Here is a 119,253-nt window from a genome sequence, read left to right as displayed (position 1 = left end):
CGGAGAAGGCGGCAGAGAACAAGATTATTTAGTAGGGAAAAAGGGAGCAGAGAAACTGACTCTAACCTCAAGAATCATGAAACAGCAGAAGAGATAATAAGGTAATGGGGAAGAAAAAAGGGCTACTGAGTCTGTAAAAAGCTGTGGAAACAGGAATGCAAACAAGCATAGCCACCATGGGTAGCAATAAGTCAAGCCAAAAAATCAGAAGATGAAGCTGGGAGTGCCTGTGTAGTCTCAGTGCACGTGGCAGTACAATCTAAAGAGGGATGCGACATTGGCAGGTACAAGACTGCAGCAAAGAGGAAGGAAGTAATCATATTGCAGAGACCAGCAGCAGGTTTGGTCATACAGGTGTTTTACAGGAGTGGCCATAGCTCCCTGTGCTGGGGCTGCAGGTACATAACTGCAGTGAGTCTTGCAGAGGGTTCAGTAATGTTGGGGCACACTGGCCTGTCTCCTCTTCCTTCTCTGTGGGCAGAGGGATGATTAGTGCTCATTTCCTAGAAGAGAGGTTACTAATGGGCATTAGTAACTATCTCTTTGGGGCAGCATTGCAATTTTTAGTGTTTCCAGGTTATTGCTGAAGCAGACATAAGCTTAGTCTTCAGGTCAAGTGTATTCAGCTGTAAGTTTACAGAGTAAGTTTACACAGTTGTAAGTTTACACTGTGGGATTCTGATATTTGACTGGAACCGCTGTGCTCTTCTGTAAAATAAACCATTCTGCTATGCAGGTCATGAGAATCATGCCATGGTGAAAACAATAAAGTTTCCTATCTACATAAGACTTATACTATCTGAGGTCTTGCAGCTTTGAAAATCAGCTGTTTAAAGCATAAAACAAACAAAAACATCCTCCAGGAAAAAAATAATTTTATCATCTTTGACAGCTTAGAAAACCCCTCACAGTTCTTTTCTGAAGCCACATGTTTCCACCTGTTTCTCCTGCAGAAGAAGAAGAGATAGAAAGCTGAAATGCAGTTGTATGTGAAACACTTTGTTTATTCTCTAGCTCTGTGACTCCCTAATCAGTCTTATGTTTACAACCTCCCTCCTCTTGGAATCTGGAGAGATGCTCTGACCTAAACCTTCCCTCCTTACACCTTCTGTTGCAGATGGAAATCGTGTCCTCTAATGCCTACTAGGGCTGTGTGCCCAGCTAATGGCTTTTGACTGTGTGCACATACAGATTTCCTTGGCTTTTGTAATTTGTGCTTCTGGTTTTAGCTTTTAAATCCATCATCAGGGCTGGCATGGACATCCTGGCTTATCCATAACTACTCAAGCTCTGTGCCAGCAATATCACTTTTGTAAAGCACCTTGAGATGTATACTATGTAAGGAGCTGTATATATCCCATTGGAGTAATCTGGTGTAATAATCTGGAGGCAGCTCTTACTGTCTGCAACATACAGACATATGGTCTCCTGTTACATCATGCTTTGCCACAAATTAGAGCCAATAGATTTATTCCTGCATTTTTGGTGTTAAGCTCTTTCTGTTGCATGAATAGAAAAGGAAACAGAATACTATATGCAGGGATATTCACATACCCTCTGTGTCTCTTGATTTTGGAATGCATTCTGGGAATAACACCAGGGAACTCTGGTCTGTTACCTCACTGCAAAATGTGGGAGAGGGTACTGCTGCCTAAAATGAACAATCTCCTTCCTGTCTTGCTCCGGAAGAAGAATGGGTTCAGGGCATAGAGATATCCCACAGGTCTCTCCAAGTGTAAAGACCTTATCTCCAGAGAGCAGAACTCCATTCATGTTTGCAGATGCCACTGTCCTTGTCCACTTTGAAATGGCAGACTCTCCAGCCTTCTTGTTCTCAAAGGGCTGATCTCTGCCCTCCAGGAATGGCAGCTTGGCATGAAAAAGACAAATATTGTATTTAAACAACTGTTGCAAGTAAAATTTATAAACCTGCCAATGCCTGCAAATGGATCAGTTCAGTAGTAGTAAATACTAGATATGTATGGAGATATGTCAATAGTATGCCTTATAGTAAATACTACAAAACAACAACCAAAATGTTCACCTTTTTAGCTGATGGCCAATAAAAGGTCCCTTCATGATGAGGTTGCCTCAGGCCTGAATAGTCTTTTGGTAGAGATTTGCAACAGGCCATTTGGGAAACTCTCACATTTTGGAGAGTGAAAGCCAGCAGCTCACTGACCAAGCTGCAACTGTCACCCATACAGTTGTGCAGAAACCAGTAGATGGCACAAAACTATCTACTCTGCCTCTTTGGCCAGCAGATCGTTGTGTGTTAAAATCCCACTGCAGCAGAGATTTTAGCCAGCTCTGCATTCACCCTGTTCAACCAAGGCAGCAAGATGCCAAAGGGTTTGGGAGAGAGCCTTCTACTTAATTTTTCTGGAAAGACCTTGCCAATGGCCCTGAGAAAATCATTCACTCCAGGCTGACTACTCATCATGGCAGAGAAGCTGAGGCTCCTTGACTCCTCTGTGCCTTGACCAGCCCTCTGTTTTTTCTTGAGAACAGGGATACAAGTGTGTGTCTTTGTCTGAGATGCATTGTGCGTATGGGAGCATGTGAGTCCCTGCTTTGCCAACTGTCAGTCATACATTTAACAAGAATTACATTATCATACTTCTGAAGCAAAAGGTGCCTTTCAGTTCCTCACACTTAAAACTGTGAGGCTTTTGAATGTTGCCTTGAAAGTCAAATGGCAGTGATTTATGACTCCTTTTCAATCTAACGATGTAACACACCTGAGAACCTTACCCTTGAACCACAGAGGAACAAACTGCAAACAATTTCCTCTTTGTCTGTATTGCATTACTCTCTTCAGTGTACTTTCTGAGCAGAAGTCACAGAAACTGAAGACATCTATGCCCACAGCCTTCATGTGGTGTCCCACTATGGGGAAGCCTTATTTCTCCTGCCTTCCACCCTGATGAAGGAGTGGAGCAGACTGTCACCGTCTTCTCAGTCCTTGGCAAATCTGGGACTGGAGTGTGTGTTCTCGAGCAATACAGGTACAAGCATATGACACTCCAGTAAAGGAGCCTAACATCCTCAGCAGCACAAATTAGATCTAAAGCCAGAGCATGAAATCCTCACAACTTATGGTGCAATAACCACTACAATAGCAGTCAAGGGTGACTCAGAATGCATGTCCATGTAGTTGTTCTCCATCACCCTGGCAAAGAAGCCCACAGCTTGATTGCCTGCAAGACAGTAGGGAACTTAATGCCTGATGCAGGAGGCTATTTAGAGATCCCATACCGTGCCATCGGCTGCTGAGCTAGCAACACATGTTGCTAAATCTGAGATGGCAGAGCAGTTGCAGTAATTCCCAGAGCAGTTTACCCAAAGCTTACTCAAATAATAAGACAGAAGAAGGGGGACCTGTTAGGGGTAGGAAATCCAAAACTGCTGCTGACATATTTCAAGGATAGGGAAGAAAATAAGATCAATCATCTCATCTGCACACCTGTTTTACTGCAGGTAATTAAAACTACCAGTTACTCACATGCTGAGCTCAGTACACTGAATGACCATGCCACCTTTTTTGTTAAAGAACAGCAAATTTTGATGAACAGGTCTGGAATGGGCTCTTGAATGTCTTCTTTGACAACCAAATCCTGCAGGGCACCTTTGTTCTTGTAAAATCTGTTTCATGTTACATCAAATTCAACAAGCCCAGGAATACAGTTCAATACTTTGATTCCATCCTTTATTTTTTTTCCTCTGCCTAGTACAAATGACCATAAAATTGTGAAAATGAAGGTCAATTTCATTTTGCTTTGTTCTTGCTCCAAACAGCAAATAATGCAGTGACAGATGTTAAGCTCACCAACCAAAATCTTGTGCTGTGATTAGCTATTATTAGCATGTGTCTAATCCCCAGGAGATTAAATGGTCATCTAAGCATGGCTTCGGGTGTCACCTGTGTCTCAACATGGACGTAAACTAATCTGTTTTGTTGGAAACAGATGAAGTGATAAGGGTTTGGAAGCCCTCTAACTTACAGAAAACACTTTAGTTTGTTCTTTGTCATATTCCCATGTTAGGGTGGAAAAGCACAGTTCTACATCTAGCCCTGAAATGCAGTTTAAGGAGTTACTTTTTATGAGACTCTTCAAGCAGTCAAGCAGTCCCACTTACCAGCAGTTCATTCCCCTGTGAACTTGCCCAGGTTGCCTTTGAAGACACATAGATGGAATAACAGAGAACATTCAGTCACCGTACTGCACGCAAAGTACCATTGTCTTCCTCTGAAGTATACATGGAAGCTGCACAGAGGCCAAATAAAAGTGTTCTCTGGCATCAAGCAAGGACAGTCTTTCCCAGACAATTGGCAATACTAAACAAACTGCCTTGAAAGCAACACAGTTCACACCAGCTACAGGCTAAGGTTGCATGTTTCTGTTCAGGAATTCCTGGGCAAGTGGCAGTAAGTGATATCCAGCCACATCCAGAAGGCTGAATGTCCAGATCATTGAATCAGAACCAAAAGGGCCAGGACTTCCTGGGCTTACTCCCAGGAACTTACTTTGGAACTATAGAGTTATTCCTAGTGGTTACGTCCAAGGCAGCCTAGCAGCCCAGGAGAAGTAACTGCTACTGCTGGCAGGTCCTAGCTGAGCGTCTGAAGTCTTAGATCTCCCAAGTGAGCCTGGGAGAAGGAGTACAGGAGCAGCCTCTGCAGTTGGGGAAATTCTTTCGGCACTTGAGAATGACAGTCATGGTTTGCTGCCAAAAATATTTTTCTGGTACTTTCTGCTTTCTCATCCTTTTGTATTTTATTGTATCCCCATGAAAGGCTTCTAGGAAGAACTTTTAGGTAAGGAGAGAGCTATAGCATTTATGTAATTGGAAATGTAGACAGAATTAACTGGGAAGAATGTGAATAAAATTGTTGCAGTGCACAACAGAACTGGGGACTCCAAGATTTCGATGTGAAAACATGAAGGCAAAAATCTGTATTTTGGCACTTCTTTGTTCCCTCCCCCCGTAGGTAATGCATAACATCCTTCTATTTTTGCAAGGATAACAGTAATTTGATGATGCAGGTATCAGAAGAGCTAATTGTGTATCTACTCCATGAATGTTGTCAAACTCAAACACGTGACTCTGCAGCTGAGTATGTACAGTCCAAGTGTTTCTCTGATTAATGCTTTGGGCTTATTTTCCTAACATGTGTTAGAAGCAGAAAGATTTCAATGAGACAAAGGTGTGGTACAAACAAATCAGCAGATTTATTGGCTTTCTGGGCAGCTTTTCCATTATGTAAAGGCTGTGTTTGTATTACTATAGCAGTCAGACCCACCAGTGTGAGGATTAAAGTTGGTTTTTACATAATGGATTATCCAAGATTAAGTGTTTTATTCAGGCACAAGAGCAAAAATAACCAATTAGTGACTTTGCAGATTCCTTATTTAAAGGCAGCTGGAGGGCAGTTGACACAAAACTCTCCGGCTACCTGCAGCCCAAAGACTGAAGCAGAGTAGTCTCAAGGACCTCCAACATCTCTACCCCAACCAGGTAGGTCTCTATTCAGCAGAGGTGGACCAGATTAGCATGTATTGCAGCAGGGAAGTGCACCTTGCATGGCAGCAGCTAGGAACAGAGTAGCTGCATGGGTGTTTCAGGTAACAGTTTTGTCTTGGCATCAGGACAGGTATTCAGGGTCAAATACTTTGCAAGAATGTAACATGAAGATGCTCCCTTCCCAAAGTCTGAGAAATATGCTGGGATATGGATGAGCTGGGATACCCAAGGAGACTAAAAAATGCCAAGGGCACCTAGTGGTGGTTCTGCAATGACAGATCAAGCCTCTAGCAAATTAATATTATACATCATGTTTACAGAAGGAATGATCGGAAGGCAGGCAATACCAATGTGTATTTTACACCCTACAATGCTTTAGCAGAGCTCACCAGAACATTTTCCTTCCTGTGAAAACAAAATTCAAAACATTTCAATTTTTATCAAATCTTACCAACCTTATTTGTAGTCTGGTTTCAATTATAATGTAGGAATACCGTGAACTGCAATATTACTCCTGGCAAGCAAAATACTCTTGCAAAATAATTGCTGTTGATGTTCAGTTTTCCTGAATTTAGGTACCACAATAACTCAGTAATTTCTCAGTGAAGGAGTTGGTAGTCTACTCAGTATGGAAAGAAACTAATTTTAAAATGAGGGAAATGCATCTGTAGGCATAGCACTTGCTACCTCCAACTACTGCATGAAATAAAACTCCATGTTTGCTTTTGTCTTGCAGAATGAAATACACACAGTATGTTTTTCTGGCCTCGATCTTCTCCACTGTTGAAGATAGCCTAGCTCAGACCTGTGCAGTGGAGTCTTTCTCTGTGAAAGACAATTTTGATCCAAAAAGGGTAATTACAGTTACTTCAATAGTATATGTGAAGAAACTTTATATACAAACTGTTTTTCCAGGTTATGAGTCAAGTTAATCTAAAGAGGTTCTTCACCAAAAAGTTAACTTCTTTTGTATGCTGTCTTATAGATGCTGTTCCTGTAGTTTGCTTTCCTCAGTGCTGTGTAACCTTCTGAATATTATGGTAAAAGAGGGATTGAAAGTCAGGAATGTTACTCTGTTAGATGTCATGTTCTGTTAGCTCAACACATGAAACAAATTTCAGCTTTGAGCAGTCTCATGAATGAAACAATTTAGATCAACATCAGGGAGAAAGCTCAAAACATACGCTCTGAGGTACTTGCATCAGTAAGTTTCGGGAGTCATAGCACACTGAAATCATAACTAGTTTGGTGTCCTGAACATTGACTCTTATTTAAACACATTATCTGGCCTCTGAGAAGGAAGTGAGGACTAACATGCTGTTGGAAAGGTCCAGACTTGTGTGCCAATACCTATTTTAAGTAATGCTCAGCAAACATCACACGCATATGCAGCTAGGATGTGGCAAGCACTTCCTCTGTACAAGACTGGCTTTGCTGGACCCATGTCTGGGGAGTGGTTTGGGAACATCCCAGTTTTAAAAAGTCAAAGCTTTTGCTCAGGCTTCTGTATTTGGGAACGATGAACTTGTTTCAGGCTTAAGCACATAACTTGCCAAACATCTCATTAACTTCACTGGAGAATCAAATTTAACACAGCTCTAGCTTCTGCTTTTCTCAGTATTTTACGAGTAATGTTAACTTTTAAGGGTCTCCTGTCTGTCAGTCACCTGTTCAGATCTTGTTTTCATTTTGCTAGATACTGCTTGTACATTTTCAGAGACTCATTTCTTTCATAGACATTCTTTCATAGACATTTTCTTCCTCTTAATCTCATTCAATTTCTCTCTGTTGCTACTCTCCCCAAAACATCCTCTCCTTGTCATTGAGCACATCATTACCATTTTCCGCTTTGCTGGGCAGACCCTTTTCACTGTCAGAGATCAGCTGTGGCCCCTGGCAGTCATAAAGAGTGTTTCCAGCCAGCCTGCTAAGGTCTTTGTGGCTCCAATTGGGTATTGTTGATGGCATCTTCCAAGGATGAGGAGATGCCTGAACAGGAATAAGGAAGAACCAGCCTGACCCTCAGCAGGTTGTCTTAGGATGGGAGAAACTTTCAGTGTGGGGCATTGTGACAGGAATGTCTCACTTGACAACTAGTACATGCACACAGCATTGCAGAGCTGCTAAACCTACTCCTTTTGGCACAGAGGCAAGGGTTCATCAGAGAGTGCTACAAGACCTGTGTGCTGCATACCCATCCAAACTCAGACTTTCTCCACTGTCCAGACAACACAGAGTTAGAAAGGCACGATGATCACAAAATTGATTTTGTACTGATCTGGGCATGGTGATTAATTCAGATATTAATATACTTTCATGTTAGTATGCAGGGAAATGGTATGCCCTGGCCAAGAAGGATCCAGAAGGCCTTTTCCTCCAGGACAACATCTCTGCTGAATACACCGTGGAGGAAGACGGCACAATGACAGCATCTTCCAAAGGCCGAGTGAAGCTTTTTGGGTGAGCTCTCTTGACTTTCAGCTCTTACTGCTGCCAAGAGGTACTGGTTGAGGGGGACATGGTGATGTGATGGCGATCTATCCTGAGCACAGAACATAACTGGGTTTTCTTCAGCAAATAGAGAAGCCTAGGCAATGTATGATATTAGAAGCTAGAGGTTAGACACTTTTGAGTCCTGGGTTAGTTCTCATCTTGGCTCAGGTTTGGGATCCATCACTAAATTACTTCATAAAGTCAACAATTAATACAAATCTTGCATGATGGAGTGGTTAAGCAAATGTATTGCAACAAGGGAGTGAGCTAGTTAAGGCTGTAGGGCTGCAAGGGCAGGACAGCTCTCGTTTCCCTGAGTGGCTCAGGGGAAATAGAGGAGTGCAAGTGATCATTACTTTCACAGACCTCTCAGCACAGTGTTGGACAGATTTCTGAGGAAAATATGTGGTTAACCTTGAGATGCCATTACAATGCCCGAGCGAACAGATGGCAAGAGGCTTAAGAGTTTTGCCTGTTGGTCATGATTACTACAAGGAATTACAGCATGTAAAGGGATTAAATAGCTTTCTGAGTGCAGAAAAGAAAATCTGGGGCTTCCAGTAGGATAGCACTAGCAGGTGACTACGAACCTCAGAATTCCTAATAGCACAACACTTCAGGAGATTTTGGGAAGAGGCAAATGAAGCTTTGCAGGCAGGCCACACAGTGGAAGTGGGAATATTCCTGAAAGGACTCCAGAAACCAAGCAGGGGGTCTCAAGGCTGCTGGGAATTTTATTCCTGCAAAGGTAGAATAAAGGGGAAGCACAGCCTGACCAAGAAAGAGAATGAAGATTTTTCTGTGGTTTCACAAACCCAGGCAATGCTTGACAAACTAAGCTAAACCGTGGTTACTACTCAAAGCAAACAGATACCAGCCAGAATAGTGCATTGGAAGAAATGGGCACCTACAGGGTTTTCAAAGGTTGTGTGATGGCTTTTCACTAGTTTAATAGAGGGGCTGTAATTATTACTGCCCTTGTAATACACATCCCTGTGCCAGTAGTGCTAGGAAGCATTAAAGAGAGGAGAGCCAACTCCCTGCCTCTGCCTGGGGACACAGTGAATGACCCCAAATGTGCCCAAATGCAGGTCAGCTCACTCTGCAGGCTGCTAGCAGGGGAGCCAAGAAATCATGTTCATTGTTTTGCTTGATGACTGTCTGCATGTACAAAAATGGGTGGTAAAAATCCTGCTGAACTGAAGGAGGGCCAAGGTGCTGTCCCAGGCACAGAATAATACTACAGCAGTGTTAGTAACTAGACAGCAGCAATGCACTGTCAGTGATGGGGGGATGTGTGTTTATGTCAGATCTGCATTACTTAATGACAAACACTGACCTTGCATTAAGAAAGGCCATGCCCGTGCCTGAGGCAGTTATGCCCAAGTCTTGAGTGAGGGACACCCATTTGAAGCTCACATGATGCCAGCTTTTACCTTGAATCTCACCGATCTCATTGCAGTTTTTGGGTGATCTGTGCTGACATGGCTGCCCAGTATACAGTACCTGACCCAACCACTCCAGCAAAAATGTACATGACCTACCAGGGACTGGCCAGCTACCTTTCCAGTGGTGGTAAGTGAACTTCTCCAGCCCTCTGATGTGGGGCAACTGCTTACGACTGCCCAAATGTGTGTTTGAAAACGTGAGCAAGAGAAACAGTTCAGCTCAGACTGCTACAAGTGGAGACAGAGCATCCTTTTTTCAGGGGAATGCTGTACAAAGTGGTGCATTTTACCTGCACAGAAGGGGCAGGATTGAGAGCCCACAGAGACCCCACTTATACACCATATACACTACCAGGAATTGCAGTTTAGAGACACTCGGCCACACACACAGATTTTGTACAGCCAACTGAGGTGTTGAACATAGGGAAACATAGTTCCTGGCCCCCACTGTGGGCATTATAAAATGCTGAGGTCAATAACCCTTGTACTCCTCATAGCAAACAGGAGGAGACTTGAGGACCCACATTTGCACTCCCAGCAGCAAGGCTGTTCTCCTGAGACAGACACAGCTGGACTCAAAGAAATGGAGCTGTAAACTGAAATCCCCTTTGCAGAAAGAAACTGCTCATGCTGAACCTCAACTATGCACACTGCAAAATCCCATCCTTTTTGTCTGAGTGTCCCAGAGCTGTGGGACTCCAGCTGTGGAAGTTGAAAGGATCTGGCCTGCCAATGCATTCAAAAGAAGTACACTCAGTGCTGGAAGCAAGCCACACCAAAAGAAACTTAGTTAAGCAAGGCTGGAAAACAGGAGGCATGTTTTGCTGAGGCTTCCTGAATAGGAAATGTAATCTGTATACCCAAAATTTAATATGCATGTCCTAAATTTAATCTGTATGTCCTTGCTCCTACCACACTTGAGCAAGCAAGATAAAGAGAATTTTTTTGTCATTGAAAACCTAGAAAATCCTAGTCCTCCTAGTACTTCTAGCCTAAGAAACAAAGGTCAAAAATGCACTGAGCGTCATGGGGAACAAAATGACCTAAGGATTCCCTGTGTTTGTCCCAGTTCTTCATTTCATGGTGTGGAGATAAACTGGACGTAGGAGGTAAGATTAGATCCTCTGGGAAGCTATCCCTGCCGTTGTTGAATCGAGGTGTTTCCCTGTGGAAGGATCCCCTCCTCTCTGTTTAGCCCACTGTGACAAACGTGTGTTCTGATGTTTCAGGGGACAACTACTGGGTGATTGACACTGACTATGATAACTATGCCATTACCTATGCCTGCCGCAGTCTGAAGGAAGACGGCTCCTGTGATGATGGCTATTCCCTGATCTTCTCCCGCAATCCCCGTGGCCTGCCCCCAGCCATCCAGCGCATTGTGCGCCAGAAGCAGGAAGAAATCTGCATGTCTGGCCAGTTCCAGCCCGTGCTGCAGTCAGGTACTTTGGGCTAATTAGCAAACTCGCTGAGTGTTAATGTGACAGAACCACAGCAAACTAAGTTGTACTCTTTTAGTAACCTATTTTAAATGTTAGATCTAATAAGAAAAAGCTACAAAGGGAAGTCCATGCAAGGGCAAGAGCCTGTTGCAGGGTGGTTCTGCAGCATTGAGATTGCCCATAGAGGAATTCTGTGTGTTGAAACTGGTACACTACCAAAAGATCATGTTTTTTACTCTATTAGATAGGACAGGAACAGATGTAACAACCCAGTGTTTCTGCACTTGGAAATGCTTTTCTTGGCCATTTGGATAACAGCACCTTTCCATGGGTCTATGCAGTGCCCTTCAGGAAAGGAAAAGGTGCCTTCAGGAAAAAGCACCCTCACTCTTCTTAGCTTGAGCATGAATTGCATCCTGGGTGGTCTGAATAGCACGGATGAGGGGCTCTGAGCAGTGTTTCTGACTGTGTCTGCTGGTAGTGGGAGTCAGCAGTTGTGTCACATACATGCACACAGATCATGTCCAAAGCTTATTTTGAGAACATTTTTCTGAAGGTATGGAAGCTTATCTAGCTCAAATGCTGTCCATGAGATAGGCAGAGAATTTTTTAGGTCTATGCTGGAGGCAGAAGCTCCTCTTGGTTGGCAGTTGAGTGTCCACACCCTTCACCTTCTCACTGCTGTGCCTGGAGTCTGCCAGTAACACATGTGTTCCACATTGTGGGACAAGCAGTAGCAGCTAAAACCTTCTGAACAGCATGTCCTTGTGTCAGTCAGTCCTCCACTATGAAGCAGGTGCTCGCATCATCCAAGACTGCACCTCTGACTCATACCCCTCCGCACTGCTCACTGTAGCAGAGCAATGTCCTGTAGCTAGTTTGCAGGCTTGTGGCTAGGTGCTCAGGAAAACTGAAAACCCACATCCAGTTGGGAAAGGCTGCCCGACACAGACACAGAGCAATTGTCTATGCCAATAGACACAGAGCAGTGCAAACATCTTTTGCACTTCCCATTCTAATCTTGTACTGTGATTCAGAAGTACTCTAGGAATGTTGTAGCTATAGCTTCACTGAAGACTAAAAGGCTGTTAAAGCACTTTGCAAAGTTACTTAAAAGGACTAAAGTTTACTTTTTCTTCTTTGCAGGGGCCTGCTAAAAATACACTTCTGATCCTATCCTTAAGCACAGAAACCAGACCTCTTGGTCTTGAAGTTGCCACTCAGCTAATAAAAAAATAACATCATAGGACCTGAAAAACAAATGAAAATATTGGGGGATCTGTAAACTGTGTGCAATACAATATTACATAATGTAGCATTTATCAATAAATGTTTTTAAAAAAACAACTTTGGGACTGGTTTTTATTACCTGCTGTCAGGTTGGGAGCAGAAGCAAGGATGCCCACCAGGGAGAAGTGAGACAGCAACAAAGGGTGTTCCCAGCACAGGTGGGGCAGTGTCACTCCCTAGCAACAGGAAGGGGGAGCAGGGCAAGGATGGTGATCATCAGACAAAAAAACAGGTCAAAGGGCAGGTTTGGGATTCACTGAGAAGTCCAGCTAGGAAGCAAGGGCAGCAAGGCACAGACATGCCAGTGAGGAGTGTCCAGCCACAAACAGGACAGGAGAGCAGGTCTGAAGCAGAGTTACCTGCAGCAAGGTTCCCAAGGGGACATAGGCCTGGGCTGAGCTGAGCAAGGTTTGTGAACTATGGGCAGAAGATGTAGGCAGAGGTCCCCACAAAGCAGCAAAAGCTTGTGAGTGCCTGCAGGGCCCTGGCATTTACAACATACCTCTTCTACCACCATTTCTACCTCAATTCTGAAGCTAAAAAACCCTCTGGAACAACACTTGAGATAAGGCTGACATTGTGATCCTTGCTGCCTGGTAATACCTTACAGTTACTTCTGGTACATCTGAATACTCAGAAGTTTGCACTGATTATTTCAAGCTAGACCCTGGACCACAAATGCAATAAAGCAGATGTTCCTTTCAGTAACACTGGACATTACGTTAAATGAGCAGTTACTTGCATTTCTAATGGCATAAACAGTAATCTACCCCACACTGCCTTCACCTTCCATCTTTCAATATCTGAGAGGTATAGAACTGAAAGATATAGAACAGACAGGTATGGCCAAGAATTTCACAGATAAACAAAGAGAATGGTGTCTTGAAAACTCCAGGCAGAAAAAGGGTAACCCGAGCCACTATTATTGACATGTGCTTCCCACTACTTTTAGTAATATCACACTCACTTTGAATATTTCCCATTAATAAATCTTCCAGTCCAGCATGCCCCCAGTACTCTGCCAGTCCCTGCAATTTGTCAACAACACAAATTTTTATAAGCTATGCTTACCAAGCATGGAGGTAAGACCAAGCTGAACAGCTCCTACCCCTGGAGCTTTCAAAAGATGTGTGGCACAATTCTGATGTTAAATGAAGACCTTCAGAGCTCTACAGCTTCTGCAAGATGCTTGCACAATTTCATCTATAGTAACTGATAATTACCTTCTGCATCTGTTGGAAGGAACACAGTAACCAAAGACTCTTCTCGAAAACCAGAGATATTATCCCAGGGATGCAGGCAAATCTATCAAGCTTGTCTCTCCCAGGATTTCCAGACAGTACTCCTAAGAGTCTCAACTAGCTTCAAATAAAGGTGTTCCTTGTTCTTCAGGTCTCGGGAAAGCTACCCTCATAGGGAACAAGATGGTGAACTACCATATATTGCTCAGTACAGAAACAGAGAAGCAGTAGCAGACAATGCTAACAAACGCTCACATAGATAGAAACTAGAGTAGAAAAAGTGTCAGCCTTTTCCGCTGGACTAAGTTAAAGGTCAGTGCATTGACTGAATGTGCACCACTTGCACTTCTCTCCCATGAGGAAATACTGGGCTGGAATCTGTGAACTTAGGACTTGGATCACAACTGCTTAGACAACACTAACTCGTAGCTGAAGGAGCCTGGCTTTTGCACATAAAACATTCAGACCAACAGTACTAGTCATAGAAAAGTGGGACTTCTAATATCTATGGTTATAATAATTGCATGATCAGAGCATATAGGAGTTAGAATAGAATCATAAAATGAACTGGGTTGGAAGAGACCTCCAACGCTTGATTCAACACCACTGTGATTACTAGATCATGGCACTGAGTGCCAAATCCAGCCTCAACTTAAAAACCTTCAGGGATGCAGAATCCACCACCTCTCTGGGCAGGCCATTCCAATGCCTGATTACTCTCTCTGGAAAGAATTTATTTGATACCTAACCTAAACCTCCCCTGGCAGAGCTTAAGCCTGTGCCTTCTTGTTCTACTGCTGGTTGCCTGAGAGAAGAAACCAACCCTCACCTGGCTACAACATCCTTTCAGGTAGTCGTAGGCAGTTAAATGCCACCCTGAGATCTGACACTCAATCCCGTGAGATCTCGGAAGCTCAGCAGGGTCAACACCAGTTATTACTTGGATGGGAGACCTCATAGGAATACCAGGGGCTGTAGGTTCTAGTCCTGAGGACTTCACTGTCACTGTCCAAGCTCACTCAGCTTTGGCTGATGAACCATAAGAGCAAGGGGTGGGGCCAGTTCTGTGCATGCTCTGCCTCACCTAAAAAACCCACTGCGCAGGCTGGAAGGGCACACCCATGTGGGGAGAGCCCTTCCCAAATCTTCACCCAGCCATGATGATGAGAGTGATGAGGTCACCCCTGAGACTCCTCTTCTCCAGGCTAAACAACCTCAGCTCCTTCAGCCTCTTCTCACAGGACTTGTGCTCAAGTCCCTTCACCAGCCTTGTTGCTCTTCTCTAAACCCGCTCCAGCACCTCAATATCTTTCCTGAACTTAGGGACCCAGAACTGAACACAATACTCAAGGTGTGGCCTCACCAACACAGAGTACAGGGGAAGGATCACTGCCCTGGTCCTGCTGGCCACGCTATTTTTGATACAGGATAGGATCCCATTGGCCTTCCTGGCCACCTGGGCACACTGCTGGCTCATACTCAATCTCCTGTCAATCCAAACCCCCAGGTCCCTTTCTGCCTGGCTGCTCTCCACCCACTGTGCCCAGCCTGTAGTGCTGCATGGGGTTGTTGTGGTCAAAGGGCAGGACCTGGCACTTGGCTTTGTTGAACTTCATCCCACTGGAATCAGCCCATCTCTCAAGTCTATCCAGATCCCTCTGCAGAGCTCTCCTGCCTTCCAGCAGGTCTACACTCCCTCCCAGCTTGGTGTCATCAGCAAATTTGCTGATGATGGACTCAATCCCCTCATAAAAATCATCAGTAAAGATGTTAAACAAAGCTGGGCCCAACACTGACCCCTGGGGAACACCACTGGTGACCAGCCACCAGCTGGATGCAGCTCTGTTCACCAGCACACTCTGGGCCCGACCCTCCAGCCAGCTCCTAACCCAGCACAGAGTGCCCCTGTCCAGGCCATGGGCTGCCAGCTTTTGCAGGATCATGTAATGGGAGACAGTTCTAGCATCCTTATGGCGCTCAGTGTATTCTGTCCAGGTGAGTTAGGCAGTGAAATCCCTCCCTAGTCACATAAGCTTACGCCTCCAGGCTCATAAGAACATAGTGGTGATTCTGGGCTCATAGGAACATAGTGGTGATTCTGGGCATATACACCATGGAGTTACACACACCCCAGGAATCTGACTTGTACTTGGGGGAACAACATTCCCATCAGGACCACAAGCAGGCCCTCACTGTATAATCTGGTGAGTTAATAAACAGATGAGCATTGGCTCATATCCATTTCTTTCCAATAACTGCAGGAAATATGAAAGATGAGGTAGGGTAGGGCAGGCAGACATCTGGTAAGATTTACATTTCTCTTGAAATGCCATTGAGTTCAACATGAAACATTAAGGGTATATCTAGAGGCAGACAACCTTCTGCCTGCTGTTTGAGCTGGCTGATGAAAAGCAGTCCTGTTTTTTAAGAGTGTGTATAGGTCCCAAGTCATAATCTTTGTCCTGTACAAATTTTCCACTAACAACTGAAAAGAAAAAAAATGTTTACGAATTAAAAGGACTGTTGTTTTGTCCTCAGAAAGTCCTTTAGTGCTGACAGAAAGACCACGACTGTGCAACAGCAGGAGAAACCCTGCAAGGATATTGTCCTTCACACACCAGTGAACCTCCTCCCAGCAAGGGCACTGCAACTCCTAAGATCTCACCCTATGATACCATGTTGAGTTTTACCAGTTTTCCCTGGGCTGTGGTTACTGAGGCAATCTATGCACTTAGGTTTCTACTTAAGCCTTGAATATTTTTATGGAGAGGTTCCTTTCATGCTTCAGTTTCACGTCGTTGGAACATGCACCAATCAAGGTATCTTTTATACCTTGTGCTGGTAGTGGCAGTGAGCAGTTGTGTGGTACTTGGGTGCTGGCTGAGGTTAAACCATCACAATCCTTGAGAACAGTCTTTAATTCCCAAGATTTAGTTGTTGACACATGAGTTCTAAGCAATTTCTACAACAAAATAATGAGATCGTATTTTTACACAGTTGATGTGAAGGAGTAAAAATTGGTTTTATTGGGTAGCATAAAACACAGTAACAAAGGTAGCATGTACACAATTAAGACAAAATAAAACAGCTGAAAGGTTCTTTCAGTTGCAAAATTGCTATATAGTTGCAAAATTGTTATATAGCCTCAGAAGCTTTTGTTAGAAGTGCAAGCAAACAATCTCATCTTGCAGTTGTAGTTAAGATATTATTTGTATTTAGGGACAGCAGGAGTCATACCTGACTGCTCTGCAGTCTTGCTTTGGTTCTGACACTACAGAACCACCTCCTACTCACATTTAGTGCTATGAACATCTGGCACTTCTGAAAACTCAAACTGTGATAGGGGGCTGATCACTGCCTGGCAACAGTGGGTATTAATTAAACATGCAATTTTGGAAGCACTATCAGACAGTCAGCAACAGATGGTTTCAGAAAACTCAGCTTTCAAGTATTAAATACTGGGGGATTTTGTAGACATTAAATTACAAAAAAGACGGCATTCCAAAACTTCTATACTTTGAAATACATTCAAGCCTGGCAATATCAAATTATTTTCTCTCTGTAATTGTTTATACATGTTCATTCCTTAAAGGAATAAGTAAGTTTATACAAAAGCAGCCAAGAAGATTTTTAGAAGAAATCTTCTATTTTTCATGGTTTGCACACCTATATATTTTCTTCTACATCCCTGAATAAGAAAATCAGTTCTCTTCACAATAGCTGTGTTTCTTTTTTTTTTCCAAACACCTCTAGCTGGTGCATAGTCCTTTGTTTGATAAAGACTGATATATTCTGACTGCCAGCACGAGAAAATTTTAAAGCAGGTTACTCAAGTCAGACATCCTAACAGGGTAAACTGTCCTCTCAAGCTCCTGTATCCTGCCCAGCATCAGACACACCAAAATCTCACAAGACCTTACACTTAATAGTTGTCTAAATAAATTTTGTTGTTCCACCTCATACTAGCAAAACAATATGTCTTAACTGCTAGATTTTATTTAAATGTGTGTTCTGATTCTTCACTTTAGGGGCAGTTACAACAACTTTAAAACGTATTTTTACTATCTCCATCCAAGTAGAACTTCTCTGTAACTTTCCTGAAATTAAGAAGGTTATCATTTCAGTAGGCTCCATAGCTCTCTTCTGTTCTGCCTTATCAACAAAGAATTAGGATTAGGATGTGACAAGTGCCCCTTATTCACACTTCGGTGAGTCAAGAAAGATTTCATCTGAATTCAGTGACAAAATGAATCTTTTAAGGCTAATTTTCAGTATAAGCACACAAATGAGTAAACAGAAGGTAAGGAGATACAAGGCCACAACTCATATATACTGATTTTTCGTATATGCTTCTTTTCTGTGCCATAGTAAAAGTGAGGGCATTTGAGGTAATTCAGCTCTCTCCTATGGTGTAAATTTGTTTTTTTGCGGTTTTTTTTTTGCCTGAGACCTGAATGTTTCATCAAATATGTAGTCTTTGTTGATATGCTGGTGAGGTGGCTGATGTCAGCAAAGAGAGCAGTAGGGGATTTGTTTGTGTGACAAAGTCACTCCTCTTATGGAAAACACTCCAGCTGTTTTCACTGGCATTATCCTTCTCTATACAAGCCTTTTAAAGACACAGCTCAAACTGTGCCAGTTGTGAAAGGAGGAGAGTAAAAAAACACCCCTGTAATTTCAGGGAACTTTGTTGTTTACATAAAGTGCTTGGGGGCTGCAGGCACAGCCGGTGGTGTTCCGTAGCCTGTGATCTAGGGCTAAGACACTCTCGTGCATGTGCTCTGCAAAGCACAGGATCTCAAACTGCTCTCAATTAATTTTCTAAGGGTTGTGAGCAGCAGCCCCATTGCATTCAAGAGTGTGCTCTCCTGTACTGTGAACACACAAGAGGCCCTAACTGGGGTTTCAGCTTTCTCCTGACCAGTGAAAACTGAGCAGTCACTTACAGTCTGAGAGGCAATGCATGCTGAGGGGAGACCTTAGCTACGAGAGCTGCAGGATTGCCAGGCTAGGTGACAACAGTGGAGTGGAAGAGGGACTTTCAGGGTTAGAGCCTCCACCACAAAGAGGCAGCCACTGATGGCCATCAGGCAAACAGGCAAATTGGGCAAAACTAGAAAACAGAAAAGGCAGGGAAGTTTAAAAGCTAGGGCTTTCTGTGCCTTCCTCCCTTTTCAGGATGAGCTGCTACCCCTTCCGCTGCCTACAGGAAGTAGCTCTGGCATCCAAGTAACAGTCACAAAATGGTGAGAGAGCTGGGTGCAAACCCCTCTGTGAAAGAGTGAAAAATTTCATACACCTGAAGATGTGGCAAGTGCCCTGAAATAACCCTCTCTGAATAACCAGCAGGGAAGAAGGCATCCTTCACTTCATGCTTTGGATGTGCTTGGTTGCTGTGGACTTTTCCATCAAACCATTATGTCAAGACAGCCCGGCAGATAAGGCAGGCAGTTTACTCTCAGACAGGTCCTCCTGTGCCTCTGCTGCCATCCTAACCCACACAGTGAAACAATGGTCCAGTTCCTGCTGCATTTTGTGACCTCTATAAATCTTTGCTTGTCCTGGCCATTTAGCTCAGTGTAAAAGAGGGAATAATAAATATTTATTCCCATAATTCCTAGTCAACAAGCTGAATCCCACTCCTATGTCAGCCTCTTACCAGTTAGGTTGTCACTTGTAGCTGTTTGATAATGATGTTTTTCAGTGCTGTGAAGAGTTAATAGGGGGAGTTGCTTCTAACTTGCATTCTTAATTTGCTTTATCAGGTCCTTTCCATACTCCCTCCTCATCCAGGGAGGAGTTTATTTTTCTGGGGAGTTGTCATTTGTAGGGAACATACACCACTCTGCCACCAAGCCAGACACCACTCTTCAGAGTCACTTGGAAGCTTCAACATACCCCATGGGAGCAGAGAACAGGCCTGCCTTCCCCCAGTAGTCAATGGCACGCACTCTGTAAAAGCCGGAGACGGAGCTTTCTGCAAATGAAAAGGTTAGCAATATCACTGTGAAATGCAACATCTGTGGTACCTGGACGGTGTGAAGCAGGCACTACTTCTATAGAATGCAGGTTTGTGGAATGGACTGGGGAAATCAGTTCTGCACTCTGTGTAAATGTGTCTATGTGTGTCTAACTAAAAATTATTATAAATTCCTCATGATGAAGTACTGATTTTTTATCTTGTTGCACCAAGGACATCCTCTCTCCTCATAAGGATTTGCAAGTACAGCCACAGGACTGCTTTATCAGCAGTCCCTTTGGAAGAAGACTACGACATCTTCTGCAACACAGAACTAGTAATTTCTGTTGTTTTTCTGACTTACTTTTCTGCCTGAATTGTGCCTTTCAAACAGGTTATCCGGGGACCGGCTCAACAAAGAAGCAGAACAAGAACCATGCAGACTGACTGAAAACCCTCTGCTCAACTCAGGAAGCACACTTACTTTAAAGGTAGGTGAGTTGATGTTCTGTGGTTCTGCAGGTTTTCATCCTTAATCCAGTTCAAAGAATACAGCTTTCCCTAGTAGAGTCTTTGACCCCACAAGCAATTTGGGGTTTATTTACTTCATTTTTATGTGTGCTTTAGTAGGTTTTTTTTCAAAAAGAAAAAGGATACTAGAAGTAATGGATGAAGTGGAAGTACCTAGCAATAAAGGCTGATGAGATGTGAGATTTTTTTGAACAGTCTTTTCTTTTTTTGTCGTTGTTTTTGAAACAAACTTAAAATTGGTATGTTATATTATAGTATAATAATGAATACTTATTTCAGAGATTTGTCTTAGCCATGATTTACAGTCTTTGCTTACCTGTGTAGACTTTACACTGCAATAATAGCTCTTAACTTTATTATGCAGCCACCGCTCATGTTAAGATTTTTTTGGGCTAAGATGAGCTAGTGTTTCTGGTAAAAACATCTCTAAATTGCTCTTTATTAGTATCACTATGAGGTGAGGTCTGTCTGTGTTACACACAGCTCTCATCAGTGTTTATTATCACTACCTGTTGGACAGTCATGTGCAGACTAGATCACATTCGTTTAAAAAACACAAGACAACAAAAAATATCCAAATAAAACAACACTATTTTCTTTCACTTGAGTGTTTCATCTGGGTAGACTCCTATTGCATGTTGGCTGGACTTGAGGAGAAATAACCACATATTCTGGCACAAGCTTTGCCTTGACAAAGATGAAATTCACTGCCCTCTAATGTGAAACTTTTACAACTTAAGCGGCTTGTCAGGGCTAAGAAGAAAGCTCTAGGAAACAGCAAAGAAAGGTGAGACTCCTTGTCTTGGTGTTCAGACAGTCAGACAAACTTTCTTACAGGATGATCTCTTCTGTTCTTACAGTGGAGCATCTCAATAGCTTAAGATTGCCAAGACATAAAAGAAACCTGTGACCATGAAAGCAGAATAGTCACCTTCCACTGCAGCAGATTAGAACACAGTAAATGCAAGACAAACCACCCTCCATGGGGAGGTGGGCGTGACCTCTCCCTTATTTGTGTGTTGATGCTATATCCTTAGGCAGTCTAAGGTCTCAAGGCTCAGAAGTACACAAGTGTTACCAAGGCAGTTTGTTCCTACTGCCCTACTCCAAGAGCACTGTACAGATTTTGGCAAAGGCAAAGGCCAGTACCTGTGGGACTGAACCTCAGACTTGCCTTGCTGTGAGTCTTACTCTCAAAAGCACAACACCAAGATGTGGTCATGTGGAGCTACTTTTTTTTATTGTCATTTTTGCATGTTTCAACATCTGCTACAAAAGGGGCTGCTTAGCCTTTCAGGGGCCTTCCCAGGCCTGCAGCTGGGTGACTTCGTCTTCTCTAACAAGGAATTTATCCAGGGCAGTACTACTAATAATGTCCTCATGACTATTTGTCAATAGGTGTTTGTCCTTGAGAATAAAGCTCTCACTGAGAATGTGGTCCTAAGCAAAGCGATGTGCTCTTACTTGTGTTGTAAGTGTATGTTACCAGACAGTTACGTACCTTCAGTAGTTACTAAACAATGCTTCACACATACATGAGTGGCAATATCAATATGACAGATAACCTAATATGCATATTCTTGCCATACCTGGACTGTAGACAAAGAGAGTGAATATTGTGTTTTTGGCATTAATCCGCCGGTATGCTTTTCCATCTGATGAGAATTCCACTTCATATGTCTTTATACACCTTAGAAAGAAAATCGAACAGCTCAGTAAATACAACTGATACTGTGTTGAGCAATCAAATACTAGTCTTGGGGCCATTTCAAGAAGAAGGACAAAACCAGCAAATAGTCAGTTGATTAATTCCTACCAAATGCAGGATGGCATGAAATGTCAGTATTACAAATAACCAGGGCTCCAACAGCCCACAGAAGAACACCCAGGCTGACTCACTCCACTGGGTATGTGCAGCATCTTTTACTCCCAAACAATGGTTATCAAGGCTGCAGAGTCTAGGAAGACAGGCTTGAAAAGGAGCTAAGTCAGTGCTTCCTGAGGCAGTCCAGTGATACACTGGATCACCTCTGACAGTTCACCTACAGAGAGTTCCCAGTCCAGTATAGCTTGCTGAAGCAAGGAACTGGAGGACTTCTCTTCCAGTTCATATCCCTTACGGAGACGTGCAAGATCCCAGCTAGGCATCTGCCAATAATGTAATTTTTACCATGGATCTTCCTGTCTGCTATGCTGAAGGCAAGTCCCTCAGAATGCCATTGAATGCTTGTGAGCAACAGGAAGATTCCTTTGGCTAGGCAGCAAATTAGTCAGGGTTGCTCTCCACAGTTAGTGCATGTAGGTCCTACGGTTAATTTTGTCAGATAAATGCACTGTAACATCCCTCAAGGAGCAATTATTCATTAAATTGTGAACTTGTTTCACTTGGTATGACTGGCAACAATTTAGGCAGTAATGGGTCAGCAACTCATTTGTAACTATTCTATTTTAAAAGCTACTTACTTTGAATTTACAGAGTCATCATCCCACAGCACAGTGACCTGCCCCTTTGTGAGAGGGATCAAACGAACACCAGTTACCTGTCAAAAAACATACACACTTGTAAGAAAACCTGTACAAACCAGTCAGCCAGTTCAGATTTCTGTGTTCATTCTTCCTTACTAATAATTTGCTTTGATTTTTTTCCATTTAGATCAGGTGAAAAAACAAAATTTCTGGCTCTGTGGCTTTGTAGCCTATGTCTCCCACCCATCAACCTTGCAGAGGATGCTCAGAGGCTCTAGGCACCATCATGAACATGTGTGGAACTGAATGAACAGATACAGATGTCTAATTATGACAGTCACAATTCCATTTTATCTTTAATTATCAATTATTAACTGTAGAGCTGCTGTCAAGGCTGGTAGCATATCTTGTTATTTTTAAAATGATACTGCACTTTTTAGTTCTGCATTATTATTTTCCCACCATGGATAAACTTCCATTTGTCTCAGTGATGGCTCCTATCACTTGCTGTGTAATGCTTTATCTTGAATTATACCTTGGAGAACCTTCTCATCAAAGGAAAGAAGAATGGTCTTTTAACAAATAGTTGACTCAAATGTTAGTCTGACTTGCCCTAGTAGGATGTAAAGCAGGAAGAATTTTCTCTTTTGGTGAGTCTGACAGGAGAATACAACACATACTTGACCTGGAGCAGATCTGGGTCTTGCACAAATGTGGACAAGAAAGACTGAGGGAATGGGTAAGTCCTGCTTCAGTGTCAGGATGCCACCTTCAGGAAATGGGAATGGGCCTGTTGTCAGTGGGTCCTGTGGAGCCAAAGAGTAGTGTTGTGAACCATCTTTCATTGTAGCACCTAAATGCCAACTGTTAAATCAGTGTAAAGTGCCTGTGTATTTACTTTGGGACTTCAAATTTCCAACAGAGTTGGTGTTGCTAAATGGCTTGCAGCCACTGAAGTTCTGCAGGCTTGGAAACTTTTCTATCTCACCTGTTTTCCAGCTCTTCAGGAAACAAGAGTGTTTGTCCATCTCACAAACTGGTGGATCACAAATGCCCTTTAGACACACTCTGTCACTTTTAGTAGTCTCCCATGGATGCCTTTTAGGCTAGAGGTCTTTACAAACCATCTCCCTGTCTCTTCACAGTGTGCAGAGAAAGCTGTTGCTAGCTACAACAGACACAAAGCTGGTCTCTGAGGATGAAGTTTCACCCAAGGGAGAAGAGCACCTAAAACCTTGCTGCTGCCCTTTTAAAAGAAGAGCTGATGGCTCCTTAGTGACAGTCATTTATGGTAACTGGGAAGAGAAGACATAATATTGTATACCAAATTTAGAAAGCGACTACTGTCCGTGGGTCCTGAAGGTCATAAATGTGGCCTCCGTTATTTTAACCAGTGTTTCTGAATGCATAGGGAAACCATAGGAGAGGGAGCTGAAGTGACAGGCTGCTTACATATTCTCACACACAGTAAGTAATCTCCACATGGCTTTTATCTGTAAGGAGGAGAGGAGTTCTCAGAGAGGACTTACTCCTTATTTGCCTCTGCAGTGCATTCAGTACTAGTGAGAACGAGAGGAAACTTCACATTTCAGGGAGCTGTTTGTTTTCTTATTATTGAGGTGGTTCTTTTCAACTCTAATGCAGCAATTTGGCCCTTCTGTGATATACACAGGGTCATGTGACTTATTTTGGAAGACAGAAGGGTCTCAAAGCTCACTGAAGTTTCAGAGAGAAAGAGGAACTTCCCCAGGAGCAACTGTGACTCCTCAGTTTATGGGCGGGCCAGTGGCAAAGAAGTTGGTCATCTACAGTTAGTCTCTTGTATAACATAAACACAAAGGCATCAGTTGTGTACCAACTAAATTTCTCTGCATGACTGCAAGCATTTTTGTGTGTATATAAGAAGTGCTTGACTTTAGGCTAAGGGAATTCTGACTGCCTGGACTGATTTTTTGTCTTTTCCACAAGCACCTCACCCATACAACACTTTAAGTCAAAACACAGTCATACCTCAGCACCCCTTATTTGCTGGAACTGTTCTGGAGAAGGAAAGTCAGGGCTTCCTAGGTTTTTCCACTTCAGGTAGGGATTGGTTTGGTTGTTATCCAGGTAATATGTCACATAGACCAGGTCTTTAGGAACACAAATGAAAGAGAACAAACTCTTTACTTGGATTTAAAGATTAACAAGAACAAATTAACAGGAGTGTAAGTCTACCTTCTCAAAAGTGATTTCAGCACTTTGGAGCCTGGCATCCACTGGAAAATCCCATGGCAATCACTCTTAAAAGGTCTACAGTTTACATTTGCCAAGTTTAAACTTCAAGCTATTACTTCCATAACCAGAATTGAAATCCTCTTTTCGCACAGCTGCTGCACATATTTGTTGGGCAACTTCATCAGCTGTGTGATCATATGGTCATGTTGGCTGTCTTGGAGTCATCTCATTAAGGGAATTGTTCTGTGGCAATATCCAGCCATGGGCACTGAGATTAACAGCTTTCCAAAAAGTAGCATTTGGCAGCTGCCATTAAAGGCAGTGTCAAGGAACTTTTCCTAGAAGAACACCATAGTACTTCAGAATATCTAGGAGTGCCCAAAAGATGAGAAAGGTAGAAAATGAAAGTCACTCTTGCAATGAAAGGCAGCTAAACAGAAGTGTATCAGCAGATGTTCTATCCTGAAGATCAGCTATGTGAACTGCTGATATTTGTTTACCTGTAAGACTGGGGAAGTGGGTGGCATTCACTCTGATGGTGCTGATGTTGGATAAAGTCCTGTTATCCTCACTTGAATACATCAGTAAAGTAGCTTGCCAGCTGTCTGAGGGCTGCATCTCACTTGGGGTGTGCACAGATGCCAGTACACCAATTGTGCTGTTTTGAGTGCTTTCAGCTCCACTGCTCTTCACTTCTCCAAAAATCTGCTTTTCTCCTTTAAAAAATGTGACAACTCTGTAAGCATCACTGTCAGTCAGTCCTCCATCAGCTTCTGATACAGGAAGGGTCAAAGCACACAGCACAGGTTGAGCTATGTTCTACCTTATTTTACCACTCAGGTTTATTTGTCAACAGCAGAGTATGCATACATTACAGCAGTTCTTATGCTTATCAGTTCAGTTAGCAACATGCAAACATGTGACAGAGAACTAGGTACTTCCTTTAGTATGCTGCATGAGTCTTCCAGCTGTAGCGATTTCTTAAAGTCATTTGCAGCCTGATGGGATGTATCCCTTGCATTACAAGAGGCAAGTATCAGTCAACAAAAAAGTAGTGGTTGGCACATAGAGAGTAGAAACACAGCACTAAGTTCAATCAGATGGATAACGGACTGTCAGGAAATTTTCTGCGCTATTAATTTCTCTGAGGAAATGAAGTTTCATTTTCTTAGCACAGCTGGTTATCAGAGGGTAGGAGAAATTCTGTTTTTATGAATGGTGAGATAGCTGGAACAATCTCTCTTGGGCAGGAAGCTTTTGGGTAGGATGTGCTTTTTAATCAGGGGTTACTATACCTTGCAGTGCAAGCAAGCCCATGACAGTCAGCACTGGTTTCCGCACCATCTGGACATGAGGTGGCTTTGTGTTGTTCATCTGAAAACGTGCTGTCAGAGTCCGCTGTGTGAAGTAATGAGGGTAGTAGCTTAAGAAGGCATTGTCATTACTCAGCAATGTGTAGTTGATGGTGTTGTTGGATTTGGAAATGAGCAGGTTTTGGTGCTGGATGATTACCTGCAAAGTCAGAAAGAAAATGAACCTTCACGCTGGAGAAAATCCAACACACAGTGTCTGCATTTTTTTAAAATCTTTACAGCGTACTGAAAAGAACTGCAACTTTGCCTTTTAGAAAGTTTGAAGAACAAAATTGTTCATCACAGCTCTTGGAGAAACTATACTTTAGATGATATATTAATCACTATAACATTTGAAGTGTCTACATAATTTTGCTGGTAAGAAGTGTCTGAAATAACTATTACTAGTACTCTGCATAAATAACTAACATATTTCCTTGTCTACTGCACTACAAATGATGCTCCTCTGTCTTGAGTATTTACTTAATAACCTGCATTTACCTTAATTATCTGAATTAAATCTAAATGGTTTTCCAAATCTGGAATTAGTTGGTACTCACTATACCCGCATCTGGGAGCTGGAATTGGTTTCTCAATGAGTCATTTCTCCCACTTGGAACTAACTTGGAATTAATTCTCATGGTATTTCACTGGTTCCTGTCCTGCTTTCTTGCAAAATGTCAGTATTCCCAAGCTCTCTGTTTATCAGATTGTGCCTGGGTATTGGAATCAAACAGAACTTCAGAAGTTCGACAACTGAACAGTCTCACAATTGTGTCCATGAAGGAACACAGGGCTTCAGATTCTACCCAAGTGTTAACTTTCCATTGGATGTGTCTGTTTTTCGCCCTTCAAATCACCATGTCACTATAAACAGTTGTTCTCGCAAACTCTCTGCAATGCAGTCGGTAACTTGTTGCCTTGAAGAAGATGGCTTGTGTATGCAGCCTAAAGGAACCAGAAGCCTCTGTCTCCATGGGAGCAGTTGATAGGACATATCTTTTTTCTGGGTGATATATGTGCTCCTGTGTTTGGGAATTATTACTTTGCACAGAAGTACTTGGATCCCATATGCTGTATAAAGTAGTGGCTCACAAAGCACCAAGCATGCAGAGGAAACTATTGCTATGCAGGGGAAGAGCTGAGCTTCTTCTGGCCAGGATACAAATATTGCAGAGGCAGGCATGTTGAGTGTTCTCTTCTCCTTCTGCTTTTCTGATCAACATCAGTAATTACTAGCAGTAATTAAGACCTATGTGCACAGTCATTATCCAAAACTAGAGAATGGGCTTACGCTGAGAACTTAAGGGACTTTTTACTTACACCTGTTGTCTCTTGATGAGATAAACTTATGAAGTGGGAAATAATGTCTCACATGTGAGGTGACAACTAGCAGTAGTGAGATCAGAGCAGCGGTATTAGATCATGGAAACAGTATGTGGGTGTAGTCTTACCAGGTGGATCTAACTGGGCAACTGTGCACAGTACCTCACACGTTGTCCAACTCAGTTCTCTAACGCAGTTCTCTCTCTAGCACTCCTCTGACTGGTTCCCAGTTTGGTTTTGGGTTGTTTTGTTGGGTTTTTTTTTCAGGAAAGATGAAGAAAACATACAAACTAAATCAAGCTACTAAAAACAAACTATTCAGGGAAACCTCAACTGTATCAATAAGAAATTCTCCTCTTTTAGGATCTCGTAGTTTGAGTAACTGCTTAAAAATTAACTGTTAAGTCTTCTTTAGCTACTGCATTAACACATCAGGAGACTTTACTGTGACAAGACTGCCAATGAACTGATACCTTTACAACCATAGCTGCATATGTCACATCTGCTCGCCAGAGTTGCGGAATGGACCATCCAACCATTGGATCTGCTTCATCATTATATATTGCAACAGAAGAAAAATTTGGAAACAGCTTCTGAATTTGTTGAACTGCTTCTACTTCTTGTTGCAAGATGTTGAGAGAACTCCCACCTCCCTGCAACAATATTTCATAACTGTTTAGTGAAAACGAGCAAACAGTAGTAAACATACAGACATAAATATATTCTGAAAATGTGTTCCTGAGTCCCTGAGGAGCTGTACACCAGACAATATTAGTAATTTTACCACATTCACTACAGCATGTGCTGTTTGCATGACCTCCTTCCAGAGTATAAAATGGAAAAGAAGTAGAGAAGTCACTTCCCCCTGGGCAGTAGACAAAGGCAGATTTGCTTTGAGTGCAGTCTTGTAACTCAACATCTTGAAAATTTTGTACGAGTAGGTAAGGTGTGCTTCCTGACATAGGCTGGACACTCATCATAACTTCATAAAACAGAATAAAATGCAACTTTGATTGAAAAATTGACTTCAAACTGAAATCTTGGACTGACCTTCTTATGGAGAGAAATGTAGTCCAGCCTTACACCAGCCTCCCCTGTGAAGAAGTTGGTCCCATTGGAGCAATGACACAGAAGACTCCAGCATATGGGTGACTTGGGTAAGGGGTGGAAAGAATCCCCTGGCCCTCCAAATTTCAGCAAAGGACTGGCTGCTCTTAATCCTTCTGAGCAAGCATCATAATAGTTGAGAAACCCTGAGGTCCAAGTAGATGTATATATCAAAGATGGTAACTCAAACCAAAAACTAGATCTAAAACTACAAAGAGATAATTTGATTTACTGGGAAGACCTCAAAAACTGTGGCTATCCTTTCCTATGCACTGACAACAAAAGAAGACATCAAAACTCCAGCTGCATTCACAAAATTCTTCCAAAGGTCTTGTATGGACAGTTCCTAAACCCTGCAACTGTCAATGGAGAGTTTTCCTCCACTCCATCCTTCAACTCCTCACTCCCAATAACAGTACCTTACAACTAACTAACGAACTTAATTATAATTAATGCATCTTCTGCTATTTCATTTTCCCGGTATATATATTTATTTCCAAGCAGGGAATAAAGTGTAGTCAGTAACACAGCCTTAGAAAAAAGACTAGGTGTACCTGACACAATCCTTATCACTCCTGTCTGCCTTCTTTGCAGTATATATCCTATCTCTCTGTCCCTCCTTCACTCACCCCACATACCTGTCTAACTTTACCACAAAGTAAGTGCTTCAAAACATGCTCACCTTTCACTGTCATAGACACATTGTCAAAGTCGTGGTGGTCTGGTTCATTCCATGTTTCAAAATTCCATTTAGCAACATGCTCCAATCCATACCTATCTGCAGGAAAGATCTTGTTTATCAGTGAACGATATATTCAGACAATACTACCACTGATCCTGACAATCTTATCAATTAGGGCTGCCGGTGAGATGTAGCACCCAGAACTACAATTACACGATTTCCCTCATTACTTTTAACAAGGGAAATGTGATTCGGTTTTTTCAAAATTATCCCTCATTTTTGATGAAATACAGCAATATCTGAAAACGATGAAAGTTGGGAGGGGATGAATTCCAGACCTGTGCCTAGGACATTCATCTACCCTTAACTGAGGTTGAGACTTCTGTCTCATTAGAAATATTTGAAGCTGGCATGTGGGAAGCATTCAGGTTATTGTGTCCTAGTGCAAGCCAGCGGTTTACAACCACAACAACGTAAATTAAGTTAAAAGTCAGTCGTTAAGAGGCAGGCCAAACATGCTACCAAAAACACACTATTCAGTCTGGATGTTGGTCATGGATCAGAAAAAATGGGGCTACTATCCCATGGTCTGGTCTGGCTTTTTATTTCCCAGTTCTATGCTGAAATCCAGAGTCTTGCAACTGATCACAACACACCGAGAACTTTCTGAAGTAGCTAGAAAGAATGAAAACAGAAAAAGATCAAGCTTTTTTTTTCATTTTTTAACTTACCTATGTATCTGCTGGCCAGAACTGCAATTAAGTTTCTCCATTTTACTACCTGTTCTTTATCTTCAAAATCTAACGAACAGCCTGTTGGATTCCCCATCAATTCAAATCCTAAAAAAGACATATGGAATTGGCCTCCTTTTTCTGTGAATGCTATCTCATTTTGATTAATGAAGGCGTTATCACATTATCTGAAGCAAACTTACTAATAAAGAAGCATCAGATGGGCTTTCTTTCCTGCTTTTCATGTTACCACCAGAAATATTTCAGATTTGAGGTTGATCACATTTGCTATTTGTCAGTGACTATAGTACTCAATACTAAAATCTGCCAATATAAATGCAGGGCTCAGAGAAAACTTGCAGAAATTCATGGGAGGTTATACTTTGCGTATCTGCTTCTCTGGCCCTTTTAGGTACATGTCAATGGGTACAAAGTTTTCTTCTCTTCAAGAGATCTCATTTGCAAATTCATACACCTGAAACTGCCTTCAAAAGCAATGTGAAACCATCTGTGTTGCTTTATTTGCTGTAATACTGCTTTGCTCACACTGTTTACATTTGGACATGTGGTAAAGGCAAGTAGGCAAATAATGAATATTTATCAAAACCAGCTTTGGAAAATCTCTCTAAGAATTTTCTAACAGTTCTACAGCATGTGCAAACAGATATACCAAGCTGTGAAGGCAGGGAGATGCACTTACCTGGAATTAGCTTATTTTCCCACAGGCGGTCCATAAGGTTATCCAAGGCAGTAAAATTGTACTGAAGTTTGCCATTCGTCACTCTGAATACAGGCAATAAAAATTGCAAATGTAAATGTTATAGCAAAGGTAGCACTTGGTAGTAGATAACAGGTTCAATGGCTTTCTTCTCAAAATTGGTATGTATCTAGGGTTCTTGGAATTGTACACACACTTCCTTCCTCTAAGGTCAATCCATGGTCTTTTTATATTCCAGCAGCAGCAACAGAGGCAACATAATGAACCTGCTTGTTGAATTTTGATATTTTTAACAGAATATTATGATTGCTAACTCTTTACCTAGATTTGTTTTGGTTAAGCTGTTTTTGCAGTTTCCATTTGATTACCTAATGCCAGGCTTTTCCCATATGCAGCCTTTCTTAATGTTCCCTTAATTATTGTACATGATACATCTTTCTTAGTGACACCTCTTGAGCTGAAAAATAACTTTGTATCTTTCAAAGAATGCTGAATTTATGCACACAAGGTTTGTAATTTTTATTTTATTGTAAGCATTTGCTTATTCTCCTGTGCTCCCTGGATCTCATTCTGCAATCAAATGAATGCATTCAAAGACTTAGGAGCAGCCCCATGATCAATCCAAATGTGTCAGGAAGCAAGAGCACAGGTAGTAAAATTTGGACATGCACTGGCATGGGAACACTGGATTTCTTTCACCAGGGGGATGAAAATTGGCATTTGTAACTTATCTTGATAGATCTGAAGATTTCTTTTAAATTCCTGAAAGATTTTTCTTGCCTGGTATCCAGTAAAATACAAGGTACCATGTGGGTCAGTTTCCCATAACCTCTGAACTTGTGGTCTGACTTAACTGAAATCTGAAAGGGACAGAGAATTGTCACCAGTATGAAGTGCCAAACAGGAATTAACAATGAACTTCTGTTGACAATATGCTGCTAGAGTGACTTACTGCCATTTGGCCCAAGCCACAGCCTTGGCCTGGTGCCCAAATTCTGAGCTTAGTATGCCCTGGCCAAAGGTTCTGTAAGCACCCTTGACATAAGTGCAGCCCTGGTCACACAGCAACACTGACCAGGGTCTTGGCAACACCTCTCAAAGCTGATTTCTGTGGCCATGACAAAGCACTACACCCAATCCTTCTGGTACAGTGCAGCCTGACCAGTTTTCCTGCAGTCTTGCCTGCTCTTTCCCCTGCTTGGGTGGAAAGCTGTACAAGCGAACTGCAGATGCAAAGCCCAAGATATGATGGAATGGGGAGAGAAAACCACTGACTTCTTGTAACTGATGAGGATTAGATGTGAGAACTGGCTGATTAACAGGTCTCTTAAATCAGTGCTGGGCTCTGCTCTGTGCTGAGATTCACAACTTGTTCCTTTCTGTGCCTTCCCATGCATTTCTAAGCCTCTTTGACTGAGGCTTTTTTTGACTGAGGCACTTTGACTCTGTCCTTTCTTGCCAAGGAAATGTTTCAGTGAAGAAACTGTGATAGCAATCCGAGATTCCGAGAGAATTAAGAAGGGCTAACAGAATTGCTTAGTGAATAAAAAAGGGAACTCTGCCATCTGAAGAGGACAGATCTCTGACCATGAGAAGAGGAAAACAGGACAGGAAAACTAATGTAACAGAAGCCATTTCCACTGTAGAAGTTCCACATATCCTGTATCAAAGCACACAATCCTAGTCCCAGCACTCTTTTAACCAAAGACCTAAAGCAGGTTTTTGTCTTTCAAAGCATGATAGAAATGGTCAAGATAGAAATTGTCATGTATGCAGCCACTGATGGGCTTACAGTACCTGCCAAAATCAAATGGTGCAGCTGTAGAAGAAGCAAATAGCACAAAGATATTTATTTACTTTCATATCCATAAAAGTATTTTAGAAGTCATTGTTGAACTAAAGAATGGCCATTTGGAACTTGCTTGGGTTTTTTTTTCTTAGATACATGCTTAAAAAAAAAGTCCTGACAGTCCCATTTCAAAGTTCAAAGATGAATATTTTGTTGCAAAAGCTAGTTATGCTCCCCCAGATCCATTAACTATTTCCAGTTGTACCCTGTGTTCTATTGAAATATTTGCTTACATGCACACTTACAGTCAGTGTGTGTAACAATGATTAACTACATTGTCTTGTAAAAACTTAATAACACCATTTAGATAACAGCAAAGGAACTAGGGTCTTCCTGACTCCAGCCTAAGGTTTACACAGTACTATGAAAATATACGGATAAATAAAACTTTCTATCTGATACATGTACACTTAAGATCCCAGCACATCTGTATTTTTAATACTCTATCAATTAAGTAAAACATTTAAAACTGAATGCCATTCCCAGCCATGACTGAGGTCACAGTACATGAGATCTTGTGTTATGTTTGTAGGTATAGAGGCAATTCTTATGTCCTTTGGCTGATCTGTCATTTTGTAAGAATTTCTTTTTCTTTGCAAATGCACTAGAGGCAGTATGCTCTCATTTAAAAAACTTGACTGATAGGACTGATGCTTGCTCAGATTTTGATCTTATCCCTACCCACATAACATTTCTGAGGTAAGATGGATGGTTTTCTTATAACATACACAGTATTGCTAGAATTTGGGCTGCATGGTTGCCTGCCATACATGACTGGAAGCCATGCTGACTGTTGCCCTTTTAGCACAGCAGCCGGTACTTTTTACAAACATTCTGCACAGGGGAAATTTGCTCAACTGTCAGGCTGTTACCAGGAGTGCTCTGAAGATAATTTTAGAATACTGAAAAGCAGATCAAAACTGTTAGAGGCATGTCACAAGGTAAATCTCTGAACGAGGATGAGTGCACTAATGCCAAGTTGTTTAAATGGTGTCCTGTGCAGGGCTAAGTGTTGGACTTGACGATCTTTGTGAGTCCCTTCCAACTCAGCATATTCTGTGCTTCTGTGATTCTCTAACTTGCTGGTGCAGCATCATATACCAATGACTGGGTCCTTAGTTGCAAGCTCATGTGATTTTGCATTCCTTTTTTGCCTGCTCCATTTCCAGCTTCTCTGTCCTGAAGTTACGGCTTCTAGACACCAACATCTTCATTTACAAACACGCAGAAGGTTATGTACTTCTCACTTTGTTTGAGTGCTTGTCAGACTGGGATTGTTTTTACTGTTGGGTCTTTTGGATGTCAAGCAGCAATCACTGTCCTGTCTGTGCCTGGCTTTCAACTGTTTCTCATCTGGGATTTTTCTGGGGGACTTAACAGACAGACCTTCATCATCAGTCATTACAAACAATTACACTAAACCGGATTTACTGGCATTCTGGCAACAATGCCCTTGTAAGCACCATAAGGCTGCTATACTTCAGACTTTGGCCAGCTGGTGACGTGTCTTGCCAATCCTTATGATGGTCTCAGTTCCAGACCCCTTTCTATGTGCTGCCTCCTGGGAGCAACAACCATGCTGTGAACATGAAGAACAATGATGAGTACAGAGGGGTGTCCACTGATTGTCACAAAATCTTGTGTTCTCTCTTCCTTGGAAAGGTTTACTTTCAGGGCAAAGCTGAATCAAAAGCTACAGGCCCATGTTAACAGCTTTTTACTGCCTCCTATTACTGCAGTACGGTTTTTGCAGTATGGAGGGGAATTCTTTTCAGGTGCATAGGTTGCTATGCCAAAGTGTTGTAAAATAATCATCACGTTGTGCCACTTTCCATGCCACTTTCAGCCTACTCCCATTCACAAAGTTAATCTCTTGGGAGGACAGGGGCAAGCTAGCTTTAGCTGTCAACACTCTGCATCACTCTGCATCTGCCCCAGTTAGCACAGCTGCACATACTACTTCTCAGCCTACAGCTATAGTTTCCCTCCTGTGCTCAGAATCTGCTGCTGCTCTTCTGCCCTGGGTTGATCCTGTCCAGGAATATAGTTGCATGCCCTGGAAAACAAGTGCACACACAGACGTTGGACTAAATATCTTATCTACAGAGAGGAGAGCAAGAAAAACACAGGCAGGGAACGTTTCCATTCCAGATGATCTTCAGTCAACTGGATCTCTGATAACCCGTCAGGCTAACTTTATCAACTTCTACTACAATGTACTGAACAAAATTTCATGGGATCAAAGCCTTGTGGCCAACTCCTGTCAGGAGGTCACACCCCATTTAGGAACTCAAAGGTAATACGTACGGTAACCATCAACAGAGCTATTCTGTTGAAGAGGGTTTAGGACTGAGATGGTCAGGAAAGACCTATATACTGGAGTAGAACCTTTCTCAATCCTCACATTCTCCCTCAGCTGGTGTGGTCTGCCATTACCATTTCTGGAGAACACAGTCACCATGCACAGCAAAAGCTGACATAATCTGGCTTGATTTCATCAGTGCCTGAGAGCAGCCTCTCTTCTGGTAGACTGGCCATAGCGGCCGGGTGACAGCACTCTCACGGCAGCAGGGCCTGCCTGCATCCTCATTGGGAACTTCTGCTTGGAAGAATCACCTGCACAGTTGCAAATGTAGTCAAGAAATAGAGACAGAAAACTGGCAGAAGGTGTTGGCAGAGGAGAGGTGCAACTGACACCTGCAGAGTAGGTGAAATTTTTCAGAAGACTGTCGGGCAATGTCAGACTTGGTAAGTGGACTCCATGAGGGAGCCACCTGAAAAAGACCCTGTGCCCCATGGAAGGTTTTCTGAGTTACAATCTTAAAGTAGTGAAAGTGCAGTCTAAAATACTACCCTGCCATGGTGTCTGCTGAGATAATGATTATCTTACACACCTGTGGTAGTTTTGGTTTTAGTTTCAGCTAGGCCTTAGCTAGGCCTCAATTCAGCAGGCCCAAAGGATGTGACACAGATTAGAAGGGACAAGCATCACCTGACTTAAACAACTAAAGAGGTATTTCATATCATCTGACATCATCAAGAAGCATCAAGAAGTACAAAAAGAGAGGGAGGTGGAGCTTCTGTCTCTTTTGGTCTTTGCCTCAGGCCAGTGAGGACGCACTGTCCTGTTTCTACCGAGATTAGGCCTTGCCGCCATCCCCACTGTGTTATCAAGGGAGGTGAACATTTTCTTGTTAATTTTTCTTGCTGGAAGTTTTCTCTGGAAGAGTTTTTGGGAGGTTTTGTAGGGTTTGGGTGTTTGGAATCTGTATTATTTGGTTGGGTGACTCAGTAGTTATTGTTGTTAGTTTGGTTTTCTTTTCTCACATTTGTATATATATGTATTATATTCTGGTTTTAATTGTCTTTCTTTTGTATTATATAAGAAGCTTGCTGCTTCAGGTTCTGGGGTTTTGCTCCTCCCTCCTTTTCCCTTGGCTGGAGGGGGGGACCCTTTCTCTCTCCGTTGGGCAGGCAGCATTTTGCCAGCTCGACCCAACAAACACCACTATTCACTTGACAGGGATGCTTGGCTGTGCACCAGACCATCTTTGTCTACCTTGGTAAGGCGATTCCTGCAAACCCACGCTCTCTTGTCCATGGTGTCCAGGTCCAGGATGTGGACCAATGGGAACACAGTCACTGTTGTTCGGATAAGTGTAAATATGTATCCCCATCTCAAGATGAAATTAAGTGAAAACAGTTTTTGCAGTAAGTGTCTTGTATAAAGAGCACCCGTAGATATGGTGTCCTAAGGATGAGCTTACACTCTTTCTAGAATCTGTGATGCCATTTTAGGCATCATAAAAGAGGCACAAGTGCCTGCTTAACCTGGAGAGGAGCTCAGTGTTCAAGACAATCACTGGAAACAAACAACAATAAATTTTCCAAATGTTCCCACACCGATAATTGCTGTGGAACATACAACAATAATCTATGCTACTAGGCTGTCTGGAAAGAACTGTCTTCAGAAGTACCTACCTCATTTTTTAGCGAGGGGAACAGGCTTTGAATGGACATGGAAGCACACAAGGTTAGAGCAGACCATCTACAAGATGAAGGTCAAAACCTCTGGACAGAAAATGTCAGCAAGTTGGTTTAGGTTTTTTTCTCAAGAGGCAACTTACTGCCCTCCAAATACCTCGTACAAAAGGATCCCACCTCCTTGGTTTCATTTAGTTACTTTTGCAGCTACGAGGAACAAAATGAAAGCGTTTAAAGCTCGGGCTGTTACAAACACCTTGTTTGCTTCAAACCCACCAATTGTCTACATATGCTTGCTCTGCTGAGTCCTTTGAAAACCTCTGGACCACCCTAAGGGACTGTGAGCACTTTGGAAATGACACCTCAGAGTATATGCAGGGCAGAATAGCCCTTATTAGCATTCACCTTTCCAGAGGCTGAATTCTCAGCAGCTCTCTCCACGTTTCCTCAATGTCAAACAAAAACCCTACTAGTCTGATATTTCAAGTTTAATTACAAGATCATTAATAAATAACTAAGAAGTCAGTAGGCTCCTAGGTTATTAATAAACAACACTTCCCTGTGGGGGTCACCCTTTCTTGGGGTAATGTAGATTATCTTAGTGGCGGTCGAGGAGGCAGAGACACTCAGACTGCAGTGTGATCAGAAGGCTCACTGAAGACAAAAGACTTTATTTTTAGTAAAAGCTTCACTTTTATCTACTCCTACATATAACATGCCAGTACACTATTGGTCAGTAGTTCACCTAACATGCATGGAAAGATTCTACTGGTTACAAGGCATCCACATTCTACAGGTGCCTCTTGGTCCTTAAGGATGCACTCATCAGTCACCTCGGACCTTAAGAGATAAACACACACACTGTCACCCCCACACTGCCCCCTTTCCAGTTGAGTGGAAACTAATAATATAGTGTACACAGTCACACTACAGCTGCTTCTACCATGTTGTTCTTGCTCCATTCGCTTTTGCTTTCTATGGTGACTATTGGTAAAGTAAATCAGTTCCTGTCCATGAAATCCCCGATCCCAAAATAACCATGACTACTTGATTTTTTGCAGGCCAATGAAGACTGATTCTTCCACCCTGGTGGTCTCCAGGCAAAACATAGCCTGTGCTTTTCACACATTTTGCAGACCAAAAGCTAACTCAAGAGGCTTTTTCAAAGGCCAAAGACAACTTACTGCACTCACACTAAGGAACTGGCATATTTTAATGCTTCTGTGTTCATTTATTAGCTTTAATATTTTTCTGCATTTGCTTCTCAGCTGTAACATTTGTGTAAGGGGCGACAGAAAATCAGCTTGCTTTACAAGTGTGGCACAGCTTCTGCACAGAAGCACAAAGCCAAAGACTTCAGTCTCTGCTGGCTCACACTACGAGTAATTCACTCACCCTGTAACATAAAGGAGTCAGCCCAGCAGCAATTGGAGGATGCCTTACAAAATCACACAGCCAGGCAGCACCCAGCTCTTGCTGATGTCACAGCTTGTCACAGTTAATCCATCCACACAACCAACCAGCATGGTACATGCGCACAAAGAAGGACGGGTATGAATCTTTGTGGTTTAGGAATGAACTAGCTTCGAAAATGGAGAATACATCATCTGTTACTTACTGGAAATCACTGCCTCTTCTACAGGCCAGTCAGGAGGCTGTGCATTCAGCTGAATCTTTTTATATTTTTTAAAAAACATAAAAATAGAATTGACTTTGATTTATACAGCATCATAATCAGGTTCTTTCCTCTTTGAAATCAGCATTATTTGAGCTTCATCTTGCAAAGTAACTCATAAAATCCTTGCTGTGATCTGGCTAAAATTCACAGGCACAGAAGTGTGAGCAAACAATGGATGTTTTCAAGCCGATGCTAATCATGGCCTATGAATTTCCATTTCTTACTCAGCCTGCTTTTGTGAGCACAGTCTCAGTCCTTCTTTCAGCAATGAGCGTGCTGTGTGTGGGGGGAAGAGAGAGAGAGGCAGACAAAGCACCAACAGCTTCCTGTGCCGAGGTGAGTTAGCCTCAGAAAATATCCTTAGACTGTTGCTTCTCTTCTCCCCCCACATCCCCTTCCTCCTTTAAAACAAATTCAAGATGTAAAAAGGGGAAGCAGGCTATAGAAGCAATTTAGGCAAAAGCATAAGCTATTTTAATATCTGGCCTCTCTAGACAAGCGAGCATAGCCAATCAGATCCTTAGGCATGGATAATTCAGTGTCCTGTGAGACCTTGTGATCCCTTGTTGAGATGTGATGTTCATATTAATTTGCAGAGGGAACTAATTAAATAATGATGAGGGAAATCCAGTAGCAGAAAATGCTTAAATTTAAAGACTCCGTGAGTCACTGAAAGAGAGGTTCAGTCATGGTATGTGAGCTGAGCTGCTAGAGGACACCTTTCCCACTGAGTTTGATGTATGAAAATTATTTCCTTCAGCATAACACTTGGCTAGAAGTAAAATAGTCATTGTGGGTTTATGCTGTCCTTGATGGTGGAACTCCAAATAATGTCAAAAATTTTGAAAAGAAGGAATAGGGCAACTAAACCCACAATGAAGATTAAAAAGCCACTTTTCAGATGTACAAGGTACAGACATTATGATCAAATAGTAAAAGTAGCTTGCTTCAAGCACACAACCTCTTTTGGCACTGTACAGATCCAGCATTCTAATTCAAGCACATAGCCTTCTACTGCACCTTCAGTAATGAGCCTCCGTGGTACATATTTGACTCACTGTTTTCATTTTACAGTTCTCTTATTATCACTCCTTCATGTTCACATCTTTATTTTATGTTTATGCTCTCTACTCTTTTGCCTGCTAGCTGTAGGAGATAGTCCAAAAGTATGTGAATCCAACTACATCACAGGACATAGTTTATTTACGGCTGTGCAATATCATAACACTGAGTTGGAATGCTTGCCCCTCCCTGCTGCCAAATACACGAGAAGAACCAAATTCAGCAATGTTCTACTTACATTGCTCTGCACATCCTGCATTGCTCACAGGTTCCACTCACATGTTGTAACTGGACCTGAAATCATGCACTAATGTACAATATGCTACTTTTATCAGGTGTTTTAACTTCTTCCACCTTCTGGTTCTCGAAACTTGTTTCCACTTGTCAAGATATATATTAAAGAGCATGTAATGGAAGAACTAACAGTCTAAGAAAAAAAATGGGGCTAAATACTGCAGGTGTGAAAACTTGCAGCTAGACTTCTCAGCTGATATACTTATATCTAAAATACAGACAGCACATGGTGTCTGATGAAGTCCAGCTGGATCTATTTGCATATCAGATGTAGTTTCAGGTGTGTTCATGTATCAATTCTTGATTCCCCACAGGCAACTGTATGTCTAACTTGAATATGTAACTTATTTACAAAAGAGGTCTTCATCAAATGATATCCAGTTCATTTTCGAATTTACTGATGTTTAAAAACATGGTGGAAAAGCACAACAAATGTATCATCCACTGTCTTGTTCTTAATCATGCAGAATTTTTGTGATGAGTGCTTCAGAACTGATGAATGAGCACTACAACCCAGTATAGAAAAAGCAACTTTTTAAATGGCACCTCAGTTCTGCTCTTCACTAGAATATAAAATATAGCAAAACCTCTAATAATTAAGGAAGTAAAACTAACCAATGGTATTTATAAACAATTCACTGAGATGCAAACCTACATGTCACTCCAAACAGAGATCTGATAATTTTATTTTGAACATGGTTTTGGCATTAGAATTTTGGCTAGTGATTTATTAAATATGGCAGTGATAGCTTTTCCACACATGGTCTTCATTTTCACGTGTAACCTTTTTTACTTCTTTCTTCCCCCATCCCCAAAAACTTACACTAATATGAAAAAATATCTCCTTTTTCTGTATAAAGTTGCATTATATTTTGTGCTTATGAAACAAAAATTTACCTCACAATTCAGTAAGAAGTCATCTGTTTCCTTTGCACTCAGAAATGGGTTTTGAATATCCAGCTAAGATTACACACTAATGCATGGAATGGGTGAACAACCTTCAGAATTTTTGAGAGACTATCCTTGCTACACTAAATTGGCCTCTAAGATTTACAAATATCAATAGTAATATTCATCCTCATCACTATGCAGGCTTTGGTTACACAGTTCTGGCTGTTTAGAGATGAAACAACTGGCAGTTTTGTTCATGAGGCAGCAAAACTCAGACGTTTTACAGTGAGTGTTAACTGATGTAAGATGTAAGCCTACCTAGATGTAAGATTTATTAGCTAAGCCCCCTTTATGATTGATTCTAATAGAAATCCTTTTTTCAGAGGACTTAATTAATGACCTAGGGCAAGTAAACACTGAGTTTAAGGACAGTTCCACACACTGCCTGCCCCAGTCTCGTTTAACACCTCAAGAGTATTTTTTCATCTAATTGAAGTAAGTGTGCAAACCCTCTGAAACTGTTAAAAGCTAAGTCAGCAATGCGCTTCTGTTTCAGCTCCACACAGTGCAACCAGCTCCATTAAAGCTGAATAGCAGAGATGAGTAAGAAGTCAGAGATTACCAGTAGCCCCTGTAATGTAATAATTTAAAGCTTATCTTTTACCTGCGATTACACTCTACAGGACAAAGATTTCTCCAGAACTACTATTTATTTATGCTATCTCACTGTAAACACCACTGGAGTGATACTGACCTGGAAATACCCAAACTGTATCATGACACAATTTCTAATCTACTCCTCTAGAAAGCTGTGCTCCTGAGGTACTGCGCTACTGGGTGCTGATAAAAAAACTGTTGTGAAACTACTGCAGCTACTTCGTGCCTTTGGTAAGTGGTAATTCATTGGTTCTGTGTTTGTAGTGGGAAATGGACAGGGGGATGCATAGTGAGAGATTGCCTTACTTAGTTTTGCATATATAAATGCACACTGAACTTTGCAGATTTCAGAACTCCTCCTGCAGCAGAGACTATGGAAGATTTTTTTCATTTAAAAAAACCCGGGAACATCTCTCTCACCATATACACATCAGTTCAAGCTGCACTGGACACTCATCACAGCGAGAGAAGGAATGTTAGGCAGAGTGCATAGGGGATGTGAAAATAATGGATGATTACTTTCAGTGTGTCCACCTTTCCTACTAAATAGCAACCAAATGTATGCGTTTTAGGCACACCTGGTCACTATGATATCAAGGCAAATTACAGACTAATTGAGGCTTGAGGGCATTTTAAATAATGCAGGCATTAGGCTGAAGTGGTTTTTTTAGTTCACTGAAATTATGAACTTCAAACATATGCGTAGAAGGAAAAATAAGGCTATTACACTTGGACTATGTACTCTTGAAGATTTGACGTTATTGATTGTGGCCCAGTAACTAAACAATTTTAACTGTAATTCTATGATTCTAAGATTAAGCTCCCCCATGTGACTAATACAGCATTATTTAAGTACATAGTTAGGTTACCAGATATGAATTGTATGTAGTAATGTCATTATTTTTTCTGAAATAATCTAAAACCCTTAATTAAATGTGTCACCAACATCAAATACATTTTATTCTTTATAGCCTTTATTTCCTAAATACCTCTGTTCTATTTTAGTTTTAACCATTTGCAGTTCTAATCCAGTTAAAATTGTGCACCTGTTCACAAGTAGTAGGTCACATGAAGAAAAATCACGTGTAAACTCACAATTACTGGTCAATGGTAACCATTTTTTCTCAGGTACTTTGTATTCTTAGAGATAGGTGTTTCATTGTAGTATGTATTTTGGTTGTTTTGGCCAACTATCATCATTTCACAATAAGGCATTTGACATGAAAAGACTTTTAGAACTTAGTCCTGTTTTGTTAGTGTCAGTGGAACTCAACCAGGGTGCCAGGACCAGCCCACAGGGTATTGTTTATTGCTGGACTGAAGCCTTGATGAGTGATTCACATGATGGGGTGTGAGCTCTCATCTCTCTAATTCACTGATGAATGTTCTGCTGCCAGTACTTCTGTATGTTATGTAAAACTTGTTCATGATAAAATATGATACCTTCAAAACTATATTACTTTCACACTGCTAGAGACGGAATGAGAGACTGCTTCATTTTGTCATTTTTTTCCCTGTGTGGAATTGTCCTGTCCAGAGATATTTTGTCTCACTTTTATGGTGCTGTGCCTAAAGAATGTTCACATATTTCAAAATCATAATTTGAAATTTCTTTCCTTCAGATTTTTCAGGAAGTGTTACTTTTAGGTTAGCTTGAGGCAACACAAAACTGTCTCTGTTTGGTAGGAGTCAACTGATAATGATATAGTAACATCTTCTCTCTTAGGAACCTGATATTGGGAGAAGTGCTGTTGGAGAGAAATGCAGACAGGTCTCAGAATTGTTAAGTGGGGCAAATCCCAATTGTTCTGCCCATTCCAGGATTGCAAATACAGGAAATTGCAGCGCTTTCAAATATTGGAAGCATTGTACAAGAGAACAGAGTGGGCAAGCTCACTTTGATGCTGAGGCAGATGGCATGCACATTTGAACAGGTCATTAGAGAAGGTAACTCTTGGTTCTAAGAAGTAGGCAGCAAAATGGATGAAAGGATAAATATGAGAGACTTGAGTTTAAGTCACCTTATTTTCAGAGAAGAAATACCACAAGGCTGAAATGAAATTAACAGAAGGCAGTGAAGACATCTTCTGTTCTGTAGTGCACAAGACCAAAGACATACATCATCTTGGCAACCAATGTGCAAAATTCATTATGTAGTTTCTGTACTACTGCCTTCCCTTTTTTCTAAGAGCTACCTTAGCAATGGCAGAGGGACAGAACTGCTTGGAAGTATCTTCTACAAGAAGGAGGCAAAACCCAGGATTTTACTAAGACTGGAATTACCTTCTTAAAATTTTGGGATTAGAATATCTTAACTACTGTCACCAAGCTCAAGTTCCCGTTAACAGCCAGTAGTCTTAAGAATCCATGACCAGTTCAACACTACAGAGGTGAGATGTGCTTTTCTCTCTATTCCTCCCTTATGCGTGTTTTGACTTCATTTCTGCAATTTTTATGTTTCCTTTTTATTTTTAAAGAGCAGCGAACCAATTTTTGCCCTGGGATAAAAGACAATGTTGGAACCTGACCTTATGTAGTGTTTTTGCCCTGCACCTCACAGCCAACCAGCAACACAGCATTTTTGGGCCTTGCAACTCCCATCTCAGATTCTTATTGCATGCATGCTCATGTTGTTCCTTGGCTGAAGAAGGTACACATCTTCTTACCCCTTAGCTTGTAGGACAGCTGACTACAGCTCCTGAGTCATGGCCTTGTGCCCGACCTGTTAAACTACAGTGCTTAGTAACTATTAAACATTACACACAACCTTTGTTGAGAGGAGGAGATAGATGTTTGTATGTCATTTGGAGAGATCTGCACCTACCCAAAGAGCCGAGGTAACTGAGAGCGCACTTGGTCATTTATACACCTCACAAGAACGAACAGAAAGTCAGCCTCTGTTCTGCTGATCTGCCTACATTTTACAGTCTTCGGTTTACACAGAAGCAACAGATCTTGTGATCGGAACGCGTCAATATGAAGAAATGGAACTCTGACCTCCAGCAGTCCTATCCCATGCACTGAGCAGGAAAGTATTTATTCCAGGTTGCACAGTGCTCAAATCTCAGGCAAGACTGCTGTTCTCTTCATACACCTTGAAAATGTAAAATCAAAAGCCAGTGCTGCATGAGGATGCATAAACCAGACCAAATCTCACTGAGAAGTAGCTTCAAAGGTCAGAGATGTGCTAGCCTGAACTCAGCATAATTTCTGGATCAGCAGTAGTTAATTAATAATCTTATGCAGTATTTAAACTCAAATCCTCATCTAGTGCTACACATATACATAAGTTTACCAGTGACAAAACACTACCAAGCAGCAAGCTCAAGATTCCATAACTACTCATTTTTACCTTGAGGACTCATCATGGCTAGGCTTTGCAAATGAAGATTTGGGAACCTTAAGGACTATTTAGCTAATAATTATCCTTCATGCAAATAAAGCAATGCCTGACTGAAGACTTTCATTCATTCCAATGTGCAAAAACAAAGCTGATACATTCCTGTCAAAAAGCCATCCAGGTAAGAGACCTGCCTCCCTTCCCACACTTCGGAATTCAGGTTTATTTGTTCTTTGCCTGTTTTCAAAGGTGCTAAACTGCCTCTTTTCACTTATTTTGGACACTGGTTTTGTTTTTTTGAGTTTTGTCACTGCATTGTTGTTCATAAATATTGATTATAAGGTAGACACTGGGCAGAAGTTTGTAAAATATGCAGTCAGCTGAAAATGGCATGGCAGATATCTTTCCTGCAACCCTGGTCTAAGGGTGCAAGACCAGCCATTTCTCTAGTTTTTATTTCTACTTAAGAAAATGGCACATATGAGGCTTATTTGTTTCTTGAAATGTTACATTCCTATTAAAGCTGAACATTTTCTTAGTGATTAAGTATGAAACAGGGTTTCCAAAATATTGTCCTTATTACTTGTAGTAAACCCCACATGTCAGGAAAGGTAACAGGAATAACCATGGAATGGTATATCAATTTGGTTTTCCCTGCAACAGCTTAATATGGCTAAACAATGTCCAGCAAAACCAGAGGGTACAAAACAGAGCTCGGCGTTAAACTTCGTGAATGACAACCAAGTTTGTCTTGAAAGTTTTCTTTTAAAAAACAGACTTTATCTTTGGGACAGCCACCTTTCCAAAAGCAAGAAGTCTGACTTTTAGAAATGTTTTTTGACTCTACAGAGCCATTTTAGTGGCCATGTCCTAGGACTCTCCAGAAGAATAATGCTGTCTTGCCCACCAGTGAATGCCAATATTTTGACCAGCGTGTTCTGGAATCCTTGAACAAAATGAGTCTCTGGAAAACCAATAAAACTACTTGATCATTTATTTGCAAGGAATGATCATTCCTAAAGATAACCTAATGGGCCAGCCTTAACAACAGGTGCTGGCTGAGTGCATGAGTTCCACTGTAGCCTGTTCATCAGCTCTGGGATTACTACATGTCAGTGGCTGCTGTCTTACTCACTGGTTTACTGAACTGCCAATCCTTGGTAAAGTAAGAATTGAATCACAGCAGCTGGTGGATGCAAGCATTTAAAAAAAAGCCTAACTTGCCTGGAAAATCCTAGATCAACTTATAGCTGGAAATAAAAGTTGTGAGTTGGAGATTGAATTAGAAATATACAAATCTAAAAGACTGTTTGACTCTCAGAACAAATCTCTCCTTAGTACAGCAGTTTTAATTTGCAGAGGAGTTGTTCTGACTTTCTTAACCCAAAGAGACCACTAAGCTCTAACGTTTTACCCTCTTTCACTTTTGGATTAGCCTAACACTGAAACTCAATGGGAAAATGCTTTGAAGCAAAAATATTTTCCTCAGATATAGCAAAAAAACTAACTGAGCCCATCAAGTTTCACATGATTTTCCTAAAAACCACTGCCATGTTCTGTGCCTATAGTCTGAAAGCTTGCTAGGTCAGTGTTCATTAAATGGTTTCGGTTGCTGGCATGTTGCTTAGGTCTCCTTCCAAGTACATCTTATGGCCAAAGCTACAAATACAATAGCTACTGCAAGACAGAGAAACATACATGTCACTTACTCTGTTTTAGCACTTGATCCCTTCAAAAACTTAAAGGTTATGTTGACATTTCTAAGGAACCCTGCAGAACAAAAGCAGATTAATAAATCAAAGTAGTAGCTGCTACAGCAGCATTGTACGATATTATAAGCAACTCAGGAGACTTTATTTCAGACTAGTCAGGTCCCACAAACTGAATGTCCTGCCCACATCTGTTCAAATATCTCCAAAGCACCAACTGTTGGCTCAGGTTTTTATGTGACCAAAAAGGGTCAGAGTGCACCGGGGCAGAGTTTCCAGGTACCTTCCTCTGAAAAAATCTGGTTTGCAGCCATAACACAGCTCTGTACATTGGATCTATAAACCATTAATGAGGCTAACCAGGGATTTTCCTCAAAATTGTGTCACTGCTCAAAACCAGAAAAGTAAGTTAGTAACAGCCATTAGAGACCAAGAAAGGTTTCTTACAGCCAGAAAATATTTCTGATAAGAGACATGAGTGACATGAACAGTTTAACTCAACACTTAACAAGTGTTTTCACACAAGTGCTTAACTAAACTGATGTCTCTTATGTTCTTCTATGATGTATGCAACACAAATACAATTAAACTTCAGCTTATAAATACAAAATCTGCTCTAACCACCACATTAGTTTGTAGCTGATTTTTCATAGTTCAAACTGCAAGCATCACTTGGCTCAGAGTCTTTAAAGGGATCTATCCTAACTTACACTTGAAGTCACCATTACAGCAAGAATGAGCAGTTCTAGTATAGAGTTGTGATACTGTCTGACTTCCGTCCCAAACACATCATTTAAAGAGATCTCCTTGGCATGAAAAGGCAGGAGACTCACCCTGGCTCAGTTTACTCCCTCTTGGGCTTTCAAGAGATTCAGCTTCAGATTTTCTGGTGTACAAAGAGGCTGGGGAGACAAGAGGATGCAAATGAATCAAGTTTTTTCAGGTTATGCTGCTTGACAAAGAACAACTTCTCCAGTCAGAAGGGTTATGTATGTACCAGCAGCAACTGCTTGCCAAGGAACCTGGAAAGAGACAACTCACAGAACGCATCATGATGAATGTTTCTTCCCCTGCAGAGAGATTTTGTCAGGTCACTGGCAAGATGAAAAGACAGGCAGAAAAGTGTGACTAAGGACAGTCGGAATGCTGGCAGGCTTTTTGGGCTTGAATGGTTCTTTGCCCTGTTTCTCTTTTTCACAAGATAAATGGAGCCACTGCATTCAACCTGAAAGAATGAGTGGTTCAATGGTTCTGCTCAATTGTTTTTGCTCATATGGTCAAGGAAAACTTGAAAAAAAAGATTCCAAACATCAAAATACAATGAAAAATAACCAATACTACTTTTCATTGTAATTACATGGATGTCACACATGTGCACACAAGTAAACTTTCACTTGCTTTGAACAGTTTGAGGATGTTCCAATACCAAAGGCAAATGCAATGAACTGACATGTTCTATGCTATATGCTGCTTCATCTGCACATCCCTGCTAAGAACAGCTCTTTCAGCAAGCAATGGGAAGATTCCACTTGAATAAAATGCAAACATTATGTTCTGTGAAGCTTTGGAGGGAGACAGGGACACCAAAATCGAGTTTGTCCTTTTCTTATGAACCACTTAGTATGGCCTAAGCTGAAAATGGGTCAGTTTGGTGGATCCGTAAAGGAATCCATTTACTGACACCCTTAAGCCTATGGCCCAAGTATCATTGCTTTGGAAGGATGGTGTTGGACCTCATTGCTAAAATCAGAAGTGCACAGGAGCAGACAGATCTCCTCTACACCATCCTTTCTTTGGAGATGGCAAGACTACTGGAAGCTCCCAGCTCTGCTAGGCTGCACAAATGTACAGGGGATAGCACAGAGCTCAGGAATCCCATTTCCTTTAAGTGACACAACTAAGTTATTACTGAGCTGCAGGCATCACACCCTGACAATTCTTCAGTTACACAGCTGAAACATGGCCTGCTGATAACAATGTCACTTCCATTACTCCGTGTGACTTTACTATGTTGCAAAAGCAACAAGGAAACTTTAAATATTAACAGTTTCTGGAAGCCAATCTGGGTTTAGAGCTGAGTGTTTTACAACTACCATGTTTACCTGACATGGAAACTAAAAGTATGTAGAGCAGAATAAACAGTCCTTTACAGGAAGGAACCCCTTATTTTGAGGAGAAAAAAAGAATTGAGGAAATGACCTCCTGTCAGCCTGAACACAGGAGATACATGCTTTATTGCACTAAGTTTTGTTTTACAGGCTTTTTTGGTTGGATTTTTTTTGCCAAAAGCCACTGTTCTGATTATCCAGTAAGGCAGTATAGCTAAGATATATTACCAAATTACCATTCATACACAAGATCTAATAGGTTTCCACAGAAATCACATTCCAATAGTCTTATGATTAAAAATTGCTATCATCTCTGCACAAATAATACATGTGTGAATTTTCATGGTGTTTTTTTGTACATACCAAACTATTTCCAGGTAAATTGTATCAGTTAAGAGAGGGAGGCAGACAGCAACTGTGCAATCAAATATATGAGCCTAGTGTACAGAAGCTGATGCAATCTTTTTTATGTAGCCTATAAAAAGCACTCATTGGATATTGAACTGCCCATTAGCTTTTAAGTATGTAGAGCAAGAAAGGGCACAGTACTTGTTCCTTGGCTCACTGACTTGGCTGTAACAAGTGAATGGAATTTAAATAAGGACTTGCTGTCCTCATGCACAAGCCTCTCTCATTCTCCAAACTAATTTAGGTAAGACAGGAAGCACTGGGGGTTTGTAGCTTAAAAATGAGTGTCTTTATTACACTTGTTAGCATTCTGTATTTGGTAAACTTCATTCATATGCTCTTAATTCTTCTCTTGTTCTTGTAACTTCTTTTCTCTCACATTTGCATTCTATCAACCAACCTATTTCCTGTCCAAGCAGGACAAGATAGGCTAGGATATGTCCTAGCATAACCATGCAGTACATTTGAGTCTGAAGTAAACTTGGTATTGATAAAAAATAATTTTTATCTTTCTAAATAATTATATTAACTTATAATTAGTGTTTCCTCGTGGTGGAAATAAACCTTACTTACAAATATAAAGAAATTTATACAATGGGAGCTAAAAATTATTTTATGTACTTGGGATGGATGGAGATCTACTGATTTTTTAACATATAGTTAAACTACTGTTCAACTTGGACACTCAGTCCACCCATCTCCTACAAGAATCTCTTTTCTGCCTTTTACCAAATAATAAATTACCTGTCTATAACCCCTAAACACGCTGCTTCAAATTGTGACTAAACTTTGTGTAGCCTTAGAAATCACATTGTATCATTTACAATACCTGGGAGCTTGTTTAAGACTTCTGCACTAGTTACAGATACTACTCTTCTTATTACTTTCAATTTTCTGTCAAAAAGTAATTATTAGATCTTGAAAAAAAATTCTAAGCGGGATAGACAAAAGACTTTTTAAAAAGCCACTCTGTTTGGACTAGTCCAGATTGAAAGCTTACAGGCTGTCAATAACCTGTTCTTGGCTTAGCAATTATGATTCCAGTTGGACTCATAAACCATTTGCTTTTTCTCAGTTTGTAATTCTACACTTTAACTGAGTGTTACCAAACATTAACAAATCAAAATACTCAACAGGAACAAAAATATTTGAAATTTACACAGAGAATAATGATGATTTCTGTCACTAGAGTCTAAACTTATTAAAATCATAACTTAGTGTTAAAATCATTAAAATATACCAACAGAGTACTGTGCCAAGTGTGCAAGTGTACTTCAAGTTTTAGGAAACTGATGAGTACAGCTTCTGTCTCTGGACATGAAAAGAGAAAATGAACAGCTTTTCCTTGTAAGTGAAGACAAGATTTGACATTACCGCAATGTCACTCCTGACACCAAAAAGCTCTGTTGCAGAGATCCTGGCTGTTTATGACACTAGAAGAGGTTGGGCTTGGAGCAGATGTTCTTTCCTAAAGGTTTTGCATACTGTTGTACTAGCCTACATTCAGCTAGGTCAGTATGACTCACTCCTTACCTCCCACTACTCACATATGGACATCCATTACTGGAAGTCTCTTATTTCTTTCCATTGAAAACCAGAAGACAGGATTTGCCACTTGGCTTAGTCTGTTTGAAATTTTCCATCCGTCTGCTCCTATTTATACTTTTTTAGCTGTGTAAGTTAGGGCACTTGCAGGTTTTTGCCTCTCAGTCATATCCCCATCTAGCTCCAAAACTATTTATGAATGCACTAAGCTAATTTCAACTTAATTTGACAATGGAGTAAAAATACAGAGGTTGACTTTGGAGAAAAGAGTTGTGTCCATTGAGGCAAGAGACACCAAAAGCACCCCCATTCAGGGAATGCAAATATTCCTAGTCATTTTGTATTAGGAAACTAACATGCAGGCAATAGAAAATATTGCCATGTTTGTTCTGCCTTACACAGAATTGTTTGTTACATCTTATTTCTGGAGAGAAAAACTAGGGTAACTATAGCATCAAACCAGAAAATACTAACACGTAGCACTCCTCTGATACGGCAACAGATTCCATTATGGTGCATGGTCCATACGTGGCCAAAGTGGTATTTGTGAGGAAATGCTTAGTAACAGAAGCTGCACATCAAAGCAATCTACAAGTCAATACATTGGTGTTAAGTAGCAACTACAAAGAGTCCATCAGTGGCCTGTGTACAAATTTTTGCATATCACTAAACTGATGCTCTTCAGAAAACTCTGCTTTATAGGTTCTACTAGAAACATTTTTCTCCTGTGCACTGATGACAGCTGCAGTGACAGATACCACATGTGAATTACAAATCAATGACTATGAGATGCACTCACTATTAGAAAGACCTACCTCACTAGCACATGTTTATTTCACACTGTCAACTGCTGTCCCTGCTCAGAGAGACCTCTATGATGGAGATGATGGAACTTTTTGCTGAACAAGGAAATTACTAACTTAACCCCATTATTCCTTAGTAAGACAAACTGGATTAAATTGAATGTACTCTTTAATGTCTGCAAGAAAGAGCTCCATCTGCAGATTTATTTCTTAGTGTTACATATCACTACAGCCCTATGAATGTTCTTGTTGAGACGATGCCTTCTTAAAAGCAAAATCAGGTGACAAACCTCTAGCATTAAAGCATCTATGTTACAAAAAACCTTCATGAATTACACTCTAACAGATGTTCTCTTCACATTGCAGGAACACATAAATGAAGTAACCTGGGACAATGGAAAGACAACTTGAGGCTGAGGCTACTAAAATGGAAAACAGCACCTCTTCCTACTTTCTCATGGAAAGAAAGACACATGCCAAGATTAATAGGAAAGAAGCCATGCTAGCTAAGCTGAGAAAGAGCTGCTCCTGCACCCCACAGAAGCTGAAGAACTTAGTTATGGATTTCTTTCCTGTTTTACGATGGCTTCCTAAGTATCAGTGCAAAGAGTACATTTGGGGGGATGTTATGTCTGGCTTAGTGATTGGGATCATTTTGGTGCCTCAAGCAATTGCATACTCACTGCTGGCAGGTCTGAAGCCCATTTATAGTCTTTACACATCATTCTTTGCCAACATCATCTATTTCTTAATGGGCACATCACGTCATGTGTCAGTTGGCATATTCAGCTTGATAAGCTTAATGGTAGGACAAGTTGTGGACCGAGAACTTCTCCTGGCTGGGTTTGATTTGAATGATGATGCCCCACCAGCCTCAGGTGATGGCTCTCTGCAGAATGACAGTCTGTCCAACACAACTGCCTTCAACCTAACAATGGTGGGGATAAATGCTGAGTGTGGGAAAGAATGCTACGCTATTGGCATTGCTACAGCCTTGACATTTGTGGCTGGAGTGTATCAGGTAAGTGGTTGCTGCCATCCAGAGGCAAGGTATGAAGTTCCTAAAGCTTCTTTCCATGACCTAAGCTTTGGCTTGACGCTCTTTCAGTGAGAGATACAGCATCAGTTCACTTGAATGTACCCTGCACTTTCTCCTCCAGGAAGTCTAACTGTAGATAACTCAGAGAAAGTATGAGAGGCAGTTTTTCTTAGCTACCAGCAAGCACAGATAGAACAAGAGTCTTCTGCAACACCATTACCATTGTTTTGATACTCTACTGCTTCTTGGCCTTGTTGCATTTATGGGACCATGACTCCCACTAGAGATCCCACCACAAGGTAACTGTGCACTTCAAAAATGAAGAAATAATTCTGTTTCCCTAGATACTTTAATGAAGGTGCAGACCTACTCATTCCACAGGTTCAGAATGTGCAGCTCAGTGTTTGCGAGGGGGTGCTATGTTCTACCCAAGTGCTGTCCAAAGATAATTCTAAAGCAGAAAGGACAACAGGAAAAAGAGATTGACTAGCCTACTTTTCAGACAGTGGCTGTGCTGGATTCTGAGACTTGACAACATGCTGCCCAGCACAAAGGTATCAAGAGAACACTGAAGGATGACTCAGGAACATACTTAACCTATTAAGTGTGTGTGTGTACACACACACAAACACACACACACACACATACATATATACAAATTAAGAAAGAACCAGCTATCTTTGTGCTTATTAAGAAGTTTCAGATTACACTTATGAACAAAAAAATGACCTTGTGAAGCACTATTTTCAAAGCCATCTAAGGAAGGAAAAGCAACTAGTTAAGGACAATACCCTGAGATATGGGAAAGTCTGTGTGCAATTCTGTCACTTCTGACCTTGGGCATGTCACAAAGGCTACCTGTGCTTCACCTTCCCTTCTGTTCACCAGGCTAAAATTAAAAGCTGTTTAACACAACACCTAAAGTAGGGATCTTATTTGTTGTCATTCAAGTTCTGTTTACAGCACGAAGGCTGTACCTTCTAACTTTATTTACTTTAAAACAGAAAAAAGGAAAATTGGCTTTGATGTAATAGACACATTTTGGATTCAGTGCTCTTTCACATGGGAAATAAAATTCAGACAAGTCACTTCAGTGGAGTCACTTCATATCAATGTTTGAATGACTGTCTCAAACTCCTCATTCACCTCTTGGGTTTGTAATGTCCTACAACAGTAAAAGGAATCACACGTTTTAAGAGCAGACTGGAAACAACAAAGATTAATTCCCGTTTTAAGAATGAAATAGCCAAATGCTGTCAGCCTCCAGCTAGTTCTCTCCTATCTGTACTTAATTATTTGCAGCAACAGTTACGGCTCTTGTGTTTTTTCTTTTTCTGTGTTTCCTCAGGTTCTAATGGGGATCTTTCGCCTGGGTTTCGTATCTATGTACCTATCTGAGTCGGTACTAGACGGCTTTGCAACTGGTGCTTCCTTAACTATTTTAACAGCTCAAGTGAAATATTTGATCGGAATAAAAATTCCACGTAGCCAAGGGCATGGGATGCTTGTTATTACCTGGATTAACATTTTCCGGAACATTTCTCAGGCTAACCTTTGTGATGTCATCACAAGTGCCATTTGTATTGTGGTTCTGGTCACTGCTAAGGAACTGGGAGATCGGTATAAGCATAAACTGAAATTTCCTCTTCCCACAGAACTGGTAGTTATTGTTGTGGCAACACTGGTGTCACACTATGGAAAGTTAAATGAAGTGTATGCATCCAGTGTGTCTGGAGCTATTCCAACAGGATTTATTCCTCCAAAGGTACCACAGTTCAACTTAATGCTCCGAGTCGCTGTAGATGCTTTGCCTCTTGCCATAGTCAGTTTTGTCTTCACTGTATCCCTTTCTGAAATGTTTGCAAAGAAATATGCTTATACCATCCGAGCCAATCAGGAGATGTTTGCTGTGGGGTTCTGCAACATCATTCCTTCTTTCTTCCACTCTTTTGCAACCAGTGCAGCTCTGGCAAAAACACTCGTCAAAACATCTACAGGCTGTCAGACTCAAGTCTCTGGAGTAATTAGTGCAATGGTGGTTTTGCTGGTGCTGCTCTTCCTGGCACCTCTCTTCTACTCACTGCAGAAGTGTGTGCTGGCTTGTATCATTATTGTCAGCCTTCGAGGAGCCCTGAGGAAGTTCAAAGATGTGCCAGCACGGTACCATGTGAATAAAATGGACACACTTGTTTGGGTTGTTACCATGTCTGCCTCTGCCTTGGTCAGTACAGAAATAGGGCTGTTGGCTGGCATTGTTTTCTCCATGTTATGCATTGTTGTTCGGACACAGCGGCCACGGACAACCCTCCTTGGTCAGATCCAAGACACAGGCTTTTATGAGGATGACTTAGAATATGAAAATCTCTCTACTGTTCCAAAGGTCAAAATATTTCGCTTTGAGGCCCCACTTTACTATGCAAATAGAAACTACTTCCTTAAGTCTCTGTACAGACTGACCAACTTAGATCCTAACCTAGAAGCTGCTGCAAGGAAGAAACATGAGAAGAAGGAAAAGCAGCATCTGAAAAAGGAAAATCACAGAACTGTGAATGGACTGGGCATCAGAGAAACCACCTTGCATCTAGTTCCTAAGCAAATTGATTTCCAAGTCCTTGTTCTAGATTGCTCTTGCATTTCATTTTTGGACACCACTGGAGTTAATACTCTAAAGGAAATCCTGAAAGACTACAAGAACTTAAACATTTCTGTTCTCTTGGCTTGCTGCAATCCCTCAGTGATAGACTCTCTGAAAAGAGGAGGTTACTTTGGAAGAGATTTTGGAAGTACGCAGGAAATGCTGTTCTACAGTATACATAATGCTGTGTTGTTTGCAAAAGAGCAAAAGCTTCCAGCAGATAGCCCAGTTTAACCCTATGTCCTCCTTGATGATTCACCACAAAAGCAACAGATGAAGAAGGGCAGTTTGCAATAAGTAAATGATCAGACACATCTAAAATGGCTGCTTACAAGCCATAAAACCTCAGAACTGTAATGCAGCACATCACCTTCTTCCTACAATTGCCTGCCTGGGTTCAAAGAAAAACAGGAGTGAACAGGGTAGGGTGGGAAGGTAAACTGTGAGTTGCCTACAAGGGGATTGATAGGTCAGTCAGAACTGCCTGGCTGATCTTCTTTGATGCAATGCTAATGAAGTATTACAATTAACCTATCTGGGCCAAGTAAAGGGAGCAATGCTTTATAACTTGTGTATCCTCATACGATGGGAAAATTCTACCATTGTTTGTACATACTACAGATGTTGTGGATTTTTGTTTGGTTTTGGTTTTTTTTCTCCTCCCACATTAATCTTTTATTTGAGATCAACTAGACTGTTTTCCAGGCTAGTTACTTTCTATAATAATTTACATTAGCTGCTGTTCATTCTGCTTTATGTCATATGATACTCCCAGCATCAGTTGTTGCTATATATGCATGTTCTTTTTTTCACAAATAAGCAGTCTTGGATTTTGGTTGTAACACAGTTAGTACTCAGTGTTCTGTCCAATGGCATTGGCAGAAAATCCTCCATCCAAGTTTATAGTTACCTGGATAAAAGGTAGGACAGCAGCTCTATCTCTCTCATTAACCATGGCTGGTTGGTACAGCACCAAGCATGGAAGGAAATTGTATTAGAGCTGTGCCTCCTACAATTGGCAGAGTCTAGAAAGAGATTCCACATAGAAGTTCTAGAAACAGAGCTTCCACATATGCAGAAGCCCTTTCTTTGTTGTGTCACTGGAAAAAAAAAGTGAGGTCAACACATCATGTGAATTGCTTGTTTCAAATTTTTAGGTCTCTGAAAGAAAACAACACTCAAACAGAGGCTCTCCCGGCACCCCAGAGCCTGTCTGACTCTCAACAACATGTATTTTGTTAAAGGAAAAGCAGTGTATTACCAAAAGATAAAAAGTATACTGCCAAAAAAAACATCTTCAGACAGACTGAGAATAGCACAGTATTAGGTGATTCAATTCTGACATTTTCATGAACTCATTACAAAAGAATTCTTGCCTATCAGCTGCACAGTGTTAATACTGTCAGAGCAGTAAAACCTGTCAGAAACGTCATGAAATTAAAGGATTGATTACTGGCAGCATTTTCCTGCCATAAATCAATTCACTTACATTATTATTTAAATTGCTGACTTGGTATGACTGGCTTTTCTGTTCTAAAAGGGAATTAGCAGACCCAAGTTAAAAATACTGCTTTGTGTCTGTTTTGGTTTGTAACCATTCTTTGATCAGGGAATACCTCTTCTAAGGTCCTGCTTGGGCCAAGCATGAGGAGTTACTACCAGGCAGTATCAATATAAACACTCTTAGGCTGCTGTGCCAAACCAAGTTGTTGTTGGAAGTCAAATAAAACATTCTAGCAATGTAAACATTTTGTAGCTTTATGGATCAAGCTACCAAGCAAGACCATAAAGAAAAAAAATGCAAAAAGCCCCTTAATTCTATATTAATCTCATTTTAAAGAGAAAAAGAAAAGAGATTCAAATGGAAGGAGTATCCTTGCAAGAGTCTCTGGAGAAAAATGAAGGGTGGTTGAGAAATTAAGAGTCAGAAGTCTCTGTCACCCTATTTATTGTATGAATGGTACCAAAGGATACCCAAGCAGTGAAATTTGGCTACGTATAAGAGAGGGCAAGCTTCAGAACTTTTACTACCAAGAAAGAAACTATTGATCAGAAGAAATCATAAGAACAATTTTCTGGTTTGGTTTTACTGCCAGAGCAGGCTCACAATCAAACTGTTAGATAATATCAAACATAGCAGGAAAACAGCTTCAATGCTACAGTGTAGGGATGCTGGCAGACTGTGAATTATTTCTAAGGAGTATGTAAAAGAACTAAAGAGCAAACCTTTTTCTGGCACATTTATATTTGCTATACTGTGTTACACCAAGGTTAAGGATATGAAGATTGAAAATTAACAAAAACTGCTGATTCTCTTCTCTCCTAATCTACCAGAGAATAGGTATGGTGACTCGGAGAGGAGATGGGGATGGTCCTGTAATTTCAACTATGTTACTACTAATGCTGTTCAAGTAAAGATTGTTATATGCCTTTTAGGAAATGTTAAATGCTTCATGTAGAATGATTGTATTTTTGTTCACTGGGATACCTCGTGATTTATCGTATATCGAACAGATTTTAGTACTGCTACATAAGAATGGGAAAGGGTTCTTAACTTGTGGACTGTGTGTGTCCCTTGGAGCTGGGCAAAGAGTTGGGAATCTTCAGCTCAAACTGTCCTGCTCACTAGTGCAGCATGGCCAGACTGTGTGGTTTAGGTGTCAAAATAGCTCTGTTTATTGGTACTGGTAACTAACAACCAGGGAACTGTCCAGTCCGTGAAAAACACATTGGGTTCTCCAATAATCATCAATATTTCTGTGTCACAAGACCAAGAGACAAATGTGTACTTTTGGTTGTCAAATAAAACTAGCAGTTCTTTGAAAACAGTTTGCCTTGTGGTATCCTTTCACAGGCGGTGAAATAACAGGCCAACTCAGAAAAATGAAAAAGATAAAGAGGTGGACTTGCTGTACTAGAAAGTGGATAAAAAAATGATAAATGACATAATGAGAAAGACAGTTACAGAAGTGAGAAGGGGAAGGTGACAGTCTTTTATTTGAGCACATCTGCTTCTTGGGAGGAACATTTATGGCACCTTTTTGATGACAGCACAACAGCGAGGAAAAGCAAAGCCTCTATCTGTTACGATTGCACAGGGGTGGTATCTCCTCTGTTTTCTCTAAGTGCTCCTCTTCAGTCAAGTGCCCAGCTTCCCATTCCAAGAAGTCTTCTCTACTCACGAACCCAACGACAACACAATTCTGCTGTTGGAGGGTTTTGACTCTAAACCTCTTTACATCCTTCTGGAAGCCACTGCACATGTGCAAAATTCAGCATCAGGACTGAACTTCTCCTTCCTGGAGTTGCATTCCTGCCTCTGCTGCTCTTTTCAACCCCAATGTTTGTTTGCAGGCTCCACGCTTTCTCCCTTTCTAAATCACTACTGACACTCAGAACACTGGTTGCCCTTCCACAACTTAAATGCCTCCTTGTCTTTGACAAATGCACATTCTTTTCAAAATGAGACGTTTAACCTGGGTTCTAAACAGTAGCAAAGTTTCTACTGTCTACATGTCAAAGCTGGGCTAAATATTGAGGATGTTGGGTTAGAATCTTACCCATGAGGCATTACAGATTTTGGGGGGACTTTCTGATTGACTGCTAAGTTTCCATGCTCCTAGAATTTTGATTGTGTCAAGGACTGTACCTCACTCAGTGCCTCACTCTCTACAAAGGCTGAGCAGAATCCATGACAGATGTATTCCTTTTCCTCAGTCTTTTGGAAAGCCCAATTCAACATGCGGCACAGCTAAGACAGGCTGCCAGGAGGAACTGTGGGCTCGGAGTGTAGATGTAGTAAAGCACATCTCTGAGTGCACAAAGTAGTGTGGGTACTTTCTTTTCAAAGGCACTCAGTGATTTTTCCTAAATCAGTAACAGAAACCTGGAAGACCCAAATCATCTATCAAGTGAAACTTCTGAGATCTGAGACAGGGACCCCAGCAGTGGTGAGCAGAGATAGTTGCCCGTGCCACTGGATCACTGCCAGAGTACAAATCCCACAGTTCTGTAAGGGACAGACACAGCACAGGAAAGGTTGTTTACTGGGAGATTCTGCAGGGAAAGAGGAGACCAAGGAGCTCTGTTACCTGCTCTATTCACAGATGGACTAACATACAGAGGCCACTTTGGGCTACAGATGAAATACTTATCTGTGTGCAGGACTTCTGAACACCTTCCCAAAAAATCTACATACACAAGCAGACCCTAATACCAAGGAAGAAGACTTCTGTTCCTCATACACACTCTGCAACACCCTACTCTTCTGCTCACGTGCCATTTCCAGAGTCCAAGCTTTCCTTCCCCATGTCACTTCCCCACAATGGTAAATTTCTGTCCTCCTGCATCTGGGATAGCACATGTAACAGTGATGCAGACTGTAAATATGCTCAGCTCAGCAATGGTCTGAGCCAGGCAGAACCTTAAAAGCTATTACAATTTTTGATGTGTTTTTCATGGTTTGTCTGTCCTCACAGACCAATTGCTCCTGCTCTAGGCATCTGTATTTTATTTCCACTAGGCATGCTGGTATGAGTGCATTTAAACTGAGGGACTTGAAAGGCAACATATTTCAACATCATCCTCCCAAAGTTTGACATGTATTTCCCTAGAACTAGAAATGCTATTCTGTACCTGAATCCTTTTGAAAGGAGGTATTAACTGGTATAACCTGAATTCACTGTTTTATTTGTCACTACCTGTCAATTAATGCAGTGCACAGGTAGGTTCAGGATGCAAAAAGTAAGGCTGAATGAAGACAGAAACAGTAATAAAACAGTGGCAGCTTTCATTTGGACCTCTCAGTAAATCAGGCTTGTATCAATCTTCAGGGAACGTTTTTGCTGTATCATGTCTCCTAAATTAAAGGACTTAAAAGTAGGCCACCTTTCCAGTCCCTCACCTCCTCTAACAGAAGCTCTCTCTTTCTTAATCTTGTAAAACCTCAAAACGATACCCATCCATTGGAAGACATCTGACTTCCAAGGAAGCAAAGACATGCCCAGCTTACAATTAAACCAAGATAAATATCAAAGTGAGCACTTGTTGGACCTTTTAACATGTCACATTTCCCAGACTTTGACTTCAAGTGTTTGCTTACCTAAGGGCAACTAATTCCAGTAACCAGTGAATTCGAACTTGTTCAATGCCACCGTGTGGAACAGAAGAAATGTAGGCAAGGTTCAGCTCTTGGTCTTTGCTCAGGTCAAACAGGTCAGCACGGCTGTGAGGCAAAGGAGGGCTTCAGGAAGAGAGACAGAAAAGAAACAACACATTGCAACATTAAATAGCAGCTCCACTGGGTATGCAAAGATGCCTATGCTAAGTCCCTACATCACCTGCAAGATGCTACTCGGCATGAGGAGCATTGTCTAACAAGAGATGGAAGCCAAAAGCAGTCGTGGGTTATTTGGGGCTAACTGGCTATACATGGAGTCTGCCAAAGCGGGACACAACCTGGATGCATCTCATGCTGCCCCCACAGGGAATCACTACAAGCATATGTAGTGCCAGATGGCCATCTCAGGCAGTAGCGGCCTGAGGAAAGCATACAGTGGCAGTCGCCTTGCCACTGAGTAATGATAACCCTAATGATAAGAGAGCTCAGTGTCTTTTAGGCTTTGCAATGAAGTCAGACTTGTACTGTACTAAGAAAAATATGGGCTTGACCTTCCTGCTGAAGTTCATGCAACGATGTCAATCCTTGCTCTGCTGTAGAAGCTACACTTGTTGGAAGAAGAACTTAGATGCTCAGTGTCTTCACATTGTTCAGCCATGTTCAACTCACCCTAAGCATAAGGAAGCACAGGAGTATGTGGCTTGAGGTTTCTACACTTGATGCTGCAAGCAGTTTAACAGGCTCATGGCTATACAGCCACAGTCATGCTAACAGGACTTTGGTGTCTACTTATTCCATTAAAATCAACATTACACTGCAGCAAATTTCTGCTGTCCCTACCTCCCAGATAAATAGCTACAAGATGGAGTTCTCAATCCCACCAATCACAAGTCAGAAACTTGGAATGATGCACAGTTCATTGGGTTTAGGCATCCTTAGGGATTTTTATTAAGCCTCCTGGTAATGTGCACATTCTGAACAATAAAGCATTTGTATTACAAGAAGGCTAAAATAACACTGTCCTTAAGGTTTGGTAAAATACTACCACGTTTTCACACCGCAGCAAGACATGACTTGTGCTCTAACTACACAATGTATATTAACTATTTAAGTCAGAAACCAACCTATTTTATACTTTGCCTATTGTGGTCTGTCTCCTGTGATGTGTGGACTGTGCCTGTGCTGACTGTAATTATGCTGAGAAGAGTCATACTGTTACCCTTTCCTACTCTGTAGCCCTCCACATATTCATCCCACCAACAATCCCATAGAATGAACCTGCTACTGTATAACCAATCTGTGCACAATGGGAGATAAGTCTGACCCCACATGGATGAGAACTTCACACAACTGAGATACTGGCTATCTAGTACATCTCCTGCGTCCTTATCTGAAAGTGCAAGTCTTGACACTGAATACATCCACTTAATAGTGCTTAATGCAAATCAGCCAGTATATGTGAGCCCCTCTCTTCAATTTCACCAGCACACTAGGCATTTAAAAGTCATCTCCATAAGATTGCTTCAAGTCACACAAGTCAGACTGAGGAGTTACTGGCTCCACTCTTACCAAAAATGCATCAGCCATTTGAGCCCTTTCGCTTGTTCCAGTGAATCAGGACAATGTCAACTATCAGATTCTGAAGGAGTGCTTTACTACTACTGTGCAAATCAAACCAGCTTCAGTTCAACAGTGGCAAAGATGGAAAGTCAAGTCATAAAGCATTCACGTATTTTTACTCAGTCCATGCTGAATAAACATTGAAATTCACACTCTACTAGAGAGAAATCTAGCAGAAACCATGACGAGATACAAAAGCAAGCTAACAGAATGGTGGGCCTTGTTAGTGGTGATACCAATACCTGTCCTTTCTGGGTGCAAAGTGCCCATTCAAGAGAACCTCAAGCCTTGCTCCCAGGCTTTATCAGCTGCTGATCCACAGCTGTGCCCCTGCCCAGCAGTCTGGAACTGTGATTCAGAAAAGAAGCTTTAACAGCTGGAACCTAGTTGTGTCACTGTGTCACCTTTCAAGGGAGCTTGAGAAATACCACTGTTGGCCAAATGTTAAAACTGAATAGCTGCTGACCCATGAGAGCCTTTGCTGTTGCTCCTCTGCCCTTCCCTCACATGCCTTTCATGACTGCAGCTTTCCAAAGTTTTTTCACACAATTAAAATCACGAGTGTTTCATAAGCTGCAGTTTAAATGGGCTAAACATACGATTTTGAGGCAGATTTTCATTCATGTTTATAAACATTGAAAGTAAAAATCAAAACAAAAAAATTAAACAATAGAAAAGTCCAGAAAGCCCAAACATTTCTCATCAGAATGTATTTTAGGTACTGTTCTGTTTTCCTAACAAGAAGAAAAACAAAACCCCAAAAACTCTGCAAGTTTTGATTTAGGGTATCTTTATGCATCATACAAAAAAAGTACACAGAAAGTACTCTTTTCCAAAACACATGCTGCTGATTCCACCTATTCCATCCTATTGCAACTCCTTTCCAGATAATTGTTATTTAATCCACTGTATGCCTAAACGGAGATCATAACCAGTTTAGGGTAAAGTACAAGCACGGTAGCAGAATTACTGTCTCTCACTTTCAAGCCTGCAAGAAGTCTGCAGGTATCTCACCAAACCTGAAGGTGATTCCAACACCAGCTAGCTCAGCGAGACCAGGCTTTCTCCAAGAATCAAAACTCTACCAGGACACGGAGCGGTGGAGCTGACAATTTTTCATGGTCCCAGCCATCCCACTAAAGTGAACTGGACTCACTGGCACCATCAGGATGGTGGTGAAGTGTCTTGTTAAGAGGAACAAACTCCTAGAACTATCAGTCTTTTGTCTGGCAGTCCTAGAACTATCAGAAGTTTTGCCTGGGCCTACTTCGGGGCCATGGCAATGGAAACACAGAACAGTAAAGGGAATGAGTTCAGAGTATCAGCATATGTGCAGTGTTGGGAGAAAAGGACTTTGCATGTTCAAGAGGGCAAGGAAGAGAGAGGGAATGTCGCCTGGGCCTATTTTTCGGCCAGTTCACATTAACTGGCCACATCCCACATCCTGCTCTGCACGGGTGGAGCTGGTGCAGCAGCAGGCTAAGCAGCAAAGGGCAGCAAGGCCTCCGATCTCAAGGTGGTGCAGCAAGCCTGGGAAAGCCTGGGTCGCTCCTGGAAGGCAGACAGAGAGGCACGGCCTGGAGACGGAGAGGGCGGGAGGCAGCCGAGGCGAGCGCTGCCCGCGGCGGGGCGGGGGCCGGGCCGTGCGCGCTTACCAGAAGCCAGTGCTCCTCCAGAAGTGCCGCAGGGGCCGCTCGGCCCGGCGGACATCCACGGACACCTCGTACGGCGCGGAACCCGCGCCCAGCGGCCACAGCAGCGTCCCCAGCAGCAGCCCCAGCAGCGGCCCCATGGCGGCAGGGCCGCGCCAGGCCCGGCCGGGCCACAGCGCCGCCCGCTCCCGCCGCCTGTCGCCGCTGTCGTCGCCGCTGCCCGCCATTATCGGCGGCGGGCGCGCTGCCCAGGCGCGCCGCATGAGGGCAGCGCACACCGCGCCGGAGCCCCGGGAGGCGCCGCCTGCCCCGGAAAGGCCTGGGCGCGGGTCGGAAGTGCCCCCGCTGCTCCGGATGAGTGTCCTTACTGCGCTCCCCTGAGTGCAATGAGTGCTCTCCGTAATGCCCAGGGGAGTAGGAGAAAGCAGCCGCATCCGTGCTGCATCCAGGGCATGGCTACATAGAATCATAGAGTCGATTGGGTTGGAAAAGACCTTCGACATCATCAAGTCCAACCCGTGGTCCAACTCCAGTCCATTTACCAGATCATGGCACTCAGTGCCACATCCAATCTCGGCTTAAAAACCTCCAGGGATGGTGAATCCACCACCTCTCTGGGCAGGCCATTCCAATGCCTGATTACTCTCTCTGGAAAGAGTTTTTTTCTGCCAACTTAAATTTCTCTTGGCAGAGCTTGAGCCCATCGTGCCCCCTTGTCCTATTGCTGAGTGCCTGGGAGAAGAGACCAACCCCCACCTGGCTATAACTTCCCTTCAGGTAGTTACAGACAGTGATGAGGTCACCTCTGAGCCTTCTCTTCTCCAGGCTAAACAACCCCAGCTCCCTCAGCCTCTCCCCATAGGGCTTACGCTCCAGTCCATGTAGCACACCAGCCACATCAGACCTGAAGTTGGGAGACAGAGGGTAAGACAAAATCCCTGCCACAGGAGAGGCACAAAAGCAGGCATCTCTGCATCACCTCCAGGTTTCTTTCTCATGTCTGAGAAAGCATGTAATAAGATTTTTCCAGGTACTTCTGAAGAACTGCAATTCCTAGCAGAAAATCTTTTCTGCTCACCACAGCTGCTCTGGTTCCTCCTTCCAGGAAAAGAAAATGCAGCAGAAAGAGTTACCTGCTCCTTGTGAAGGAGCCCGGTGTGACTCTATTCCAAAAACATCTCAGGGTTGCTGCAGGGAGAGCAGCTGGGGCCATATGGCTTGATTTTTCCCAAACAAGGCAGTCAACTGGACCAACATGTTCCTGGCAGCTTTTTCAGGCCAAATGGGAGGCTACTGGTGAAGCTCACTAGTCTGCTCCACAAGTCTCCCAGGCCTCCTCTTCTAGGGGCAGGGCAAGTGCCAGGGTTACCACATGATTTCCACCAAACAGCTTGAACACCTATGTCCAGCTGGCTTTGAGCATAATTCTAGAGTGTCCAGCAGTTGTTCCAGAGTGTTTTCCCAGGGAGGTTTTCCACAGCTGACACTCCAAGTATACTGGGGATTTTACAGCAGTCTCCTTCTGTCTCCCTGCAAAGACTGAGAGCTCTTCCTGTCCTGAGGCATTCATGAGAAGACACACAGACACAGGGAATGGAGAGCAGCAGTGTGCACCGTCCCTTTCCAGTATATTGAGGATGACCCCTCCCAGCTATCCGGGCAGCATAAGATCCTCCAGTGTCTCGGGCTGGGCAGCTGAGAGAAGTACAACTTGTTTTTCCTCAGCTGAATCACTCCTCTGAGAAAGGCTGTGTAAGGCAGTTGGACCTAGCTGCTTTTGCTGCAGATGTGTTGGAAACATAGACATTCCAGGCTCCTTCAGACATGTCAGAGAGCTGGTAACTCTTCCTGCTGCATTTTCTTTTAGGAGGTACCTGCACAATGCACAGGAAATTTGTATCTCAGTGTGTGTACATGTATTTCCATACAGATGCCTCTATCTCCTTCAGCATTTAATTGAATTATAAACTTAGCTTCAAAGAACAACCCTGGAAGTGCCAAGATGGCTTTGTCACATAGCCATCTAAGCATGCCCCGTGGCAGGAACAAGAATTTTCCAGTAACATATGGAAACTGAAGCCTAGAAAATCATCTAGAGCTGTCTGGGTACTTTTTATAGTAACTCTTAATGGTGGGGCAATCCAGGGCTTTATAATAGCCTTTGCTTCATGGATAACTCCACATTGCCACGTGATAGCAGCTGGTCTTTGGGCAGATGGACTCAGCTGAATAATCTCAGGTTTCATGTTACATCTAATCCAGTCTAACCAGTACTTCTGCAAAAAGGACTGGTCCTACTCTTCTTCCCTGCCACTGCTTGTCTGTTGCTGGTGTTTCCCACGTGTCAGGTCCAAGAGCAAGGCAACTGGAATGAGGATAATTCATCTGGCTGTCTGGGTGGAAAGCATCTCCTCTTTGGGTCAGTTTGTTTTCTTGTGCACAGGTAAGCTGCAGAGACATGACACTGTGTGGCTCTAGTGTCTGTCAGTCCACAATAGAAGCACAGGAACAGAGGCAGGAAAGAATGAGATCAGTCTTGAATCAACTGACTGCTGGTAGGCTGGAGATAACACAGTATGAATCTGGGCTCTGATTCATGTGTCTCCATAGCTTCCATGGGCAATCTTGTAAAATCTAACTCTGAAATTATCCTATTCCTTGCAGAAGTCCAGCGGTTCCGTACACTCATCTCCCTACATGCTGCTGCACTCAAAATTGTCTGCAACATATTAGAGCTATCACACATATATATCTCACATTGGAAGTCTTGTCAACAGCACAGCATAGATCTTAGTGCTGACTTTCTTTTGGAGGTCTTGTTTTTAAAACTCAGCTTATGACAATGTTACAGCTTTTACCCATGACATGGTGAGCTTTGTGACCTCCACGATTTCCTTGTTCCTCTGCATTAATTAATTTCCAGCCTTTGGGATGAGTGGCTGAACTGAATATGGTCTGCAGCTATCTGTTGTGTTTCCCCTTAACTGGGGATGTTCTTATGCTACCTCAAGACCTACAGTACTTTTAGCACCAGGTTTGTCCCAATGAACAGGCTGCAGACTTAATACCTGATCCCTGATCGGGATTGCCTGTGCTGGGACTTCCTTTTCTTAGAGTGATCAGCCTCAGATAGAAGTGGGATGTGATGCAGGAACATGAGTGCAATCCCAAGGGAGTTTAAAAGCTTGAAGGTGCCTGGGAGATATCATCCTAGAGTTGCCTGGTCATCTCTTTGGGATTAGCAAGGGTTGATCAGTTGTATAGGAGGGTACAACGTGCTTTACTCTGCAGTGTAGGGTGGGATGTGCTGTTTCCTTCCAAAGGTTTCAGATTTTTTAGTGTCTGCCTCTTTCCTGGTGTGATACCGTAACTTTTTTCCAACTTCCACTTTTGTCTAGTGGTACAATTCTGACAAGTCCAAAAGTGTTTTACAAATTTTGCAGTGGACTTCCTGGATTTCACAAAAAAGGTACAGGCTCTCTGCACCATGAACATACTCTGGGGAGATTCAAACAGACTCAGAGTGATTAAAACACTTCTCATCTCTTCACGAGCGCTTTCCACCTCATTGCTTACTTTACCTAAGATGTGATTAGGAAGTTCTGTTATCACCTCTGCTGAATACAACAAAAGGAAAAGTATTATGTGAATGCTTGAAATTTTAGATACCATCTGTGTGCATACCTCTAATATCCCAAAACTGGATACATTAAAACATTGAAGTCTAGAATTTAACATCTCGTTGCATTTGTAATACCTGTCATTTTACCCTGGCATTCACCCAGTGTATATAGTCTAGGATTACTGGATAAATGCTTTATCTTATAACAGGGACATGGACCCTATCACTCAGATGTCACCTCCTAACTCACCTTGATTCAACATGACTCAGAGTGGTTGCTTTCCTCCAATAAATCGATCTGAAAGATTTTACTGCCAGTTGTACTGTTCTGGCTTTACTCCACTATCCCTGAGCAAAGAGGTGCCCTGTGTTCTAGTGTCAAGGTTTAGCTGGGAACTAATGAAAGCAAACCAGATTTTATTAAGACATCAAAAATAGACTAAAGTGGGAGTCAGACAGACACTCTACACTGGCCAAGAGCCTGAATTTGTTGAAGAAGTTGGCATGCTGAGGACTCATTGTGATGTCCACTTTCTGTGTAGGGAGAGCTTATGTCCTCCCTGAGTCTTAGACTCAGAAGGACTATGATGGGCTAACTGAGGTCATTGAAAAGTGATAGATAGCAGGAATTTAGTGTATATCAGTCATTTTTTTTTCAGTATGTGGATTCTACTGTACCTGAACTAAATACAGTAGTCTACTGAATTTTAGTTAGGCTGTAGACCTTAATTAGGCTAATGATAAATTCTGACCTTCACGTATAATCTATGTTCTCTTTTGCTCATAGCAAAATTTATTTTATAATGTAGGGAGAGTGTTGCAGAGGTACTAGAAAGAATGGCATTGATGTTACATGGTAGTCACATCTGTTATGACTGGTTGGTTAGCTGACGATGATACACTGCTTTGCATCCTTCTCACAAGCCATCTCCTCAATTTCCTCTTTGGCTGCATCATCTTCCTGTAACTGAGGGAGACGGGGTTGTTTGGGGTTTTTTTGGTTTTTTTTGTTTGTTTTTTTTTTTTAGCAGCATCAGGCAACTTTATTCATCCGCACATAACTTAAATACATCTTTAAGACTGTAACCCTCTGCAGGTGATGACACTTTGGCACTGATTATTGGCTAACAATGCTGTTGACATTACAAAACTTCTTGTAATTGGCTAATTATGTGCATCTACTGAGAAACTCAGCAGCAGCCATTTCTGACTTCATTAATTAGTTCTTAAAGCTACATTACAATAATTTACATAGGCAGTTCAGCACATAGCTTGCTTTTTAGGTGAAATACCATATGAAATTCCAACATCTTCCCAGGGCAAAAATTGCACTTTACTGGTGTGGCAGCCCACATAGTCACTTATCTTTCAATTTGTTTAGGTCCTTTGGTGGAATGAGGATTTGCATATATTTACCTGGTCATACATTTTATGGTCAGAGGATGTTCCTCCTCTTGCTTTGAGGAAGGGAGACTGAGTGTGGAGAAAAGAACAGATTTATCCCTCAAACCTCAGCAGACTTTGGTATTATCTTTGCTCCTAGAACTGGCATCAGTACACAGGGTGTACAGGGCATGTGAAGTTGATTTCCACAGTTTGCTCTTCCAAAAGCATTTGAAAAGAAGTCAAGGTAGGCAATATCCATGGCTTCCCCCTCATCCATCCAGGTAGTTGCTTCATCATAGTAGGCAATCAAGTTAGTCAAGTATGATTTACCTTTAGTGAATCCGTGCTGGCTACTCCTGATCATCTTCTTGTCATCCATGTGGATAGAGATGATCTCCAGAATGACATGTTTCATCACCTTTCCAGGGGATTGAGGTGAAGCTGATGGATGGGACTTCCCTGGGTCCTTCTTTCTCTTTTTGAAGACCAGGGTGACATTTGCTTTCTTTCAATCCTCAGGTGCCTCTCCTGACCACCAAAACCTCTCAAAGATCCAGGGTATAGTTGTAGGAGAAAATCAAACTACCTGCAACTCTGATTCCTTTTGTGCACTGGGTCTGAACAGAAGGGGGTGGTGAATCTATTTTTAACTCTTGTCAGCACCTTTCTTCTGTGTGAGTGGGAATAACTGAAGAGCAGAGTGGAAACTTTCGAACTGTGGTTCAACAGTGGTAATGCTGTGTGCTACCATGCAGAGAACATTAACTAGTGGATGCTTTACTGCACTGAATTGCAATTTATGTTACTAAACTCATGGAAGTTGAGATCAATCACTGGTAGCTGGGCAAAAACAAATTCTGAACTATGGTTGCAGTTTCCAGGTATTCTTAGACGCGAGATCCAAGATTTGTGCCAGCTTTTGTTTTGCAGCTGATCCAGATGAGACTATTTATATATCTGTTCTTAGTGGATCAGTTAACTTACGACTTGTCATAATGCTTAGTAAACAGAATCCAAGAGATATTTATTTTGTGAATAAGAATTAAAATTCTCTGTATTTGGTCTGAGAGTTTTGAAAATCTGTGATGCTGGTTGTGTTCATTTGAAAAATGACTCATGGGTGGAACTTGAGGTTCAGATTAGATACCAGTCAACAGTTAATAAATACAGGTTTGAAAGCCTGCTCCTGAAATGGAAAGGCACAGGATTTATGCATTCTTACTTGTTTGTTCCACAGGACATGGTTTCTAGGTGGTATTTTGTGAGGGTGTGGAGAGACAGAAGCAAAAATAATAACAAATCAAAGTCCTCTAGAAAAATCAGAATGGCTACTCTATGAGTCTATTGGAAAGCTTGCATTGGTTCATTTTGTCTAAACAAGGCATCCCAGCCCTACTCAGTTAAAACTATTTCTCTCTTAAAAAGCTGTTTGCCACTTTGACACGAAGTATAACCTTAATTTCTGTGTTAGACCTGCTGTGACTGTCACTTGAGGTTGTGAGTCAAACCATTAGAAACTCTTTGAGTGAAGAACCAAGTCAAAGAGATGTGCTGGTTTAAAGATAAACAGGCAGGAGAAATGAACCCAACACAAAAGAGATTATAAGGCCGAGTTACAATTAAATAAAAATACTACAATAAATGCAATGATACAAAGAGAAATTGGTTTTAACACAGAAGTACAACCCAGCAGCCTGATGCATAAAGAGAATGGTGTTTGTTGTCCCCTATGCTGAGACCCGCATGGTTCTCCTGAGCCCAAAATAAAAGCAAGAGAAAACCTGTTGGTGAGGATGATGGTCACAGTCCTGTCACGGTTCTGGTCCTTCTCTGGATCTCATGAGTGGTCTCAGAAGACCCCAAGTATATACCCTCAGGTTCAGGTGGGAATGCCCAGTACCTCCCCCAGGGAGGGGAGTCACACAATGGGTGATCTCACTCTGTGAGTTATGGGGTATTTTGGAATCGTTGATGGCCCATTAGCAGACATGACCTCTCAGGCTGGGTGTGGAGCTGCTAACAGAGGGGAGTTATCACAGCTCTTATCTCACAGGCTGTTTTCACACCCAGCTTTCAGCCTGAGGAGTCAGGTGTGCCCTGGGCAGCTACTGCAAATGGTCCATTGTTAACAGTTCTTGGGAAATCAATAGAGGGTGGAGAATACACAGCTTTGGTCACACCCACACAGTGATAAACTAATCCCAGAAGCCAAACTACGACATAACTGTGAAGAGAAGTACTCTCACAGCACTGTGCTTGTGAAGCAAATAAAGAAAACTAGGGGCATTGCCCACTACCAGTTTCAAAACAAGGAATGAAGATGTGTTCCTCTGCCCAATGATCTTCTCAGCCTTTCTGCTCATAACCTTTCAAGAAACCAAAATTCAAAAATAACTGCTCTATCTTTCATTCTACCACTGCTACAGCAAACCAGTGATTTGCCTCTAATCCCTTTTATATCTAGCTCATATAAGCCCTAATTAATGTTTAATTCCTTACTAAAGTCTTCCATTAAGGTTTTACTTTATTTCTGGGAGGCACAGAGCCATCATAACTAACATGTATCATTTGTTTGACAGTTTTATGGTTCAGTTGGAACAATTTACAGAGCTGTCCATCAGATTCTTCCCCGTAGCTTTGTAGCCTTTCTATTTTAGTCATGAACTACATAACAAAGCAGAGTAACAGGCCACTAAGTGATATTTAGAAACTGAAGGAATAAAGTTCAGAAAAGCCACTGGAAATACTTTGCCTATTGATTTATTTAGTTGTTTTAGTTGTTTTGCAAAGGTTTAATACTATTGCATTACAAGACGAGCTCTGCTTCCAAGAAATCTCAGCAGTGTAGGACTTGCAATATTTCTGTTTTATGGGCTTACACAGTTCTTCCCATCAAGAAATAGCACTATCTCTTCTCTAAATCTATTTGGGGGGGACAAACACCTCTGCCGCCTTAGCATGGCCTTGACAATGCACTGTGGAAGGCCGGTGAAAGCCTCTCTGCACTTTTTGTGGGTTCAGGCATCATCTGGTAAGGCACCAGCAGGGAGAAAGAAAGAGATGTCGACAGCTTCAATTGTTGTGTAGCTCTCCAGGCACATTGCCTTGTAAGACTGCAAGAAATCTGTGCCCTTGGCCCTCCAGGGCTGGACCATCTCAAGCTGCCTGTGAAATGGCTGTGTGTTTCCTCCATGCTTCCCAAAGGTCTCTCTAGGTACTTGTATATAGTTCTTTGGCATATACCCTCCCCTGCACGACCTGACTTAGACTCATAACAGACTTTGTATCTTGACAGGTTTACCTGTGGTCATGGTTGTACACAAGCCATAAATAAACGGTGACAGTTTGTGATAACATTCCCATTTCATTGCCATGACAAATGATAATGCAGAATACTTGTGCCAGCATTTCATACAGCTTCCCCAGGAAGCCCATTCTACAAGAGCAATGCCCAGTCCCAGAGCAACAGCCACCTGCCAGCTGATTCACCATTTTATGCAGTGCTATCTAGAGGCTTTTTGTAATGTCAGGAGGAGTCTCCTAAAACACATGGTTCCTTCATGTCAAACGCTTGGAGTTTGCACCTCAGCCTTACAGTCATGCTTAGCCTGATACAGAATGAGAGTAACAAATAATCCTGAAAAGTGTGTGCACAGTGGAATCCAGGTAAGAGTAAGGTGGGCTTGTTGCATGGCTTGAAAGACTTGTTGCCATGCTTGCCCACAGGTTTCCACCCAAGAAGGTGTGGGTTTTAACTGTGGGTAGGTAATTCGTGGGAAAACTTCTCAGGCAAGGTTTTCTCATTTGCACAGCAAAGGAGTGGTTGTGCTCCAGTTAACCGAGTACTCTTTTTCAGGGAACAGACCTCTTAAAATAATGCATGTTAAAGTGGGCGATTTTTGAAGTTCAGACAACATATTAAAACAGAGCACAGGGTCATTCAAGGTTTGCAGCTGTTTTATACATAGACCATGTGAATACTTTTGTACAGTTAGAATTATCAGTTTTACCTCTTTCTGAAAATGAACTGGTGAACTCACTGAACTGTAGCAAAACTGCTCTCCTCCAGAGTCCAAAGACAAATTTAGCAGCTCAACAAATGTGAGTGTTGCACACTCAGTTGGGATTTTATGGGTGTATGCTTCTGTACCATTTCGTGCTGTGATGCAGACTAAGCTGGACAGGACAGGACCATCAGGGGGTTTAGGTTAAGACAGTACCTCAACTTCAAACATGCCTTGCACTTACTCTTTTAGGGCCTTCCCTTACCTACCATGATTAGTAAAAATGTATACGCATGCACAGATGCAAACAGATAGATACATATTCCCCTTTCCAGGGCAGTCAGCTTTCACTCTCGCCAGTCAGCAGCTGCTGCCTGCAAACAGGTCTCCTTAGAGCAACAACACCGTACATTATGATTTTGCTGCATGGTTGCTTCATTTTTCTTCATGGGGCATATTCTGCTGGTCCCAGATTTGCATCTTACTTAAGAGTTTCTCTGTGGACAAATGGGCGAGAAATGATGATTTCGAGGGGAAAAGGAATGCAAAGGAACAGCACTGAAATCTATATTTTCCAAACCATATCCTCTTCTTTGGCTTGTATTTTGCAAACTTCAAGCATGCTGATAGGAATTTCTTCACCATGGAATTTTTGGGTTGAAGGTAGAAGGATGAAACAAACTATAGAAACAAGAGAAACAAAATAGAACGTAGAAATCTCTTTTATAGCTTTTTATGTAGTAACAAAGTATTGTGTGGTACAGATTATCACGGCAGTAAAATCTAGAAATGTTTATCAGACTGGCTTTAAGTTTTAGTGGTTTTGCCTTCTCAGAATTAACTATTTTCTATGCGAGAGATGTAACTTTGAAAAAACACAAGTTAGTAAACTTAAATTAGTTAACCTGAAAATTTTCTACTGGCCATAGAGGGGGCCAAGGAAAATGAGATGTCTTTGCAAAAAAAATGTGTCTCTTGTTTCCTTTTTTGCCTTCTTGCAGACTTTGACCTTTTCTGAATTTCAAGTCTTCTAGCCATTTCTGAACTCTAAATAGGGAGTCATTTTGGCTGAGCCAGCAACACTTTAGTTCCAGCAGATATTAGCTGTCACTGCTGCTCACTTCTCATGGGTCTACTCCCAGAATTTTGCCTTTTGCTCCTGGTCAAGCTACAGCTCATTGACAATGTAAATATGTTAGACAAGCACTGATAGGATGCTCTTGCCTGTCTTGGTGCTGATGTTTGACACAGCACTTGCTGTGATGCCTAGTTGCCACTTTGTGCCAGTTTTTGCTTTTCATTGTGTTTTCTTGGAATGTTTTCATGTTTTAACTGAATTTGCACCCTGAAGCCAAGGGGTGTCCTGTCACTTTTTATTCAAAACTTCTGTATCTTTTGTAGAGTGAATGAATGAATTAATGAATGACAGTTGAAATTTTCCTGGGCTTTTACACACGTATGAGTTCAACACATGCTTTGGGTTAGATTATATCTCCATATTTGCATTTCTCCTTAAGCAGGTAATGTAGGCTGATTTAAGATGCTCTTAATAATGTGTTACTGAATGCTTGGACAAAAAGCAAATCACAATAGTTATTGTTACAGCACAAAGCTGCACAACTGTATTGGTGATTGCTGTCATATGTTTTGCACCAATATTTGCTTCATTAGATACTCATGTATATGAGTCATGAACTCAAATACCATATTATATTATACACCAATATTATAGTTACAATGCCTTAAGGCATATATCATGTAAAGTTAACATACAACCACTGTACAGCCTCTGGAAGCCTACAGAGGAATTCTCTTTTTTTTCCCCTCACTTGTGCCATCCAGTTTTCTCCATAAAGACAAGCAAATGCTCATTATTCATGTAAATCAGCCCAGATTATTATCCATCTGGACATCTGCTTTGTTACTGCCTACTTTTCAAATTTTAGAGGGTGTTGGGTGGTACAAGCATACAGCAAATAGAGAGCCCATGCCAGTCTCAGAGTCTACAGTCACTGTTATCCTGCTGCGCCTGATGAAACGAGGGGAGGAAGAAGGATGGGATCTAGCCTTGCCTATCCTAAACCACCCAGAATGCAGTTAGCTAGTCCCTGCAGAACAGGCTGATATATCTCTGTTTGAAGTCAAGCTCTGCAGCAGCAAATGTTCTTTCACTGATAGCAGAGAAAGCCTTGAAACAGACACCTCATTTCTAGATAGCTAGAGTTCAATTGATTTAATCTGCCATTAATCATCTTATCTACTTCTGCCTGAAGCAAAGATAGGAATATCTCAGGTCTCTGTATACTGAAAACCCCATCACTAAGACTGGAGTTTTGGCAACAGATCATCAAATACTCATGTCTAATCCTACACATCTGTACAAAATCTGTAGCCTTTCCTCTTCATATACTGCCTTACTCATAGATAATAGCCATTGGCAATACTTGTGTAACTGAAGCAGATGATGTTTTTAATTAATTTTTCCACTTTCTCCCTCTCTCAGTCACAATGCTCATTATGAGGTTGCTGATACTCCTTGCAAAAGCTTTTTCAGACAGAGCACAAAAGAAAAGATGGTTTCTGACCATAATGACAACAGGCTTTCTCCTTACTCTTTTTGGCCAGAGGCACAAGAGGTATTGATGGCTCAGCCTGTCCTAGAAACATCAGAACTCATGAGGTTCATGAAGCCATGCATTAAATGAAGTGCACAGAACTCTGTAGCTGCCAGACAGTAATTTAACAAAAATAAAGCTTTGCTACGTAAAGAAGAGTCAGTCAACTTTGCTGATGGCCTCCGTGCCTCCCTCACTAATGCAAAGGTATCCATAGGAGAAATGGAGAAGTCCACCAACCTACCAAAAGCAAGATCTTGCTACTCAGCTCTTGTTAACCTGAATGCTTGCATTTGTGTCTTCAGTTACAGAATTACTGTTTTCTTAGCAAGATTGCTCTTCAAATAGCAGAGGATAAGGTGATTTTTGTTTTGTTTTTTTCTGAATTACCAGGAGACTTGGATCTTAATTTATTATCCATTGAAATGGGAATGGGTAGATAGTCTCCTCTGGCAACCTTGAAGTGCTCTCCTTCCAGATACAAACTTAGGCCAGCCGCAAAATGTTAAAAAATCATTTTTCAGGACCTCTGGATCTTTCGTCCCTTACACTGCAGAGTCTTTGCTCTTTATGCCTCTGCATACAGTGATTAAATTAAATTCTGTCAGTCCCACAGCTGTCTTTCTCAGCATACTTTGTTTGAGAGCCAGAAATTAAGTAAAGAATAAAGTGGAATAAAAATATTTTCATCCAAAGTCTGGATTTTTGCCTGAGTGGTTCTGTTTGTAGAAGGATGGCACCGTTTTCTAAGGGTAAAAGTGTCCCTATCCTGTCCCTCATATAAATCAACTGACAATTGAAATATTTCACATAGGAGATATGCCATGATGAGATTTCCCAGGAGATGTCACTTGGCTGCTTGCTCTTCTGAGGCTACCATACATCACTACAGTCACAGCATGATTCCCCTTACCAGAAGCTCTGGCAGGGAGTTTAGGTTTTGCCAAATATTCCTTTTTTCCTTTGTCTACCTAAAAGGAAATTAAAATTTCATGTGAAAATCTGCATGATTTTCTGATAACCTGTAGAAATGGCTGAGGTAAATAGTTCTGTGCTATCTAAAACAGCACTGCTAAAACCTGTTGGCAGAATATGAGTACAAGTTCCATGGCACATGCAGACTCATTTTTAGCACTGAGAGAACAATTTCCTCTTCCAAAGAGGACAAAATTCTCCAGATATTTGCACCAATTCCTTCTGGAGAAGAAAGTTGTCCCCTGAGGAGATTTCTGACAAAGGTCTCAGCTGATGGGTCATCGAAGCACACTTAATGCGCTTTATTGCATGTCAAGGATCTGACATCAGTGCTGCTGTAAATCTGCGTGCTTTGATTGGTTTTCATGGAATCTAAAGAAAAACATTTACACAATTTCTCAGTTTCACGTGGAATCTTAACAGGACTATGGAGGTCTGACTGGCTAAGATCCTGCTTCTTTCTGTTGCTGGTTTTGCTCTAAAATTTCCCAAGATTTTTTGTCTTTAGTTTTTGCCAGAAGGGCTCCTGCTGACCAAGTTCCAGTGGAATCTGATGAAAAGCAGAAACAGAGGCTTAGATGCAATTGAAATTGTAAATGTGTCTGATTGTCAAGGAAGTATCTCTCAGTGGTTAGTGTGCTGAAGACCAATTTCATGTTCAGTTTTGTTGACTTCCATGACTGCTCTGTGCTTTGGCTGTTCCAGGTGTTCATGTGACCACTGAGGGTTTTTTTAGTCATACCCTGGCTCTTGTGCCAGTTTAGATATTGACTTCTTTGAAGATTGGCTCTGTGTCAGTGTGTTTGTGCAGAGCTCTTGCAAAGTAACTCTGACACTGATTATTTTTGACACTGAAATTTGGCTGTCTGTGCATTATAGGACTGCATCTTCACTGCCCACTGGCTTTAAGAAACTCCAGAAACCTTCAGTGATGGGCTGGAAAAACAAGCAGAGAGGGAAATACTGGGTTCTCTCAGACAGAAACGCCTTTATTACTGCCTTCTTTTTTTATTATTATTCCAGGGCTGTGATATGGTCTTTGGGAGCAAAAAGGGAAGAAGCCAGGTAAAAAAAAAAAATCTTACTAATCACAAGGGACCATAACTACTCACAAAACTGAGCCCAGGTAATCCCAAACAGGATAGTTTCTTCAAAAGCCACAGGGCACTAAAGGTAAAAGCATCTCACAGACTCAAACAAAAACAGGATTTCTTAACCTTCCAGTTCCCTGTTCTGCTGTTTTCCATTCATTTGAATATGGCACATTCCCACACAAACTTTTTAAGTACATCTTAAACATATTGAACACTTTTATCATGTGCAAGCATTGTTGTAGAGACCATAAAATGTTGGTCTACATTTGTAGATCGTTCCAGTGTTCCAGAATAAGGAATAAGGACTGAAGTCTTGACAACTTTTGAACTAAGCATATGACCTTCTTATGATATGTGAAGAAGCTCTTTCCTTCAATTTTTTCATCACCTGGGAAAGTGTTTCAGATTTCAGGGCAACCTACCATAGCTCTTTTTAGAGGCATTCATTAGATTTATTACAGGGGAAATCTCAGAAGTGAATTACAAATTCTCTCAAATGGTACATTTTTTGGTATTGTCTGGGTGCCAGCTGGGAACTAGAATTTCGGAGTATCCTGTGCATTGCTAAGGCTTTCCTCCAGCATCAGCAAGGTAATCCAACCCGACAGAAGCTTTTCCCACACTTAGCTTCTCTTCACTTTCTGTCCTCTGATAGAACGTCAGTGACAGAGGAATGCCAGGCTGCCTGGTCGAGATTTCTCTGCTGTATATCTGAGGTTTCTATCCCAGGTAGAATCTGATATTTGGCATATAAATGAATACAGTGTTTATCACCGTGTAGTCTGGCATTTCTTATTTCTGCTACACTTGGATATGATGGGGGCCCAGATCTTCCAGGAGATAAACCTATGTTGGAAAGATTTATCCTCCATCTTCAATCTAGTGTTCTTTCTACTACAGATTTTGTGATAAAAATTAGAAGAGGTACTGTATTTTATTTATTTCCTGTCTGAGGGGTTTGTTTTCTATGTATCTATTGCTAATGATTAAAGCAAGAATAGAAAAACTGTTCTTTATTTCAGTCTTGCTTCCTGTTCAAACAATATTTTTGTTGTCACATATTTTTCTGTCTACTCACTGAGCCTTCTAAAGGTCAGTTGATAACAAATTTTAAATATACTGAAGTTTCTGTGAGTTTGTTATGAATCAAAAACTGCATAAAGGGAACAATCCAAATGAGATTACCACTTTGTTCCATCTGAAGGAACAACAAACAATGTGTCTCATTTGGAAGTAGCCACATGATCAGTCACCAGATATATATTAGTTCATTTATCAACATACATACACATGGCTCCTGCCTAATCTCTACATATGCTCTTTTGCATGCCTTGGGGATCTAAAAGGGAGAAAGAAGAATGGTTACAGCTGTTGAGGTGATGAAAGTTTGGAGGTGCATGCACAAAAAATAAGGTTTTGTCAGTCCTCCAGCTCACTGACCAGCACATTTCCTTCATGGCCCTCTCTATGGTCAGTGAATCCAATTTTGTGATATTATGTCATAGCATCCCTTTAAGCATTCCCATTTATACTTCTGCTTGGTTCATTTTTTTCTCTACTTTTGAAATGCTAAATTTCTTAGAAATAAATTTTTTTCTATACTAGCATCCCTGGAGGCGCTGCAGATGTCAGTATAGAATTAGGTGGCTTTCAAGAGATTCTACTTTTGCGGTCTTTATGTTATTTATGCTATCACAAATATGTGCATAAAAAAGAGATTTCTGCTGGTCTGCCTCCATTTATATCTCTAAAGAGTTGCTTCAAAATATATTGTGATTTTCATTTTGGTATTGAGGAGAAATAGCATCTATGCCAAGGAGGTCAAAAGAGGGTACAGAAATACCCAGTGCACCCTCCCTACAATGTCCAAGTATTTTTTCAGAAAAGAAAGGTATCTACATTAGTGAAGTGTGGAAACATATATTTACACATTGAGAACCTACTCCTTGGACTTATTCCTTTTGTAAGAATTCTCAAAAAGCTGAACAGAGCTGATCGGTTTGGAGTTTAGTTCCTTGAAATGTGTCAGGTTTTATCAGTCTACACAGTCTCCACGAAGATACAAAAGAGTTGGTCCAAACTGGAGGTCACTGAAGTTAGAAAAAGTGATGCTGTTTGACCCCATATGGATGATGGAAGGTGCTTTGGGGATGTTGCCATCAGTGATGCTTTAACTCATAAAAGATGGATTTCTGTGTTGTACTCTGGTTACTGCAGCTACTTAGCAGGCAGGATCATGAGAGTAAGTGTCCCAATTAAAGTTCTTGGCTACTTAGTGTGTATTGACTGCCTGATTTATTGACTGCCTGCTTCATAGGTGAGGCAGCAGGGTCAGTACCTTAGAGGTACTGTGATTCAATCTCTTTGAAACAAAAGAAAAAGGAGGAAAAGACTTCATTACAGAACAAGCTACTGAACTGAAAAGATTCTCTGCTCAGTTTGTGGAAATGCTGTAACCAATGCAAGCTTCAAGGCCTCTTCCCACCCGTTCTGGAAAATGGGCACATTACTGTGCACACAGTAGCTGTTGAAGTTCCATTCTCACCCATGCTTCACATCTTCTGCACTCTAGAAGCCACTGAGCAGTGTCTAGTGAATCAGAGAGCATTGACACACGAGGTCCCAGAGTAGGAGAGATGTCAAAGAGCAGTTCTTACACATGGGTGACTTTGCAGACTTGCAGCAGGGAGTTTGAATCACAGAATCATAGAATCAGTTGGGTTCGAAGAGACCTCTGAGATCATCAAGTCCAACCCTTGATCCAACCACACTTTGATTTCCAGATCATGGCACTCAGTGCCATGCCCAGTCTCACCTTAAAAACCTCCAGGGTCAGAGAATCCACCATCTCCCTGGGCAGGCCATTCCAATGCCTGATTACTCTCTCTGGAAAGAACTTCTTCCTGATATCAAGCCTAAACCTCCCCTGGCAGAGCTTAAGCCCATGCCCTCTTGTCCTACTGTTGGTTGCCTGAGAGAAGAGACCAATCCCCACCTGGCTACAACATCCTTTCAGGTAGTTGTAGAGAGTGATGTAGAGAATGTTGTGGTCAGTGTGTGACCCTTGGCAGGGTGGACTGTACTAACACTTCAGCAACATGTACTGACTTGGAATTCCTTCTGTGACAGTTGAAAGACTTCCAGTGAGGCAGTGAAAGCTGGATTCCTAGTAATGCTTTATTATCCTGGTTTATTGTAGTGACATCCAGAAGTCAAACAAAACAAGGGATCCCAACAGCACTCAGGGCTAAGATAGCAACCTTCGTCCTGATGAGACTGTAATTGTCACACATAAGGCAGTTACAGCACTTAAACATCAGAGGAAACAGTGATACAATGCTTTGTTTTTCAGTGCCCTGGGAAGAGCTATATCTCTTTACTTCTTTCTGGGCCTCACTCCATAAAAGAAGGACAAAAAAGGGTTGGAGAAGTGTTGCTGTCACTATTGCTTCTATGCAGCTGTAGGAAGTTATACTGGGTGGGGAAGGTGAGAGGTGGATGCGAGCCTAAAGCCCATCAGACAAGCATTTGCCTGCTGAGTTGGGGGACAGGGAATGAGGCTGGGCAAATGTAGTTCAAAAACAGAGCAGGAGTAACCAAGAAAAAATGCTGAGAAAACATCTGGATGATGTCAGACAAGAGAACATAGGAAGCAATAATTTGCTCTGCCTTGGTAATAGGTGAACATTTGTTAGTGAAAGATAACTCTAACAACACAATTGATAAATTTTGGGTTTGTCTCCAGGAGGCATAAATCTTTGTGACCGTTTCACCCAACTACTTATGTGAAAAATGTCTTTTGCTGATTCCTATGTTGAGCCCAGTACTCACTGAGACAGAACACATATCCCAGGGAGTTGTCACAGAAATGGCCTCTGTCTTCCTGCCTAATGTCTCCAAAGCCTTCAATGGTTGGAAAACCTGCTTTATTTCTACTGTCAACCTTCTTGAAAGACTTGTAAATGCCATGAATCAGGAATGCAGTGCTTTAAGGTAAAATACCAGTGTTCGGAAGCTTATGAATTGTCCATGCAGCCCAGGCACTGAAAAAGCAATATATACAAAACAAACTGCAAGTTAAATTGTTCCTTCATCACTCAGAACCTGCAAAACAGCTTCATGTCCTAGCCATTAGTGCTTGTCCTTTAATTGCCTGTTCAATTAAAGCATCTCCCATTCTCAGAAATCTTCCCTCTGTGAGTTTTACCAAGTTACCTCTTTACCTTAGGTAATGCACAAGGTATCCAAGGTTGACTACAGAACTGTCCATAAGATGGTGGGATTTGATTGATCTTTCTCTATTCCATTACAGTTTCATTCCTCTGGCATCATTTTTATTAGCAGTGGATGTCCCATGCCTGGGGAAGCACTGTGTGTGAATATGCAGATAGGAGTGAGCTCTAGCTGAGTTGGTTGCTTCCCTAATAACTATCTGCTTGCAAAAGCAGTAAGCAGAAGAGTAGACATAAAATTCAGTGCTGCTGAGGTCCCAGACAGCTGTTCCAGGGCAGGCACAACAAGCAAATGTATGGGTTGCCCTGAGCAAGAAAATAGTAAGTGCCTCATTCCCCCATAGTGTTTCTAGACCAGCAATGGAAAGGGTAACAGATGCATCTAAGTTCAAGCTCACTTGCCTAGTGGTAGTTAGCGAAGAGTTGACAACTTGTGAACTCCTGCACGGGGGGCAGAAGCTTCTGAGCAGATCATCGTGAGTATCTCATGATGGAAAAGGTGGTAGTAAAAGGTGGCAAGGAAACCCATTGCATTGTCAAAGCCCACAAACAATTCATATACAGCTCTCCAGCAGTGAATTACTTTTCTCTAGAGGAGGAAATCTGCTATTCAAACCTAAGCCTGACTCCAGAATTTCGGATCTATCATTAGACTTGCAAATAGCACCAGGCTATGTGTCCTCAGCCAGAATTCCAGGGCACATTGACAACCCACCAAATGGGTCCTGATGTTGCAGGTTTTTTTCACATTCACTACCATGCCACTTTTACAACATCAAGCTCCATGATGAAGTGCATCTGTGTGCTAGAAACCTTTATAGTGGGCAGATTTTGTGTATTCCTTCAAACTAAGGAATGCCTTCTTTTTCCTGAGCTGCCTCACCTGAAGAAAAGAGACCAGAGAATTTATTCTGAGTCAGTGTGTTCTTAGAGGGTAAAAGCACATGTGAAGGAACTAAATTAGCCTCTTCTTCCATAGTGTGGGCAAAGGAAGAGTGAAAGCCCATCAACATACACCTTTGGTTTGAATCTGGCATTCTGACCTCTTTTGGCCAGTTCATGTTAGATTAAATTAGGTACCTTCCCAAAGCAGCAATGATTCACAAACTTTTGCTCCACTCCCAGCTAGCGTCCTTGTGCTGAGACAGTAGCTCAGCTGTCTTCTCTGTATTCTCCCTCTGGATGCCTCATCAGCCACTTGCCCTGGATTGGTTTGAACTTCACCTTCTTCTTCAACATTTCCCAAAGGCAGCACCTACTTCAGCACGGTCATACCAGCACCAAGCCTCGTGCCATCTGCTCACTGAAGAATTGGTATTGCCTCCTGATTCAGACTGCTTCCCTAGTCCCTTCCTCCCCATAATGGAACAGCTCTTTACCTCAAGTGTGGCAGTAAGGATCACCTTACCAGCTGGCCTGCCACTGCTCTCTGGTGACACAACACATTCATTACCCTCACCTCTGAAAACCTTTCAGTTTAACCCAGATACACATGTGCATGCATGTTAATTTCTTACATCTGATTCCCTGGCCTGTCCATTTTTTGTCAAAACAAAAAGTTTGGAAAGGTTAAAGCATTTTAAATTGGGGTCAATTTGTTTTCAAATTATACCTGACCATGTTAACCTATGTCACCTTTCTAGAAACACCAGAATCTTAACAGGACTGCAGCCAGCCACAGGCATCCTGTGATGCTGCATGGCTGTGTAATTCCACCAGCCACAGCGTAACACCAGCACATCGATTCAAGGATCAAGTACGAACTTCATCTGGTGAGGTGAGAAAACCGCAATCTTATGGACCTGGGCTGTTACCACCATTCCAATAAACATTGCAACTTTGGAAAGCAAAAATTTTTTTGTGGTTTTTGCTTTTGCTTTCTTGGAAAATAATGGCAAAATGGAAATTTACAAGAGAAATCACTGTGCTGAAACCCACATTTGCATCTAAAGATCATTTTTAAGGAGAATTGATATCTAACTTCAGCTTAAAGATGCTTCATAGACATGCGTTATGGTCAGCACTGACAACTCTAATTCGCTGCTGGTTTTGCTGGGTTTTGGCAAAACAACTCCCAGCCTCCCAAACACTCATGTGGTTCAATTCTTTCATTTTCTCATCTCTCTGCTCAAGGCTCCCCAACTCCAGTGAACTCTGGAGTATGGCTTCTGTTGGTAATCCTTCAAGATTTTCTTTTCACCCCTCAAAACTTACCATGGGCAACTTTGTCTACTTCACGTATTTTCTCTATGCAGTCGACTCATTCCTAAGTCTCTTCCAGATCGGCCTCTTCCCTTCTGCCCATGTTTTAACAACTTGTATGAATGATGAATTGTTTTCTTATTCTGAGCTGCAGCATTGTCTGTGTATTATCCAGTGTGAAGAGCATGGGTTTTTTTCCATTTTTGAGCTTTTTTTCTTCTCTCTATGCTTACACAACAATGTAACTGCCTGGAAATCAGCAGCATTTCTGTTTTGATCAAATCATTCATGCAGTCACTCAGACTTGTTCATGCTGGATTGAACACACATAAAGGAGATTCCCTGTCCAAGCTGCCTTGTGGAAGGCTGGATGTCACGAAGCAACCTGTGGTACCTTCCACCCCGCTGCAGTTAATCAAGACCCTCAGTTTCCCAGACCCTTTGCCTACAGATCCTTTTCAGGTATTACTGTTGCAAGGACATGTGTCCTGAATGCATTAACCTCTACAGGTGCTTTTTAAATTCTTTGATGAAGAGCAGCACTGTTGCTGGATCTCAGCCTATAACAGCACCTGATAGAGAGTTTTCTTGTATTCTACTCTTCCGTGTCCATGCCACCAGAATGCTGGCACAGGAATGACTGCTTTGGGGGAGGAGGGGGGGGGGGGAGAGAATATAGAACAATTGATGTGAACTTGTCTGTCAGAAAAGAATGGAGCATGCTCACTTGTTCCTGTCAGATGTCAATAAGGAAACTAATTACCTTGGATTTATTTATTCAGAATAATGTCAAGCAATTCTATCACTTGATGCTGTGTTTATTTCAAGGTTCAGATGGTTTCTGGTAGAGGTGTTAAAACCATATAGCATCCATTTCCATTATCTGCAGAATTAGTCCTCAGCCAAGAAACTGAAGTTGTTTCATCTCTGTATATTTTGACAGACTCACTCAGGTGAGCACCAGGCAGTAGCTAAAGCAGCTGCTTTAGCAGCATGAGAGTTCTTTAGTGAGTGGGTGAAGGGCTGAGTGAATTGCTTCCTCTGCTCCAAGACACGGTCCTGTGTCTTGGCTTCCCTCTCTCTTCTGCACTCTTATACATGCCCACAGAGGCAAGGGTGCAGGTGACTGGAAATGTGAAGTCACCTGATAGGATGATGCCTGACTCCCGTCTCTCTGCACAGCGTAAGCTCTCCTTGCCTAGTGGTAGTGAAAGTAACTCTGCAAGGCTTTGCTCAGCTCAGCAGCCTGCAGGGTTTGCTGCAGATACAACACTGAAATCCATCTTTCTACCACCTACTTACCATCCAGGGGGTTTGTAGGTCTACTTACCTTCTGTTTCTTTCCCCAAACCTCTGAAGCTCTATTCTTCTACTAGCAATGCATCTGGAGAGGTGGTTATCTTTGTGCTACCTTGCTTTCTGTGTGTGGGCATTCGTCTTCACATCCTTGATTAAAGGTAGGCTCTCTTTGATAATAGTCTTAAAATATTCTCTAGTCACTGTCTCTGCTTCTGTTTTCCTGAACGAATTAAATGTAAAGCTTCTACCAGATATTCCTAACCTTAAATCTGTAACATTTCAACCGTATTTTGAGAGCTAAAGCTAAAACAATACTAGTTTTCTCAGATAAAACTCTTCATTTTTGCTTGATAGTTAATTGAAGAACTGTTTCAAGCAAACAGTGAAAATGGAATAGAAGTTCTAGTAATTTCATTTGGTGCTTGAATTTCCAAGTGCTTACATAATGCAGGCTAATGATGTGCACATTCACTGACAACTTTGAAAGTAAGAACTTAATCTATTGTTCACCTTTGTTTGCAATCTGTGTTTCAATATGCTGGGGTCATTTCTATGCACCAGTCTCACTGAGGTTTAGCAGGACTTTCGGTTTTAAGACACTATATCAATTTTGAAAGTCTTGTTTTGCTCATGACCAAGATGTCTATGAAGTAGTAGTGCTTGTGTTAGCAAGGCATAAGGTGTTGTCTTAAAGCAGCACCAGTGGGATGAGAATCTCTAACTGAAGTCTGAAAATGAAAGTCCTAAATACTTGTCTGGTTTTGCTATTTTATTTTAAAGCATGCATCTCTTAAGAAGCCAGCAAGAGCATTTCAAATGAACATGATTTTAGAATCATTGGCTTTAGTCATGAGACTTTGGTATAAAACTAATTTTCCCACAGTAGTGTACTTCTAGTCGCAATGGAATGAGTAGTGATGATGAAATCTGAAAAAGAAATTTTTATTTCGTTTTTGAATGGCACAATACATGATGTGCAAACATCCAAACTTTACATTCTTGTATCTTCTCTGATGCTAAAAGGATAAAATGAAACATCATTTTATAGAATTATAGAAACATTATAGAATTTTCTTTCCATACATGTAGGTCACCAGTAACCAACATTTCAGCTTGTAATTGTGATAACCCCCTTCAATATGAGGATGATTTGTATCACCTTAGAGGCAAAATGTCATTCTTTTTCAAAAACAGGGGAAGGGCAGCCTATGCATGAAAGCAGTGCAGCATGCTGAGACCAAGTGTCTCCCTGTAGGATCCTGTGGGATGTCTATGCATCCACAGGCCCTTGTGTTCACTGAAGGATGTCTAAATTGCAAATTTATGTTCTGTGCTGTGCCAGAGACTATGCTGCCTGACACAAACTTGTTCTGTGTTTAATATTTGCAATCCTAAAGGCTTACCATGATTGCTTTCCTGATGCATTCTAGTGCAGCCTGGAACTAATACAAAAAACTTATGAACATGATTCTGAAAGACTAATTTTCCTCAGTTGCATCAGTAACATCTATGGGACTATTAAAGAGCTTCAATAACACAGCTGTGAACAATATGAGAAGGGAGTTCTAAATCTTGACATATTTTAAGTGTTGAATTATAGTAGTGCATTGTAATAGTAAAGTTATTCAAGAAAATGATTCTTCTGAGCTGATGTTGCCAGAGCCAACATGACTGAAAATTTTCATTTTTAATTCAAAGTCTGTAGCCTTTGGAACTGCAAAAATAACTGTTTAAGATCTGGACCGTATGTACTAGGTACAAGCATTCTTCTTAACTCTGCGGTTTCTGCTAAGCCATCTGGTCTCTTCTTTATTGTCTGGGGATTGCAACTATGATCTTCTTGTTCCCAGAGAACAGCTCTGCATTACAAAGATGCATGCTATTCTATAAGAAATTTTAATTTTTTTTTAATAGAACTAAATAAATTAACTTCCTTCAGAATAAAAATGGTGCTGTTTAAAGAGTTGAAATAGCAAACATGAGGGTTAAACATAGTCATAGTGTTTAAGACCAGGAGACATCATTATAATCACCAAATGAGTCCCTCACATAAATTTTGATGCAGTACCTGCAGCCACAACTTTTTATTTTTGAGTAAGTAACTATGCTTTTCATAAACTTTCTGTTTTACCATAAAGACTTACTAAGATTAAATCTACCACATTCCCACTTTTTCTGCTTCACACTTTATTCTACTTAGGTCTGATACCACGGTGAGCCAAGAGGAGGCCCATAGACTGGATCCAGCTTAGGAGAAGTTTCCATTCAGGCCATTACCTTACACTTTGAGGAGATAAGAAAGAGTTGTCAATGTCCTGCAGGAGAACACTTTTAAATGACAACACACTGACAACCCTCTTCTCTCTGTGTTCTGGTGGCTTGATATACGAACACAAGCACGAGATCCAGAAATATAGCACAAACTACTATGTTATCCAGCACTTTCTTTCCCTTTTTCTTACCTCTGGCATAGTTATTCTTTATGTTTACTAACACAGATACCACAGCCTGCAAGTCAGAGGAACGGTTATTTCATGAACTCTTCTCCCAGTACAACCAGTTCATCAGGCCAGTGGAAAATGTGTCTGATCCAGTCACAGTGTATTTTGAACTGGCCATTACCCAGCTTACAAATGTGGTAAGACTCATTATGGAACACTGCTGAGATTTGGGGATGGTTGTAAACACACATGAATGGCTGAAGCAGGAGATGTAATTGTGATGGCTGCATACACCCACAGCTCTCCGAACTGGCTGTTCATGTGTGCCTAAGTGTATATGCTGAGGACTTCACTGTTCTTTGAGTCAGCTGAGGTGCTCCTGTTGCTCAAACAAGTGGTTTGAATGACACAGATTCATTTGCCTACTCTGTAGCATCAAACTGCTTTGCACCAGGCAGCAGCCTCCAGAGCCCACAGCAGCAGTACCAAATGTTCAAGCCTGCTCTCTGCAGGGACAGATCACTCCAGGGACACCTACTGTGTCTGTGTTGTGTGTAGCATGTGACCTGTGGGGCTACTGTCATTTCCCAGTGGTCCTGGGAGGTAAAATCTCCTTTTTTGCATGCCTTTTTTAAATCTGTTTGTTTCAACATGGCATAAGAGAAGTGCAGCTTAAAGAGTGGTATTTCAAAGCATGGAGGTGGGAACGAGTGTTGCATGTTCTGAGATGCACTATGCACAAGGGTGAGTGTGTCTGGGATGGCAAACCCTCTGGACAGGACAGGGGTCTGCAGAAGGAGCAAAGCCTGGTCTCAACCCTTGCTGAAGTCTCTCTGTGAAGCAAATTATCTGCAAAGGTAGTCAGTTTTCATTCTGAAGTACCTGGTTGAGTCCATAATGAAATGACAGGCACCATTCAGCAGAAGCCAAGAAGATAACTTATCTGAGAGAATAAATGCAGGTATTGTAAGTCCTCATGGTGAAGGCCATCACTTTTTGAAGTTCCTCTGTCAGAGTATTCTATGTCATTGTTACAGGTAGCTTGCCAGGTTTCTACGACTCTGTCTCACATTGCAGCTCCTGGCTCCTGGTACTGTCTTTGAAGAAGAAAACTGAACATCATAAGTAAATTATTTGTATTTTTTCAGAAGACAGTCATGATTTTGACAAGAACTTAGCAAGTTTAGCCATAGACAGGAGCCCAATTGCCCTTTCAAAATTATCTTTGTGCTTAAACTTTAAGTATCAACATTAAACTACATCAATATTTACTTTAGTATTAGCATTAGCATTAGCATTAGTATGAAATGCTGAATCTACAACATTTTCTACATTTGTCTTGAAAATATCTTACACTTTTTGAGTCAAAATACTTATAAACTAGGAACTATCCAAAGCAATATTCTTGGAGATATTTTAATTGTGAATATCAGCCAGCATTCATAAACATATTTAGCATGTTTATTTCTGAATACTTCTACACTTAAGCCTCATTAGAACAGTATCCAAACTTTTATATTTGTGTCTCTTACAGCACCTTCCTGATTCTTCATTGCAATAGCAATAATTGACTGTAAAAAGAAGGTCTCTGTATAACAGTGACCTAATTTAGTGGTAGTCGAATGCATCTGCTGTAGAGTTTTGTATAGAAGTTCAAAAACACTGTGATACAGTTGCCATTTTCTTGAATCTTGACCGTTTTATACTGAGTAATCAAAGTTTTTTAAACACTGAAATCAACAAAATGAAAAACCTTGTTCTTCTGGTGCTGTTCAGAGCACTTCTAAGTTTTGTTTTTGTCACGTTCTCAGGCCCCTGGCAAAACAATGCAGCTCTTTTTATGTCTGATATTTATGGAGCATGATTTTTCAGTAGAGCTTTAAAAATTTTTTTAGTAGAACTGCACATGATGGTGCACAATATGTAAGCCCCTGAAAAGTAGCCAGAAAACATCTGGTTTCAGTTTATGTGGAATTCTAGTTTCCATTTGTTTGAGCTAAGTTTTTGACCATCTCATAATACTGTAACTGGTTATACCTGTATTTCTTTCTAGGATGAAGTCAATCAGATTATGGAAACGAATTTGTGGCTAAGACATGTAAGTGACCATGTTGCATTTCTCATGCATTTTGCATTGATATGATCAAGAGTCTGTTATTTTTTGAGTTACATCTATAGCAAAATTTCCTCTTTTGTAGCAAGGATTTGAAAGGATAAATAAGGAGAAGTTCCATTAACCAAAGACACAACTCAAAAAGTTATTCCTTCATTTTTATTTCTTTCTGGTGTAGCATACTCTCCTCCAGTTTCATGATCATTGTTTGGGAGGTTTTTTATCTATCTGGATGTTCCCATTAAAGGGTGATTAAATATGCACTCTGCAGTCCTAGGTAATGTCTACCTATACAATTATTAGCAGAAGAATATACCTCCATTTTTCTCAGTAGATTTGTGATTTTTTACATAGATAAAGATCCTTAGAGGACCTAAACTGCTGAGAAAACATAGTCAGCTTGCACCAGTTTCCTTCAGGCACAAAGTTTCTGTAGAAAATACTGTACTTAAAACAGGCTGAGAGATCACGGAGCATGGCCCCGTGATAGTGCACCAGACAGCAATGCAAGAGGGCTGCTCTGCATCTCTCTTGGTATTTCCCCACTTGCTCTCACTTGGTATTTCCCCACTCTTACGGAACCAATAATGTCCTCTGGCAGCACCTGCCTGTTAGTGTGTACGTGTACCTCCTTTCTCATTAGGATGCTGCTGTCCTTTGGTGCTGTCCTCCTCTACCCTGTGGGGTGCAGCACCAAGGCCCATATTTTCTCTATGCAATGGGGAGGTAATCCTTCACAGATAAAGGTCTTTATTGATGTAGGAAGATAGAGGAGAGATCTCAGCATGCCAACAATGGATAACAATTGGCATCCCATGACGTCACAGGGAGCAGAGTAGCAAATCAATGTGAGAAGTATTCACACATGTCCCGTGTTTTTCCAGGTTGTGACCTTGTTGTTTTTCAGACCATGGTCCCCTTCTCCATATGCTGCACTTTACATCATTATCATAGACTGTCATTTTACTGGAAGATCTGAGACACAGATATTTGATGATAATTCAAGGGTTTAAAATTTTTGTCCATTCTTCTTTCAGATTTGGAATGACTACAAACTGCGGTGGGATCCCAGACAATACGATGGCATAGAATTTGTTCGGGTACCAGCAGATAAAATTTGGAAACCAGATATTGTCTTGTATAACAAGTATGATGATTCATTTTACACATTTTATCTATTCATTTTATCCTTTCTCTCAAAAATATCCTCTCACAGTGTCCATGAAAGATATTTTATTTTCATGGTAATTTTCTTTGCCTCATTTGTCTTTCTAGTGCTGTGGGAGATTTTCAAGTTGAAGGAAAGACCAAAGCCCTCCTTCGCTATGATGGAATGATCACCTGGACCCCACCAGCTATTTTTAAAAGCTCCTGTCCTATGGATATTACCTTTTTCCCATTTGATCATCAGAACTGCTCACTCAAATTTGGCTCATGGACCTATGACAAAGCCAAAATTGATCTTCTGATCATTGGGTCCAAAGTAGATATGAAAGACTTCTGGGAAAATAGTGAATGGGAAATAGTTGATGCTTCTGGCTACAAGCATGATATCAAATATAACTGCTGTGAAGAGATCTACACAGACATAACATATTCCTTTTATATTAGGAGGTTGCCAATGTTTTACACCATAAATCTGATCATTCCCTGTCTTTTCATCTCATTCCTGACTGTGTTAGTTTTTTACTTGCCATCTGACTGTGGTGAAAAAGTGACTCTCTGCATCTCTGTGCTCCTTTCTTTGACTGTATTTTTACTTGTGATCACAGAAACAATCCCATCCACCTCTTTAGTAATTCCCCTAGTAGGTGAATATTTACTCTTCACTATGATATTTGTGACTCTGTCAATTGTCATCACAGTGTTTGTCCTGAATATACATTACAGGACTCCAACCACACACACAATGCCCAAATGGGTAAAAACCGTCTTTCTTAGCCTGCTCCCCAAAGTCCTGTTGATGCAGAGGCCACTAGAACAGCAAAAGAAAAATGTCTCCAAAAAACCCAAGAAAGTATCAGACAAGTCAGACAAGGCAAAGCACAGCAAACACAAAGATACCAAATTGCACAAGGAGCAGCGATGCAGTCATTGTGATAAGGCAGCTGAGCTCACTATCACCAAAAGAAGACAAAGCCATCAGTCACTGAAATGGATGGCAGAGCAGATGGAGTACTCCCCAGAGGTGAAGGATGTCATTAGCAATGTCCAGTTCATCGCAGAGAACATGAGATCTCAAAATGAAACCAAAGAGGTAAGGAAAGCAACCATTCTGTTAGGGATTGTTTTGATTGTACTGAAATCAATGGTGAGGACAAGGATGAGTGCCTGTGGGTAAAGATCATCAGGGTGGATGTCCTTGTAGGATTTTGTTATAGACCACCTAGCCAGGATGCATCCTACAGAAGACTGGAAGAAGTATCACAACCACCAGCGCTTGTACTCATGGGGGATTTCAACTTGCCAGATGTCTGCTGGAATTACAAAACAGCAGAGAAGAATCAGTTTAGGAGGTTTCTGGAATGTGTGGAAAATAACTTCCAGACACAGCTGATGAGCAAGCCAGTCAGGAGAGGTGCCCCACTGGACTCACTGTTTGTGAACAGAGAAGGACTGGTGGGAGATGTGGTGGCTGGAGACCATCTTAGGCACAGCAACCATGAACGTCAGTTTTCAATTTTGGGTGAAGTTGGGAGGGTTACCAGCAGAACTGCCACCTTGGACTTCTGGTGGGCAGACTTTGGCCTCTTTAGGAGATTGATTGACAGAATTTCTTGGGAGTTAGACCTGAAGGTCTAAGAAGTCCAAGGAGGCTGAACATGTTTAAAGAAGGAAATCTTAAAGGTACAGGAGCAGTAAGACAAGCCACTGGGGAAAAAGACCATCCTGGCTAAACAGAGAACTTAGGCTGGAACTCAGGGGGAAAAAGAGAATATATGTCCTCTGGGAGGAGGAGCAGGTAACTTGAAGTGCTTGCAAGGATGTTGTGAAGTTATGTAGGGACTAAATTAGAAGGGCCAAAGCCTGACTAGAACTTAATTTGGCCACTGTCATTAACGACAACAAAACAGTTTCTAGAAATATACTGGCATCAAAAGCAGGGTTAAGGAAAGTCTCCATCCTTTGCTGGATACAGAGGGTAGCATAATGTCAGGGACTGAGGAAAAGACCCAGATACCAAATGCTTTCTTTGCCTCAGACTTTAATAGCAAAATGAGTTGTTCACAGGACACCAAGCTCCCAGAGCTGGAAGTTAGTGATGGGGAACCGAGTGAAGCCCCATAATCCAGGAGGAAATACTTAGTGACCTGCTATACCAATTAGACACCCACAAGTCTTTGGGTGGGCCCAGATGGGATGCACACGAGAATAATAAGGGAGCTGATGGAAGACCTTGCCAAGCCAATTTTCATTATTTATCAGCAGTTCTGCTCAACTGGTGAAGTCTCATTTGACTGGAAATTAATAAGTGTGATGCCTGTCTACAAGAACATTCAGAAGAACTATCTGGGCAACTATAAGCTTGTCAGTCTGACATCAGTGCTGGGGAAGGTCATGGAACAGATCATACTGAGTGCTATCACACTGCTCATGCAGGAGAACCAGGGGTAAAGCCCAGCCAATATGGGTTTAGAAAAGGCAGGTCCTACTTGACCAAACTGATCTCCTTCTAGGACAAAGTGACCCATTTAGTGGATGAGGGAAAGGCTGTGGATGTTGTCTGTCTAGACTTCAGTAAAGCATTTGACACCATCACCCACAGCATTCTCCTGGATAAACTGTCTGCTCATGGCTCAGATGGGTGGACTGTTTGCTGTGTGAAAAACTGAAGGGATGTCCAAGCCCAAATAGTGGTGGGGAGTGGAATTAAATCCAGCTGGCAGCGGGTCCCTGGTGCTGTTCCTCAGGGCTTGGTACTGGGGCCAGTCCTGTTTGATATCTTTATCAATGACCTGTATGAGGGCATTGAGTGAGATTTCAGTCAGTCTGCAGATGACACGAAGTTGGTTGGGACCGTAGATTTGTTGGAGGGTAGGAAGGCTCTGCAGAGGGATCTGGACAGGCTGGATCAATGGGCCAAGGACAACTTCATGAGGTTCAGTAGAATAAAATCCCAGGTCCTGTACTTGGGTCATAACCATCTCACACAGCACTACAAGCTTGGGGAAAAGTGTCTGGAAAGCAGTAAAGCAGAAAAGGGTGTGCTGGTCTACAGCCAACTAAGCATGAGTCATCAGTGTTCCTATGTGGCCAAGAAGGCCACTGGCATCCTGTCCTGTATCAAGAATAGTGTGGCCAGCAGGACCAGGGCCCACTAGAATTTGTTCCACTGTATTTAGCACTGATAAAGCTACACCTTGTGTATCGTGTTCAGTTTTGGGTCCCCCATTTCAAAGAAGTCACTGAGGTGTTGGAATATATCCAAAGAAGGGCAATGGCAACAAGGCTGGTGAAGGATCTGGAGCATGAGTCCTGTGAGGAGCAGCTGAGGGAACTGGTGTTGTTTAGTCTAGAGAAGAGGAGGCTCAGGGGGTCCTCATTGTTCTCTACCTGAAAGGAGGTTAAGTTAAGGTTGTGGTCAGTCTCCTTGGCCATGTCCCAAGTAAAAGAATGAGAGGAAATTACCCTAAATTGCATCAGAGAGGTTCAGATTAGATATCAGGGGAAAAAATTTCATTGTAAGAGTGGTTAGGAATTGAAATAAATTGCCCAGCGAGGCAGTGAAGTCACTGTCTGTCAAAGTGTTCAAGAACTATCTGGATGTGGCACTTGGGGATGTGGTTTGGAGTGATTATGGTGGTGTTGGTTTGACAGCTGGACTAAGATGATTTTGAAGATCTCTTCCAGCCTTGCAGATTCTGTGTTTCTGTGATCCAGATGGCAATGGCACCACACTTGTAGCAAATGAAAATCAGATCTAGAAGGGCAGCCTGGAGGAACTTGGGGTTTGGGTCTAGAAAGGAAAATTTTTGTATCTGTGAAAGGCTTAAAGTTTCTTACAGAAAAGGAGGAGATAAATGATCTATTGGAGGTGGAACAAGGAAAGTGTTTTCATGTGTTCTTTCTCTGTCTCTCTAGTGGATAGTTTAGGCAGCAAGACCGTTCTAGAATAGATGTAATGTTCACACTTCAAAGGAAAAGGGAAGGACCATTAACCTGCTGCAACCATGAATAAAAGCAGCTACAAGAAAGATTTTCTGACATCCCCCCACATCCAGACCTCACAGGAATCAGGAATTCTCTGACACAATAAGGTGTTTTTAAAAAGTTTAGAACCTAATGAAACATATGTTTTAGATTTGTCATGAAATTTTTGCTTTTGCTTTGGAAGTTTTTAGATGCCAAAAATTGATGGCAAAATCCATTTCAAAACTCAACACTGCTGTGTTGGTATTGCCAACCACAAAACTTTATAAGGGAAATGTGGAGATTTATATTTTTTATCAGAATATTTTGTCAAAATACGTGCAAATTCCATGAAACCTAAAGACAGCCTTTATTCCTGCCCTCCCCCCCTCCCTCCCCCTCTTTTTTTATGCCCCAAAGAAGTCTCATCTGAAACCAAAGTTTTTAACTTTCTGAATAAAGGGCTACGGTTACACTGTGTGGTGACTGAATTAATGGGATCAGTGGGTAGTACTTGCCAGACCATAGCAAAAGACAGGAATCTATTGGCATGGAGGAGGATGGGGACTGAGTTGAGCCTTGCTTAGTACTGATGCCCTTTGCACAACCCATATATTTCAGACCTGCTTTCACTTTCACACCACGTGCCTAAAACATATCCACATACTGTATTCAACTGATTTCTCTGATGCACTCCAAAACAGAAGAGGCCTTGCATGGTCATCCAAATAACATGCTGTCCTGATTATACAGCTTGTGAGAGATCTTCCTTTGCTGGTTTTGTTGATTTGCATCTTACAAATCTCTCCTGCCATATGAAATTTTATTCCTAGTCTAGCGGATGCATCATCAGCTCTTCATTTACCTTTCAAGACATACTAGGGACAGGAAGCAGGATTTTTCATTTACAAAATTCCTCTATTGGGGTGGGGGGGGGGAAGGAATTTTTTTCTCAGTCAAGCACTGAGAAAATTATTCTGAAGGCTATACCTGCTTCAGCCAGACATATGAAACAGTATGAGTAGTATCACACACTAGGCCTGTATGAATAAAGTCCTTTAAAAATTGTGGCAACAATTACAGCAGCTGGAGTTCTTCTTGCATTTTTTTCATGTGAAATACAGCAGCAGCCTCTTGGAGGAAAACAAGTGAAAGATCCCTCAGCAGAGAGCTCTTAGCCAGTCACTAGTTTATATAAGTGAATTTTCTTCTGATACAGTGGTTCTGGTATGTAGTACAAGTTAAAAGGACAGCCACTTCATTGAATGCAATTCTAAGCTCTGTCTCTCAGACAAAAATTACCCATTCTGTCCTGCTTTATCACAGGACATTGCAGTTTGCTCTGTCAGGGCCCTTTCTGAAATCAGCGAGGCTTGATTGGAGAGACAGCATATCAAATCAGACCGGAATAGCAAACTGTCTCTTGAGCAGGCTGTCAGGATTAAACCCTTTGACAGGGTGTCGTGATGTGCAACTATGGTGGTTGTGCCTGCTGTTAAACCACCCCACTCTGCACCCATCACATCACCAGGTCCTATTTGTTATTACGGTCAGCATCACAACCGTAGTTTGTCAACAGACTTGAATATTTAGAAGAATTCAGCAGACTAGGACGGTGTTTCATGTTCTCAGCCAAAAGTGGTAAAATATTATTGGAAAATCAGCCTGCTTTAAAGAGACTTGAAAAGTGCAGCGGCTGTAAGTATGACATGTGGCATTCCTGTCTTGCCTGTATGTTCTTCATCCGATTCAAATGCAGAAGAGACATTTTTGTTGATAATGTCAACTCAACAGTTGCATGTAATGTTACATTAATTCATCTTTTTCTTTCTTTATTCTCTTGCAGGTGGAAGATGATTGGAAATACGTAGCTATGGTGATAGACAGAGTATTTCTCTGGGTATTTATAATCCTTTGTGTGTTTGGGACTGCAGGGCTCTTTATCCAACCACTGATAGCAGATGCATAACTTGATCCACTGCTTTTTATCTGCTTTTTTTCTTGTTTCATTTTTGGTTTGGAAATTTACCTTTTATTTCTTTCCTCTTATATAACCCCTCTGCTCATCACCTCCTCAGCACCCAGCCACAGAGGGTCTCAGATCAATAAAGCACATGTTTATGTTTATGTTTGAAATCAGACAGGTTCTTAAGTACTTAATCATATTTAAAGACAAACTGACTTAATATTAGAATGTGGTAACCATGTAAGGCATACACATTTGAAAACTACATGATTCTAAAATCTTTAAAAACCAGTTCATCTACCACTTAGCTTTGTGTGTGACCAAAGTGTCCTCTACTTCCTAGTACTGAATACCAAGACCTTGATGAGCTTTGGTAGGATTTCCAAGCCACATCTCTCTCATCAGATTAATAGTGGTCCTGGTTCCACAGGTTCCTCTCTGAAAACTCTTGCTTGCTGAGGCTCAGACATTAAGCTCAACATGGAAGGGTTCATTTCCAAGCAGGCACTTCTCATGGAATTGGCTTGACAACATCAGATGGATCTGAGCTTTCCTGTTTTTAAAACTGGAGACCAACTTGGGTTATGCACATCCCAGAAGAAAAAGGCTGGATACCATGAATCCTATGCAAAGCTGAGGACCTTGGTTCAAACAGCTGTGCAACAATGTTCTGTTTGCTGCTTCCTCATGGGTCAGTGATGTGTGTGAAAACCTGCAACTGTAGGGACACATCCTTTGGGACTGAGGTTGCTGCTTTGGAACCAGGTTCCCAAGCCTAGAGTGCTTGATCCTGAAACACTTTGCAGATGTGATCCTGATGTGGTTTCTATAATATATGTATGGTTTACCCTTAGGTCCCTACTCTGTTTATGCTCCTATTGGTTTTGTGCCAAAGGATTCTTCTTTAAAAGAATAAGAACACTCCAATTAAACCCAGTGGCTTCAAGAGTACAAAACCCTTCTTTCTTGTAGGACCCTCTACATTAAACTGTACAGTGTCAGTGCAGTGTTTTCAGTGTCTACCATGTATGTCTCGGCTTTGAACATCATCAATCCTTGGAAGGTATGACTCCCTATTTCTAAAGTCACTGACTGTCCTTTTACTCTGATGCTCCATAATGAAGAGAATAGGATTGAGTAAATGTATATGTCAGAGATAAAGGTAGAATGACAAGATTATAACTGTCTTAATCCAGCAGTCATGATTGTTTAGAAGAAAAAGACATTTTCTATAGTCCCCTTCAATGTTGCATAATTATGTAGTGACTGACAAACAGATATATGAACTAGCATGACTTATTTTGTCCACCTGTCAATTAAATATCACTCCTGAGATAAACATTCTCAATGAAATTTTGTGTGTTTGGATTTGTTTAAACTCCATGTTTTTTTTAAACTCCCATCTATAAACACATTTATTCATGCTTCTCAATGGCATTTGCTATTCTGGCTCTTAATTAGAAAGGAGTTGAGGGGAAAGAGAGGAAGTTTGAAGAGGAGAGGTGCATTCTGAGCCTGAAATCTTCATTTCTACAGAAAAGACATCTGACTGTCACCATTCACTGTTACACTCTATCACCATCCAAACAGTAAGAATATTGTGGCTGAAGGGGTACTCCATTGGTGTCTTAAGTATGACAGCTACTACCCCATAGTCAATTATCTGACTTCAGCAAAATCTCTGACTTTTTGTCAAAGCACTCATGCTTGTACAGCTCGTCATTTCCAGTTAGAAAGTCTTCATGCCCGAGCACCAGGAGTCTTTGTCATTTACACATCTCTCTGTGCTCATCAGCCTGACATTCCAAGAAAGTAAGATTTACAAAGTCATGTTCTATCTCTTTCCAAGTGTACTATTACTCCTTCCTTCTTCCAGTTCAGTAACTTTTGGAGCCATCCTCTAGCGTTTTCAGCTGTGTTTGGCACATTCAAGACTGGGAGCCTAATGTATTCCTCCCAGCTTTGTGAAAGTAATTGACTGATTAGAGAGAGGGGGGTTAGGGGGCACAATAAGCATGCTACCCTGGAAAAAGCTGCAGTAGGGGCCCCCCTCTGAGCACACATGAAAGATCCCCCACAAAAAATGACAATTTTCTTATCCCAACTCTTGTTGCAGGATCTTCTAACTGAAATAACAAGAAAAGTTACAATCAGAGCTGGTGCCATCCTAGGTGCTGACTGGTAAACCAGTGCCCAGAAATCAGGGAATCACATGTTGATACAGTAGTAAGGTAGAGGGTGCTGGTTTTTTTGTTAAGATTTTAAATTTGCAATGTTACCATATACTGGCAGAGCATGTGGATGGAGAAATGTCTGCCCAAATGTCCTCCTAGTTGTCTTTTCAGTGGCAGGCCATTGTGTGGAACATGCTGAACGGTTTTGTGGGCCAGCAGCAAAGAGATTTAGAGAAGCTCAGGAACAGTCAGCACAAGGGAATGAGTGGTGAGACTACCGATGTATCAGTCCCAGACGCAATGCTAAGAAGGCCGGAGGCCAGAAACTGTACATGTGCAGCATTCACACATCTCCCACTGCAATCACTTGAGCTCTTCTGACCTTTGCCAGCGTAAGCCAAAAAAAGCAGCCTGGAAACAGACAGATCTGTCAGATAAACATCTGAACCACTTGCCCAGGAGAGGAGGTTGCCATCTGTCATGGCTAACAGCCTCTTGGCAGCAGTCCTCAGAGGGAATACCTATCACTACTTGAATTCAAGAGTGTAAATGCTGGAAAGAAGAGCTTCCTGGCTGTTTTCCTATGGGTATTTCACAGTACTGGCCAGGGGAACCAGTGCTAATTATGCAAGAAGAGAGGAGCAGCTGATAGAAAGGTCAAAGTGCATAAGTTTTATACCAGCATCTTATGTTAAGACACCTCTGTGTATGCACTAAACCAAAAGGGTTCCAGCAATATAATAGCCAGATCTGAATGCTCCTTGCTCAAACTCACATACAGAGCTAAAAAGTAACAAGGACTTTCCAAGAATATGGCACCTCTGTTTGAATAGATTGGAGGTCAGGTTTTTAAAATGGGCTACAGTCTGTCTTTGCTGACAACAATTCAACAATAAAGCCCAGCATATTAGCAGTCACACTCCAAGAATCACTTACTTAATACATCTTTATTAACAATAATTGCACAAATGAACAGATTTTTCTGCATTGACACCGTAAAATAGGATTATACTAATTTACAGAGATCTGGTGTGCATGCATTAATCCAAGGACAAGAAAACTTCTATGTATTTTTGATACTTTCTAACCTGCATCCATGGGGAGACAGTTTCAAGGCTAGCTAAAGCTTTTACACACATTTGGATAGTCAAAAATTGGATCTCCAAATCCCTTGCTAGTCTTGAAAACACTTTCAAGTTCAGAATGGAATTTTCTAAAGCATTCCATGTTGGAAAACACTGCTTCAGCAAAAGTGGTGAGAGTCTGTCACATTTCACATTTAAGAGATGTTTCTAATTATTCAGGAGATTCCCATAGAAATTAATTACAGGAATGAAATTCTGAATTGCCTGGGAAACATGAACAAGCCAGCTTCCAAAGGTGTTTGTTCCTGGTAACCAGTCCACCCCACAGGACTCAGGAGAAACTCCACTCCTGCAGCACCCACAAGTTTCATTTGCCAAAAACAATGTCTGTGGCATCCCTCCAACTAACAGTTCCGGAGTATCACTGTTGCCTTATGGAGTAGCAAGGCCACCTTCTTCTAAGCAATGTGCTTCAGGTGGTATTCCACTTACTCTTGTGAAGAAGCAGGTGAAGAAATCATAGCTTCTAAGTGTAGAGCATAGGGAAAATCCTCACTTGTTCAGCCTTTTGGTACATTACAGAGCAGCAAGCAGAATTGCAAATAATACTGAACAGCGGGTAACACCTTCTAGCTTACTGATGGCTGAGATGAGAGATGGGGTGTCCATGCTACAAAGCTGGGAGCAGGTGGACAGAATATAGGTTCTACCACTACTGAGCTGTCCTGCAACAGGGTAAGGCCAGACAGTCAAGGTTTTGAACATCCCCTTTAAAAAGTATTTGCACTTTTTCTGATGCACATACTATACACTTTTCAGTTATGACATATGCATAAAGTAACCTGTAGGGGCTTCGTGGGTTTTACTTGGAAACAGATAAACTGAGTACAAATCTGTGTTCCTACCGTAACTTCTTTTATAGCTGGCAGAGCTGTTGTTGTAATATGACCACTATGCAAGAACTACTAATAATCTTGGCTTTTGTTGTAATATAACCAAGATACCAGTAAAATAATTATAACCCAGTTGTGCAACCCCAGTTCACTTTACAACTTGGCTGTGCGCCAAGCCCTCCTCTGATTTCAGCAAAATCTGTAACTGGTAGAATTATATGAGATAGAAAGCACCAGTCAATGGCCACTGTTGCCATCACCTTCTCTCATTCTTGCTGTTGCTTCCCCTCCTGTACAACATAGACCAAACTCAAAGGCACCACCATCCCTTGGCATTGTACTTCTTGTATGCTACGGTGGGAGTATTTTCTACAAAGTGTTGTTCAACCACATCCGTAATGCAGGAGTAAAGATGAGAACTGAACCTGTCACTGACACCACCAGAAATAACCACAGGAAGATCCGATCCAGAACTTGAGCTACAAATTTCCAGTCTTGTACAACCTGGGAAGGACAGGAGTAAGACAAACATAAACAGTAACAAGCATAGTACTTCACTGATACTGCTACATATATTTCAGCTCCCCAAATCTGTTTTTAAAATTAGTTTGTAGTAAGCTGTATCCCAAAACTGGTACAGATCACCTTTTCAGCACTCATAGCTTCAAATCACTCAAAACTTCAAAACAATTCCATAGTTCTATGTACATGGTAATTAGACTTTTTCAGCCTGTGGAAAAGCTTTTAGCTAAGTGTGTATTTGAAAATTTATAGACTTAAAGGTTGAAAGTGGCTTTATAGTGAGCTGGATTTCTCTTCACAGAAGTGCATTTCCCTTGAAGTGCCAGAACAACTCCCTGACATAGTACTTGGACACAGACAATGCTCCCAGTACATTTGCTTGTGTTTGCTTAAGTGATTTGTTCACTCAGATTTGGTACATTCAGGAGGAGAATTTTGAATTGTGAGTGCTAGCACAACCCTGCACACACAAAAGTGCTATTTATTAAACCAATTCAAGGGACCTTTTTATTAAAAATTATTTCATCTTCAAACAGAAGGTTTTAGTCATGGACACGATATGCTCATCTACTACATTCTGGACTTACTGTTCTTCTTTCTGCTGAAGTCCTGTCAGCACAGTTTGAATAAAGCCCTAGATCTTGCTAGAAAGGTACTAACAGAAGTTTGTCCCCTTCCATAGGCTGATGGCTTTGTTACTCTTCGGTCCCGCCCTTCCATGGGATACATTGTTTACCCTCACAGTAAGTCCCCGTTTTAATATCTAGGTGGATCATCAGGAGGAGAAGGATGGTCGTTGGGAGCAAATCAAAACAGATGATAGTGAACAGCTCCAAGAGCCACTCAAAACAGGGCAGCTACGCTGTGTATAGCATGTGCTGGGAGGCCAGGACTGACACTTAACAAGTGCTGTGGAGCCTGCCTGTAACTCTTGGGAGAGTTCTATTTTCAGAGCACATGGCAGTCCAGAGGCTTCCTGATTCATGTGTATCCCAAACTCACATGGGAAAAGGTTATTAACATAATCCCAAACCAGGAATTCCTCCAGGAGAGGCTGCTGTGGCTTCTTGCATCTCGAAAGAGCAGGGACTCTCATAGCACAATACACTTGAAGCAATGTGTTGTCCCAAACCCCATATTATTTGTCAAGGCCTGAGGAAGGACATGTCTCAGGTGACAGCAGAAGGGAGAGGCAAAGGGAAAAGCATGCAGAAGAGGAAAGAACTTGTAAGCCATGACTGTCAAGGAAACTGTGATCTCTGCTTGCCCTGCCCTCACTTACCTGTCTGATGAAGTGCTCCTTTTTAACATGCCTGGAAATGTACCGAATGGAGTCAGATGCCTTTTCCAGAAAGGCAATAACAATTTTTTCTCTGTCTTTTGCTTGCTTGTATTTCTGCTTCCCTGGAAACTTTGACTTCAAGGTACTTCCCTTTTCTTCAGTCTCTGAGAAGGAGTAGCGATCTACATGGCCCTTCATGCACAGCAGATGAGGCAACTTCTGGAGAAAGAGTCTTTTAACCCAGGGAGCCATGGGATGGTAAGTTGCTGAGGATCGGTGGTGAACGTTGATAACAAACACAGTCACAATGATAGAGAGGGTCACAAAAATCATAATGAAGAGCAGATACTCACCAATCAGAGGGATGACTTTGGAAGAAGAAGGGATTATTTCCTCAATCACTAAAAGGAAAACAGTGAGGGAGACTAGAACTGATGTAGACAATGAAAGCTTTTCACCTTCATCTGAAGGTAGGTAAAACACCAGGACAGTTAGAAAAGATAATCCCAGGCAAGGTATTATCAAGAAAAGAGTGTAGAACAGGGGAAGGCGTCTCAACACAAAGAAGTAAGTGACAAATGGGTAAGAATAAAGCCCATCCTTCCTGTTGCCTTTCATACCTTTGGCATTTAAGATCTCCCACTCCCCATTATCAAAGAAATCTTTCCTATCTACATTTTCATCTACTAAAATCAAGTCCACCATATTGCCATCATATGTCCATGACCCAAACTTCATGGAGCAGTTCTGTCTGTCGAAGGGGAAGAAGGTCACGTCCATTGTGCAGGAGCTCTTGTAACTGGCTGGTGGCATCCACGTCACCATTCCATTGTACTTCACTATGGCTTTGGTCATCAGGGATCCTTCAAAACGTCCGTCAGCACTGGGAGTTGGACAGGAAGAAACAGCAACAAGTTCAGGACTATGCTTGCCCCAGTCCTACTACCTCTCAGCTCTGCTTTCTAACCCTCACCTGAGGCTCAGGAAAGCCAACATTTATACTCCTGAAAGAAGATGCCTTCTGTCAGCACACCCAAGCTTCATGGTAGCTGACATGCCTTGCCCAAGCTCTGGCCTAAGCCCAGAGCAAGGAGCCATATTACTCACTTTTCAAACAGAACAATATCAGGAAGCCACAGAGACTCAGAGGGGACACGGATAGCAGTGATCCCACCATATTCCTCTGGATTCCAGGAGAGCTTGTGGTCGACCCATTCCTATAACAAAACAACAGAGTCCTCTGCCCACTCATATGCAGCAGCCTCATTCCTCCCCCAAGCCCCTGTCTCAGATCAACTGCGTGCACAGCACAATGGGCAGAGCTTAGCGTAAGCCTGCTCAGATGTAGAGACGATGCCAGAGGGGTGTGACTGGGGGATGTTAATCCTGACAAGCACTGCTCCTCTAGATGCGAGACCCAATAACCCACTTCCATGCAGGCAGACTCAAGGTAGGCTCCCAGAGAGCGCTTGACTCTCACTTCACTTACACCACCCTGCACAGCCCACCTGAGGGTAGTTCAGAAGGAAGGAACCACTTCCCTTTAGTACAGCCCCTCTCCTTCCCTCTGAGAACCAACCTGTGTTGGCCCACAGAAGAGCCATGTGGCATGGTTACTGCTACTCACAGAATCACAGAATCACAGAATATTCTGAGTTGGAAGGGACCCACAAGGATCATCAAGTCCGACTCAAGTCAATGGCTCACATAGGGGATGGAACCCATGACCTTGGCATTATTACAACCAAGTTTTAACCAACTGAGCTAATCTCAGGGTCACGTGAGAGAGAAATGGCCCTTACTCATTTTTCAGTGAAGATCCAGCTTTTTCCAGTGAGTAGCACACAGCACCTAATACCTGTACATCGTCCTTGCAAAAAAAGTCACTGTTCTTTCATCAGAAAGACCTGCATACTATTGCAGGAAAAATAATGCTATTTTAAATGCTATTTCAAAATACTTGGTTATAAAAGCAGGGGCAGTCCTGCCCATTTTCATCATTGTGAACTCTTGAATAATTTTCCTCTTTTTTGGTTTTTCAGATGGGGAGATCATAACAAAGTGGCTCCAGCAACCTGGAGATTACCACAGAAATGTGATGCAAAATCAGCTCTCTGAATCCTGTTGGTTATAGATGAGGATTTTCACTTCGCCACAGAAATAGCAGGGATACAATGCAAGAACTGCAGACCGCGGTCAATGTCGAGAAGCAGATGAGCTAGTTTCCATTAAGCTCTAGCACTGAGAGATCTCCAGGGATGTGGCAGCCCCAGCCCTCCCTGGGCAATTTCCTCCATGACTTAAGGAAGAACCAAAAAAGTTATATTCTCTGATTCTTCTTGTACTCCATTGTTCCCCTCTTACTTCTTTGATTCTATATGCTGTTTACGGCTTCACCTACAGACACTTGTTACTGCAGCCCTTCACAGTGTGACAGCAGAAGAAGGGATGGAAGCTGTTCAGGTGTGGAAAGAGAGGTCATTGCTGCCCTTAGCCTCAGCATGAGGGACAGAAAACACCACTTTTAGTATGAACTTTCTGAGATTGGGTATCTAACAGATGTTTTCAGCAGCCTTGGCTGTTAAGAGATCCCAGTCTTACATATGTCCTGGACACATCCCGTGATATGTGTAACAGGGCTTTGGCTGGAAACACACATCATGAAAAGGATAGTCAGGGCAGATAGCAGCAGCGAACACAGTCAGTTTGTAGCCTGCATTAACACAAGAGCAGCAAATACCCTGTGAGCCACCTGGAGATATAATCATCCCTTTGGAGTTGAATTGGAGCAGCTCCTTGTTCTGGCTTATTTGCTGCATCTGCAATACTCCTCACTCCCCCCGTCCCTGCATTGATTGCTCTCCCAGCTGAAGTGCTCTTTCATGTCTGCAAGGCAAATGGTTGTGTGTCTTCTTACTAGAGCAGAAAATAGGTTGTGTGCAGACTTTGAAGTTGAGCAGTTTATTAAAAAAAGGAATCTCCCTCAGGGCTATGTTGACATGAACTGTAGCAGGAGATGCACAAGGTCCTTTCTCCTTTCCTCCCTTTCTTCCAAGCTGCTCCAGACCTTCTAATTGCACTCTCTTTCCTCCAGTTCTGCCAAATTCCCATGCTGGTGCTGTCACTCAAGGGCTTAACCCACCGCAAGTGGACCAAGAAAAAAAGGATCAAAATTCTTGACCCTTTGCTGGTAGACTCCATAGTTGGCCTGAACTCTCAGCAGCTCTGAGCTCCTCTGCTCCTGCCTGCATGCTTATCAAGTCCCACCGTCTTTAGCATCAGGATATTTAACAAAAAGGGGAAAACCCTTACATTTAAGCTTTGCTAACCTAAGAAAAGGCAGACTCTTAACAGTGAAATGATGATGTTAGTCAACAGTAGGATTCACTAAAAATAAATCATGTTTGACTAACCATATTGCCTTCTATGATTAAACTACTACCTGGATGAATGATGAGAAAACGGGACATTGTCTACCTTGACTTCAGGAAGGCTTTTGACACTGTCTCTCATGAATGACATCCACATAGGCAAACTCAGAAAGTGTGAACTGGGTGAGAGAACAGTGAAGTGGATTGAGAACTGGCTGAATGCAGATCTCAGAGTGTCATAATCAGTGGCACAGGGTCTTGTTAGAGATCTGTCAATAGTGGAGTCCCCAAGGGCTCTATCCTGAGCCCAGTATTGTTTAATTTATTAATCTATTACTTGAAAGAAGGAGCAAAGGCCTACTCAGCAACTTCACTGATGGCACAAAGCTGGGAGGAGTGGCTGATACCCCAGAGGGCTGTGTAGCCCTTCAGAAGGACCTTGACAGGTGGGAGAGATGTGTAGAGAAGAACCTTCTGAAGTTCAACAAAGGCAAAGGCAGGGTCATGCACCTGCATGGGGGCCAACCTGCAGGAAAGCAGCTCTGCTGAGAAGGACCTGGGGGTCCTGGTGGACAAAAAGCTGCCCATGAGCCACCAATGTGCCCCTGTGGCCAAGAGGGCCAATAATATCTTAGGATGCATTAGGAAGAACACTGCCAGCGGGTCAACAGAGGGAATCCTGCCCCTCTACTCTTCCCTGGCGAGTCACATTTGGTACAAGAGAGACATGATGCTTCTGGAATGAGTCCAGAAGAGGATGACAAAGATGATTAGGGGACTGGAGGAAAGGTTGAGGGAGTTGAGCCTGTTGAGCCTCAAGAAGAGACAACTGAGAGGAGACCTCATTAATGTGTACAAAAATCTAAAGGCCATGGCCAAGAAGATGGAGCCAGGCTTTTCTGGGTGATGCCAAACCATGGGACACGAGGCAACAGGCAGAAACTGATGCTCAGAAAGTTCCATCTGAACATGTGGAAGAACTTCTTTACTGTGCAGGTGATCGAGCACTGAAACACATTGCCCAGAGAGGTTGTGGGGTCTCCCTCACTAGATACATTCAAGAACCATGTGGATGTGATCCTGTGTAATGTTCTCTAGAATGGACCTGCTTGAGCAGGGAGATTGGAGCAGATGACACATAGTGGTCCCATCCAAAAATACTAATTCTGTGATTATGTGACTGTGACTCCACCTCAGCCTCAAACACCCAGGGTAAAGAGCAGGCTTCCCTGACCTACCCAGCACCTGCAGAAAGATGATGTCTAATGTCTCTGTGTCATTAGAAAGTTTTGGTTTGTTTTAGTGTTTTTCACTTTCCCCACCCCAAATTAAAAAAAAAAAAAAGAAAAAAAAAAGAAAAGAAAAATTCTCTTTGGTTTTATGTACTTCTTCCTAGGTCTTGGGCTTATGCACTCTAATAATCTCCCAAGAAGTGAATTGCATGTGGACAAGTTCAAACTAAGTGTACACAAATGCACAACTCCCAGAGCAGGACACCTGTGTCAGGCTACAGATATTTAGAGTGCAGCCTGATTTCCTGGGGGTACCTGCATATATGAAAATCAGAGCCTGTGCCTCACTTTCTGCTCCCTTTCCATTTCATTTGGGTCTTGATGTTCTCAGCCCGTCAGATTGAAAAGCAGTATTAGAAACAGTACCAATTCCTGATGGCCCATCTCAGCAACTCTGGAAAATACAGTGCTGAGTTACCCTGGGGAGCTGCCCTAGCTAAAATCTGAGCACAGCCTCCGATGGCCTCCAGAGAAATCAGCATGTCTACAGTGCACACTCCTGGGCAGATCCTTCTTTTAGCCACAGCATAGGCAGAAGAATTGGATAAATTGCCCGTTTTTCTCCTCCACACGAAAGAGACATTGAGTGGGTGGTGGCATGTCCTTAATGTCTGCAGCAGGTTTGGAGTAACCTGTAGCAGAACCTGATTTCCCATAGTAAGAGAAGCGTCTCAAGCTCCAGGCTGGGACTGGGGGAGGTCAATGCTGCAATACAGACAGGGTGCTCATCATCTGAGGTTTAACCCTAAATGTTCCGCTACAGGTTTAAGCAGCAATGGAGAGCATGTCACAGGTATATGTCTGCATTAAAATGTCAAAGTTAATGCCCATGGACAGTCTGAAATTGCATTTGGACTCCTAATAAGTCAAGAGAGTCAAGGTCCCTCTCCTTTGTAGTCACTGCAATGCAGGTGCAGATGTCACCCAGCCAGAGAGATGACACTGCCTCAGGTCACAGGAGACTGCCCTCCTGAATTGAGCAAGGAGCTAGCTCTTCTCTAAGATGGGGATAGTCAAACCCAGGAATAGTCTATCAAAAGCTCCTAAAGGCTATAGAATCTTTCTGGGGTCACTTTTAGGAACACAGAGATTGAGGAGGGTGGGGTGGGTTGGTTTCACATCTGCAGATGGTAGGGTTTGGATATGTGGGGGAAGGTGGGTGCTGCAGCCTGCAAAGAGAGTGGGTGGGAATGGGGACAGGACAGATGAGGGCAGAGGGATGACCTTTATAGAAGGGCTCTGCTGTCTGCCCGAGTGGCTACTCAAAGTAAGGAAGTCAAGATCTGGCCCTGTGCACAAAAGGGGCTCTGCAGATGAAAGTGATGGTGGGAAAAATGTAATATCACCGATATTTTAGGACAGACTCACAGCACTTGGATTTGGATCAGAGTCAAATTTCTCCAACAAAAGGAGAAATTCCTGTCTTCCCTGTAGTGAGGGGAAGTCTGAGCTTTTCCCTGTTCAAGAGAGAGACTTGCACACAATAGCCATACAGTTTTTAGGGGGTCTTGCTCCACCCAGAAGTTCACACTCACTGCAACACTACAGGACCCAGACTGAGACAAAAATTGAGCGACATTTATCCTCCACCAGCCCAGAGAACCCCAGGGACCTTTTCCTGTGTCATAATTTCAAGTGCAGCTTGGTTTTTTTATGTCCCTGGCCTGGGATCAGCTGTCGTGTCTGTAGATACCCGCAAGGCTGAGAGACTTAATTGTCACAAGGTCGATAAACTGGTGCAATGTAACCTAAACCAAAAGCAATGTTCTTCAGAACTGAAGACGAAAGGAGACCTAATAGTTCAACTTGCACTTTTCCTGCATTTGTATAAATCATTATCACTTCCAGAAGCAATTATGTTAGAGAGATCTGATTAATTTGCTACAGCTTTTATTGGGGAAAGGTGTGTAGAGGTGTGTGTAACATGCTGGCATTTTCTTTGTCTTTATGTATGTTGAAGAATGAAGAAGAAATATATCTGAGGCACCACTCTTAGCTCAGGCAAGGGAGACAGTACCTGTGTGACCTCTAACTCTGAGACAGGATAGTCCCTCAGGGCACACACAATGTTACAGGGATAGCCACTGCAGTATCAGGTGTGTTGCTTGAGATACAGCTGGCTTGAGCACACAGCTGGAGTGCAGGTCAGGAGAAGAGGGTACCCTATGTCCTAAAGGCCCATCTGCTTGACTTTCTGTCTCTTTATGCAACTGCTGAAGTGAGAAGAGTGAAGTAAAACTTTCAGGCAAGGTAATATAGTGCAGCTTTTGTCTGGCTACTCAGCATGATGAAATAGGATGGATGGCGCAGTGGGCAGCAGACCGGGATGGCTGCTCAGCTCAGTAGCCCCACAGGAGGAAAGGAGAGATCTGATGTGGTCTAATTACCTGTTTCAGCCACACATTGGTTGTCATCAGCTGATTCTTCTCATCCTAGGGTGACACAAAGTAGAGAGAATTGCACTATGAAAACAGCCAGCCGAAGCAGACCCTATGCTTGCTGAGTCCAGCCCTCTGTCGAGATGAGTTCCCTATGATCCTCTTTCTCCACGGGGCTGGGTTCTTCAATCACTGTTGGGGGCAATGTACTGACTTTCTAGGTGCTGTCCCCATTCTCATTGGGAGTTCCTGTGGCTGGAAAATGGAGGTATGGCATTTCACAGGAGCTCAAAGGAATCTTATGTCAAAGATGGGGGAAGCAGCAGGGCTCAGCCAGTGAGTGTCTGGTCACACACACACAGTTATGGGCTCACAGGATGGCTCATCTCCTCACACTGCCCAGTCTAGAGGGAGTTTGGGAAGACTCAAGCTGTAAAATCATCCTGAATATGTAGATAAAATGCAGAATTAGAGTTTGCCTTCCACAGCACAAGAGGACACTGAAAGGGGCTAAGGCATGTAAGGAGCACAGGGTTGTGTGAGTACCTCTGGGCCTTGTGCAAATTCCACTGCATTGCCATAGAAAGGGAAAGGAAAATTTTCTCATGGGCAAAATCATTGGATTGTCTGTTTTGTCTGTAGAGTTTTTGTGAGTAACCAGCTAGATTAAGACATGAACTGCGTTTGGCCTGAAGACAAGCTTGCTTAGAGTGAATGATATCCAACCAGTTCTACCATTTCTCACCCTTGTCTGTGGCTGCCCTGGCATTAAACTGCAAACACAGACGCTAGGAACTGTCTGGCATGGGTTGTTTGATTAAAACCTGGTGGAAATTAAGCCTTATTCCCTGAGAACAGCAGGGGGAAGAGGACCTTCAGGTTTGCTTTAAAACAAGTAAGTCCTACGGTCCAAGCTGTATGTGGGACAAAAGGTCATAGCACCGTAGCACACTCAATGTTATGTTACCCAACCACGACTCTGCATTTCATGCATCAGGAGGCAAAAGCCAACAACATCACCAGCCCTCTTGGGGGATGCATTAGTCTCTATGAAAATTAGGGTGTCTTATCAAGACTAACAACACACTTACCACATCCACGAGCTGTGATATCTTTAATCCAAAAAGGACTTTGATGGTGTCATTGGATTTTTCCACAGGACGGACCCATTTCTGATAGCTTTCAAATAAGTGCTTGAGGAGCGCATCCTCATTTTCAGCGATTGAACCAGAGGCATCCACATCTGGGAGAGAAAAACACAGAGTGGGGACGTGCAAGAAAGCAGACATGGGGAATGCCATGACATGAAGGAGTGAGGCAGAGCATTGATGTGAGACAAATTTGCCTCTGGGCAGCTCTTGTCTTGCATGGTAGAATCTGTAGGAACTCAGATGCACAAACTCTCCGCAGAACCAGGGCAAGCGAATGGAAAGACAAGATAGCCCAAGCCCAACTTACACACACAATAAACCCGTAGGACTAGAGCACTGACTTTGTACTAGTTTTATATTTTCTGTAGCCTTTTTGTCTTGGAAAAACACACTTGCCCAGTCTTTCTTGTTTATTACTCTTTAGACAACCCACAGGCTCAAAACATTAGGTTCCCTCTTTCACTCTCAAGTGGCAAATATCTAGCCTACAAGAAAGTCCCTTGAGGAGTTCTGATATTTCATATACCTGTGCTGTACCACAGTGGGCTGGGGCCACAGAGGAGATCTGGTCAATGTGGGACACACCCTGGCTGGCTAGCCGTGGCAGCAATACACTTTGGGCAACTCAGGGTCCAGGGATTTAACTTGCACTTGGCCAGTTTCTGAGGCTTCTCTGAGAAGGAGGCTGTCCTGTACGAGTATTGGGGTAGTGGGATTTCCTCACTGGAAGCTACACGACCTATAAGACCAACCTAAGGGAGCCTCATGCAGGACCTGAAAATGAATCTTCCTTCTGGGATTAACCAGAGGATAGCAGCAAATAATTCAGAAAGCTGAATTCTCCCAGTCAACAGGTGGGGCAGGTAGGCAGCTTCGAAACCAAAAGGAGTTCCTCTGGCAGCAGTAGGAGCTGGATGATGCAGCCAGGGTCTGCCCACAGGCAAGCACAGAGGCATCACAGTCTGTACCTGCAAGACTTGGGATTCTCATGGTCGCTGACACCATGCTACCCCTTCCCCTTGTTATGGTGAAAGAGGAAGGGCAGTTCAGACTCTCCATCCTTCCCCAGATTTCAGCCCTACTCCCTGTGATGCCAAGATCCTGACAAGACCTCCACCTCTTCCCTGGCAAATACACACATCACCCAAGGATAAGAAGGATTTTACCTCTCTTCAAAGCCACCATGAAGGAAAAAGAAGCTCCTGCTGATTGACCCTGCACTGCTGGGGTAACAGCCGATATTGCTGAGTCAGCAGTCGAAGAGACCTCTCAGGGCCCTGTCCAGGGCCCAGCTCCTGTCATGTCATCCCCAGGGTGAGCAGGATACCTGTGCCCAGATTGTCAGCCATTAGGTGTAGGAGGGGTCTGTGAAGGTCTAATAAAAACTGCACGATCCCAGTTATGAGGACAAAAGCTGGAATACTTTATTGAACACTTGATCACAATTTAAGGTTTCAGGGAAACACATGCTAATAGGGAGGAGGGCTTATGTTAACAATACTTTTGCTAAATTGCAGAAACAGTCACTGATTTACGGTGGGAAGGAGAGCAAGGAGTTACAGCATTATCTGATAACATTTATTTCAGATTCTTTCTTATCTTAAAGCAGGAGACAGCTTGTATACACAAGCAGAGCAAAAGCAGACCTCTGTCTTTAATGATGGAATTTTCTTTGCTGACCAAGGCTCATTGTTTAAGGTTATCAGTTTCTTGCTGTTGGAAGCTACGTATTTTCTGTACTCCGACGGGGGTCTGCAGGCAGAGGAACAGTGCAAGGACAGGACTGTGGGAGAGCCCTGACAAGAGGGGACAGTAGTCAGGCTCACACACACTGTGCAGCCAACATGAGAGTTAAGGCAGCCCCCAGCAGGGTCCCTGTGCCACTGGCAGAGAGGAAGGGGCATCCAAGTCCAGCAGCCCCTCCAGAGAGAAAACTGGAAGGGGAAGGTAGTGCTCTGTCACCTACATGGAGGAAAGTATATGACCACAGACCACTCTGTCCATTTGTTTACCCCAGCAGCTGCTGCCCATCTCCAGGGCAAGACAAGCTGTGCAGCCTCCTCCACCTCAATGGGGTCTGTCTAAGGCTCTAGTGAGGATGAGACCTGGCAGCAAGCAGCATTGCTGAAAGACTGCCTAAAACAAAAACCTGCTCTCATGCCAGAGTTTCTATGGGACAAAATCATTTGCTAATGCAGTCTGGATTCTCTTAAGATAGCACCAGGTCCAAGGAACACTGTTATCCTCCTTTTCCATACACAGCAAATGACCGTTCCTCCTTGAGAAGCTGTAAACTCTGAAACATAACGATTGCCACTCACACAGAGTAACAATTAACTTTACTGTCAGATATTCTAGCACAAGCTGTGTTTGTTCTCTATGGCTGGAGTACAGCTGTGGCGTTACCAAGCCCTGGTGGGAGTAGAGGCCTGCTGGTCAGAGGGAGCTGTCACACTCATTTCCACCTGCTCTGCCCCACAGCCAGTGATAGATCATGCAGCTGTCAATACAGATTACAGCAGGTCCTGTGGCCACTCTCTGTCTCTCTCCTTTGCCACAAGCCCTTGTGGTCTTCTATTTCCAGCTGAGAATCAGAAATGTCTCTTCTGCTTGTTCCAGGACCTGTTCACCTGCCAGAGATGATCCTAGATCTACCACAGAAAATGAAGGAATGTCTGGGGTCTGTCCTAGGAAACTAGAATGGCTGCCCAAACAGGTACTGTATCCACAACCAAAGGAGGAGAAAGAACACATTTCTCCCCCATCATTACCCACAGCCTCAGTGGTCCAAATTCCAGATGCTTAAGTCTCTGCAGAGACTCCATCTCCTACATGTCTTGCTCTCACTTTAGGAGTTTCATAGGAGTGTACAGTGGTTAAAACCAGGAAAATTCATGAAAAAGCCATTGAACAGAAAAATCCATAACTCCTAGATGTGCAGTTTTGTCTTAATGCTAGAACCCATTGTTCTGGGTTTATTTTAGTATGTCTTCCTGGATGCATACATGCAGCCACACAGCCTGTGTGTCCATGAATGTGTATGACCACCCTCACAGGAAAATGGTGTCACACCTCACATGAAGTTCAGGCACTCTAATGCTCCAAGAGGGTATAGAAGAGAGGTGGCAAAGCTGTTTTGGGGGCTGGATATTTTGATTCTCATCTGCTGTGAAAGTCACACAAAAGAGTGAAAAAACTTGAGAAGTCTCACAAAGAATAAAGTCAGAAGGAAGATTGCTGCCTTTGTAAGGCAGCCTCAGTACTTACAAGAAACAGTAGTTATTAATGAGAAGTAAAGCATGTCAAACGGGAAAATAGCCTAACAGTTCCTGTGATCAAACCCATCTGATGATTAAGCTAGGTAAAGCCATGAAGAAAACACTTAACAAAGTAGCACTGACTTTATAAAAACAGAGAAGCAACCATGGGAGCGATACATCCTTACCATATGGGGCAGAGAAGAAAAAGCTGGGGAGCTCCCTGGCAGTTTACTGTGTGTGCAAATACCCAAGCACTATTTACCATGTTACCTCTCCCCCAGGTTTCTCTTTCTTTCTGTGATCCATGTCAGCAGCAGTTCCGCACAGGTACGGGAACAGAGTTCTGGGGCAGGAAGCCTGCTAAACAAATGTGCAAAACACCCAAAAAATTACAGACAAGACACTTTCAGTTTCCCCTCTTGGTGATGAAGATTGTCCTGTGATTTCCTTTAGCAGTGAGACTAGAGTTTAGGATTTTTTTTGTTACTTTCTAGTTCACAACCACTCTGCCGCCAGCTATTAAAGCGTTGCTGTCAAACTGACCGTGGTTGCAATACAATGGCAGCACAGCTGATACAACCCTCTTCTGCTAGTCAAACAATGTTTAGAGGAGGACCAAGGAAAGCCGGTATTCACCTTATCCCAGAAAGCAGCAGCAGGCAAGACAGCAGAAAAATAACCTTTAACACTTGCAGTTGGGCTTGGAAGAAGAAAAAATCGCACCTACCTGAGTGGCTCAGACACAACACAAAGAGCAGCAGGCAAAGCATGGGCACCACCGTGTTTGTCCTTTAAGTCTGATCTTCTGTTTTCATAAGCAAGTCGGTCTCATCCTAGTAGGGGACTAAAATAATCCAGTTAAAAATCAAGGCAGACAGTTGAGTCTGTAAGGCAAGGCGGCACCTTTCTAGCCTTATCTTGCCCTCATTATGAGACTTGGTAAATCACACTTCATTGATTTGCAGTCAGCTGTCACGTCCTGTAAGCCTAAAACAGGGCTCTGGGTCCTAAACTCTGACCGATCTGTTTGTGGCTGTATTCGGGTGGCTATAGCCACTGCGGTCTAGGAATATGGGAGGCAAGTCTTTTAAGGAGGAGAAATTTCTTTTATTATACTGCTAATGACAGCTAGGAAAAAAAACCCATGCTGCAGATCCGACTTAAAGATAAACCACATGTCTCAAAGATTGTCTGTTTGCTCCAGCAAACAGTTGGTCTAATAATAGCAGCAGACTCCCTACAGACCTAACTCAGCTTATTAATTTTTCATGCTACACTTGCTGTTTTATAGCTGTAAAATGGATTTTAGGGAGAAGAAAACTCCAGTAAGATGTAGGTGGGAAAATAAGACTGATTTCTAAATTTATATCCCACCACTCATACACAAAACATCATGACCAACAGCATGGAAAAGCTTGCACAGTACTATCCATTGGCACGGTTTAACAGAGTGTGGTGCCCCAGAGTCTTGTGTTTAGCAATGAGAGTGATGGGGCTTTTGATTATTTAGCCTGATCCTCTGTAGGTGTCAGTTCTCCCCAGAGATATCCTGGACATGGTTCCTTTCAGAAATGGTCAGAAATTGCTGATAATTAAAAGGAATGCATGTTCCTCTTTTCCTGTACCCTTGCCATTGCTCTGCCAAAGGATATCAGGATCTTCTCTGTTTTCTTCTCAAATGAAAGTCACTTTGCCATCCCACTCCAAAGAGCAGTTTTTCCCTGCACTTCTCAAGTTCCAGGAAGAGGGGCGGAAAATTCTTTTAGCTTGCCTCCAGATATAAAACTCTTATGCCTTGATTTATTCTTGCTGGCTATTTAGTTACTTGCTGACTTTTATGTGGGAAGCCTGGGGGGCGTTTAGAAACACTGGGTCCATTTCTTGCAGTGGCCCAGATTTGGTACAGTCATATGGTACATGATTCAGATTTGCCTTATCTAAGGTCCTCACAGAGGATTGATAACTGTCAGCTGTAATCTTTTCAGATTATTCAGCTTCCTGTAATGAAAATGTTGTCATTTCGGTGTGGTTCAAAGTCACATTGATACTACAAATAATGTTTTCAACTTATTCATGCTTTTGTGGCCTTGCAGCCTACCTTATTCAGAGCTCTTTGGCAGGCCTCCAGCAGCAACTCAGTGAGTTTGCTTTTTCCACTACTGTTCTACACACAGGAAAACTGCAAGGACCCTCCTTAGTTCCTCGACTCTGCTAGTGTTAACCCAGCAGGGCTAGAGGAGCAGTTGCCTTCCTTTGCACCTTTCCTCATCCCAGATGCAGAAACGACTCAAAAACAAGGGTGCTACCACAAGACTATCTTGGAAGGAAGTATATTGTCATCACCAGCTGCTGTCACTACCAGACTGCTCAGCTCACCCATAAGGTCCAGGCCAGGCACAAGGACACAACTTCGATGTACACAGTAAGGGTCCTTTTTCATTTATGCTGGCATGGAGGAAACTTGGTTGGAGTGATGTGGACAAACAGCATCACAATCTGATACAAAGTTGAGTGAGGACTAAACACAATTATTCCACCCAATGAAAATTTTTCTGCAACAAAACTACTTCTTTAAAATATTCTCTGCAGACTAGCCCATGCTTTCCAGCATGTTTGTGGTCCTCTACAGGACTCAGCACCCTCAGGCATCGTCCATCATTTTTGCTTCATGACTGTAAGCCTCAGCCTTTACCCACTGACACCTCTGTTTGTAGTTATTGACCGAAAGCATGTTCAGGCATTGCTCTGTTAGACAATACAAGAGAAACTTGTTTTTCGTAAGGCTTTAACATGTTGCCTCGTGGCAATGGAGTTCATTTATTAGCTGGCTATAGAGGTCAGCTTTTTTCTACTACATCATGGTTGCTTGGAGAGACATACGAAGTATGGTTGCATTTCCATTGCCCTTACCCACTGGTAGACTGCGATAAGAAGTAAGAACCTAGCTTGACTTGTCCTTGGCTTCCACAGTTATCTGACAGCCAGAGGAGGGTGTTGGAGAAATAAATTCTACTTGCCTGCTGGTAGTGTTTTCTGTTTCAAAGTCTTTATTCAGCCATGCACCTCCACCATTTCAGAAAGGAAGGCAATACACATGAGTACTCCATATTAGCAGACAGGCCATGAAGCATGAAGAGCATGCATCCTGAGATAGCAAGCTAATTTTTCTTGGGTAAAACTCTATTTGTGGCAGTATTCAGGTGCTATTCCCTGTTGAGACCATGCCTTTAATTTTCCATTAAGGTTTCATGGGATTTGTAACAGAGATGAAGCTGCAATTCCAGGTTGCAAGTAGCCAAGAACTGCCAGAGCATAAGCAATATTGGAGCTGGGCCTCATCCTCAAGGCAGCAAAAGTGCCAAGAAGAACAAAAAGAGAAATTCACCTAGAGGCACAAATCCATCAGTTTGAGCTCACATGGTTAATATTAGGGGCAACTTAAAACTCAGTGTTATGATGGAGAGTGCTAAGCTGTGTTACTTGAAGGCATCATGCAGCCAAGTATGGAAAACACATATTCCAGGGAGAGGTGTCAGTGCTGGCTGGCAATGAAAGGGTGGGCCACCTGGGCTAAACTGAGAAAGATGGTGGAGATGAGGGACACGGACTGATTCAAAGGAATCCACCCACAGCCAGATTGTTAGCCAAAGAACATTTGTTAACACTGTTGGGGAGAGCACAGGTTCTGCACCCTTCAAGCACAACTTCACAGAAACAAAATCTTGGTCAGCCTAAATAGTACATTTTGCTAAGGGTACTGGTCACAAGACAGCTTTAAAATTGCATTTTATGACTCCACATTTTTGTGGATTCATGGTTTTACTGATAGAGAGCTCCAGTGTCTGAGTTTCTTACCTTGCTTAAAAAACCACCCAGATTTTTTGTTCCTTTTTATCTTTGGCCTTGCATAAAACCAAAACAAGACTGATTTCCTGATTACAGCTTATTAATTATCACATCTTGTTTTTCTAAAGGCCTTTGCATCCTGCTAAGACATCTTTATGCTAAGTGAGGTCTCCTTATACTCCCTAGGTAGATTACAATATAGTGAGCCTTTTTTTCAGGATGGGAGATGCTCCGAAACAGAACTGTGAAGCCTCATTTCCAGAACCAAGAGCCAGGAGAATTTGCTGCACCACTAGGTTTGTCAGCTGCAGTGAGGAGAAAAAAGAAGCTGCAGAGGTGAGATTGTTGCAGCAACTATGGTGCAGGAGAGTCCTTCGGGTGCATGTGCCTTCTCTCTCCCAAACTCATCTCAGCTTCCCTGGTCCTTGGGAATGGTATGCCAGAAGCCAAGGAAGACATATGTGAAGTGCAGGATTTGTGATGGAACCAGGCTCCCCAGAGCTCCCAAGGGAGGACTGAATAACCCCTGCACCATCTGGCATCACAGAGGAAGCCAGCAGAAAAACACCAGCTCTGAAGGGGTGAGGAACACTTTCTGGAGCAAAGGTGGGGTAGCAAAGGGCAGAACTAGAGCCTCATCTTTGCCCTGGCACTTCTCCTCAGGTCACTTCTGATTTCCATTCTGGCCACCAGTGGACATCTCTCCCCATCAGCAAGTTCTTAAAACATGCATCTTTCCTAGACAAGACATGTTCTTAGCCAGCTCACCAGCAAATTTTGCAGCACTAGGCACTGTCACGTGCCAGAGCACACAGTTTGGAGCCAGCCATCCTCCTGCCCATATAACCTGAACCCTCCCTGCTCTTCTCCAGCTTTCTGTACCCACAAACACCCACCTGCTTTCTCTTGGTTTGCTTGCAGGCCCCACCAAGTAGATCCTTTTCAGTGTCTCCCTCACTGCCGTTTGCCCTCCAATCCCCTCCTCCTACTCCATGTACCCTTTTCCAACAGGAAGCTGCACTGCAGCCCACGGTCCTTCACCTCTACTGCAGTGACCCAGCCCTCCTTCACCTCCTTTTCCTCCTTTGGTTTTCCTTTTCTCACGTCGCACGAAGGTGCTTTGACCTCCTTGCCTTTTCCCTCTCCCATCCCTGCTGTCCCAGCTCCCCGCCGTGGCAGGACGCGGGCAGCGCAGGCAGCACCACGCATGATGCCCAGGGCCATGCTCAGTTATTAGGGACTTCCTGGACTTCGGAGGACATGGATGTAACTGGTGCATCAGACTTGCTTAAGCCACCAAGTATATTACACACTGCGTGAGCTCTCTTTGGCCGACCAGCGTAACACACGCAGTTTTGGAAATTCATGCTTGGAATCATGCATTTGTTTGTGTCAGCAAGGGAACAAGCAGTTACTTAGCACAGCAGGCTTGGAAAGGGCTGATGGGCTGCCAGAACTGAAGTCACTTTCAGGTTGCGCGCAGGCAGCTGTTTCAGCAGTGACCAGGCCCCGTGAGTACAGGGACAAGCTTCTGCAGAGCAAGAGCCATTTCAGCCCTTGGTCTTCCTGGCAGCCTCCTACCGCGAGAAACCTCTGCCTGCCCTCCTTCCTATTTCCACCATATTTGTGTGAATGCAGACTTGAGACAGCACTGCATCCCTCTGGCTTCCCTCAGGGCACAGTCCATGCAACTGCTGGCTGCCCAGTTCTCTGTAAAAACATCCCACTGCTCCACTGGGACTGGAAACGTGTAGAGATAAGGGCCTTTTGGAGGTGCACAGGCTCTTCACCACTGTATGCACATTAATATTTCTAATGGATGGTGCATTGTCCTCTGCATTAGATCTTAGTTTTGCTTTTTCAATTCTAACTTTACAGTGAGGTCTCGTTCTGGAGTGGCACCATGTCTCAAGGGGCTGTGATCACCTGCTGCATTTTGGTGACACTATCTTGCTTTGAATATGATAATTTTCAAAACCATTTGTTCTGATTTAATAA

The 119,253-nt window shown here is 42.3% G+C and overlaps 5 protein-coding genes across 10 annotated transcripts; 3 read left to right on the top strand and 2 right to left on the bottom strand.

Moving 5' to 3' along the window:
- Positions 1–5,410: 5,410 nt before the first annotated feature.
- LOC139684891 (purpurin) lies at positions 5,411–12,256 on the top strand. Of its 2 annotated transcripts, XM_071581277.1 has the most exons (6): positions 5,411–5,520; positions 6,263–6,380; positions 7,850–7,986; positions 9,482–9,594; positions 10,697–10,909; positions 12,056–12,256. In XM_071581277.1, exons 2-6 carry the CDS (start codon positions 6,264–6,266, stop codon positions 12,064–12,066), a joined length of 591 nt encoding a protein of 196 aa, XP_071437378.1. In that variant the 5' UTR covers positions 5,411–5,520; position 6,263; the 3' UTR covers positions 12,067–12,256. The 2 variants fall into 2 exon arrangements, with proteins under 2 accessions (XP_071437378.1, XP_071437377.1); XM_071581276.1 differs by having other exon boundaries at positions 10,697–12,148.
- Positions 12,257–16,443: 4,187 nt separating this feature from the next.
- IDUA (alpha-L-iduronidase) lies at positions 16,444–63,183 on the bottom strand. Of its 3 annotated transcripts, XM_071579844.1 has the most exons (15): positions 59,633–59,718; positions 46,827–46,895; positions 45,994–46,054; positions 30,512–30,594; positions 29,812–29,919; positions 29,081–29,176; positions 28,342–28,544; positions 27,765–27,944; positions 25,909–26,125; positions 25,114–25,329; positions 24,407–24,528; positions 23,077–23,202; positions 22,394–22,470; positions 21,520–21,620; positions 16,444–19,417 (listed from the first exon to the last, which is right to left on the bottom strand). In XM_071579844.1, exons 4-15 carry the CDS (start codon positions 30,543–30,545, stop codon positions 19,317–19,319), a joined length of 1,581 nt encoding a protein of 526 aa, XP_071435945.1. In that variant the 5' UTR covers positions 30,546–30,594; positions 45,994–46,054; positions 46,827–46,895; positions 59,633–59,718; the 3' UTR covers positions 16,444–19,316. The 3 variants fall into 3 exon arrangements, with proteins under 3 accessions (XP_071435945.1, XP_071435943.1, XP_071435946.1); XM_071579842.1 differs by lacking the exons at positions 45,994–46,054; positions 46,827–46,895 and adding an exon at positions 62,926–63,183 and having other exon boundaries at positions 59,633–59,773; XM_071579845.1 differs by lacking the exons at positions 45,994–46,054; positions 46,827–46,895; positions 59,633–59,718 and adding an exon at positions 62,926–62,997.
- SLC26A1 (solute carrier family 26 member 1) lies at positions 44,187–57,351 on the top strand. Its single transcript, XM_071579841.1, is given in 4 exon segments — positions 44,187–44,465; positions 51,224–51,243; positions 51,245–51,878; positions 53,245–57,351. Coding segments are annotated over 4 exon segments (2,265 nt in total). The 5' UTR covers positions 44,187–44,375; the 3' UTR covers positions 54,766–57,351.
- A 21,021-nt stretch (positions 63,184–84,204) lies between the features above and the next one.
- Positions 84,205–96,004, top strand: LOC139684377 (neuronal acetylcholine receptor subunit alpha-6-like). The gene is given in 9 exon segments (XM_071580266.1): positions 84,205–84,303; positions 84,306–84,359; positions 84,361–84,407; positions 84,409–84,509; positions 86,850–86,989; positions 88,846–88,890; positions 89,943–90,052; positions 90,181–91,162; positions 95,882–96,004. Coding segments are annotated over 9 exon segments (1,701 nt in total).
- A 4,426-nt stretch (positions 96,005–100,430) lies between these two features.
- On the bottom strand, positions 100,431–114,179 carry CHRNB3 (cholinergic receptor nicotinic beta 3 subunit). Of its 3 annotated transcripts, XM_071580280.1 has the most exons (6): positions 114,137–114,179; positions 110,090–110,241; positions 109,008–109,052; positions 103,065–103,174; positions 101,958–102,840; positions 100,431–100,657 (listed from the first exon to the last, which is right to left on the bottom strand). In XM_071580280.1, exons 1-6 carry the CDS (start codon positions 114,177–114,179, stop codon positions 100,523–100,525), a joined length of 1,368 nt encoding a protein of 455 aa, XP_071436381.1. In that variant the 3' UTR covers positions 100,431–100,522. The 3 variants fall into 3 exon arrangements, with proteins under 3 accessions (XP_071436381.1, XP_071436383.1, XP_071436382.1); XM_071580282.1 differs by lacking the exons at positions 110,090–110,241; positions 114,137–114,179 and having other exon boundaries at positions 101,958–102,048; positions 102,094–102,840; positions 109,008–109,049; XM_071580281.1 differs by lacking the exons at positions 110,090–110,241; positions 114,137–114,179 and having other exon boundaries at positions 101,958–102,058; positions 102,104–102,840; positions 109,008–109,049.
- Between the last annotated feature and the right edge of the window lie 5,074 nt (positions 114,180–119,253).

This window comes from Pithys albifrons, chromosome Z (genome assembly GCF_047495875.1).
Source record: "Pithys albifrons albifrons isolate INPA30051 chromosome Z, PitAlb_v1, whole genome shotgun sequence".
NCBI classification, from domain to species: Eukaryota; Metazoa; Chordata; class Aves; order Passeriformes; family Thamnophilidae; genus Pithys; species Pithys albifrons.
Note: the sequence above shows the minus strand (reverse complement) of the source record. Positions and strands in the feature narration are given on the sequence as shown.

What these genes read in the sequence shown, in the direction of transcription:
- LOC139684891 (XM_071581276.1), top strand. Translation starts at nt 6,264, where the DNA reads ATGAAATACACACAGTATGTTTTTCTGGCCTCGATCTTCTCCACTGTT. An exon ending in ACAATTTTGATCCAAAAAGG is followed by an intron (nt 6,381 to 7,849) that starts GTAATTACAGTT and finishes CTTTCATGTTAG; the next exon opens with TATGCAGGGAAATGGTATGC. An exon ending in GGCCGAGTGAAGCTTTTTGG is followed by an intron (nt 7,987 to 9,481) that starts GTGAGCTCTCTT and finishes ATCTCATTGCAG; the next exon opens with TTTTTGGGTGATCTGTGCTG.
- IDUA (XM_071579842.1), bottom strand. Translation starts at nt 63,149, where the DNA reads ATGGCGGGCAGCGGCGACGACAGCGGCGACAGGCGGCGGGAGCGGGCG. An exon ending in CTGGAATTAGTTGCCCTTAG is followed by an intron (nt 30,595 to 59,632) that starts GTAAGCAAACAC and finishes GCCTGTATTCAG; the next exon opens with AGTGACGAATGGCAAACTTC. An exon ending in GGAAAATAAGCTAATTCCAG is followed by an intron (nt 29,920 to 30,511) that starts GTAAGTGCATCT and finishes TGTCTTTTTTAG; the next exon opens with GATTTGAATTGATGGGGAAT.
- CHRNB3 (XM_071580280.1), bottom strand. Translation starts at nt 114,179, where the DNA reads ATGCTTTGCCTGCTGCTCTTTGTGTTGTGTCTGAGCCACTCAG. An exon ending in CCAATGTGTGGCTGAAACAG is followed by an intron (nt 103,175 to 109,007) that starts GTAATTAGACCA and finishes GTTTTGTTATAG; the next exon opens with GAATGGGTCGACCACAAGCT. An exon ending in AGGAGCACTTCATCAGACAG is followed by an intron (nt 100,658 to 101,957) that starts GTAAGTGAGGGC and finishes TGTCCTTCCCAG; the next exon opens with GTTGTACAAGACTGGAAATT.